Raw genomic sequence first — 144,179 nt, 5'->3', positions numbered from 1 at the left:
AGCTTGGCTTGGATTTTTGACACCCAGGCGGATGGATCCATAGACGTATGCTCCGTTCGCCATATTCCAGTCCTCCTATCGTCATTAAATACCACGAATATTTAATCAAGTCTTAGCACGAGGATTCTTCCAACAAACTGTACACTATGGCGAGCCAAATGAGTTACAGTGAACCCTGAGTAGTAGTAATTTTCGAAATATAGTACGTGGCTATTTTTTGTTTTAGGTGGAAACTTTTACAGATTATTTGCATATATTCTCCCAAGGCTGCATTTTACATAATAGTTAAACATGACAAATACATCGATTGCGTTTTACTAATCACAAATTAAGAGAATTAAGAGAACTACAGTACTCATATCTCTTCTACATATAAATAAAAAATAACAATAATAGATGTATTCTCATATACCTAGATGATAACAACATTGTTTCTGTCTATAACAATAAATACGCAAATAACATAAAGTACTCATGATATTCACTTAGGAAAAAGAAAAAAAGGTGGGCGAACAAATCTGAGCCTAATAACTATAAAAATCAAAATACTAAGTTTTTTTTTGTAATATTATTCATAATTAAATTTAAGTTTCAAGCATTTTTAATAAAGAAAATTTTCTACAAGAAAATTTCAAAAAAAAAAAAAAAATACTAAAAGACAAAAAAATAGAACTTATTATGACGTATATTTTGCTAACTCTATTGATGACAAGTTTTATGGCATAAATAAAATTTCTAGCATGATCATTATCTAATTCATAAGAAAAATATACTGTTATACGTGTATTATAGCAGTGCAGCTGTCGTATTTTTCTATATTAAAATGTAACCACTCAAATTATATCTAATTACCGTTCTTGATATAAAAAATAATAATAAATGAATAAATAAAGTTAATGCATTCTATAAATTCGAGCTATTTATTGATTATTCTAAATAAATCTCTTCAACTACAATAGTTGAACAATAGAGCAATTCAGAACCTTTTTTTTTTAGGAAGTGGGGGGGGAGGCATATTTCAATTATCCTGTTTCTATCTGGCCCTTCAGATTTTATCTGGATTTTTTTCTCTCTCCTCCATGGAAGGACTTCATATATCAAAACACCATGGCGCATTCTATGCTAATATGTCCTCAGTCTCGAGCAATTAAGATGGTTATCCTTGTTTACTGCCTTTCGAAATCCTAGCTTCCTACTTAGCCACAGGCTGGACTTCCGTATCTCAATTTTTATTAGGTACATTCAGAAGAAAAGAACAATAAAATATTATCTAAGGCATCAGGACAATGAAGAAAACCCCCAAAACATGGGTGTATTCCACGAAAATACACTGGGATTTTATGTTAAACTGTAAAACATGAAACTGGAAAAGCCATAAAAACAAGTATGAGAAAATTGCTCGAGTTATCTTGACGATCTGATGACTGCAAGTATCTCTGTACTACCTAAAGAAGGTAAGGCATCCTTGTACATTATCGTCTGACTTGTTTACAGTTGTAAACGTCCACAGAAACATCGCACATAAAAAAAATTACTGCATTCAGATTACGTGGATCTAGTTCAAAGCATTTGGTTTAAGGCCTTTGCGAATTTAAATAGAGTATGGAGAACATTAAATAAAACCAAACACTGCACAACGACTTGATGGTGTGGTGAATAGAATACAATTATTAATCATCTTTCTCTCACTAGACGGAGCTTTTTAGTAATTGCCATACATCAATTCTTTAGGTGAGTGTGGTCAATGGTAACATGCGCCAAAGGGATTTTAATTAATTATAACTTGACATTTGTAGTGCTATTCACCTTTTAATTGAAAGCATCATTTACTTTTCTTAAAATGAAACCCAACTAGAAGTGCTTTTAAAATCATCATCAACTTTACTTTCCAAATTAAAAATTAGCGTCCATGTGCATTCAATCGCTCCTATATTTCATGAAAACAGCTGCCTACCTTTTCATTTACTTTAGCTTAACATATCTTTATCCCTTTCTGTTAAAATTATCTATTAGATTAATATTAGAAGGGCGAAATGAAGCAAGGAAGCGGACTTCTTCTGCAGACTTTACCAGACTTCCCACTTCTGCCAGATAATTTTTTCCAATAACCTAAACATGTCATCCCTAAAGATAAACTTCATGAAAGCCATCCTTTTGTTCCTCCCTAAGATTTTATATCTCTACCTGTTGGTTCTTGTCTCTCCTCCTACCAGTGAATATATATTTCGCTCATTAATTTTACTGATCCCCTTCAGGACTATCAATAAGCCCCTTCCCCCAAGACGGCCAATTGCTAAGCCTCTCAGTTCGCACTTAGATATTATGTATACAAATTTGTATCCATTGCCATGCTGGTCGCCTTTATTTGAACTCTCCACAGAAGTTCTGTCCTTTTTTTATATACTGCTTTCAGACCTCAGTATAATAGTACAAATGCGGTTTCTCCATCGTCTTATCCAGATGTAGAATGACATTCTTTTCTTTAAGGTCTTAAAATCATACACAAGGCCACCCGATGACTTTTTAGCAGCCTACTTACACTGCATGGTAAATTTCATATCTGATTTATTACATTTACTCTTTTTCTTTCTTTCTAAGCCACTTTTAATTCTTCTCCCTTTGTTTTTAAGAAATGCCAGGATTTTTAGAATTATCCAGGTTTCTAACTGGGGAATCTAGATTGCTGTCTAATTTACAACGACTAAACTTTAGTTGCCATTTTCCAGACGATAACTGTGACCGACTCAAATTATTTCTGAAGTAACATGTCCTGGTTCTGAACCTTTACCACCCTTAAAAATCATCAGCAAAGTTTGATAGCTTTCCAGCCTCTTCACCGAGAAGTCATTTGCGTCTTGACAATTTCCTTTTCTTTCTCAGACAAACGAATTATCTAAAATGAGTTTTCCTTGGTGAACTCAATGATTTTTATAACGAAAACTCATGTTTTTAACTACCCTTGTAATCAGCACGATTCCGAGTTTTTCTGTTGGAGTAAATCCAATGATTTAATCCAACAGAAAAACATCATGTAGATCATGATTTGATTATTTTCAAATAAATGGTTAAGTTCATTCGAAAATAGTCATGCCTGTCATGCAGTCCACATGCATGCTTGTTGCAATATACGCTCTACTTTGCTGCGTAATAATTTGGGTTAAAACATTGGATTTAACCCAAATTTTTATGGACCTACTGGAACTCCGTATAATCCTAGGTACTTATCAATCACTATCGATTTTTTGATCACCAATTATCTAGCCTTCGCCCTCAGATTTGCTACAGTAATGAACTCTCATCTAAATAAATCATCATGGTGCACAGGCCCCTACTACTCTAGAACTCTTGTTGAGTCAACCTCCCCTTCTGTATAGCGTTAACCATTAGTCACTTAGTTTAAATATGCCACCAATAAATCCAATAAAAAAAAAGAATGTTAATATAAATTCAATAACAAAAGGATACATTTTTATGCATAAATATATTGCAACATTATCTCTCTCTCTCTCGACTTTGCTTGGTTAAACTGGAAACATTCACAAACAAACGAGATGCATTTTGAACACCCAGCTACTTGTCTCCGTGAAGTATTACTTAGTGCCCACGAGAGGGCAGCAGCAGTAAAGGTTGCGAATCATGTTAATGAAGTAAGGTTAGGCACTCTGTACAAAGCATGCGGTCAACCATCGTAATAACTAAACGCTGAATGGACTTGAAAGGAACAGAGGTATGTACAGCGCAGAAAGGAAACAGCTAAAATTGCTACTGAGAGTGAGAGCTACTTCATGTTTTTTTTTTGTTTGTTTATTTATTTATTTTATTTATTTATTCATTCATTCATTTTTTATGATGGGGTTAGAGAACAGTGCTCAATGAAAAAACCATACACTGTACTATGTATTTGGTAGAGTGTAGAAACAAGCATGTATTTGGACTGAATGACACGCATGATTATTTTCGAATAAACGTAAACGTTTATTCGAAAATAATCGAATCATAATCTGTATGACATTTAGCGTAGTTTAACTGCTTGGAATATTAATTTAGGAGTAATGTGTTTGAACACGGACGGTGTATGTGATTCACATAATAAGTTTTGTAATAAGATACTAATTAAGCCATACGAATAACTTAAAGCGAGTTTATCAGGGATTACAAGGCAAACCAACTCCTAAGTTGTTTTAGCAACATTTTTGGTTTCTGCGCTGAATTTTGTTATAAGGCCTGGAAAAACAGAGTTGATAACGGATATTGTTGCTGCTGCCGCCCTCTCGTGGCCAATGAGTAATACTTCACGAGGGAAAGTAAATGCTGTTTAAAACATTCGATCGTTTAATGAAAGTTTAATTAGTTTTTTTTCATTTTATATTAATTCATAATTTCAGATTCTTCTACTAATTTTAGAATACGAATAAAACCGCTAATATACTTTAAGCAAACAGAAACAATATAACTAAAAATTCAGGATATAACTACGAATAATAAATTGTATAAAACAATAATAAATTGTATAAAACTGAGGTTTTAAGAATTTTGGGACCAGTGTGCTGTTGACAGTGTAAGTGGCTGTTTTCTAAATCGGATCCAATGACCAGGAACGGATTAAAGTGGCTCAGTTAGATATCGGAAGTTGAATTCGGGCTTCTCCAGAGGCGTAACAAGATGGTGAAGACGCTCAGCCGTTACAGACAGGTATTCGCATAATAGCCTAAAGTTTAATGCCATTTTCTTGTACAAAAACGTTGTTTTTCTTTTCTTTTATTTTTTTCAGCTTAACGAAAAAACTAAAACTAGTCTTATGCAACTCAACTGCTGTGTGGCGTGCATCCACAAGGCCCTAAGTTCCTTATGAGCATCTGAATACCAGGTGAACGCAGCTGCAGACCATTCTCAACTAAGCATATCGTAATTAAGTACCAAAGGAATCCGATGGGGGTGCATGCGCAGAAAGTTTCTTTCAAAGTTTTTGACTCCACCTAATTTTACACACCGACAGGGCTACATATGGAATCTCCGCTATCATTTATAAGAATATAGCTACGTTTTCACAATGCAAGCGTCCAGCCGAGCCATTAAGAAAAAAAAAAAAAAAAAAAAAGGTGGTGCCATAGCTAAAGAACTTCTACAGAAACATATAGACAACATTCTTTCAACTCTTTCCCCCCTCTCATCAGCCCCTCACTTTTTGGTGAAGAAATTCCATTCTCGTTGAGAAACGGTGAAGAATGTTTCCTTTATCATAATTACATAGCGAGCTCGACTTTTGTTTAGTGAATAATTAACACAGGAAATAGGCGGAGAGACAGGGCGTAAGTGTTTCATGGTTTTGATCTAAAAACCTGTATACGTAGGCTTGCAAAACGGTTGGAATTATAATGTCATGTATTCAGGTCCCATCTTTCCTGCCAAAATAATTTCGGTTAGCCATAAACGCGCAGGAAACGACAGAGGTGGCGCGCGCGAAGCGCACGTGCGGACCATCCGAGGTCGAGGTCAAGTCTTCTTATGAGTAACACCTGCGCTCAGGAGCTGCGGCTATGCTCACTCACCCCCCCCTTTTTTCCCATCTACCGCAGCATCCCCCCCGTTCCTTCACCGTCTCCAAAACTCCCTCCCTCGTGCAATGCACGCAACGCCATTGTTTACGGCCCACCAGCAACAATAGAGTCGAGTTCACGGAGAACGAGGTGACCTGACATAATCGCTGGGTGGCTGTTCAACTATGGCGTCTCCTGCTGTGATTTCGATAATTAGTGATGGTTTAATTCATTACGTTATTTGTGGGGGGGGAGATGAGATGGGGAAGAGTTGGCCGTGAGTACACGGGAGCAGAAGTCCATTTGGAATTTCTTGTGTCCGCCTTTTTTTTTTTTTTTTTTTTTTGGGGCCATTTGGCTTTATTTACACCCATCGCTATGAATGAACTGGCTTCCTGAGTGTGCGAAGAACAAACAACACCAACCGAGAATGGAAGTGGATACGTTACCACGCATCCCTTTACAGAACCAGAATGTGGGAGGGAATAAAATAATTATATATTAAAAAAAAAAGAAGAAGTAAATTAAACTCGTAATTGGTTGAATGTTTAATGTCTTGTTCTTTTCTACACTGGGTGTAACGTAATTTTTATTCATCCGCCTTTTAATTCTTCACAATTATTTAAATTAAAAATACCGAGAATTCTACTGAAATTCAGGCTACCAGGTGGCGGTGTGTGTTACTGGTCCAAGTAACACGTGCAGATAATCCATCATTTTTCAGAAACTCAGCCAGCAATAACTGCCCCCCCCCCATCACATCTTGAGGCACGAGATCTTTGATCGTGACATATACAACTAAAGGAGTTAAAAGTAATCGATTTATTTCAGGCTACATTGATTCCTCAGAAGACCACATGATCAAACATCGTTATTCACTCTTAAATGACAGTTAAAACTTCCCAATGATAATTTCAGTGTTGGCAGTGCCACCATGAGACTCTAGCTCCGTCTTCTGGAATATATTTTTCACTTGAAACTGCAGACTTATTCCAACAATGGCCAAATTATAGAGATGCACTTTTTAAAATAGTGGTTTTGCAATTTTTGGTTTGTAACTTAATCAAATACGCAAAGCTTAAAGATTCCGTTTACTGTATCTAATTGATTTATATATTTCCTGCATTCGGTTACTGACGTTGTGAGCAATCTCTGGATGCTTTATGTCGTTGGCAGATGTTTCATGCAGTTGTGAAATACTGGGTGGGAAGAAACTACATTTCAACTGTTTTTTTTTTTCCCCTTCGCAAGACGGGTTAGTCGACATAAAATGTGCTTTTCTTCCGTCAATTAGAAAGGTATTTCCTGTCAGTTGTAATGGAATTCAAACCTGCAATATGTCAAGGGTTTTTTAAATAGCGTTGTTATTTGTTATTCATCAATGCAATCCCACTTGAAGCGAAGAGTTAATGCAGAAACAAGGATGGTGTTAGCAGGATTATTTCCATTTCTAAATACTGTAATCCTTTTAGATCATGAATGACCTAGTAGGATCATTTAATATCATAATGTCCCAATTAAAGAATCCTCTCGTTGCAAAGTTTACTTAAACAACATTCCCAAAATGATTTTGCTGATCAGGTAGATCATTCACACCTCCGTAGTCTCTGATAATCCGTTTATATTACATGTTTTTCTATTATGAATCTCTCTCTTCACTGGAGACTCTTTCCAACTGTGGATTTGCTTGTAGAGAGTATGACTATTGTGGATCCTCTGTACAGGATGTTTCCCTGTTGTAGATCTCTCCCAACAGACACTTTTCCTATTAGAAATCTCTTGCCATTGGATGCGCTTTCCTATTAGGGATTGCTCACTACTGAATTTCTTTCCCTATTAGGAATCCCTTCCCATTGGACCCGCTTTATTGTTACGAATCAATCCCTATTAGATATGGTTTCGTATAAGACTCCTCCTGCATATATTTCTCTTTTAGAGGCGCCTCCGTAGCCAGGTGGGAAGGAGCAGCAGTGCGTAGCACACGCTTCTTGATTAGACCGGGGTTCGAGCCCGTCACCACCAAATACGGAGGATGCGGAAAGGTCACGAAATGACCACCGCATATCCCGGAGCAATATGGCCTTAGTTGCTAATGCTCCTAAAAACCAAAATAACAAAAAATAACAAAAATTTCTCTTTTAGAGAACTCTGCCTAGTGAATAAGATCCTTATTAGCAATCTCTCTCTCTCTGCTAAATACGTATCTCTATTAGGGATCTTGTCCCTTCCGGATGTTTCCCTATTATGAATCTTCTTCCCTACCGTATGTTTCCTTATTATAGAACACTCCTTCTCTGCTGTATATTTCCCTATTAAGGTCTCTAGTGGATACTCTACGATATCTCCCTGATAAATACATGTTCCTAACAGGATTTCTTCCCACTGAATATTTCCCTATTAGGGATCTATTTCCATTGAATATATTTCCCTATTTTGAATCCCTTCTTCCCTATTTCATAGTTTTCTTATGTTAAGAATCCCCGCCCTTCCCTACCGTATGTTTCCTTATTAAGGATCTCTTCCTAGTTGAAATGCATCCCTATTAGCGATTTATCTCTGCTAAATATATATCCCTATCGGAGATCTCCTCCCATTGAATATGTATCCCACGAAATCCTTCTTCCCTGCACTATATGTTTTCCTATTAGGAATCGCCCCCTAGTGGGTATGCATCCATATTAGCGATCCCTTCTTGTTAAATACGTATCGCTTTTAGGGATCTCTTCCCATTGAATGTCTCCCACTATGAATATCTCCTCATTAGACATGATTATCTATTAGGGATTTATCCCTATTGAATGTGCTACTCCAGAGAACTCGCGCTCCTGCCGGATATGTTTCATTATTATGGATCTCTCCCTATTAGATGTTTCCATATTAGGGATAATTAGGTATTATATATTTTTTTAATTTTTGCAAATGAAATGGAAGCTCAAAATTTATTAATGAAACCACTCAGAGAGCATACCTGACAACGTCTTATTTTATAGTGATATCATCTGTCAGCTGATATTTTTCCATCTATCAGTCGTTGATATATTTAGGGAAAACCGCTCTAAGAGACACAATAGCTAGAAATTATGAGCATCACAATTATTTTCTTCAAATATCAATAAAAAGTTATGGCTATAAAGTCTAGGAATTGTTCCTAATATAGTGTTCTATGAAACTATAGAAACAAAAATAATACACACACATGCGTATAATTGCGTGTCTTTCGTACATTTGCTGCTCACTTCTCCACACGCCTACCAGCACACCGCTTGTCAGAAAGCCTGCATTGCGTCATTGGATTATGTAGCACTGCGCGTGCATCACCTGTGCCTCTAACACGCTCAACGCGAGAGATCAAATAAACACTGATCAGAGCGCTCTCTGGTGTTAAACGAGCGAATTTTTACCAATGCGTTTTTCTAGTACGCGGTACAATTATAAGGTTTTAAAGCTAAAATCTCGAAAGATAACTTTGGAATTTTAATTTTAATTCAAACGAACTTATAATAGCTTTTTAGTGATAAAAATTATAATCGTTTGAGAGGTTGGCAGCGAAATAAAGAAGATAAAAATATGTATTTTTATCTCAAACGTTTATTTAGAGAAATATTTAAATTTTTTTTTTTTTTTTTAGAGAAATCTCTTTTTAGGGATGACACGATACAACCGTAACTAAAAGAAGCGCAGCAGTAGTTGATAAAAATCGTAGAATTAATTTTTAAATAATTGAATATTTGGGCATTTAATACACAATTTCAGATATGCGGAGAAATATTCAAAAAAAAAAAAAAAAAAAAGGGCTAATTCGTATTGACAGAATCAACCACGAAGTGAACTAATTTGTTAGAGTGGTGAAGTCCATCTCGGTGCGTTATTAATTAGCAAACATCTGCTCAGAGGTGATGCATCATAAGGCCAGAGAAAGAGGCGAAGGGACTGGATGCATTACGATGATAGTGAACTCCGCTTCCATCAAATGCCAGCTGCGAGAGAGAGAGAGAGAGAGAGAGAGAGAGAGAGAGAGAGAGAGAGAGAGCATGGCTCGTAATAATGACAGTACCTCTCATTACACCAATGCAGTGTATAATAAGCTATCGCTTGGTCTCCTTAGAGCATTATTCGTCATGCTCGAGCAAGGCTGCTCATTATTAACTCGTGCGCCTAACAATATTGTTGGGAATGAGCTAAAGCTCTTTTATCTGTTGCGTGTGTCAAGATTATGATCCCTTGGAGAATCGCATGCAGTCCGTCCGGAGACACTGTTATGACGTTGCTTGCAATGAAAAGTACACATTAGCCAGTCGTGTATCATCCCTAATAGGGTTGCCTTCTGATTGGTTGGCAAAAACAAGACGTCCGCTGCTCCACTTTGAAGGACAGAGCAATTTAATGATTTTAATCACCTTAAGTTGCTCGCTATCACGACTCTGTTACAAATAAAAGGCCAAATATATATATAGATTTCATCCTGAGCGATGTGCGCCTCCAGCTTATATCGGAGAAACCATAAAGTTTATTAATTGACTTTCTAATGGCGCGTTCGGGTTCGTTTATTGGCGTCATATTCTCATCGGAGTCAACCGAGGTAATAAATTTATAAAGAGAAACCAGGGGATGCTCTCGATATGTAATCATCCCGTATAAAATGATGAAACTTCCACGGTCCGTGTTATTAGAATCCATGTTCCGATGGTAGAATGGGTGTTATACGGTGGACTAATATAGTCATTTTGAATCGTAGAAATGGACAAGAGGCTCGTAGGGCAGAGAGCACGTAACTAAGAGAAGGGGAAGAAGAAGATCTAAGGGAATCGTCCTTAGATCAAACTTTAAGGTCAAAAAGGTCCAAATTTGCATACAGCGAGATCCCAACTAGAGGGATGCTTGATGTACCTTTGATGGTCATTAGAATCTCTCGTGTCATCCATGCGACATGCGTGTTAGCTTCTTCTCGCAACAGAAATTAGCCTATTCAATACTTCTGGTCCTCTTGGTCCTCTTTTAAAAAATACTTTATATTTGTCTTGTGTCTGGATCGTAACGTCTAATCCATTAATCATCTGCGATGAATAATGGACGAAATGGACGAAAAACAGACCTTGTGGACAAATAAAAATAATGAAGGAAATGGTCATCATAATACACGAAAAAAAAACTTTAATTATTTTCCATGTGTCTTTGATGAATCTACATATGCATCTACATCACTTTGCAAACATGCGTTCAAACGGTATGGTCCATCTGTCCTCGTTCTTCTTAATGGTCAATAAGTAACAGATGCATTTGGTCTTCCTCTTCCCAGTCATTCAGTACAATCATCTTGCTTCCTTAAAGTATCTTCAGCTGAATACCAATTCCGTAATTAATGCATCCAGTCAGTGAACTTGTTGGACAGGCTCCAGTGTCACTTTAATCACTTTGTCCAAGCTTCACATATCTTTGCCTTATTGCATACGAAATATTGTTTGAAGACACCAAAGAAAATCATGCTTTACTTTCTACGCAATTGGAACAACTGGGTTCAATAACTACCTTTATGCTACTAACTCGGTACCTCTATCTCTACCACGTGATATCCTTACCGTGCCACTGAATCCTCTTAGATCGCACAGTATGGACAGTCCCTGAACGTTTCGAACACCCCAGTATAATAAATGAGATTTTTTACAGTAGATTAACAATATATTTTTAATGTAAAGTTTCTGTGTAAATCGCTTTGTCTGTTTTTTTTCATTTGAGACATTTTGCAATTTAAACCGCAGCCACTTAAACTGAAATGGCAAGTCATAAGTGCGATTAGAATGAATTCTACTCCATGGCCATGATGGTTAGTTTCGATAGGATCTGGCATGAGAGTTTTAACAACCAAGTATGATTTAGAAGCCCCAATCTCGAGTCCAAATCGTGGAGAGGAAACATGTTAGCTCTAAAGAATTGGAGAATTCTGGGTATCTGACTGTTTGGTGCAATAACAAATTACAATTTTCAGCAATGGAAAGCAACCTTTAGAAATACTGCTTCTTTTCAGTTCACGAGTGTTGTTTTCTCAGTAGGTTAAACTATAATCCCATCTTGATACAAAGGCTCCATTTCCTAGTTTGAGTAGGCTGTAGAAAACTTTCCAAAAAAGAAACACCAGTTAGATTCACTCACACGTTTATCGTTAGGATGAATTCCTGAATGTTTTTTAAAAACTTGTGTCGTTTCATTTTTGAACCGAAACAACTAAAGCTGCGACTAGTCAATGCATTCCTTCCATAAATTGGGTGTATTCTATGGTCGCTTTGCCTGTTTGGGGAAATCGTATAACCCTTCCAGGAGGATGGCTATTACGGTGTAAAAAATTCCATAAAAATTCCTCCAGGGTTGAGAAGACTCGAATCCAGACCTTTTCCACACAGTTTAAGAAGACTATGATGGTAACCACGATGTTACCCACGAGGGTATGAGAGTGGCAAACGTTGAGGAAGAGCAGCAGTTCATGAGCTTTGGTTCCATGCAGAATAACAGAAGCTGTTTTATTAAAGTCCCTGGACAACATCATACATACTCTTCCCATTGCTTTGCTATTACGTCGAAGGCTTCGCACCGTGCGTAGCCGAGAAATTTTGTCACTTAGACAGGAAGATGCAGAAGTGAGATGTGCCTATTATCTTTAGCGTGAATGTCCATCCGTGTTGTAAGAATTTTACAATATGGACGGACAGTCATGCTGAAGATAACAGGTAATATTCAGCCAATTCACGTTGCTAGTACACGACCGTGCAATGGTTGCCACGACCAGGGTGCATGGTTTGTTCTGGGGGCCCTTTCTTTGTGTGCCCCAGATTTCTACTGCTCCGAATCTAATAAAATTTTGGAGGGACAGACAAATCTTTCTGAAAGAGCGAAATATAAAACTTTTACGAAAAACCATCCGATAAGAGTCGAGTTATTACGTGTGGACAGACGGACGGACATGGTAAAGACAATTGACGCTTTTCGCATATATGGTTGGTGCGTTGTATCAAAACTTTGAACCATGTTGGAGCATTAAATTAACCGTTTAGACAGAACAGCTTGTTAAGTTCGCATTTTTCAGTCTTGCTTTTAATACACCGAATTCTCGCACAGAAAAAACTGAATTTCGAAAGGCAATTGAATAAGGATACAGCATACTCTAAAGGCACGTGTATACAAAAGATTTGTTGAGAAAACACGCGTAGGAATTTTTAATAAAGAAAATCTGTGTCGATCAAATGAAATCCTTTGTCAATCCCACATTCTTTTTCGGCAAAAGAGGGGAAGGGGGGATTTGCCGCTTGTAATAACCTCTGCCCCGACTTTGTTCCATCCCTTCACCTACGAGGTCAGTGCGAAATGACATCACGCCTACAGACAAGCCCGGAATTAATCCGGACAAGGTTATTTAGGCAAAAGGCGTGAGAAATAAAATTGTGTCAGTACTAGTTGTTCCATGATTCAGGTAGGGAGACGATGCACGTTTTTCTCCTATATGGGGGGCAGGAAGGGGAGAAGAAAGTGACGACAAGGAAGAAAATGGAAAATATTCCCTTATAATATTATGTGGATGCCCAAAAACCTGTTTGACACTAAAGAGGGAAATTTTATTCCAAGATCGGACCGAGCGCAAGCACGGAAATGGGACGAAATAGGAGGGTCTGAATGTTTTATTTGCTGCGAAGAGACAAGGGAGATGGTACAGGGAAGGAAACACGATGAAATATAATAGAAAAGTATCACTCTGAAACTAAGTTGATCACGACATTGTTTCTGGGACAAAGAAATACTAGGAATCCAGGATGCCCATTTATTTAGTATGAAATCTGTTGAAACAACCGGATTCCTGCTTAGTTTCTGATGTCACATGAACATCGAAGTCAAGGTATCCATCCAAAACAAAACCTTTTTTGTTTTCGATGGCAAAAAAAGTTAAGGGGGAAAAATGACGGGTTTTTTTTTTAAGTTTTTATTTGGATGTTTTCATGGATCAACAGCAGGCACAATAGTCGTTGAACTAATGTGATTTAAAGGGTCGTCACAGATGAACCCGACCAAGGATTTCATTCTACTTTTAACACCAACACGGAAACATTATCCAAAATCATAATATGTACTCGAATTGAGACAAGGTTTTTATCCATTGAATACCTTGCTCATTGCCACACGATGGAAGCAATGTGCTTTTATCGTATTGCAAGGATGGTGTAAGCAAATCAACTGATTGTTTCATTTAAATGGAGAAATAACTGGAAACAGATACCACTCTGCTAAATAAACTTTGGGTTTCAAGATACATTACATCTGACCACTTGTTTAAAACTACTGCTCCATGATATGCGCACGAATAAGAAGACACTGAATAGGCTTAAAATTCCATAGGCACAACTGTCACATCACTGAAATCCACCAAGATGGAGAACTCAAGAATCCAACCAATCCTAACGGGTTTTGGGAATCCACCTAAACCTGAGTGCTCTTGCAATTTCTTCTCAAGATCAAGTACTATCATTTAGCGTCAAATACTTCCGTGGTAGTGAATTCTAGAGCTTGCCTGCCAAGTATGAATTGAATTCTGTCAATTAGGTTTCTTCAGAGGTATACGTCAAAATGGAAAGAACATTGACTCCAGGGAAAACAACGTTACTCTGGATCGACAGGCACGTGGCACATAGCTAGTGCCAGTGTAGGGAGGGCTAGTGGAGCGAGATTATTTAAGTTTAAGCTGGGGAAAATATCAGAATAGTTTGTATGTTTCTTGAACTTGAGAAATAAACGGAAGAAACTTCCCCTCACCACAAAGAGGGGGTCCTAAGACATCCCAAAACCCACCTCTGTTCTGGGGTGTCCCAATTTTTTCTCATTTACAATTTTATTCCATTTTCTACATAAATTTTAAGAAAAGTAATATGATATCTGCTCTATCGGTGTCTTAAGTACAAATCTATTGAATTATTTATTGAAACCGTTCGTTATTATTGTTTTTTATTTCAAGTATTGTTAGGGGCAGTGAGTTCACGAATTAGACTGCCTATTATGCATTCCAATTTTCCTTAATTACAAAAAATACTTGTTGCTTCATCGTCACTTATATTACCTCTCATCATCAATGCTGTTAATGATATCGACGATGGAATAACCGAGAGGAGGTTGAAATTTTCAGATGATACGGTTATACAAGTCAATGATGAGACCGCATTGGAAGTGTGTTCAAACTTATCCTGAGTATACCCCTATGCAAGATGAGAAACACCGCTGCCATCATTCTGGAAGTGAATCCCGTTTTTGGTCTTCGCGGCATAACCCTGACAACCACATCTATCTTTTCTTTCATGTATCCCGAGTCATGTCTTTGAGGTTATGATGGACATTAAAACGACATCCAATATTCTTATATTTCAGGAATATTAAAGCAACATGAATAGTCAAACTACTAGAACAAACTTACGTGCGAAAGATCTAAATGGCCCAAAAACTTCCTCACTAATTTCACAAATATTTGTGGTTCCAATGATGTCTTAATCTCAATGATGTCTGTTTCCATCTAAAAACTGCTAAACCTTGTTCTTTTTAGACGCATTAGCATATATGCGTAAAGCGCCTAATGTCATCACCTATTGTCCGCCAGCTTGTAATAATCCAACGCCAGTAGATGGATTTTCATAAAATTTCATTTGGCTCTTTGAGAAAGATTAGTCGAGCCACCACAAATTTCCTTAAAATCGGAACAAAATTCCAGCAGTTATAATTCTTTGTCTGTTCCGTCAGTCCGCGTCTAATAACTCGACTCTCATTGAACTGATTCTTATAAAATTTCATATTTGACTCTTTCAGAGCTATCTGTCGAGTCCTTCCAAATTTCACTATAATAGAACCAATAGAAATCCTGGAATTAGTATTTCTTTTTTCCATGCATATACCGTACATTGAAGGACCGGATATGTATGATTGTTGCCATGCGCTGATTGGAAGATGGAATTGGAAATATGGCAGATGCTCAGAAACGAAATGCCCTCGGTTTGTGCTTAAAACAGGTTGCGCTTTTCGACCGTTCAAAGATAAAGGTAAACTGGAGCCATTATCAATCCACCGCAGGATGGAAGCCTCCTCAACGACTCATGTTGAGGGAAAGGGACCATAATCTGCCAAGCTGGTCCAGTGCGAGTTGGCAGATCGATAGTATTTAGCAGTCAGGAGCTTGAACCCCGGTCTACTAAAAGAGCGTGTACTTCTGCACTCCCGCTCCTGGCCACTCGGCTACAGAGGCCCTTTTGACCGTTTATATATATATATAAATCATGAATTATTACTGTTTGCCAACGCGCTTGAAATGTAACGCACAACTACAGGTTCAGGTAAGTGGCGCATTCTCAGTTGTCTTAATTATTTGCTCTATGATTCTTTTTCTTCAACGGCTGTACATGCGCATATGTCTATTAAGATTTCTTTTTCCAAGACTTCCTAATCTGGAACCTCTTCTTTTTGATCTCTGGCTTAAAGCCTCTCTTATCGTATTCCATCAAACCCATCAGTTGCTTCTATTCTAGCTCTGCACATTCTCAAAACTTTTAGCGGGATGCGGGGTGGGGGAGTTGTTCTGTAATATACGATACGAATGTCGTAGATTGCAGACTCTTAATCCACGGGTTCGTCACTTTTTATCTGAACCTTTTCCAGAAGATCCTCAAATGTGGCCTCCAAGACCTGAACACAATATTCTGAACGCGATGTCACTACCGTCTCATGTAAAGGGCCAATGACATCCTTTAGCTTACTTGCGAAGATCCTGTATATTATACTGAACATGACGTTTCTTCCTGGCCATTTGTTTACCACTGCATGGAAATTTTCGTACCTGACTGATTGGAACCCCAAATCCTTATCGTCCTGAATCACTTTTAACTCGATCCACACTAGCTTAAACGTAACTCGTGGATTTCAGTTCCCTAGTTTCAAAACCTTACATTTAGAAGCATTATACTTCAATTGTCATTCTTCAGATCGTTCATGAAACTGATCTAAATCATTTCGAAACAAAATGGCCTGGTTTGGTCATTAAGCATCCTTCCTAAGTTTAAATCGTCAGCAAACTTTGGCAACTTTCCCAACACTTCCCGATCAACATTATCGAAGAAGATAAAAAAAAAAAAAAAAAACGCAGGTGGCTCCAATACTGATCCCAGAGGTACTGCGCTTGATACACTGGTCCATCCTGAGAAATGTCTATTTATGGCTATTCTGATTCCTGTGTTTCAGCCAGCCATTGATCTAACTCATGATCGTTTCAGTAATCAAAGTTATTTCTTGCAACCAACTGTTTTATGATTTTATGATTTTTTCATAATTAGCTTAACTTGTCGAGCAAGATTTTTCTCTTGCCATAAACCCACGCTGTGATCCCATCGAGACAGTCCCTTACCAGTACCATCCTGATATGAATGGTACCTTAATGAATCAGGTCTTATTTCAGGAACACAGACTCCATTATCCTTACTACCGAAATTAAACTCAATTGTAGCAAAGATTATCACTTCTGCCATTCATTCAGGAGGGTTATCCTGGAGTCTAATAATAGTCTCATTCATTAACATCCTCAACGCGATGATGCACTCATATTTACCTTTTTTTTTTTTTTTTTTTTAACCGGATGTATTCCTTCCCTCCCGGACCCTTAACTTCGCTCAGCTGGAATGGTTTTTCCCATACACTTTTCACCGGGACTGATGTATCGCTTAATTTACAGCAGTCTAGGTGGTAGATGACTCTCATCAACCGGTACAATACCACCACTTTGCTTATTGGAGGCTTGAAGTGGTGGAACCTATGTTTAGTCTGCAGAGCAAAGTTCCGGCAACCCCCCCCCCCTAACTCTTCCACCATGCAGTATGACTGATGTCTTTTGAGGTTATGATGGACATCAAGGCGAGATCCAATCTTCCTTCCGAACCTATTGGTAACTCTCTAGGAGACTTCCGGATCAGCAAGTGTATAATCTTTCTGAATTTACTTTGCCAGGTAGTGACTGGAGGGAGTCCGAGTAGCGTGTCTGCAGGGGAAGGGCCTTGCTGATGCCACTTTATGTCAAGGAGATGGGTATATTCTTGCTATGTGTATCCATATCCAAAAATTTCATTACTTCGTACAGCATGTCCTTCCCACCTTTTTTTACTACTGAATACATAATGAATAGTCAAACTAATAGAACAAACTTATCTGCGAAAAGATCTAAACCTCCTAAACACCTCCACCTTCATTTCAAAAATAGACGTGGTCTCAGTTTCAATCTCAATGATATCCATTTTCACTTACAATCTGCCAAACCCCATATACTTTTCTGAGAGAATCCCAGTTATGGTTGATTAAACCACTGCTCATCTCAGTTGTCCAAATTATTCGTTGTATGGTTTCTTCCGCTTCAAAGGTGGTACTTGTGCATAGATCCGTTCTGATATTCCCTGTCAATGTAATAATTTGGAATCTCCTGTTTTCAATCTTCTCTGGCTTGAAATCTCTCTCTACCACATTCTGTCAAATTAATCTGCTACCTCTATCGTTCTCCCAACTCTACTAATCACTTGGAACTCTTTAACTTCCTCTCTTTGAAACTTGGCTTTCACGAGTCCAACTTTCCTAACTGCGATTAAAATTTCCTTGTTGATTTTAATATTCATAACTCCAGCTGGTTTCCGTTTACTCAGCTGGTAGAGATGCTGAGGCTTTGAATTACTAACGACCTCGCGCAGACTGTTCATTTACCTACCAGAATACCGGACAGTCCTAACCACGCAGCCAACACGCTTGATGTTTTTCTCACAAACAACCCTTCTAACTACACGGCGAGGTGAGCTATCCTCTAAGTACCTCAGATCACAACTTGGTGATGGTCTCTTCTCCAATGGTCATTCTCAACCTCGTGTTAATCTGTGCGGTAGCACAGTGGTATCGTCACCGTCCTCTCCACACCGGGTTGGAATCCCGTCGATGACGCGAGGAACTTTAATGGGCTTTTTTTCACTCCGTGGCTAAGATAATCGTCTCCGGTGTAGATAGCAAGGTTCCCCCCCTTCAAAAACTGGGTTTTTTCGTCTAGCAAAGCAGACAAATCGACCAGAGAACACACATGCAATTTACAGACAAAATAAATATATGGGTAGATGTAATCATTTACGGGTTATCATAATATCACAATCATTAACCTCGTGTTGTTTGGCATTACAAGACTGCAAAGTGAATGACCGCAAGATTTCTTTTCGTTGGTCGGATTATTGTTTCAAAACTTCTGATGTCAACGTTTGCTCAGAACGTGTCAGTGAAATTGTTTTTGTGCGGATGAAATCCTTTATTCCACATTCGCCCTTTATCTGAACATTGGTTTTCCAAAAAAATGTGGTAAGGATGTTCAAAATAAGAATATTGCATATCGCAATTAGCTTGTATCCAAATCTTCAGGTTCTTTTTCTGCCTACACCAAAGCTAGCAGCAATTGTAAAGCAGCAGTTATTAATCAGTCCAAACTAGATTTGAAGAGGCTAAGAGTAGAAAATTTGCTTCTTGTACAAATGGTAGTCAGCATTCTGGTCTCTTGCCAAAGCTACTGGCCGCAACTTTTGTCCATCTCTGCTCCCACCTCTGTCAAAATCAGATGGCTCTACTATCACTTCAGCCAAGGATAAAGCTGACCTGCTAGCATCCCATTTTTCCTCCAACTCCTGTATTGATGATCTTGGGAAGCCACCTCCTACCATTCCCAGTACACTCTATTCAGTGCCACCTGTGGTCTTCCGTGAAAAGGATGTCAGAACAATTTTGAACAATCTTAATGCTAAGAAAACTCCAGATCCTAATGGTAAATCACCACTTGTAAAATCTGTTCCCCTGAACATACTTCCGTTCTGTGTCGCCTTTTTTCACTTTCTTATTTCAAAGGCGTTTTTCCTTCAGTTTGGAAATTTGCTCATATACAGCCAGTTCCTAAAAAGGATGACAAATCTCTCCCATCCAATTATCATCCCATTGCAATTACTTCTACTCTTTCTAAAGTAATGGAGAAATGAATTAACCGCCAAATCAAACTATCTAGAAAACCTTCCGTCTGATCAACGACTGTCAGTATGAATTCCGTCAGTGTCGATCCACTGGTGATATTCTCGCTTATGTTACCCATCTTTGGACGAATTCAACGGAAACGTTTGGTGAAACTCGAGCAGTTGCTCTTGATATTTCAAAGATTTTTTTATCGTGTTTGGTACAAAGGTCATCTATATAAGCTTCCATCTTATGGTTTGCCAACTGTTTTTTTTTTTTTTTTTTTTTTGTAATTGGGTATTCAGTTCTCTCTGATCGCTCACTGCGGGTGATGGCAGTGTGACGGCTCTCTGTCTTCTAACTTCCCCGTGCTTACAGACCAATTTCCTTACTTGCTAATCTGGGAAAGTTATATGAACGTCTTCTGGCTCCCAGAATACTAAAGAAATTTGAGGAAAACCAACTATGCTCAAACTGTCAGTTTGGCTTCAAAAAAGGGAGGTCCACCGACGATGCTATTCTTACGGTGATGAACTTTATCCAGAATTCATCTTCTAAATATGTATTGGCAATTTTTGTGGACTTTGAGGGCGCTTTCGACTCCCTCTGGTGGGAGAGTGCCCTCAGGTCTTTAAGGCTGGCTAAATGTGATAATTATGTGTACAGGGTACTGAGATCATACTTTAATGAGAGATACATCATGGTCAAGGCAAAGCATCTGTCTTACAAGGCCCAGGTTTCGAGAGGATGCCCCCAGGGGTCGGTGTTGGGGCCTCTCCTCTGGAATGCCGTACTAGATCAGTGGCTCACGAAATCACACGAGGATTCTCTAAAGGTGGCCTACGCCGATGATCTCGTGATTGCCATAGAAGGAAGGTCACGTAAGGTATTAGAGGACAAAATTCAACCCATCTTAGATAATTTGGTGGCATGGGCTGACATCAACAAGCTCAAGATATCTCCGAGTAAAACGAATTTCATGACATTTAAAAACCACTTTAATTACGGAAGACCACCAAGAATTCGACTGAATGGTTTACAGATACCTTATGTTCCTCAAAACAAATATCTTGGCATAATTCTTGATGATTCTTGAAATTCTTGGTGACATGAGGGAGAAAGGCCAAACCTTTCTCCCTCATGTCACCAAACTGAAGGAAAAAATTAGATATTTTACTGCTTCGGTCATAAGAATCTCCAAAAGAGACTGGGGTTTGAATAAAAAGACCTTGAAACTATATTATAAAGCAATATTTCTGCCTATAGTTTCGTATGGAGCAGGTATTTGGCACCAGAACGTCGTTAAGGTGAAAATTAAAAACAAGTTACTATCAATTCAAAGGACAATGCTTCTGGCACTAAACAATGTCCCTCGTACAGTATCAAACAATGCCCTCCAAATTCTTGGAGGAGAACTGCCTTTAGATTTATTTATCTTATACCGTGGCATGATTTATAAACATAAGAAAGGACTGCAGGTATCTATTATGGGAATTACAACCGACCCAGTTAGTAACTTAAAGACAGAACGGAAAAGATTATGGAGTGAAATGATTAGTATTTGGCAAAGTAGATGGAATGAGTCTGTGCACGGCGAAGTCACAAAGAAGTATATTGAAAATGTTGAGTTTGCTTCTACTCAACCTTCTGTTTCGTGGTTTGCACCAAGCATGTTTACGACGTATTTATTAACAGGACATGGATCTTTGAGGGCCAAACTTTTCGACAGAGGTTTGGAGCCGGATCCTTTTTGCACCTGTGGTCAAATGGAGGACTGGATCCATGTTTTACTGTTTTGTCCGCAATATACAGACCATCGAGTATTGCTACTTAATCAGGTTCCAGGTCTAGCTGAGGACAACGTGAAAATACTAGTTGAGAACAAAACAAACTTTGAGACTTTCCAGAATTTTGCAGAATCGGTCTTTAAGAAAAGACTTCAACTAAGAACTCAAATCCAAAATCGAGTATAAATCTGACAGCTGAGCAGTTAATATAAATGTTGGTATCCCATTAAATATAAATAGGATGACTTGTCAGATATGTAAATTGAATTGTATTACTAGGATTTAGAGTCAAAATTTTATTATCTTTTGTACATATGTAAATATTTACTTCGTTTTTTTTTTTTTTTTTTGCTGGTTTCCAGGTTTGGGCAACCTGGGGACGGGATTGCTGGCACCCACCGGTATTGCACTATCTCCGGTGGGTGTGGGATTTGTGCCCATGGCACTAAAGGTAATAGTAGACCCAGGCTTGGCTGCTTGTGCCTGGGGGCAGGCAGCGGCTGCCTGGGTGTTGGCTGCTCCCTGGTGGCAAGGTGGACATACACAAGCGATAAAAAGCTTGCTGAGTTTCTGCACCACCACAGACGTGCAAGGTGGAGATGGGCTAAGGCCTGGGAGCCACCCTTGATACAGGTAATACACACACACACGTGTTCATATATAATATAGTATATATATAGGTATAATGAGAATGATAATGCTAATGTATATAAAATTGTATATATATATTCTCTGTAAGTTCTTGTATATAAAATGTAAAGAACTGTGTGTACAAATAAATGGAAAAAAAAAAAATGTCTTCTAACTTCTCCACTAATGCAGGTGTTCCCCAAGGTTCAGATCTTTCTCCCATTCTTTTTCTCTTGTTTATTAATCACCTTCATCCATTGACCTGAAATCCTATCCATAGTTTTGTTAATGATAGCACATTGCATTCCACCTTCGAGTTTGAGAAACCTTGCCCTTTCAAACAGATTCAACTTCTCGAATATACACCACCAATTCCTTAAATGCTTATCTCTAGGTAATTGTTCAGTGCGATAAAGATAACTGATTTCAACCTTTCTAAAACTCAATCCTATTTTATATCTCGGAAAAAGGGTCCTTCTGCTGCTATGCTTATATTTGATGACACTCAGATTTCTAGGCAAGATCATGTATTTCTATTGGGGATTACTCAGATTTCTAATCTCCCTTGGCATGTACTCATTACAAATATTTCTTCCTCTGAATCTAAAAAAACTGGGTTTCCTCTTTCGTTCTCAACGTTACTTTTCTTCCAAACAGCTGTTCACTCTGTACAAATCGCAAATCCGTCCTACCATGGAATATTGTTCTCACTTCTGGAACGATGCGCCATAAACTTCTATCTGACTTCTAGATTCAATTCAGAAGAGGGCAGTTAGGTTAATTAATGACCCATCTCTAACGAAGTCTCTCTCTACTTTGTCTCATCGACGCTCTGTTTCTGCTGCATGCCTTAACTATAGATACCTCCACAGCACTTTTCTTCTAAATTGGCTTCTATAAGTCCCACTCTCTTCCAAAGCAGTGAGGACTCGTGCTGCAATAGTCAACATCCTTTTACTGTTCAACTTCAAACTCACAGAACCAACTTTTCTTCTTCTCATTTACTCATTCAACTTCCGTTTTTTGGAACAAACTTCCTTCATACGTATTTCCTGAAAATTACAATCTACAGAAATTCAAGTCAGAAATATCAACAAGTATCTTCTTTCAAACTTCAGCCCATGCACGGTACTAAGTACTATAGGTTCTAATACTTCTCGTGTTTGGGGTTTTCATAAAAAAAAGCGGACTCTGTCACGAATCTCTCGCGATTCAAACGTTCTTTCAACTATAAAGATCGTTGAAAACTACATATTAAATAGTCTGGTACTTAAGCTGGAGTTTTTATTACTTTTCAGTTCGATCAAGCAAGGGTGACCTCATCTGGTTCACTCTTCTTTTTTATATTCATTTAGGAAAAGAACTAACCATTTTTAGTTCTCCTTGCCAATACTTCACCACTGGTTTTTGTGACAATGCTCATAGAAATCATGGTCTATAACAGTCCCATGTCTTTATCTTTTGCTCAATTAACCCTTTAACTCCTGCTGTCATTAACCTAGCCATCTTTCCTTTGGGTAACTTCTCCGCTGTATTCAGCCTCCAAGATGAATCCCTTGAATATTTCCCATGTTAAAGTCATATCCAACAACGTATAGTTATCTCTCCAGTTAACAGACCCGTAGAAATACCTCAATTCACCATATATTCCCCCCTCCCCTTTTAATTGAAAGCCGCAATTTTACTTTGGCAACAGAAATCTCTTGGAGAAAGTCAATATTATAATCACTTTTATAATAAAATAATGTGAAAAAGTACCAACAATTAATCAGTATGTTACAAAACTCAATAGTCGATTTCGTTTTTTTGTTCACCATTGGAAAATCGTAGAATAACTTTAACCTTGATAACTGATTTCATATTTAGGGGAAAATACACAAACAATAAACAACATTTTATTATTAATTTCCCAAATTATTTTAAATAGACTTAAAAGTTCTATATTTCGGCTAACGAAAGCAAACGATATTGAAAGGCGACCACAGAGCCCGATCCTACGAGAATCTGTTCGCATATCGGCCACCAGAGCCAGAATAACCAGTTGTCCAGAGGAATGTACCTCCCGAGTTAACAGCTCGACTTCTACAGCCCGTGTGTGGACCTCGCAATAGTATCGCTCGGCTTATAATTGCGACAGGACACGAATACACCAATTTCCACTGACCTGCTTTTTTCTCTTTCTTCCGATTCCACGGTGTAAGGTTAAACAGTTCGAATAGCGGCTACAGTGGCGCGCGCGAGCACACACACACGCACATACACACACACTCACAGCTGTGTTAGAGGCCTATATTCCGGTCTTGTCACGTAGCCTCTAACGAACTTAAACGAGACCAGCTATTGTATGGAAAACAGAGTGGTATGTGGCCTACTTTCTTTCCATCCCGCACATTCATAAGCGCGTGGCTTCCACTAGGGTCCATTGTACAATCGGCCTGTAGACTCACACCTTTGTTTGCTATCACGCAAATAACCATCCCCCCCGCTTTTCCGAAGCGTCCGCAGCTGGTGCTTCCCGGCTTATCACTTCACAAAATCACCATCACTGAGATCACATCCATTGAACATCAAAAGATGTTCCACTTTCTCTCTGGGTTATGAGGTTAGAACCCCTTCGCCTCTTTCGCCCCACCTCGGTCGACATTGTTCAGAGCCCCTCCTGCCTTAACGAAACATGGCGATGTTTATAGATTTCACATTCTTTTGGACTCTGGACACTGACTGACACGACCATACAATGGAGCTCAAGATGGCTACACGGTGAAAACAATTAAGAGAATTGTTCGCTGACAACTTTATGCATTTTATTGTGCAGGTAAGAAAACTAACACAACTGAGGAGGAAAGAGATTTGTCATGAATTCTAAAATGTTGAATGACACCAAAGAAACGCAACCATTAGAGGTGTCAAAGCACGATTTAAAAATATTTAGGTGATTGAATTTTTGAAGAAATAAGTTATTTTTTTGCTATCCTAATTAGAAAAATGCATTAAAAGTTGATCAACTATTGAACTTTGGCCCCGTCATAAATTACGAATATCTAAATGTTAAATTGTTCAGTTAATATTCTTTTTCACATTAAGATTTTAATATCCATTAAGATTCTTTAAGATTCTCAGAGACTTCACTATCTTTAATATTAATTTACTCAGAGCCACAGCTAGCTAATATAGCTACCTAGCTTGTATGTCCCTGAAAAGCCTTGGAAGAGCTCTGAGTCGCCACCTGTCACTCTTTCTAAAGGATCTAGATTCAGATTCTGTTGGCACCAGGAGCAGCTTCTTTAAGGCCTCTTCAATCACACACATCTCCAGCCATCTGGACATTGGGGACAAAAATTAGTTGACTGTCCAGTAATGGCTGATTTTGCACAAAGGCAACCAAGACCATAAGACATTATGAAAGGAGAGGAAAACAAAAAGACTTTCTCCTGTCTGGATGGAACTAGAATCCCAACGTTACCACACGGTGTGTGAAGACAGCGGTCGTAATCATTACTCTAGCAAAAACAGCCCACGATTAAAAAATAAATATACTTCGTGATGGTGATTTTACAGAAAAGACAAATCCAGCATCCAAGTACACTCTCTAGTCTACGCATTCAAAGTTTTTAGCCTACTTTTCGAAATGAAAGCTGGCTCCATTGCACCTGAGGCGGTGGTTTTATTCCGATCTTGTTTTAAAATGGCTGAAATCAAATTAAAAGACCATCCGCTCTGAAGTCATTGTTTGCAGCTCGATAGAAACTAAATTTACAATGTGTGGTGTTCTTCAAGGGTCTCGTACCGTTTTATTGTAGCTGAATTTGAGTTGAAAAGTAAACAAATGCGAGTTATCATTAACGTTACCAAGAATCTTAGATCAGATTATTTCAGTCGTTAAACCAAGCTGTGTACTTGTTCAATTTTAACTTCAAAAAGAAATAAACGCGCATCAAAATCGAACAAAGCATTTATTACTAAATGGGCAATATGTTGCTTTTGTAGTAGGGTTTTAGAAGCATTAGACTGTCAGCAAATTGCATGTTCTGTGGTTGATTTTCTGTTTGATGGATGAAAAACCAGAGTTTCCGGAAGATAAACGAAGCCCCCCCTCGCCTGAGACCAACTAACTCAGCCATGCTATTAAGCCCATAAAAATTCCTCACGTTATCGATGGGATTCGAACTAACTCGGGTCTTTTCTGCCTTGTGTGGGGAGGGCGGCGATTCCACCAAATGTGCTACTCAGGAGAGCTAAATGGGTAGTAACGCTTAACACCAGCTGTTGTTATAATTGTATTTTTCAACTGTATTTTATACCACGCATGTAAGACCCCCCCCCCACGATGATTATAGCTCCCTCTACTAACTTTCTGCGGCACTGTAATAATAAACAAATCAAAGAAAACTAATTCTGATCTGCAATAATGATCACGCTATTCAAATGTATGTCCAGCTGAACAGTAGAGCTCATTTTCTGATAATTACTTTTTGTTCTCTTTAGTTGTGCAAGAGAAGAATAGGGCATATCCTTCATCACAAATATACCTTAATGTCACCAGTATATAGAGCAACATGACGAATAAAACTCTACTTTTCATCGAAACTGATAAATCCCACTTTAAATGCTAATGTTGAGAGAATGAAATAAGCGATCTCCTGTCCCACCCCTCCCCTTAATTATTATGGAAGTGAATGCGACGTCATCCATTACTTTCACCTTTGAGACTGCGGTCGAAGGGAGGTGCAAACTGGATTAGTTTCTTGCCACTTCCAGCGCAAGTAGCATTAGAAGTCTTCCTTATTTAAAATAGCTTAGCCACCCTCGCCAGCTCGAACAGTAATCATATCTTGTCACGCTCGATGTCATGACCTCAACCGGATGTCTTTTACGGCTGCGGTGTGCACTATAAAGTCCGGCAAAGTGTATCGTGTTAGCGAAAGAATGTCATTCTGCTGACTAGAGCGTGCCACCAATCACGCTTTGCTCTCGTGCCGAACATTCAAATACAATGTGGATTACGCCGGGTTAAATGTGAAACGCTGAACCGAAACCTTCCCCTCCCCACTTACTCCTACACAAACAGCGAACAATATTTTGTTTATTTTGCAGTGTGTTTGTTTGTTTATGTGGTACGCATATGTAAATGAATTTAATGATATTTGTGGGCCTACTCTTGCAGTACAGAAGGCAGAAGAATGTAGAAAATGGTTGTACAGTATTTATGTATATTAGATATTTTCAAGCTTTTCACTATCAAATATTATGAGAGTATGACATATCAACTATCGCTGGTAAATTCAAGAAAACCTGCTATTGTAGGGCATCAGCAACTTGGTCGATACTGTATTATATACACTGGTGTGCAAAACATAAGGACCAACACTATTTCTAAAGGTTGCAACCACAAAATCTTTACTTAAGGTACTCTTTACTGGTGAGAGTAGATTCAGTCTCAGCAGCGATTCTGGACGTCAGCTAATCTGGTGAGAGGTTGGCACACGGTTGGTTCGCATGGGGACTGAGCACATGGTGGAGTGTACTTGGGTCTTTTACCAGTGCACCCCGCAAACATCACTGAAAGGGATCGATATGGCGGTCGAGGTGTTCTCGATATTGGATGGACGTACACAACTCCAGATACTGGAAGACGGTACTGTAACCGGTGCACGCTACTGTACTGAGGTAATCCTTCCCCCATTTGCGTCTGTTCCGAGGTGCCATTGGCCCCGAGTTCGTGTTTATGGATGATAACGCCACACCCCATCGCACTGCAGCTGTGATATGTTTTTGGGAAGTGAAGACATTGTTCGTATGGATTGGCCTGCCCGTTCTGCGATCTAAATCCTATCGAACACGTATGGAACCCCTGGGAAGACGCCTAGCGGCACGTCCACACCCAGCTGAAAATGTTCACCAGCTGAAGATGGCGCTGACAGAGGAATGGACGATGTTACCGCAAGAACTTAACAACATTGTTCTAAGTATGGACAGGCGGTGCAAAGCCTGCATCGACATTAGGGGTGGCCATATCTCCTACTGTGGACCACCTCTCCCCTTTGTTCCATCTTTGGCAGTGATGCATCTGTATCATAGCAGCCAGTGCTGTGTTGCCATTTTTGAATAAAGTCCTCTGTTCCTCACGAGGTTCCTTTGGTATGTTTTCCCATATCCAGGCCACTCCTATGAGAAGCTACAGGTGAAAACCTGACTGGTCCTTAAATTTTGCACACCAGTTTATTATGTCTATAAATTATGCGTTCTGTAGTCGATTTGCTGGATGAAAAAACCCGAGTTTCCGGGAGAGAAAAACCATGCTAAAGCTCGCCTCAGACCAACTCAGTCACTTTGTTAAAAAGGTTCATGAAGTTTCTTCATGTCAATGACAGAATTCGAACTCAGGTCTTTTCGACCCGGTGTGGAGAGGACGTTAATTATACTAACAGTGCTACCACGAGGGCTTCAAGAAAAGTGATTGGTGCGAGAACAATGATGTCGCCAGTGTAAGGACTCATTAAATTATATTAATCCATACATAATGCCTGCTTGCATTCTAAACTCTTTAGCCGACTTTTGATGACATAAGTTACGTATGCGAGTTGTTTAATTCTTTCGTAAACCCATGACCAGAACGGTCTGGAAAGGTAAATTTGTTTTCACAAAACCTTAGTGTCTTTTAGGAATACATCTTAAGTATGGTCAGTAAAGGACCGCAAGTTTATACAGAGAAAGCTTTTGAGACAGTTTAACACGTCCTTCTTAAAACTAAACAGAAACGTATATGGAACTGCTGCTATGTGTATGGAATCCGCTTCAGAAGACTGCAGAATTTTACGACGATTCGATTCGTTCATTCCGATTGGAATGAACAAACCAGATCCTGAGATCTGGTTCGTCCATTCCAATATGCTAGATCGTAGGATCACAAACGAAATCAAACCTACACTGTGCAAACTATACGATAACACGCATATGATTATCGCTTAGCAGACAGCAGGTCCTCCCTCTTAAACTTTAGTTTCTGTTATATGGAATTAATAATCTGTTCGGTAGTGCCTAGAGAGAGTTTACAGATAAGCAGGCTTTTCTTGTCAATGTCCTATCTGATTTATTTGCAGATAGGCAATGTTTTACAGACATATCATAAAAGTCATGATATGCTGGGCAAGTTATATGGCCTGACATATCATAACTGCCTGCATGAGGATTAATTGAGGTTAATAATCTTGGTTGTGCAACTGCCACTCGAATCCAATCTACAGGACGTGAGAGTGAAATGTTGGGAACAGGGGACCTCTAGCAGATCTCCTCAGGACAGTCAACAGTGATGGCTGCCTATTGTTCCTGAATCCCAAGGAAAGGATCACATGGGGACTGAGCACATGGTGGAGTGTACTTGGGTCTTTTACCAGTGCATGTCCATTTAGTCTGATGAACTGGTTTGAAGTTCTCACTCACCCACTGGCTATAGGCCACCCAACTGGAATGAACATCACTCGATGTAGGCTGTTTCACTGGTGGTGCTAGTAACCTTCGCAGAATTCATTTTGAATGAGGTATTATTTCTAGTCCTGGAATTTTCAATTTTGAAATGCAGATTTTGGCCGAGCGGCTTAGTTGCAGCTAAGACGTTGTGTCACAATACTGTAAAATTAAAATTAGGCTTAAATATTGTTTTCTAATCAAGTTTCATTCATGAGCTAAGTGGTTTTTCTAGCATATAAAAAAACTCTGGGGATTTTTTTTTTAACTTGAATAAAATGTCCTGGAATTAGCTTAGCATTATGTTAAACTTAACATGTAAAGGAAATAAACTTTCCCACTCCACGAATGTCAAACCCATAATTGATTTTTAAGCTTTTTCCATAGATCATCCCTTGCATAGGAAATGAAATGCCCATTATCCTTTCATGGACTTTTTTTCACCACAAGGAACTTTGGAGGTTTCTTGTGGCAGCAAAAGCAAGAAGACGGATGGTTGTAATTGACTGACTGTTTTGGGCGCATCAGCGACTTAGACCACATTGTACATGTAAATTGCGTCTTGTATGATCGATTAACCAGTTTGCTGGAAGAAAAACCCGAGTTTCTGAGAGAAAAATCCATGCAACGCTCGTCTCGGAGATGACTGTTAAGAGTCGGATTCATGACTATATAAAGACAACCGAAAATTGATTTATTCCGTTTGAGGGATGGAAAGGACTCCAATATCAGTGTTGCCAAATCGCGAGGAGAGAATGAGGGGCCATTTGGCACTTTTATTTATTTATTTTATTTATTAAAGAAGGCGACCCCAGCCATCTTTCCTGCCACCACCATCTATTGCAAGACTGTACAGGTAATTTCATGCATAACATATACTACCAGTAGTTGGTTATCATTCCTGGCACATGGATACGGCCAGGAATCATCCGCCAGCGTACGAATGATATCAAATACAGCATCAAATGTCTGCCAACCTACTCATAACATCGTAGTCAGCATCAATATAATAACCCCAATTTGGAGGATATGTCAGTTCATTAGTTCCTACATCAATGAAACAGCTATTTCATGAGTCTGCTCGTCTTGATTAGAGGATAAGTCTTTCTCACTCGGAAATATTTAATTGTTTCACCTCACCACAGAAAGTTGACTTTGCATTCACTATATAAAATTACAATCAGAATAAGTCAAGAACTTCGTTCTCACAACAACATACACTGTGCTGCCACTTTATTAGGTACACCTACCTAGTACTATGTTGGGCCTCCTTTAGCCTTCAAAAAAGCCTGAATTCGTCTAGGCATGGATTGAACAAGATGCTGAAAACGTTGTGCAGGAATGGAGTACCATGCAGACATGAATATGTCACACAGTTCCTTGAGATTCGATGGAGGTGTAGGCCTGCAACGAACAGCCCTTTCCAGCTCATCCCAAAGATGTTCAATAGGATTGAGATTCAGAGACTGAGCAGGCCACTGCAGCAAAGAAAAGTCATTGTCATGTTCCTGGAACGAACCATTCATTAGTGATTCGGGCTTTGTGCACCGGCGCTTTATCCAGCTGGAAGTAACCATCTGACTGAGGATAAACTGTCAACATGAACGGATGCACTTGGTCAGCAACGATGTTTAGGTACGATGTGGCATTCAGACGTGAATCTATGGGTATCAATGGACCCAACGTGTGCCAAGAAAACATTCCCCAACACCATAACACTGCCCTAATACCTTGCACAGTAGTCGTCAGACATGACGGGTCCATTTATTCATGTTGTTTTCGCCAAATTCTGAGCATTCCATCAACATGATGCACCAGGAACTTCGACTCGTCAGACCAAGCAACTGTTTTCCAATCCTCGATAGTCCAGTGCTGGTGTTGCTGTGCCCACAGGAGGCATGCTCTCTTGTTCTTCATTGATAACAAAGGTACGCGACGTGGCCGTCGGCTGCTGTAGCCCATTCGCGACAAAGTGCGACTTGTGGTCCGTTTCGATAATTGTTCTGCGCACCAAGGTTGTATTCTGACGTGATGTGCGACGTTGTGGCCCGTCTGTTTGCTTGCACAATTCTCGCCATCCTCCTCTGACCTCTCTCATCAACAAGCGATTTTCTTCCACAGGAGTGCCGTTGAGAGGATGTTTTCTGTTCGTTGCACCATTCTCGATACACCCTTGAAACTGTGGTGCGTGAAAAGTTCAGGAGAACTGCCGTTTCAGAGATGCTTTGTCCATCACGTCTTGCACCTACTACCATACCACGTTCGAAGTCCGTTAGATCACTCATTTTTCCCATTCTTGCTACGGTTTGTACGCTTAACTGATACCGCAAAGGTTGTTCTGTTGCATTTATATCCACAACTGCGGTCATGTCACTTGCAACTCAAGTGTGTGTGTGTGCACAGCAGAGGTGTACCTAATAAAGTGGCAGCACGGTGTATGTAGCTGATGTACCCATCAAATCTTGAAGCCATAATCAAGAACAGCACTGCTCAGGAATTGGAACGCACAGGGGATGTAGCATCCTTTCATTAACTACTAAGAAATACGCGTCAGTAGCAGGCCAGTCCGACCAGGAGCCAAAACTTTTCACTATCAGATTAACTATCGAAATGCTTATGCTGGTTTCCAAAGAGCAATGTTTTTCGTTAGGTCAGTACACAAACATCCGCACAAAGGCATGTCATTCATCTCACAAACCAGCCATCGCGGTTTCAACAGGGTATTTCGAATAATGGTGGGCACTTACCCTAAGCGCCCAACCATTATTCGAAACGGTTACCTCACATCACGTGTTTACCCTGTCTTTGGTAATTTCCGGTTCGAGCCAGCCAATAGAATCAATCCAACATCAATGAAGCTGTGACACTTTTATCTATCTATGAGCGCAAAACACGCCTTAATTACTGCACCCAAAAGACATATCCTAATCATCGAAAGAGGTATGGAACAAAGAGTTTTGTGCAACGTAATGAAGGCCAATAAAGTACAACAGATGTACTGTAGAAGATCCAATGATTATTTCACCACAATGAGATGCAACTGAGGTGTAGGCAGAAAAACCAACCTCCAGTGCGTCACAAGGAGATGCAGGAAACGGTGGAGCATTGCGTACCATTAGGACGAACACTGCACAAGGCCACAAAAAGACGCGTGTGCATAAGAGTACAAGTTCAATTCGCAGGTACTGCCCAACGCTCCATGTCGTCAGCTTGCTAAACTCAGAGAAATAACACCAGTCCACTATATGAAAACAAACCCAAGAAAGGCTACAATGAGTAATGTTCACTGAGAAAAACTTGATTTAAGGCATCTGATACACACGGTTGTTATATATTGTTGCCCAGACCCCTTCTGCCTACTAATGCTGCTCCAGCCCCAACAGTAAGCGCCTTCTTCTAAAATCTGGATTACAAATACCTAGAAAGCCGCAAAATTCTGTTTTTAACAACAAGCCGTTCCTTGCTTCCAGGTTCCAAGGTTTGCAAGTGTGAGGCCTGTTTGCAAGTGTGAGGCTTGTGTGTGTCCTTCCTGACACACGTATAAAAGATGTTCCCTAAGCCCACAAAACTCAGTGTCCACGCTCACTTATCCTTAATTTATGTAACTTAGCATAGAATGACCAATGGCCTGTGAAAAAAAAAAGTTGTTTGTAGAGTTGGACTGAACTAGCGTGGCAGTCCCCTACCTTCCTTGTTCACTGTAGGAAAGATTTTTTAGTGATACTTCCTTTTGTACTATCATCCATCGATCCTGCCATATGGATACCAATGAGGTCCAGATACTTGTTTTTCTCCTGGTTATAATCCGCTTCGCAGTCTATCTCGATGTCCATTCTTTCATAGGGGATTCACCGCCGCAACACATCTCTAAAAAGAAGAACTGAATCTATAATCATGTGTCCAATCTGCAACGCATCATTTGATACAGTTTGGCATGACACGTACAGTTTCAATAACATCGTTCGCTGTACAGAGTACACTTTCCTGACATTTATTTTTTGCAAGGCATAGTCTAACCAAACATTCATTCTATAGATGATAACTGTTAGGAAGAAGCAGTAATAAAGGATTTCCAAACTGCTGGACTGACAATTGGAAATTGTCAGTCCAGCAGTTTGGCAAGTGCCCCTCTCTTATTACACAGAAAGATGCAGTGGGTATTGACAACCGTCACAGCTCTGCCGCCTTTGAGGCTGCGTCCCTCTCATGTCCGAAGATTCTTCCTGTCCCATCATCATATCTCCATGAACCTGCTTTTATTTCAGTCACTGCTGAGCAAATCATCAGCGAAAAAACTTAAGAGAGCGGAAATACCCCACAGACCACAGGACTCCAGTTCCAATAGTATTTCGCCTTTTCCATGAACAAGTGGCAACACCTTAAAAGAACCCACTACTGCTAATAATGCCTGGAAGTTACAGCATCGAGATCAAATAGTCCATCTGAAACATCACAGTAGCAACCAACCCCCTCTCTGAGGTAGGGACTGGCAGTGCGCGATGTTCTTTCCAGAAAGTTCGAAGAATTTCCAACACGCTTCCCGCGATACAAAACCTGCATGATGATGGCTGACTTGCATTATATTTGCCTTGTTGAAACGTGGTTAAGCAATAACAGACAACTAAACAGTCTTGAAAATCCCTTTGGATACAAATGTGTTGGTAATGGAAGAACTAAAAAATGGGGTGGAGGAACCGTGATCCTGTATAAAGATGAATATCAATCCTCACAGGAGCACCTCTCCAACTCATAATTCTGAAGCCACCTGTGCTACCTTTTTCAATAGGAATATAAAGTTACAAACTGTCTTATATATCTGCATCCTGAACACACCAGGGATTCGAGAAATGAGCTCTTTGCATGGCTTACCATTAACCTCAGTCCAACTGTAGATATCTGTTCGTTCACAACTCAATCTGACATAGCTGGTTACCCCAGCAACTAGAGTGAATCAACGGTTGGATGTTGTCTATTGCAATACACTTAGGATTAGATTGGCAGAAAATTTGTTTCGCTTTAAGTCAGATCACAATCCCATAGCTGTAGAGACCACACTCAATGTCGCTGGAGCTAATCAGGGGGACGAAGGAAATTTTAACGGCATTCACAGAATGACCTTTTCTGTAAAATATGTCAAACCAAACATCATCGTCAAAGAACTTCGAGAATACAAATGGCAAGAATTTAACACGAAGTAGGCAGAGGAAACTCAAAACAATTGCCTGTGGAGGAGCGTCGAAGGTCGTAAGGATAACTGGGAAATCCAAAAACTAGTTTAAACCACACGTAAAATATGCCTTTCGTAAAAAGCAGACTTAGGAGGAATTGCCTGAAGACAGACCACCCTAATGACCACATCTGTACAAAAGGGAGCGCGCTCACCACATAAAACTCAAAATACAAGTATATTACACAGCTGTATTTTCAAAGCTCAAACAGGGAAAAAGGATCGTTGGTGATAAGAGAAAAATCGATAACGGCTCTGAAACAAATTCTTTCTTGTAATGCGAAGTTCAAAAGGTTAAAAATTGCGTAGACCTTGGACTAAAATGGGACGAGGGACTAACGTTCTGGGAGCACCTTCATTACATCAAAGAAAAAACATATGCGGCGCTCTTGGCTGCAACAGGAGTTAATTGGCATTAGAAATCCAGATCTTTTCAGAAGTATTTGCTGAAATGTATACTTCCCGTCCCACTGTGTGCTTCACAGATTTGGTCCTCTATCCCACCGAGCAACCTGAATGCTTTTCTTAACATTGAATACTGGCTCTTGAGATGGCTGAACAGGATCTCGAATCATCCATTTACTATCTCTAGAGCCATCCTTCTTTCTAATCTCAATATTCCTCCCTGAAAACAGACAATTAGGAGTTGGCAAAGACCGACTACACTCATCAGTAAAGAGTACCTTAAGTAAAGATTTTTTGGTTGTAACCTTTAGAAATAGTGTTGGTCCTTAAGTTTTGCACACCAGTGTATATCCTCTCATTTTTCTAAATGTCAACCTAAGGTGTCAAAATATGAAAATCATAATTTCACATGTATGTCAAATTTTGTTTTCAACCTTTTAGGGTGAACGTCCCATGGACTATGTAACCTTTTGTTCATGGGGTCCGCTTCACACCTTAATGTGTAACCCACACCCTTCTAGCTAATGGTTGTCCCAGGGGTTTCTCCTCAACGGAGAAATAAATTGACAATAATAACTTATTCTGCTTCCCCACTCCTTTCTCGTGACTGTAGCAATCAGGTGCACAAAACATTGAATCTTTTCTGCAATGTATGGTATACGATACAAATCATTGCCGATCTATATTAATCCCGAGGTATTTAACAGCCTTGAGACATTTCAGGGTAACACCGCTAATGATGGTTACCGGGTTTCTATTTATAGATAAGTGTCCTTTCGGGAGAATTGTTTTGGTCTGTGAAACCGTCAACCTATGCAATCTACTCCAACGATGATGCAGCCCAATCAACATAGAATTTGAATTTACCTCCTACTGTTGTCTTGAGTCGTCTTGTGCCAGCAAAACCGATTCATCGGCGTGTGCTACCATGGACATACCCGGATATGTTCGTAGCAACCAGTCGTTCAACACCAGATTCCACATTAACGGACCGAAAACGGATCCCTGTCGACAATTTCTAACCACTCTTTGCTTAATGCTTCCGCAAGGTGACTTCACAGTGACAAACCTATTACGGAAGTAATCTTTTATCACAGAATAGATCTTCGGACTGCATTTTTCCTTGCGCAACAGCATTAAAACAATCTCTCTCACTGAATGGTATCAAATGCACCTGCCAATCTACGAATATATCCAGAGACTATTTTTTATTTCAGTTTCGGACAGTTGTCACCAATTTCTACAGCGCATTATCATTTCTTTTCCGGGTGTAAAACCATGCTGGTCATCTCAAAAGCGATGGTTATTACGTATAAAATCTAAGATTCTCGCAGCTATCATCCGTTCAAAAACTTCTTTCAGCCCACTAAGCAACGCCATGGGCTGTATGACTCTACACTATATGTGTGTTGTTGGAAACTTCAAAATAAGCTTCAGTAACGCATCCTTCCAGGGTAAAAAACGAAAAGACAGGCATTACATATACTTAGCAAGTGCGATGGGATAATCTTGAAGCTCCGTTTTATTGCCTCACCTTCTATCAAGTCCATCCCCGGGCATTTATTACTCCGTATTCTCTCTACAGACAGCGATAATTTATTCATCCGGAATTCTTCTTCTTGACCCTCACCGTGATAGGTCTCATGTGATAGTACTCTCATTTCATTTAACATTTCTGAGATGTGCTCATCAGTTTCTGCAAAGTCTCGCTCTCCAACTAAATGTTGCAGACCCACGTTTTCGTAACATGCCGTTTTTTCTCAATCAAACTTGCAATATCTCCCGCGAGACTATTCATTTTATTTGCACAAAGTTTGTACCAATCCCCATGGATCCCTAGTTCCACTCTTTTGAACCAGTTCTTTCCATGAACGAAATTTTTCTCTAACAATAGTTCGTGTAAGATTCGTTTCAGTCGCTGAAATTCTTCCTTGAATAGTTGCTGTTAATCACTGCTGCAGCGCTTACTCTGATGATATAATTTTCTTGCTTGAATCTACACGGAATGGGGTATCTGGTTCCAGGGCAACGTGACGCAGTCACTCCTCAGCAGGTATATAGGTACACTGCATTCACGTGGGCGGTAATTCGATGTCAGTATCGATAAACGTCGTGAGTTAACCGACTTTGAAAGAGGGATGATAGTGGGTGCCCGACGCATGGGCCACTCTTTCGGGGAGGTGGCACAGAAATTGCACTATTCCCGTTCGACAGTATCAACAGTGTATCGGGAATACGCCATTTCCGGAATAACATCTCATCGTGGAAAGCGCTGTGGGCGGAGAAAGGTGGTGGATGAACGTGGCCGTCGACGTCTGTCTCGCATTGTTTTAGCCAACCGGAGAGCGACAGTGGAAAAAATCACCGCCGACTTCAACGAGGAAGGTGTCAGAAACGTCTCCACCAATGAAGCGATCATTAGCCGCAATAGGTTATGGGAGCCGCCGACCAACGAGAGTCCCATTGCTAACATCAGGACACAGGACTCTACGCAACTGGGGGAAGAACATCAGCATTTGACCTTGGACGATTGGAGACGGGTCTCCAGGTTCGATGAGTCCCGTTTAAAGTTATTTCGAGCGGACGGGAGGGGGTATATTTGGCAGAAACCCCCGAAGCTATGCATCCGTCATGTCAAAAATGAACTGTTTAGGCAGGTGGACGGTTGGTAATCGTCTGCGCCGTGTTCAACTGGAACACGTTGGGACCTCTGGTACGTCTAGACGCATCCCTGAAATGTCCAGGTTACGTGTCCATCCTTGCAGACCATCTGCATGCCTTCATGGCCATCGTTCACCCATAGGGCAATTAACTCTTCCAGCAGGACAATGCGCCCCTCACAGAGCCGTGGTGACTAGAACATGGTTCGAAGAGCATTCCGCAGATTTTACCACCGTGAAATGGCCTTCCCGTTCACCGGACATGAACCCTGTGGAGCATCTTTAAGATGCTGTGGATCCTCCACCCAGGAATGGACAGGATTATGGACAGCGGTGCAGCAAGCATGGATGGAAATACTGTGGAACGCTTTCGTGGACTAGTGGACTCAATGCGTCGCCGTATGACTGCTATTATCCGGGCGAAAGGTGGACATACCCGTTGCTAGGTTGGTATTCCCATGATTTCTGTCCACTCAGTGAATTCCGCTGTAGTTTCATTAGTTCGTTATTCCATCATTTAATCGGTGCAGGTTCGTTTTGACTTCGCCCCATGGATGCACATGACGCCAGGTACAGCAGCAGGTCCACCGCTTCAGTCCTATCCAATTTACCTAACATATCGTCGCTAAACCCCGAATTAAGATGCAAAGCTCATCATCAAATTTATGGCAGTCAACCGAGCGTAAGAAAAAAATGTCACCAATGCCTGGTACAAAACTCCGCTCATTATTTCTAGATTCCTTAACACAAAAGTTGATCACTCAGTGAGATTCTACAGACGAGTCCTGTAGCCAATATGGTCCATAAGTATTCGTGAGAGAGGAGTCGACCAAATAGATAAAGACACCAACAGGACGAATGAATCGACCAACCATTACTTTGATGTATGAAAATGGGGGGGAGGAGGGACAGTGGGAGTTATAAACAGGAGACAGTTGCCATTTCTTTCAAGAAATGTTGAATCAAGCGTATCTTTGACAAAGTTGATTCCACAGGTTATTCGATCACGTTTCCTGTGTGGTAGTTGGCATTGTGTTCGATGTTTATTATCGATTCTTTGGTTTTGGACAATTAAACTCAACAGGTTGCTGACCTTTGAGCTATAACCTTCCTCTTTTTATATTTACAAAAGCGAGACATCTCGTTATTACGCGCCCCCGTTGTAATGAAAACGAAATTTCCCCATTCTCTCTCCAGAAAGATCTAGTTCTCATAAACACAGCACAAAATTGTTACTCCCGAAGCATCGAGGCTGTCACTCAGTTGCGAACCTATTGGCAGTTTGCCAAACAGAGAAAAATCAAAACACTGCATTTTTTTTCTTTCTTTAAGAAAAACTTTCATATTGAAATTGTGATTGATAATAGCCGAGTTAGCTTGCAGACTACGCCCCTGGACTTTCGAGAAGCCATGACTGGGACTGGGATTTCAAACTGAGTTTTACGAAAAGACAAAGGTGAATTTGTAGAGCTGTACAAAGAAGAACACTAATTTTAATTCAAGGAGTGGAGAACAAGCGGAAAATCGCTCTAGGTTGTAATGGGGTAAGAAGAATGGAGGAGGAATCATAATGGCTTGCAAGCCAGACCACTTCTCCATGACAGAGGGCTGTGCTCTGATGCGATTTGAATCCAGAGGTTAAATAAGAAACAATTATCTGTTTATAGTCCTGGAAGACCACATAGGATCAGAAGAATTTTACAAAGAACACCGATTACAAGAACAGCACCATATTTAACGGTCCATTGGCTGAAACTACAGGCATCTCAAACATGTTTATGTATTATGTACATGCTGATTCCAAATGTGACCTAAGTTTCGCAGAGCATCAGTGGTTTGCCCAGGAAGGAAAGAAAAGTAAATATGCAGTAAGATTATTTTAGATATATTAACGTTTCACTTCTGTTTAGAATGGAATGCTCATCTCTGAGGGAAAAAAATCAGAAATTAAAAAGCAGAAACCTTCGTTAAAATTTCCATAAAAATGTACATTTGAATAGCTTCGTCTTTTGTGGTCAGTGTGATCCTCCTGAACCAAGAACCAGATAGAGTTGGTCGTCACAGCTTCTTCCCACCTTCCTCGCTCCATCTACTCCATCAACTCATGTTTTGGTGGAATCTCTCCCTAATATCGCCAAGATTTGGTCTAGAAAAAAAAATCCAGGTGACAGTGCAAATCTTGATTGACATTCTGCATTTTTAGTAATATTCAGTCAACTTGGTCTTTGTAATTTTCACTATTATTGTTACCAAGAAAACCATTTTCTAAGGGGAAACGACTGCCAGACATTTGCCCACATTTCTCATTTTGATATATGTTTTTTTGGACCCAACATCACACACCTTTCACTTTTGCAACAAATCATTTTGGAAACACAGATTGTATATGATTATAAAAACTTCCACTGTGTTCCCAAAAAGTGTTTATGAAAACTTCACTACCTGATATTCAGATGATAGATATACGATGGGGGGGGGTTAAAAAGTTCGTGGCCTAAGTATAAAAGGGTAGTGGTAGAGAGTTAAGCATTTCTGTACTTAATGTACAACACTGCAAATAGTAATACAGCAAGTCAACAGATTTGTATGAATGAGAGAAGATGGACAAAAATTAGTCACCGTCCCTCGTTTAAATCTCCGTTGAAAAGTCATTAAGAAGTGAGAAGCAGAATATAACGGAGGGAGGGAGAGCCTGGAAGACGACTAGCGCTGTGGAAGACTTGCATCGTTCATAATCCATAAATTGTTGACAGTAAGTGAGAGTTGTGTACACTGCTAGTGTCTTGAGCATCTCATCTGAATGCATACCACATAATAACAGAGGTGGTTCTCACTATGAAAAAAGGTGTCAGTACGATTGTGGACAATCGTACTGGACAAAGTGGACAGCAGATAAAAATCGCGCAAGAGTTGTCAAGTGAGCATTTGCATCGTTTTCAAACAGATTCAGCAAATATCCTTGCAAGGTTCGTGACCATGGATGAAACGTGGGTAAAATCACTTTCAGCCAGAGACAAAGGAGCAGTCCAAACAGTAGAAACGCGGCAATTTTTTCTCTCCTCTCCAAAGAAAGCCAAGTAGGTTCCATCTGGTGGCAGAGGCCTCAGTTTTCTGGGATACTGATGGAATGTTGTAGTTGATTACCTTCAGAAAAGCCGGACAATCTTGCATAGACCTCGTGAGGCATTTGGGTAAAAACATCAACGACAAAAGCCTTGGGAAACACAGCAAAGGAATCTTGTTCCACCAGGACAATGCTCACCTCTGTCATTGCCATGGCTGCACTGTTTAAGTGAGACTTTGAAATCTTGGACCATCCCCTATACTCACCACTTCTAGCACCATCGGACTTTCCCTTTTGCGTGTGTATTTTCAAAAGTTTCTTTGTATTTTCAAGTGCACCTAAATTCGTACTGCCACTTTTACTGTTATAATCTTTCAAGGTTTGAATGGAGTTATCTCGGCAAACACTCAAAGCAAACATTCTGATTCCATACAGGCTAATTATACGCATTTAAATGGAAAGAACCAATCCACGCATGCATTCTCTCCAGTTAGTCCTTTAAGCGATTTCAACATGGAACCAACGTAGGAACCTGAGGGGAAGAGCGCGAGGAAATGAATCGATGTATCGGCAACAAACTTAGGAGGGAGGGAAGATGAGGAAAAAATCATTCGAATATAAGACCGAAGCAATAAGACAAACTACTCCAAATGAGGACTGCTTGCCCCCCTCTTCCCCCATAATGATTCCTAATGACGTGCCGCAATCAAACTAGAACACCAAAGCTGCGTTGGCGACCGTTTCTCCAGCGACCGCAGGGTCGTGACAGCCAGATTGCTCACTCTTAATCTACGAGCAGTAAGTCAAACCTCCAGGACGGTAAATAACGCGGACCGGCATTCGGTCGTACATGCGAACAACACTTTTACGTAAGTACAGCGTCGTGTGGCGTGCAACAAACGACACGAAATTCCTCAATTACACCATTTGCTCACGCGAAATAACGTGCTGGAACAGCGCACTAAATATCCGGACTCCAACACTTGGGAATAAATGCGGTGCAGATGGCAGCACTGATGCAGCCAACTTGTGTCCTAGGCTTTAAGTTCTGATTTTTTTTTTTTTTAATTCTATCCTTCTCTGAGATCTCTTACCATCGCTCATTGCGCGTGTTGTATAGAAGACGGTCAATATGGATCGCGTGCGCAGTTCGATGACGTAGCGCTGTATTTTTATTTATTTATTTTTTTATCGCTGGCTTTTTTGAGGGTCAGACCCACTTCGTTATACGCAAATGACACTCGCAGTGTTCGCTGATGATACATAAGCGTAGTTGGCACAACAGGAAACAGCTGTGTGAGGTTTCTGCCAGCGCGAGGAATGCGCAATTACGATTTTCTTTTTTGTGACAATGAGAAGTTCATGGATTATTCCGGGCACAATCTCGGCAAATAATTATTCAACGTTACATTACCTCTTTCTCTCCTGTCATTTATCACGTGTAGCTATGATTAATGGGTGCACACGTGCGTGCGTGTGTTTCTAGCTTAGCAAACGGTAATAAATTCGAAAAGATGAGTTTTAATTTACCCATTTTTATTGACTCACTCCATAAAGTGGAATAACAGTTTGAAAAATGGCTTTAGGAAAGTTGACTGCTCAAATGAATTACCGCATGCCTTAAAACAAGGAGTTTTGCCCCTTTTTTTTCACGGGGTCGTATCTCCACGTGGGGAATCCGGCGTGCCCCCACAGTCAAAGGTCTTGAATCATAGATCACAAAGTCTTTAAAGAACAAAAACAAAGGTCAAAGGCAGCGATACTACAATGACGGCATCCTCGCGCTTTAATCTAACCTTCCACCAGAGGGACCTTCCATGACGTAGCCTTATCCACTAAAACAAAGCCAAATAATGTCTGGACCAATGTGCAAAGAGATTCAAAGGTCGCAGTCTCCCTCGTTTTCGAGTTCTGTCCATGTCAGAAAAATCCTCTAGAGAGCATGGCATGGACTCCACAGAGTGTGGTAGGGTGTCTTGTGGTGTGCTGCATGTGTCCAATAATGCCCCCACATTGTCAGGTAAGGGATCGTAGCTTCGGATGTCCTTTTTCAGTAGATCACAAACATGCTCACTGGGTTGAGTTCGGCAGCCATGGGAGGACGAATTGTCACGTTCCTGAAACCACTTAGAAACCTGCCAAGCGTTGTGGCATGGTAGACTGCCATGTTAATAGATGCCGGAGTTGTCTGGATACATTGTCATCATAAAGGGTTGTACTTGGTCAGCGTTGATAGAAAGTTTGGTTGTTGTAAGGTTTTAGGCACATCAATAACTCAGGCCATATTGTGCCGTATATAACGTGTCATTAAATTGCGTATGTTCTGTGGTCGATTTGCTGTTTTCCAGACGTAAAACCACACTACCCTCGCTAGAGACCAACTGATTCAGCCATCGTGAAAAAGACCCATAATAATTCCTCTCATCGGACTCTAACTCAGATCTTTTCCACCCGGTGTGGGGAGGACAGTAATTTTACCAATTGTGCTACCCACGAGGGCATATGCCTCCGTACCACTTGCTACACGTTAGTGATGATTCGTGTTCGAATGCCGTTAGACGAAGTCATACATCCACACCTAGTATGACTTATTCAGCCATGATTGGAGACATTTCTGGAACTTGTTTACTGATTTCGATTGCAGTGCCCTCGACGTCCACTGTTAGACTTTCTCGAAATACTCAAAATGTATCCCTCTAAGCAGTTTTCATGCTTCGGAATAGGAAGAAGTTAGGTAGAGCCAATTTGGGGGGAGGGAGGACTCCTGAGAGATCCAACTTTTTGGTCAGAAACTGCCTCACTATCGCAGGACGAGTGTGCATGATATCTGTGACGATTTCTAACGATGCTTCAAGTGAAATATTCCGATTTGTCATTTAACTCCATCTGACTTCTTTCTATTCCCAAGTATTCATTGAAAAATTGGACACACGATTTGGATCTTAGGAGAAAGTCCAACAATATAAATCGAGGTCACTAAAATCGATATCAGTGAACGAGTTATAGAATTGCTTCCAATCGCGACAGAAGAGAATGGCTTCGCGTAGGAGGTTGTCCAAGAATCTATTTTTAAGGAATAAACAGCAAACAATTCACAACTTTAGGTTTAACTTACAAAGTAATTCATTTCTGGAACTTTTTAGGTACGCTCCACGCCTCGTATATATTTTTCTAAATTATCATGAAAGGGGTTTTTTTTTTTTTTGTTTTTTTGAGCGGTTATTTTCTTTACAATCAACCAGTTATAAATTCGGGTGGTGTTACTCTCTGGCAGAAATGAAGGATTGTACTGTTCAACAAATTTTGAGAATGATTTTATTAAATAACTTATGTTAATTCAAGGCTGCTCTCGCTTTTTTTTTAGGAGTGCGTTCCTCTGAATTCAATGCCTGACCTATCCAAATTGACAGTTCAATAAATCCCTGGAAACCTTTCTTGAACGTTTTTTAAACTGCCTCATATCTTTGCAACTGTCTTTTTTGGTCTCATAGCAACGGCCACGAGGCTTTAAGACCCGTATCCACTGTTTAGAGACAAGAATAGAGATTATCAGTTTGGATTCGTCTTCTGGTACGGTTCTCCATTCTTCTGTTATGGATCCGCCTTCTTCTAGCTGTGAAATTAGATTATCTGGAATCCAGCGTGTATAACAATCTTTATTAATAGTAAAAACTTTGCTACTTAACTTTTGGCCACCGGTGTATTTAAGGGTGCCCAATTCTCTTCAATTGCTCGTTTGAAGAAACGCAAGGTGTTATTCTATGGACGGACACGCATCTGAACACACATCACACAAGCTGGTGAATGATATCTGCGGATATATGGCCTAACCGCTTGGAACAACAACAACACGCGCGCTCTGGCTCGCTCTAGCACACTTCGTCAACGATATCGGGCCTGTCTGGGAAATGATTTCGCTGTTCTGCGAAACACTACACATTCTTTCAGGCTTTGTCAACCGTAATTATAATTTTTTTTCTTTTCTGAGAGGCTTCCTTATGTGTCGCTGTTTCGGAACTGCCGTGAATAACATGTAAAGGTCACGACTTCCTTCCGATACGAATTGCTGCGGCATCAAATAAACCGGACGTTCATTTGCGTCGTTTTGTGGAGCGCACTCGCTGCCATACATACGCACGATACACAATTACGGCCATAAAAAATGCTCCGTGTCATGAGGGACGGCGTTTGTGCAGGAGCATTTTATGGTCGTAAACCTGTGCATGGTTTTGTGGATTTCTTTCTGCATGGAGTAGTTCAGCCGGAAGTGTGACAATTGCTAAGAACAGGAAGTGGAAAAGATCGAACTGAAATGCCATTTTCAAAGGTACAATGAATGGATTTGGCGATAAATGTTACGCAAGGGTCTGTGTTTTTTCAAGCTAAACTAAATGGTTTCGTAAATTACGAATACAATCCATCCCTGTCGGCGTTGTTACAAACGTGGTGTTTATTTCTCTATGAAAAGGTGCAACGAATCATTTAGCCTCAAATGAAGTCATAATCTCCTATTCGATAGGCTTCCTTGATGCTAGAGTGATCAAGGAAGTCATTGAGTTCTTTGATCAAAAGCGTGTTTGTGTTTTTCTGAATTGGGTTTTCATCCCGCAAATGCAAAATCTCGCAATTGTTATCCATATTACAGAAGGTTAATCGCTCGTGGTCGCTTGTCACACTGTTTTTAAAAGAAAAGTTTTAAACTCTGGCAAAGGGAAACATTTTTACCCTTCTAGATGATGCAGATGTTACCCTCCCATCATGTGGGAAGGTTAAAAATCCTTTATGTAGATTATTAAAGATATCTTCAATAATAAAGACCCTTGATACAGGGTTTCGTCAACAATTAGCAATTAATCCTTGAAGATACCATGAACTAAATTCAACTAAATTGTAAGCTTCAAATAATTACATAAAATCGTTCTTTTATATTCTCTTCGAGGTTCCTGTGACATTTGACCTCAACATACGAGTGGTGTTTCTCGCTGACCTGGACCATCACTGTCCAGATCTGCAGGATAAAGTCACTGATAAAACTGCTCGTCTATGGGCTGCAATAAACGAAAAAATACATACTTTAAAGTTTTAAAAAATTATAATTTTAAATTACTGCAAGTATTTAAAACAGTAGCAGTTCAGATCTTTGGGAAAATCCGTTCGAGTAGGCCGCCTATTTATTACCTCATTAATATTAATTGTATAATAATATGTTTATCAATATTTGCATAATAATAAGCAAACGATCTATTTTAATTTAATAATTCAAACATAAATCTGAAAATAAGTAACTTAGCATTGTGATGAAAGGTGTTCCACTACAGATGTTTAGGATGAGGAGAAAATACTCCCACGCCCAACTGAGCTATTGGTTGTCAATGCCACTATGCAAGGTCTGGCATTGTCCTGGTGGGGAAAGATGCCTTGAATTCTACGTGTTATGGAGATGAATGACTCTAAGTGTTATGGAAAGATGCCTTGATCATCATTTCCAATAAGTTCCAACAGATATTCGCAGTAATCTTCCATTCCCTAACAAGGGAATGGAAGATTCCCTTAAGAAAATGACGCCTTTGGCCTCGCAGATGTCAAAAATCATTTCTTATATATACCAAAGATCAAAAGGAAAGCCTATTTTCTCATGTGGCTAATTCTTAGTCTGCTGACGCGACAAACAAGTATTCTTAGTCGACTCTTTTTAATGTAAACGTCATGGAAGCAACAAGACCATGTGGATTTTTTGTAACTGTTCGAGGTTATTCGGCTGATAGCATTCTCCATCATTGCCATCCATCACGAATTGTGTACAATGACGTTTCTTACCACCCTCCGTGCTTAAAGGTCATCGTGACCTACGGATTTCAAGTCAACTTTAGCCTTTCCTTTCCATTCTACTTCCCAATCACTCATAATATGGCAGTTTTCTCCCCCTCTTCAAAAAATCCGGTACACCTACGTTTTTCTCGCAATTTCCAAATCTCCATATTAAAAAGGAGTGTTTGGTATTTCCAGGCACATGTCAGACCTCATGTAACTGAACTCTTGATATTTTAAACACCAGGAACGCGTGAAAAACTCGTAAATAAGAAAGAATAGTCAACCCTTGTCTAGGAAGGGAATTTACAAAACGTTTAGTGCAAATGTGGTTGACGTAGAGGCTAAGATAAATAATCTCAGAGGGCGTCAGTACAGAACCTGTTTTTCTTTTGTGACAATAAACTGATAAACCATTCGTCAACGTTTTTCCGTTCTCCTTTTTTTTCTCTTTCCCTGAACCTCATAGCCTTAGTTTAACTGCTGACATCGGATAACTCTCAACTTAACAAAGAATTATCCAATAAAAAATAAAAAATCACACTACGCATTTTGTCTTTGGCGTGTGGCCAGAAAAATACTTCTTCAAAATTGTTTAAATTAAAATTCTATTTGCAGAACTATTACGGCCTTTGTCAAATAAGCATTTTGAAAGTACAGGTCCGATCAGGTTATTTAGAAAATGCTCTGAGGCAAAAAGACCATGAGGGATCAATCTTGCCTGCAGTTGCTTATATTCTATGGTCAGTTTTTCAAGATAAAAGTTAAAAAGGAAGAAATGCTTGGTTATTTGAGTTGGAACTTATGGACATTATTCCTCTTTTGGAATTTGTACGTAATACCTTGTAGACGAGTTCCCCAATCTGTTAATTCTATATCGAACAGTTAAACATTTAAGAAAATGAAGGTAATTCAATCATACAGGGTAAGTGTGGAGAGTTGCATAAGCGACTGGTCTGAAACGTACTGTTTGCAAAGTACAAGTCATTATGGCTGTTGGCGAGATCAGAATTTCTGGGTGGAGATGTTTACTAAGTTTGTAGAAGATGAAGAGCTGATTAAACGTTTTATGTTTAGTAATGAGTTCACATTTCACGTCACAGGCAAGGTTCACGTACATAAAGAGTGTGGGGAAGTTAAAACCTAACACTGTGTTGGAACTTTTAAGAGTACCACATCCGAGATACTCCCAAAGTTAATGTGTTTTGGGATGCAATTTGGAGAAATAAGGCCATCCTTCATAGAAAGAGCAATCGTCTCTTCCTGTATCAAGACATGCTGGAGAATTATCTGATCCCGCAGAACTGCTCAAAATGATCCCTGCAACAATGTGCTCTTCCATCATAATGGCGCATCCACTCATTTACATTAGGATATTGGAGGCTGTTTGGATTTCCACTGGGTAAGGTTCACAAACAAGTCAAATTCTGTTGCCAGCTTCCTCATCGGACCTCACACCATTTGACTCTTTTGTGGGGTTACGTTGAGGACAAGACGTACATGGCTTTTGCCAAATGATTACAGCAACTTCCACTTCAACTTTCTACTAATGTTTGTACTAATTTTCTTCCATTACAATTTTTCCTTTATTAAAACATAACAAAGATTTATAAGACACCAAATGTGTGAAGCTACTTTTACCTTACCCTGTTTATAAGGCCGTTGCTGTTTTCTTCTTTTTAAACCGAAAATCTCAATGCAAGGAAAGCTTAAGAAACTCCATGTCTCTCCGCCACAGGCAACCGATAATTAACATCAATTAAAAGAGATAATTTAAAAGGGGGATTCACCTTCTTGTTGCCAGCTATTGCACCATCATGTGCTAACTCTCTGAACGTAATTTTTCAATTAGAAGTCCACTTGATTCATTAATTATTGAGTCGGGATAATTAGGGTGTCGAAATAAAAACTTACACGATCAACGTCACAAAGAAGATTTGAGGAAGTAAAACGAATGCTACCTAATGAGAAGGAAAAAAAATAATTAATTTCCATTAATACCTTTCCTCATTATATCTAGACATCTCTTTCACCTTAATAATTAAGGAGAAATAATTACCCAAAGAAAGTTTATAGTAGCGTCAATACAGCTCTGTCATCTTAAAATCTTTCCCAACTCGGGTTGCAATTAATGATTTTCTTGTGTGGTTTGGGGCAATTAAAGGAAACAAATCACTTTGTCCATTACAGATTGTTCTTAATTATTACTAAAAGCTCCTTTTCGAATGATGGGCGGTTTGTCACTTGTAATGCTTTGAAGGATTGCATTGGTCTTGGAAAAGTACGAAGAACCAATCATTTTGTGACAAAGGCTCTGCAGACATTGCAATGACACGAAGCTGTGTGTATATATAAGAATTCGTGGACTGTCAAAAGAGGATCTACATTGATTAAAAATGAGGTTCAAGTATGGTAGTAGGTCATCAACCAAGAGTGGTATTGTAGAGATAACACTGCTTTTTAAGAATGGAAATCCGTTTGATATATTTCAGCTTATTATCGACTACACTTGACAAAGAAGGGTGGACAGGTGGATTTCGTGATATACCTGTATAAGCAATTCCAAACATTGTTCTCTCATGAAATTTCATGTAAGAAGAAGACGAAGAGATTAATACAAATTGAAAATGCACACTCAACCCAAGCTTTTTCAGAAATGAATGCCCAACAACATTTCAGCGCAATTTCATTCTCTTAACTGAATATTTCTGATAGCCTGATTCCTCAACACCCCCTGCGCACCCAATCTTGCACTCTATCAGTAGCGCGCAGTTCTAATCATCTACAAATAATGATACCAAATTTTTCTCATTCATCAACTCAAATATTCTTGTGATCTAAATATGATCACAAGAATATTTGATTTGATGAAAAATTGGACATTTCTGAGTATTATCCATTATAGCAATTCCTTTTGCATCTCCAATGGTAGGATGCTTTGATTGCAATAAAAATCTTTATTTTGATGGGTAGCAATCACGTGGAATTTGTGTAGCAGTCTTTCTAAAGGCTTGAACAAGTGTGCAGGGAGTACAAAGTCCAAAAAAAAATCCTAAAAATAAGCCCTGAGCTTATCAAAAGAACCGGAGCTGCTGTTTCAAATATGTCACAACATTTCTAGGAACTAGAAGAAGGGAGGGCGATATGGAATCGGAATTGGATCAAAAATTTCCGCAGGGACAAACAAAATATGTGTTAAAAATTTGATGTTGATCCCACTTCCTCCTCAAGTAATGCTCAAAATTGAATATGAAACATACTTAAACTTGAAATTTTATTGAAAAAAAATGTTCAATTTTTATTGGTACGATTTTAAGAACATTTTGGAATGACTTGATAAATCTTTAAAATAAATCGAAATATGATTTCACGAAAATATGTCCACCGGAAGTCAACTTTGCCATTAATTAATCCGAATGGCAAAGTTGAGACAAATCTAAGTCCTCTGAAACGTGGAAATTCACCTTTTGAAGAGGAGGTTGGGGAGAGGGATTAGAAATATTTTTGTTTGCAAATCACAATGTTTTATTTATTGAGAAATAATATGATATTTTATTTCCAGGGTCGGCCAAGGATTAAAAAAAAGGATCCGTGGCCGAAAACATCGGCATGACAATGATTTAGAATCACTGAAATGAACGTATCAAAAGGTGCCACACGATGATAATGGAATGTGTTAGACAAGTCCCGTTTAAATAATTGCCTAATTAGTGCAGTCCTCCAAATTCGGTAGAAGATTTAATCCTGAAATATGCTACAGAAAACTGAAGACCCACAAAGTGCGATCAATACAGAAGACTGGGAAGTCATTTCTACGATTATAAGGAAATTTAATCGCAGTAAATGCGTCAATGCCATGGTGTTTAACCAGCCTCTCCCATTTTATGATAATACTATTAGCACTTTAAACGCCACTAAGATATGAAGCTGGAATAAGTCATTAGCGGTGTCTGGACTTACAACGGAGATAATTGTATTTAAACGATAATTAGGTGAAGGCCATTTTAAATTCTCCAGCTTCGGGAGATTAAAACGATCTCTTCTCCTCCTCTCCTCCCCCCCAAACTTTCGGAAGATTTCTCTACGTTCAGTCAGAAATCAGTGATTAAATCAGGCAGTCAGGCAACTGAGAGAATCCTGGGTAATTAAGCAGATAACGACTCTTTACTATCTGCTAGAAAGGTGCCATCAATCACTGAGACTTATCATTTCATCGACCGTACCAGTAACGTCAAATATCAACATCATCCGTCTAGATAGTCCACTGATGACAACCTGCCAATTTGGGAACTTCGGGGGAGAAAAAAAAATGCCTAATCAGCATTAAAGGGAATATCCTGATTACAGGCTTTCACCTACACACAGACGAAGGAGAAATGAGGAGAAGAAAGAGGATGTTGGGACTTCGCAAACATACAAATTTCGTGTCGGTGCTAATTGATATTCCTACGATTAAGTAAGACACTGCTACACACACACACATATCGGCAAACTAGTTTTCTCTCAAGCGAGAGGGCTCTTCTAATTATTTTCATTGAGCGAGCGCGCCCTGTAAATCCTCGCGGGTGTTGTGAAGATAGTGGTTGGTACAGTGTCGCGTGCCTTTGCTACAACTCGCAGAAGTGATCAATCATTTAGTAGAGGTCTATAGCTGTGATTAACTGCCGTGTGTCCTGGATAAACTATTCTCTGTGTACTTTTTTCTTTTCGTTTCTTAAGTAAGACACAAAAAGAGAAAGTAAGAACAGCAGAGATGACGAGAAAAATAAAGCGAAGTAGAGTGTGGATAAAATCACTGCACGCGTACAGAGAATGTGAGCGAAATTCTGCGCACTAACTGTTTTTAGTCGGATAACGTCTCATCAGTGGCAAACCCCCGGAGAGGATATTTAGGGGTGTATACAGATCCCTAAAAATGAAAGAGTATAAGTAGCTGACGAATGAGCAAATTAACCCGAGCCGAATCTTCCCAAGGTCCTTGTAAGGACATGGGCCAAATAAGATTACCTCATAGAACTGTGGGCCAGGATTTATCTCAATTACAAAAATATAGCATTCGCTTGTATGGGGTTCTCGCCTAGTGGTAAAAATCCATAACAAGCTTAAAAGCCAGTCAGTCGTATTGTAAACAAAGTGGTTTGATTGGTGAAGCCTCATCTTGTACAGCGTTAAATACATTTTTTTAATTCGTAAGTAGTGGTCAAGTGCTACGTGCTCTTGAAGCAAAATTAATGTGCTTTCATTGAGAAATTAAATATTAAAGAGCATTTAAATTATACGCGGTTAAAGCCAGTTCAAAACAGGGAACCTTGTTGGTATGGCCATCTCTGTTGAAATGTTTGTACTTCAATCGTTTATCACTTAATCTCCTCTGAAGTTACAGAAAGCCCTTAAAGAATATATATTCACACCAGTAGGTAAACCCAGTGCAAAGCAATATGCCAAAAATGATGAAGAGCATCTCCTGAGTCAGATCCACTTCAGAAACATCCTTTATCAAAGTTTCTAGCAATTGCTGAGGGTAAACCAGACGAAATACAGGGAGGTTCAAAGCTTGGATTACAGATCCAAGTGCCGATGAAGTCTGTTTTTCTTTAAGGCGATTTTATTTGGTGTAGGTAATTTACTCCACCTTGTAAACTGTTGGAGACCCCACCTGTCCCGGACACAATACATAATTCAACAATTCTATAATGAATTAGAGATCGATTAAAAACATGGAGTTTTTAGAAAAATACTGAACACGATGTACTTAAATAATTTCCATAAAACTTTTTTGCATATCATGTATAATTCTGGCGAAATCATCCTCTTATTTTGCCTTTGGAGTGCGGACAGTTAACTTCACCATGGACGTATTTGAAAATGTCAAGGACATCACGCAGGCGATTCTCTTGAATTCAGTGTATAAATAATAACTAATACAGGAAAGAGACCGAATCCAAGAAGTAGCAAAGATGGATAAATTCCATCCACACTGTGCTAGTCACGTTGTGAAAACAATTCAGGGACACAAGATGTCCTGCCAAGCCCTCCTAGGGCCCATTTTTGTCACGGAAACTGATTTATCCAGAAATTTAAGATATCATACAGACTATACTAGACATCAATTTGAACCCGAACCTCATCTTTGCACGGGCGTTGCAAAAGACGGTCATTATAATTCAACCGAATTTTTCCTTGTTATGCACAAGTCACGAATTTTCAAGAAAAATGAAATTCTGGATGGAATCGACTCTTTTGCAAGTTGGAGGAGAATGCACCAGTTCTCCAATGATTCGAACAGTTCGCGATTATAATATAAGATTTCTGAAACAGAGAGAGCGAGAGAGAGAGAGAGAGAGAAGGGCTATCTCGCGATCATATTTTAACATCTTAAGGAAGGGCCACGCGACATGAAATGCAACTGCACTTGACACGTTTCAGGTGCCCGATGAAAACAGGTTAGTAAACAAAAGGACCTATGGAAGTAAACTGACCACACAGAACACAATCTATACAAGGTTATTTCGCCGCTTATTCATAACCAGTTTACTCTAAAATTAATGATTACTATCTGCGAATGTAAAAAATAAAAAATAAAATAAAGAGTACCGGGAAACAACCTTACAATATTCCGTTAAAAAAACAGCAATTCTGTGATAAATCTAGAATGCAAACTTGTGAGATTTTATTAGAAACGCAAGTAGGGTCCATAAGACAAGATTTAAAACAAAACCTTTTCTTGTGACACACTGTACTCTGTCGTTGAAAAGCGGATTGAACACGAGTTGGAACTTTGTCAACTCAATGCCTTTGCAAACTTTATTAATCTGTAATGAGAGCGCTCCCTTTATGTTTTCTGCATTTCTTCAATCCACATTGCATTATTTCTGAAAACCCCATTTATATTCTCGTATATGTTGCATTACTGGCATTATCAGAGCTCATAAATTTAGTTCAATGGTTATGCAACATCAATTGCGTGGCAGCTGTTCATCTATTGGCCGTTGGTTTATAACTGATGCGCTTGTTTGCACGTGAGCCACGTACCAGATGTCCGTGTGGTGCCCTACCGTGATGATGATGATGCGTAGAATTAATGTAGATGAGTGCATCAGAGAGAGGGACTTTAATTCTAATATGCAGCTGTTTCTTACTGATCCCGGATTAACTGTGTTCCAAGAGTGGTTTGTCTACTTATGAATTTAAAATAAAAAAGCGGCCGGCGAAAATTTTCATTTTAGGGGAGGAGGGAGGGAAGTCTAAAGTGCAAGAGACAGCAAAAGGATTCTTCACTTCCTTTCGGGATGCCTTAAGATTATTCATACGCTTCGCATCGAAACATTCCACGCAGACTCGAAGTCATGGTTACAACCACATTTGAGTGGCTTTCATTCATCTCCCTGTTGTAACTAATTCTCTATTATACAGCTGACAGCTCGTGCACTTACTTCAAATGGACAATAAAGCGATAGGAGTTGACCACGTTCGTGCTCTGAAATCGTCGCTTGTAAAGCAGCCGTGGCTGGCCACATTGTGTGTGTGTGTGTACGTGATCTTTGTCCTTGAACTTTTAAACACACTCCACCGGGGGAGTGTCACTCACCTGTAATCCATATCAGTCATCGCCAGAAGGTAACGGATGTACATGGGGAGCGTGCGTCCGTCATATCCCACCACAAGTATAGAACATGTAAGGGGTGCTCCTCTGTAGGCTTTGTTAATGTTTTTGTTATTATTATTTTTTTTATTCTCTGAACGTTTTGGCAACAGAACAAAGGAGCAACAGAAAGGAGGATAAGAAGATATTAGTTGATTGCTTCATCGTGGAAATAACGCAGTTCTTGCAGACCCCTCTCTCCTACCCTCTCTGGCTCAACCTTATCTTTATCTCATTACAGGGAATTTCCAGTTTATTACTGAATGCACCGACTCTTATCAACAGCGTGATACATAATTAAGTCCCTATTTTATTTAAATACTAGGTTGTTAATGTAAATAAAACACCATATCGCTCTCTCTCTTTCTTCTAAAGACCATCCCCTTTAGTAAATCAAGCCACTGTGTGGAAAAGGGTATCCCCCAGTCAATTACGAATTTCTACGCAGAAAGAGGTGCTCCTCGTTGACTCATTCCCGAATTTCTGGAAAGAGTTTGAATCATTTCTCGGCATCTCTGTATCGCAGAAGATGCATGGTCCATTCACTTTGGATGAGATTATTTCTCTCCAAACAAGCAATCCTTTTTGCTTCATTTCTTGACCAGTAATGGCAGTTATAACTGTTGGCCAAACCACCAACTTCAAACACAGCTTCAAAAGACAAGATAATTTTATGTAATTCATGTGAACATTCATCTGTCCACTTGATAATTTTGCATTATCCCGTTATCTTATCTCAACCATCTGGTAACATAACGAGATTTATTCCCTTTTAAATCCTTCGCCAAAACTAGCTAAACTACACATGATAATTACATAATAATGCATTATGAATGTATGTAATAATTTATTACGGACTTCCATAATATGCATAATAATTACAGTCTGTCTCAAGCGATGGTAGCGTGGTTTTTTTTCTTCTGGAAACTGGGGTTTTTCGTCTAGCAAATAGACCAAAGAATAACGCAGTTACAGACAATATTCTGATGCCTCACAGCCTTAGTTACTTTGGTGCTTACCATACCTAACACCGGATCTGAACGATGAATGTATCTGGGATGCCGTTGGGAGATGACTGAACCACGTCGGTGTCGTTTCCCATCATGAGAATGAACCCTTCATGGGCTACGATTTGTTCTTATAGAAAGTGCAATTTTTCATTACCAAAATGGACCACACCATCCACTTGGGAACAGTGCGAAAACTCGCTGTGAGGATTGATCATACTTCCATTTAACACCTGAATCACGAAGGATTGGTCCCTCACAATGCCACTCACTTCCAGGATGTCATGAAAAACAGGAATATTTCTTTTCAAACTTGATGGAACTGAGTGTTATAATAATAATACTCCTCTATAAACAGCAGAGTGTACTTTTTATTGATATCTCACATTTTATGAGTGCAGCTGAACAACACTTACCTGTTTAATGTAGGCTACTATTAGAAAAAAAAAATTTACTAATTTAAATAGAAAGCGATATAAATGGATATCCACAATCAATAAAAGGACAGTTGGTCGTGCTCGTACCTCCAGCAACCATCAAATGTTTAATTCCATTAGGCGTCCACCTGCAATCACGTTTCCGCCTGCCTGATGGTCAAAGTGATATCAGGTAATTCAAATGTTCCGTATTTTACCTCCGATGCCGGGTTTTCACATTTTAATACAAGTTTGAATAATGTCCTGCCTTAAACCATTTCACGTGTTTCTTAAATCACGTGATACTCGAGTGAAAGAATTTTTCTTTCAAGGGACCCACGAAGTTTCTCTTTGATGACGAAACCCAAATAACTAACAATTGTTATTATTAACCCATCTTGTTCATGCATAACATGCGAAAGCAATCAATGTTGAAACTCAAAGATCGCCTCAAGATAAATCATCATGACAGGGCATTTTAAAGGATTTCTCTAAAATCATTTTTCTGTTTTATCTGTAGTCAAAGATCAGGGTTAGAACCAGCTGTTCCGGTCCACGAGCGTTTAACCAGTCCTATTACTCTTTGATATGACTGCATGATCACATGTTTATGGTAACTTGAAGAAATCAATCATAGCTTGTGCAATGCCCACTTTCTATACTCCGTCCACATTCTTTTTGCTAAATAATGCGCACTAAATATTCAGTTTACAATGCGGAATACTCCGATTAGACATAATAAGGTTAAGAAATGGCGGTGGCTTCATGAATGCCTGTTAGCAACAAAGATTAACGATGAGATTTAACGAACATTAAATCTTAGAAACCTGGTAGTGAACAAGCTCGTGACTATCAGCTAGAGTAATAGTTAGCGTGTCCAACGGGCTTTTTCGATTCATTTAATGAAGATAATGATGATCTGAAGGACTTTTTGCATGCACCTCGAATACAGCTATAAAGTTGTCTGCACCCAACAGCTCAAGCTTGGAATAATGAAAATCGGCCACTTAAATACTTCTCTCACAATAAGAGAACAGAAACGTTTGTAGCTTATTTCATATCGCTGGTAATATATTTTAGTTTTATTTGCTATGCATATATATATTTTTTTTAATCACAGTGCCACCATTGAAGGTTCACGGATTCGATTGTTAGTTGATTGTTGGAAGTGTTCACGACTGTAAATCGATTGTTGGAAGTGTTTACGATTGTTAATCGATTGTTGGAAGTGTTCACGATTGTTAATCGATTGTTGGAAGTGTTCACGATTGTTAATCGATTGTTGGAAGTGTTCACGATTGTTAATCGATTGTTGGAAGTGTTCATGGAGATTCGATTGTTAGTAATAGTCAATCGATTGCTGGAGATTTGCCAATTCTACTACTGTTGTTCAATTTGAACACCGAAAAAAACACGATGTCGAAAAACTTGCAATTTCAGAAATTCCACAAGATAATACAGTAAATTAAAGAACCATCTTTTCGTGAATAATGTATAACTGTTTAAAAGCTAATTTTTCATAATTTCAAAATCCACGACTTTCAGCTGATATTTTTAGTATGGCGGGGGAAGCAGAATTTACGAGTTTGTCCAATCAGATAATGAGGAAAGAGGTCTACCGCTTCTCATCAATAGCTTTAAGCAACGAGCTCAGTAATGACCACATAATCATCTATCGACGTTGCTATCGCCAACGCATGTCGTGTTTGAAGCGTGGGTGAAAAAAAACCATCCCTCCCCTCCGCTCCTCCTGATTCACCTGGCTGCCGACTGAAACAGGAGAGCGCAAGGCACGCGCGTGCAGAGGCGTTTCATTCTGCGGTATTGCGTGTATGCAGCAGCTTCACAGAAGAGAGAGGTGGGAAAAACTTTTTTTGCTTTTTTTTTTTTTTTCGAAGTCAGGATGCTCCATCTGCCGGAGAAGTGGTGAACCATCACACGCTGATGTGCGTATTGCACAGCTGTTATCATTAATTCTATTACAGTTCCGAAGTTCGAAGACTGATATTTACTCTCATGCGGGACGATTTTTGTCTGCGGTATGGCAGGTAGGACGAGAGTATAATAACAGCTCACACACGGTGCACTTGGCGTTTATGATTGTGTCAAGTTTTTTCCCCTAACACAGGTACTGCGGTCCGGTGACCTTCTCAGCCACACCGGATGTTGATGTTACGCACTGTTCTGATATTTCCCAATGTTTTGCCTCTTGTCCAATGTAATCAGCACCGCTCAGTTCCACAATCTCACGAGAATGGCGCACGATACATTTGGAAGGATTCTAAAATGTTCTCTCTTAGAAAATGCTTCTTTGGTTTAGGATACTGCTCTGAACGTTGAGCTATCTATCCACAACGATGTTTAGAGGAATATGTATAGTCTTCCTTCCCACAAACAAAACGCCATTAAAATCAATCTTTCTTGTCTCTTAAAATGTTCTTATTTATACTCCAGCACGTCCGCCAAGAGAAGTTTATAATAAATCATGAATGAAATAGTTAATTGTATTTAGTAGTCATGGGGTTTAACCAGGTCCAGGCCTGAATAATTTAAAAGATCTGACACCAGTAATGCAAAAAATAAGTGTAATTGTGGCAAGATAGGTGAATAGGTGATAGGTGTGGCAAGATAGGTGATAGGCAAGATAGGCATAGGTGAAACGGGCAGAAGATTTGAAGCCCGCATTAATTAGCACAACAAACATGGATAAAGAGGACACAAAGAATCTGAACTGGCAGAGCACGAGTGGGGATGCGCCCAGACATACAGCAATAGGAAATTGGCGATATCAGGACGGGAAAGAGACTGAAAAAATAAAAACAAAGGATGCCTTTTGGATCAAGAAATTTGGCCAAGATGCATTTAACAGAAATAATGGAAGAAACATTGGGGAAACTATGGAATGATCCTTTCAATAATAAGTTTAAGTAAGGATTAATGAATTTGGGGTTGCTGGAGAACAATATGCTGCGAGAATATAAGACATTGCAAATATCTCGTGAACAAGAACATAGTAAATGGGTTTGCAACGTGATGCTCATTAAAATATTTGTTGCGCTGTATATAGGGATATTTTAATATGTTTGATATAACATAGTGATGCCTCGGAATGAGGAGTAACCATGGCCTAAGAACATAAAAAAAAAAAAAAAAGACCCTGTTTTCGTGATGTTGAAATAGTTTATTTCGTGATATTATGTTTTATTTTTTTCATTTTCATTGATTAAACCCAGGAACCTTACAAGTTTCAATCGCAACTTTATGAAAACATTTCAAGTATTACTATTTACTATAATGGTCCCGAATTGCCTTTCCCTCCTCCACCTTGTTTTCCATGCAGATTTCATCCATTAACCTATATAAGACGTCGCTGGCCCATTTCGATTTCTCCTTAACGACATGACATATTTTCCCTACGATGATATCGCCAATTTTTAACAATTCCTTCTCCCTTCGCATGCATATGTAGCCTCCATACTATCCACCCATCCATGATGATATTATAACCTGACCTGATGAGGAGGTTATTTGATGGGCCAGCTGTGCGCTATCGCTTGTGACCAAAGTGGGTGTTTGTGGGTCTTGAACCTAAGCCCAACTGATAGCGTCAACTGATATTTCAATGTTAGAAATGTAATACGTGATTGCCTTGTATTTTGAATTGAACTCAAGAAAATGAATCGAATATTCTGTTAAAATGAAAGAAGTAAAAAAATCAATCGACGCTGTGGAAACTTCTATTCATACTTGTAGTGGTGATGAATTTCCACAATACGAGGGAAGGTTCGGGGATACAGCGCTACGTGAGACTCTGTACCACGAACTGCAATATGGTAATTGTATCCGAGCTCTTTTTACTCGTGCTGACAGACGTCCAAGGATGCCATTATGTTTCTACCGGCTTAGTATTCACAGCACACGCACTTCTAAAATGGATTCTCCATTTAGGGAATTTCATATACCTATTCAATTCAAGCAGGTGATGTCTTATCATTTTTTTCTTCTTCTTCCCTTCTCTCTTTCCTATTTTCAATTTCTTATCTATTCAATTGAAAACCTGTTCTAGTTGTGAGCCTGTCTCCGTCCGCATTTCTTGAGGGGCCGCAAAATCTACACCCATATTTAATAATAACGTTATGCAGTTTCCAATCAACATTCGCGCAAACTCTATTAAGTTTTTTTTTCTAGATTCTGCTAACCTGTTTACGTTTCCCTTGACAACTGAAGGAGTTCGTTTGGTCAGTTGTGAACTGGAAGGTCAAATCCGGGTAAATGAAAAAAAAAAAATCTCCGGGAACAATTGCTTCTTTTGGATTTCTCAAAGATCTGTAAACAGGAAGTAGAAGAAATATTCTTTGATAAGCCGATGAAAGAATAGTTCAAAGGAAGAAGATTTTGATCGTTAATTGTACGACTTCGATCATCAGATGACAAGTTTGCAGACGCTTTAAAGTACATTTTGCAATATGTACTTGGACTACTATTATTTCTTCATTAGACGAGTCTGTTGTGAACAAAAACAATAATAACATTGCTGCTATTATTAGTTCATTCTTCTACGATACTTCGGCTGATGGTATGGTAGCAGCCGAGCAACATTAAGATTGCTGTATGATGACCAGAAATTTATGCCTTTCATGATTCTTCGAATTTGAGAACCCACTAACCACCACGAGAGTGGTACTTCTTTTACGATACAAGATTATCCAATTAAAATGCAAACCGGTTTTCAATGAAGCTAAATTTTATTAAAAACGAATACAGAATTTAATTAAAATTGTTACCGAGTGGGCTGAAAGCTTCCACTTTAGTGTGTTTGATGCAGTTCTATGAACGACATGTTGATAAATTGCTGAAAGCAAGTTCTCAGTCCTTATTCACACATTAAACTATGAAAGTGACAAACCCAGCTACAAGGAAGCCATAAACCCTTCGAAATAAGGAGCTCATCAAAGAACTCCAACAGTAGAGGCATTTATACTCAAGCGGATCAATTCTTGATGGAATCAGCAGTATCGTTCGCCCACTTCAAGCATCCAGACGAACTGATGTATCATGGTGTATCATGATATCATGATACACTCCAGCGATTCCGGTTTCATTAAATAACATCGTCCCTATAATTTCTACCACGCTAGATGGCACACACCACTTTTTTGTGAGTGCCAGGGTCTTTGATATTACCAGAGGGTTTTCTCTGCACTATATTGGGTCCACAGTAGTGGTTTCCACTTGTCACTCGTTTAGAGAAGTCTGCATTCCAATCCCGTCGAATACTGGAGCAATTCTCAAAGGCATCTTTAATCGAAGGCCGATCTCAGGTGGAAAGAGTTCTCCCTACAAAGAAAAGAAATCGACCCGTGAACACACTTGTACAGATAATTGCACAATGATGCAATATGGCCTTAGATGCTAATGTGCTAAATAAATAGAAAACATAAAAAAACATCATCATACGTGATGATTCTCGCTCTTGATGCAGCTGTCCAAATGAAGCCAGGCTTCATCTGAGAAAAATAGTATTTTTAAAACATTTATCCGTTAATGAAAGTAAAAACGATGAAATTAGTTCCAGCATTCTTCAAGCTGCTTACGCTCTTGCAAAACTTGAAATTGATATGCATGGACCCTCAACTTTTTTCGTTCAATATGCACTCCCCTATGACAATCCATATTGTTCTCGAAGCTTCCGTACAGAAACTCCAAGAAATTTCAAAAGCGTTTCTTTAACTTCCAGCATTTTTATTTTCTGTTAAAAGTATTGAATTGTGGTTATGCTTAGAACTATTTAAGGCCAATTTGGCAGGGCAGTAAATTTCTCTTATTTGATATATGCTGTTTAGGTATTTGATACAAAATTATTCTGGGCATTCCAAAATAAACATATTCATCTCAGAAAAACTCATGTCAAGTCTAATAACTTCTCTGCTGCTTTTCAACCACTGATGCCACAATGAAATTGCCTTCTGCCACCTCCATATCCAATGACGTTTTCTGTTGCCATCATCGGGGTACACACCATTGAGCAATGGTTGCGTAATAAAAGAAGCCTAAAGCTCTATGAAATATTATGTATCATGGTATGAATTTTCAACTGTCCCAAGGTCATAACGAAGACTTAATTCCCAATCATCCATCTTAAAAGAGACTTAAGAAGATGTATAAGATTCACCTGACGAACAACATAATGACTGCAATGTAATTGAAATGTAATCTCACCACATCCAACATAGAACACTTCAAATATCCTCTAAAAGAGTGAAATTTACTTGATCATAGCTGAAATACATCTACTCATATGGGTTTCGTACTGATAGATGTCTTTCAGCTATTATCAAATAAATTCCAGTCTCACAGAGGAGATCTGAAGTCTGGCTTTTGCAGCATCTTTCTAGTTGCTGATGCTTTCTGCTAAAATTCGTTGAACAAGAGTTCTATTTGCTTCACATATGGAGAAGAACAACTCTGAAAGCCAAAAGCTATCTGGCCGGAAGTAGTCCTTCAAGATTCCAGAATTCCTTCTTGAGGTGCAAGTTGATTGCACTAAATATCCTTGCAAGAATACAGTCTAGTAAACGCGATTTCTACAATGCTCCAGTCCCAATAGATAAGACCATATTAAACTGAAAAAAATCCCTAAAAAATCTTATCTAATTTGTATTAATTAATAGAATTAAGCCTGCTGGGAAAAATAGGGAAGAATTTATCTTTTTTTTCTCCTGTAAATTGTCTGTTATCCAACTGAAAACAGATAAGAGTCTTTAGGAAAAGATTTTAACTAATACGCACCTGAATCCTGAATGTCTACACGCTTAAACCATGGAAGCGGGACTTTATCCGAACTAGTAATAACGTAATAAATCATATTTTGTGTACGGCCATAACTACTGATCTTGATTAATATTTGTGCCAACCAATTTTCCTTGCAGTAAATGCAGCCAGCCTGGTTATCTACAGAAAGCGTCACAATATTCAAGATTTGTAGCTCGACCTGATCTCGGTGAGATTGAAATCAGACAGGTTTATTAATTTGATTTATCTCGTTTCCTATCGCTGTCTCTTTATCTGCCGCATTATGCATACATTCGGGGTGAGTTTGTGCCTCACGGGGGAACTCTGAATGAAAATGTGATTGTAATCTCCGCTCTCTCTCGTACATACCTCTGGAAAAGGAAACGGAATTGAACCAAGAAACAGAAAGGAGAAATAAAGAGAGACCTACATACAGAAGTCTGACATCCGGCCAAAAACCAACCATAAAATTGTAATTGGACGCCATTATTATGAACTGTAGTCATCGAAGAAAGCAAATTCTTGTGATTTGGAGATGATTTAAATAACCACCCCCCCCCCCAAAAAAAAGGGAAAAACCCACGTCACAAAACCTCTAAGAGATCTTCAAATATAAATTCTTAGAAGTGGTTTTGCTCGCCAGAGAATGTTTTCTAATATCCTCATTGTTGAGTTACCACGTCTTATGGAACCAGTAATCTTGTTCGCCAACTTCTAGTAAGGAAATTAACTGCGCTATTGATTCCTAGTAACGTTCAGCATTTGACATTTCCTCCACTGTAATGTATTTAAAAAAAACCCTACCTGCTTACGTTAATAAATGTCAGGCGCCACATTTTTTAGGTGGGTACTGGTGGGTGGTTTATAGCAACTGGAGGACTTTCGCCATTCTATATTCTGCCCTTCTCGCTATTATATATAATTGAATGACACACCCGCAGGTCAATTGAAATATGGTTAACTAAACAGAAGGAGATTGTCAGCAGCCTATGACCTACCATCACGAGTGGCTGATGGGAGGAGGAGGGATGCGATATACGGAAGTACGTACACTGAAAAGATAAAATTCATGGGATACCTGGTTCCTGAGCAACACGACGCTGTCACCCCTCTCGCTAGCGGACCAACTTATCGCTTAGCAGGTATATAGGTACACTACACCACTGCATTCAGGTAGACGGTAATTTGATGTCAGTATGGATAAACGTGTTGAGTTAACCGACTTTGAAAGAGGGATGATAGTGGGTGCCCGACGCATGGGGTCACTATCACGGAGGTGGTAAAAATATTGCACTGTCCCCATTCGACAGTATCAAGACTGTATCGGGAATACGCCATTTCTGGAATAACATCTCATCATGGACAGTACTGTGAGTGTCTGTCTCGCATTGTTTCAGCCAACGGGAGAGCGACAGTGGCACAAATCACCGCCGACTTTAACGAGGGAGGTGCCAGAAACGTCTCCACCAAGGCCATCTGGCGATCATTAGCCGCAGTAGGTTATGGAAGCCGCCGACCCACCAGAGTCCCATTGCTAGCACCACGACACTTGACTCTACGCCTCAACTGGGAGAAAGAACATGGGCACTGGACCTTGGGTGATTGGAGTCTGGTCTCCTGGTCCGATGAGTCCCGTTTCCAGTTATTTCGCGCGAACGGGAGGGAACTGTGCTATGCACCCGTCATTTCAACAAGGAACTGTACAGGCAGGTGGACGGTCGGTAATGGTCTGGAGTGTGTTTAACTGGCACATATTGGGACCTCTGGTACGTCTAGACGCATCTCTGAACGGCCCAGGTTACGTGTTCATCCTTGCAGACCATCTGCATACTTTCATAGTCATCGTGCTTCTGTAGGGCAATGGACTTTTCCAGCAGGACAATGCGCCTCCCCATAGAGCCGTGGTGACAAGAACATGGTTCGAAGAGCATTCTGTAGATTTTACTACCATTGAATTGGCCTCCCCGTTCTCTGGATATGAACCCTGTGGAGCATCTTTGGGATTCTGTGGAAAGGTCCGTTTGAGCTTTGGATCCTCCATCTAGGAATGCGACGGAATTATGAACAGTGATGCAGCAAGCACTGATGGAAATACCTGTGGAACGCTTTCGTGAATTAGTGGACTCAGTGCGTTGCGTCGGCGTGTGACTGCCCTTATCCGGGCGAAAGGTGGGCCTACCCGTTACTAGGTAGGTATCCCTTGATTTCTGTCAACTCAGTGTACTAGAGAAGCCGGTAGAAACTTTGAGGGTTTATTGTGAATTTCATATTTGGATGTCATAAATTTGGTATACATACCAGATAATGCTTACTGCTTGCATGTATATATGAAATAAAAAAAAAAAAAGAAAGGAAATTGAAAAATCTGCTTCGGTTTTGGGGTTTGAATCCATCTTGAAATTAATGAAAGACATTTTATGAACACCGTGTAACTGCAAAATACTAAAGTTGTTCAGAAAGTAGTGGGAACATTACCGTGTACGTGTGAATCTGAGACAAATAACCTGACGTACACTACGCATAAAAAGAAACAGCAGTTTCGAAAGTGCACGCGAATGGGATTGGATGAAGAAGTACAAGTGCGAACTTAGCAATATTGATAGTATTTTTGAGGACCACGATCTCATTGGTACCATATGATTTTGGTACCTTAGGCAAAATGGTTGTGATCTGAAAGATGAATCTGAGTTCAGTAGTGGAAGAAGCGCAATCGCTAGCCAGATACCGTTTTCACTTTTGCGATAACTGAGAACCTTCTGGACCTTGGTACTCCAATATCGGTATCTTGGTACTCCAACAGGGTGACCTGTATCGCGAGTAGCCTGAGGTCTTATACCTGGGTAATAGCAACCCCAAATAACTTAATTCAAATGTTTTTAATTCAACTCCACCAATTGGTGGAGTTGAATTAAAAACAGTAGAGGGATCTTAAAAGCAGTGCAACTGCTTTTAAAATCGTACTGTTCCCCATGTTTTACTCTAGACTTATTAAAGTCAAATGAATATCTTATTATAGTTAAGTACGAAATGATTTCGACTCAATCTTGACATTGTAACGAGTTGCCCTGGTCTTAAAAGCAGTGCAACTGCTTTTAAGACTAGGGCAACTCGTTACAATGTCAAGTTTGTTGTGCTGTGAGAATTCATAGATTATTTCACCATCCGTGCAGTTACTCTGCTGCCCGGAAAAACAGACGACAAGACAGTCATTATAAATATAAATAAGTTCAATTTATTTGCTCTTAATATTATTAAAATATACTCCTCTGACGCTACCCTGGGTGGGTAGTGTTAGAGGAGTATATTTTCCGAAAAAACTGCACCCTCGGAGATTGATAGATGCCGGATTTTAAAGAGCACACCACACTGCTAATACAAGAGTACCCGAGACTCAAAGTGTACAAATCGGCCGCAAGATGGAGCTGCGATTTTGCATTTCCGTTCAACTTTCAATTTATCCATCATAAAGCCAAACTCTGGCTCACGATCAAAAAAGAACAAAAATAAATAAAGCTTCCGATTACTGATATTGTTCATGAATCTATAAAATCGTACTGTTCCCCATGTTTTACTCCAGACTTATTAAACGTCAAATGAATATCTTATTATAGTTAAGTACGAAATGATTTCGACTCAATCTTGGTAGAGGGCTAGAACACGCATCCGTTTAATCAGTGGAGGTGGACTAAAAGCGGTTCTAAATGACAACACAATCTATGGACAGGTTCCGATAAGAATCGCCCTTGGGCCTCGCTCTCTCTCTCAGAATAATTGCACCCACACGTGTCTTTATAAGAATATCACGATGATCATCAGGATGGAAGAAGGGATGAAAGGGTAGAGGTAGTAACTCACTTGATCAAGTAACGAAAAATCGCCAAGAAATTGTTCTAAGAATGGTAAAGCAACGCTGGGAGAAGTAATCGTGGTTGTCAGGGTTTCAGCTTGCCGAATGATAGATGAGAACCTGTTATATGTGGGTGTCAGAAGGCGACAGGGAAACTGTTGGTGCCCTAAGGAAATCTGCGCTGCACAAAACTCACAGAAGGCTGTGTAGGAAGGAACTCGTTCATCAAGGTTGGTCCGAGCAGGGATTGATGCAACGAGAAGCCAGCGTCTTCCGGTGTGATTGTGTCACCAAAGATTCCAAGGACAATTTCATATAATTAAAGCCCCGAGTGTACACATAATTATCCAGTAGACAGTCGTATGTAAGCGCCTGGTACTCGACACAGTAAGTACATTTCGCAACACGCTTTAAGTCAGTTTAAGAAAACAATGGAAGCATCTTATAAAAACTGTTAACCTTAACAAAATAACAAACAGCCGATCTACTTTGTAATATTTACTGATGGTAGCGTAACAACGTAGCTATTAAGAGTTGACAACGTTAATTACAGAGGACGAAAGAAAGGACTAAGAGAAGGATGACAAAAGAAAGAGAGAGTGAGAGAAAACAGCGATAACAGGAGAGAGAGAGAATAAGATCATTGCCACATTTATTAGTACCCAATTTCCTTTCGTATTGCTTGTTGTCATTGTTTATCTATCTGTGTTAATGGGACATCGGCAGATTGCTGGCTTATATCTGCAGAAGTAATTATCTGCGAGATACAGCGTCAGCTTGTTGGGTCATGACAGTTGAACATGCAAATAAAAGCCACAGGAAATACGCGAAGTGGTGTCACACACTGGTATATTACGATGACTGTTTTATCATAAAATATTCGCGTTTTTATAAAATAGTCCATTTAGTATTTAGGGAACTGCTGTCCCCTAAATACTACAAGAACTATTTCTTAAATATATCACCTCCTCAATTAATACGACAATGGTTTCGCGAAAACGCGTTAAGCGAGCATGGTTAACCCATAAGAAATAATGGAAAAAAGTGATGTTACGTTCCCAGCCAGAATTTTAGAATGATACGATGTGTTTGAGATGGGCCTTTTGGCAAATCTAAATGAACATTAGATACTAAATTATCTGGGAGTGTATTAACGGCAGTCTTAAGCAAATCCACGCAGTCTAATTCGGATAACAAGAAGTACATGGATTCTGTTGTTATGAATTTCTAAGAAATCTCATCCCTTCCTTTGCTTTCTACCTGATGGCGCGCTCTAGTTATATTTAAGTAATTTTTCAAGCTTTTAAATTTGAGGTTCTTCTCCGAGTTCTTTTTATTGTTGAATTTGTTTCCATCACGTTTAAAAGGATTGTTCTTTCTACTGAACTCGGCTGTTCAATAAGCATTAAAAATTTGGTGAAATGACGCCTTTCTCTCTGACAAGATGATGCTTAAAATTCAAGTTTTACCATTCGCAGGATGGTAAACCAAACTTCAGTGTTTTCCTCTTTCAACAGAAAGAATTCAATCCTATCTATGAGATTATGCCAATAAAGTGTTCAATCTTCGAAACCAAATTTACAATTCATCGAAGCGGTTCGAGGAAATTGTTTTCGATAGACAATCTCGAAACGAGATTCACTGTTGCCATTATTAGTCACTTTGAAGGAAACAACAAGAAGGTGTATTGGTTCTACGTATATTATTATTGCTATTATTTTAGTGCTTTCAAGCATTTATCCATCGCGGGTTTCGTATAAATCAAACAGCTATAATTTTTAACAATTGGCCACAGACACTTTAAACACAGAGTAATAATAGACAAATGTTCCTCTTCTAACACCACCGCAATTATGTTTTGTAATATCAATGGTAATGATAGAGGAAGAAAATGGGGAAACGTTATAAAAAAAAATTAACGGCAAGGAATAAGGAAAAATCTTCCAAAGAGGAAAAAGGAAGGAACAGGAAAGGGGAGAGAGAATTCTGATATCCTCAACTTGCAGGATACGTGAAACAAAATTAAATAAATAAAAGAATAAACAAATCGAAAGGTTATCAAAGGATAAATATTAAAAAAAATATCGCTCTCAAATCAGGACCAGTCTACCAAACCCACTAATTAATAAATTTAGTTTTTAATTTAACTAATTAAAAACTAATTAATAAATTAGTTTTTAATTTAACTAATTAAAACGTTAAAACAAATCGCAGTCTCTAAATACAATTCGTTAACGCTTCTCACTGCAGATAATAGATGGCGCCACAGGTACCTTCCACGAATGCGCAATGCAGTTTATTCTAACCGTTATACAGTGCCACGATACAGACACATCGTAAGAAAAGGGAAGAGATGGAATCTCTCGAATACTTGCTTGTACAACATTAAATAAAACGGGTAAATGATCTTACTATTACATCTCAGCCTCGCCCTATCCACCGGCTACCAAGGAACTACGCTTTTCATTCAATCTTTTGTGTTCAGTAACAGGTTCTCCACGGTTGACAGGGCGCTAGCATGACAGGTGGTTTCCGTGGGTACTGAGGAAACGATGACATCACTGTTTTGATCCTCTCTGGGGGAACAAACACATATACGGAAAATCATAATTACCATCGATGTGCGCCAGTTGTTTTGGTTTCTCTTAAACAAAATCAACGAAGTGATTACGCGTACAAAAAGCGATTAAAATCATTTGGAAATACTGAGGGGGAGGGACAGGGTACCAAAAATTAAGAGTCCCCAGAAGGATGATCAGGAAGCCATACAAAACTTACATCAGTTCCTCTTAGAAAAATATGTACGTTTTTATTTACGAGTGGAATTCGCTCTATTTTAAGTGCATTTAAAGATGTTTTATCTTTCTATATTTGTGAAACTATTTGGGGATGGGGGTCCCGCACAATAATGGAGTTGGAGTCTTCCATTACTGAACAGCCTCCTAGGACCCTTGCATTGATTTAACTGATGGATCTGCACCTAAGTTTTTTTGTTACAATGAATAAATCGATTTTAATTTAAAGTTTATTACTGGTCATATAAATGGTTAATTTCCTTTTTATTTATTTTTGAAATTGAAATACAGGCTTCAACGATCCCTTGTCTACAATCAAGGGATCGATTAAAATAAATTTCAATATTCTGCAAAATCAAATATTTTGCAGAATATTGTTACACATATTAACCAATGCTGAGTAGTCGTATGAATACAATGTAAATATAAATGGACTACCTTGAGACCCTTCCCCCCCGCACCTTCCTGAATTTAATAACAGGGTTAGCGTGTTGCAGAATAATAATTATCATCTATTTCCTCTGGGTAACACAAATTCCTGACTCCTGACCCAATTGTTATCACGAAGAGAGATGATTTTGGAACATCAGCATCCTTCGGCAATTGAGAACACCGGGTTAGCAGATAGCATTACACGAACATTTCTGTACAGCAGCAAATATGCGTGCATTTATTGTGCAATTGGGGAGAGTTTTGCATTTTAAGGGCCGGAAGCAATTGGCCTACAACTCTGTTGTATATTATCTGACTCCAAACAGCAATTTTCTGTTTGTTTCCAGAGTATTAAGTCCTCGCGGCCAGCACAGTGGTTAAGATCTTTGTCCTTCAACGTATTAAACATTCCAGGGTTCGAGTCCCATCCGAACTAGAGCAACTTTAATGTGCTTTTCATATTGTTGTATTTAGCCGGTCTTGAGAAGTTTGCTTGGTTTTCACTTGGAAAACTGCAGAGACGTTTCTCCTTACTAAAGCGACTGGAATCCAATTCTCTATTCCATCTCTGCAGACAGATCAGAGAATGAATTCAATCTGTAGTTGTGTGTGGATAACAAAAAACACCATTCTTCGTCGATCAGGAATGTAATTTTTAATTTTAGTTTGATGCTCAAAGTACAAACGGGACAATTATATCAGCAATTATACCACGGTTGTCAATCAGATCTTGAAAGAGGTGCGTCAATATGAAGGGCTCTGGTATAATTGTGTGTCTAATTATTTATTTTTCATTTGTTCTTTAAGAAATTTGGTACAGTATTTGTTGTTTTCATATTCTAAAGACCATACGATGTGCTGTAATATCTTGGAGATCCATGTCAATGTATATCAACTTTTACCCGATTGAAAAATTTTCCTGGTAGTGAAATTATTGTGCAAATAAAATAAATTTCAATTGAGTTTTCCTAAATGGACAGCTTATTTTAGAAGTAGGCGTCTCTTATCAAAACAAATTGCAGTGGCATCTTTCTCAGGTTAATCATTAAAGAAATAACGTTGCGAATTGTTCTAGTGTTCTGGTCATGTCCATGACGCAACAGCCAATTTCACCTAATTATGACGTTGATAATTTGAATGCATTTCTTTCTGGATTAAATGATATTAATCGTAATCAGATCAAAAGCCATCATGAAACTACCCGAATGTTCAATGCATGTACAACAACGTACTATTTTCTACTCTGGCTGTTCCAATAAAAGCTCCAAGTAATCTCGAGAAAAAAGGAAAATATATACATTTCTTTCTTTTTTTTCTCAGCACCTCTGACCACCAGAACGAGCGGTTTCTTATCTCTAAGGGACTTTGCAGAAGAAAAAAAAAGGCAAGGCTGGAACACGAGACTACTTGCAAGCCTGACTTACCTTAGCCGTCGGACGTCCGACGCCTCCGTCCTGAAAAGCGGTATTGCATGACGCCATCCTCCCTTCGCTGATTGGTAGTCTCTCCACCATGCCATTACTGCTTTGCCAGGTCTGCCGACAGATGGCGGTCTATTTAGGACACGCTAATGAAAGCAGGTGAGCATAGCGTCCCAGGTACAGTAGTACAGGTGAGCTTGGGCAGGGACTTGAGTGAGACGCACGGCAGGCACAGTAACACTGGACAGTTCCACTGTTAGGGGGTTTTACGTGGTCCCGCATGCCTGGACTCTGCACCAGGAATACACCCGCCAGTCTGCAAATGGGGACTGTGGTTTAGGGGGCTCAGATTTGTGGCCTGCTACACTCTGTGGGACAGGTGTGCGGTACTCGAAGTGTCCGAACTCCCATGTCGACGGGTACGGCAGTGCTCAACTCCGTCCCTCCGGACTCCTGTACGAACAGTGGATTACGTATCGCAGCTATGACCTCTGACATGGCGGATTTCCATGACGTGAGTATTCGGATTTGTTTCTTTGAAGGTGTACGATTAGTTTAAGGTGTCCCGCGATGTATTCTTTTCGTTTCGTCTTCAATAAATCGTAGTAGTTCCGAACAGCTGTCTTTTGGACAAGAACGGAGGTGTATCGGAGCATCTGTAGACGAGAGTGTCTCTTGGAATGTCACCTTGAAAGCGTAATTAAACGGTGGAGTTAATCGTTTCTCGGTGACACATGGGCATCTCGACTAGATAGATAGATAGATTGGTCCTTGAATGATAATAGGTACAGCTATGGGATGTTTCTAGCCTTGTGTTCAGGATAAGGGCTTTAATTAATAAGAAAAAAAGAAAAGGGTTTGGTGCTTAAGCTAGCTGACAGTGACAGAAACACAATTTATGCTTTTAAATCATTTCAGTCTCGTTTTAACGTTCTTTTTCGAAATGTTTTGGATAAACAAAGGAAAGCATTTCAAGAACAACTCGAGCAAATATAAACGTGCGCGCGTAGGTTGATGTTAAAAGTTTGAGGACACAATGGGCACACAATGACGTCAGCGCGGGTAAACAAAGCAATGCGCGTGAACTCGAGGGACAAATGAAAGTGATGAATTCGTGTTTGCTTCCTACTGGATCCTGTCTGGTTTATGTTTTGGTGTATGCGCCATAAACGCAGACAGTCAATGGCGAAATTTATTAATTTATTCTGCGTAGTTCTTTGATCGGATTGTTTATTTGAAATCCTAGAAGATGAATAAATTAAAAAGAAAAAAAAAACATGAAAATAATTAAAGTAAATAAGCTGTGTTTTCTTTTAAACCGTTTAAATATGGATTTTTTTGAAAAATATGTATCTTTAAAATGCGTAGAGGAAAAGGAACAGAATTTAGGAAATATTTTCAAATAAATTGTTGTCACTTTGAATCCTAAAGTGATTAAAATAACCTATAAATCTAAACGTTAAATGGGTTATTTTATTTATTTTTTTTTTTTAACCAGGATACAATATGAGTAGTGTCATATTAGAAGATTTCTATTAATAGCGTACATTTATTAAGCGAATATCTTAAAAATACATCGAAGGATAATATGACCCAGTTTGTTAAAGTACACACGCAGGCTTGACATTTACTGTTTAAATTAATTAATGATAGTCCTGTGTAACTGAAAAGCATTTTTGTTTTCTTCCCTTCACATGATGACCGCCGCCATCTTGAAAATATATTTCGGTAGCTCCAGCTGTAACATCCACCTTCGTTCTTATACACTTTACTAAGTTAGCGACGTTAAATCTGTCTCCTTCTGTATATTCTAATAAAATCCTTTGGTTTCATAGTTTGTCTATCCACATCCTGCGTATGGATTTAAAAACAAATGGACTATAACTTCACAGATGGTGCATTTTTGCTGCTTAGCTTAGATCTATACGTGATCATTAGTTACTCTCCGGTACGTGTTTTAGTAAATTCAATGGGAAAAAAATTGTCTGCATTCGCACTTTTGTCCAAGGGGAAGGACAGAGATCTGACCTCGAATTGAAACCCCTGAGGTGCAGTGTACTCATGCGGAATAATTTTCGAAAGTGAAATTAGAATTAAACGTAAAAGTGATACCTTTTTTATGTTCATACACAAGACATTAGTGTCAGTTCATAGTTGGTTAGCAAATTTCCAACTCTTCAAGCTTTTAATATGAGCGTTGCAGATTAAAGTGCTCTCATTTTGGAAAGAACCGAAACGTGCTGGAGAGGGTCAAGACAGGTTACATTAGTAAAAGCCGGCATGGGCAGTGCTGAGGTCTTTAGCGGAAAGGGAAATGAAGCCTTAACAGGTCAAAGGAGTTTGTTACTAAACTGCGTACGTTCTAAAGGTCGGCTTGACCGTCGATAAGAGGCCGAAGGCTACAAAATTGACATCATTAAAGTGCTAATAACACGAAAAATGTTTGACAGGTGAAAGACTTAATGCAATAGTTCTTAGATTTTTTTTTTCTTTCTAAAGCACCTCTTGAAGTTCTGAGGATATCCATACGTACGTCCATTATAGGCTAAGCATCCCGTACTTTTCTGAAAGCGGGAGGACTACTGCTCTAAAACATGAATAATCATAATTAGATTATGTAATATATACCAAGATTATTCAATTACCAATTATCCAAGATTATCCAATATGCTCACTTTCTTATAATGCTTTCAATCTATATCTTCAATATTTTAACTAATAAAACTACATCATGGAATAAGCTTAACGACATTATATTTAAATCCCCCACCGCCCAGCCACCAAAAGTTCAAAAATTATCAACGAGATTCTAATCGTGGTACATCATACGAATACTAATCAAGCTCAACTCTTCACTGACGAGTTCCCAGTCAACCGAAAGGGAATAAAGGTGAATTTTCAGAAATAAAAGAGCGATCATAAACCTTTCACATTCGCACGTGATCAAGTACACTCAGTTTAACGATAAACTCCAAGATTTTCCTGACAATAAGAAGCAAGCCAGTAACCCTAACTGGTAGCCATACCAAACTCTAAATCTAGCAAAGCGAACTTTTTTTTTCTGTTAGGTCGTCACATGACAGCGCAATTAAGGTTACGGCGAGTAATCAAAATTGGGTAGCACTATTTAGTGGAAGTATAACAACCTTAATAAAACTCTTCCTAGTGCAGAAGAAAAAGAAATTTAAACGGTGAGCGCACCGATGCGTAAACACTAAAATAAGATCGAGAGCCACTTAAGGATTTAGGATTCTGTGAGTTACGTGGAGGTTCTTAAACTGAAGGAACATGAAACGTAAATGTCGGTTCTAACAATAGTCGCGTCTCCTTTTGCCTCGGGAGACACCCTGTTTATCGTGATGCTTCAACGGCAAATGCTTCCGATGATAAAACGAGTAATGCACGCGCTATAAAACGGTTGATTAATTGCGCCTAATTAATTCTCAGTTAATTAGTCTCCAGATAAAGATTTTATACCTTTTAGAGAGTCCATTAAGATTTCAATAAGTAAGGCGTATCAATCGTACCTCTTTGGGGATAATTGGACGAGAAAGAGCTGTCAGAACTGAAGTACCTGAGCTATTTTTAACACTGTTGGGTGTCGTTGCTGGGGTTTATGACTGTTTATTTTATTGTTCTCAGGAATAAGAACCACTTTGGAGATTTTAACAACTATCAGGTAACTTAAATGGTGTAAGTTAAGAAGCTGGAATCAATTGATTCGTACCAATAGTATTACCACGCGCATAAATTTCTGCACAGGAAGGAGAAATTAAGCAACAAAAAAGATCCAAATGTGGTTGGGTTTCTTGTGGATTCAAACGCAGAAGTTCATCAATTTGTTCTTTTACGAATTAATGTACATACGTGGCAGAATATGTGATCAAATATTTGTTCACCTCAAGCGGTTTAAAAACATCTCGAGAGGAAACTGCTCTTAAAACAGCCTGCGTTCTTTTCCTCATAACTTATTTCTGACATATTAAGGACATTCGTAAAACGGCTAATTGGGATATAAAATTCTACGGAGCGTTTCTAATTCGCATACTGAATATTCTCCAGGCTAACAAGGTTATCACTTCTAAGTGCGTGTCTTAAATGAGTTTTAATTGTGATTAATGAAAATATTTATGATTTTTTTTCTTCCTCGTAATAGTTAACTACAATAATTAACATTCCCTGAAATTTGTCCAGAAAATCAAGCGAGGACAAAGTTGTTCGCTTAACACACAAAAGGAATAAAAGTTGCTTCTGTTGATTGCCTTATTTAATTGGAGTATTTTCCACGTGTGATATTTAAAACGTTGTTGATCTGTGTTATCGAAGTGATGGTCCCATCAGATAAGAATTGTAAATCAGTACAGAAGTATCCCGTATTGTTCTCACCGCATAGCCCCTGCGGCACAGTTTCCCCGCATATCTTAGCTGTACTGGATGTCAGTATTAAGCAGTGCCACCTGTCGCTGTTGTTGGTTTTTGAAAGCTAAAGCGTCAGTGTATGCTCCCTAATTTCAGGTATCTGTGGTTGGTTTGTCTATCTCCTGAAACCGATTAACTAGGCCACAGTGCAAAAGCCTCAAAATCACTCTTATATTGGAACATTTGCAAAACTCTGAAGTCCCTTTATAGAAACCGCAGAGTTCTGCAAAAGAACTTCAGAAGCATTCTGAAAACTACTGCTCCAGATAGTTCTGAATCTTGGATATTTCTTAACTCGAATTTCTTCTTAATTATCTGCCTCTCTTTCATTTAAAAAAAAAAAATCATGAAGATTTAAAATCACCTCTTTCTCACTGAACGTCTGAAGGAACCCTGAGGTTCCACGGAAATCAGTTTGAAAGCCTAAAGTCCAAATAACAGTCAAATTCCTTCACCTCTATATTCTGCAGACTTGATCTGATCGCTTTTGAATCTGAAAACGAACAAACATTTTCTATAAAAAGGTCAGCAGGAATAAAAACAAAATTCCAATTATTAAAAAATAAAAATCCAAAGTTCTGATAGCGCGAAAAACACGAGTAAGATTTAGGCCAAAACCGTCAATTTCGATACATTTGTTGGCAACGCTTTTCTTAAGATTTCTTCTTGCTCTAATTTCAATTTCCTTCCTGTCTCAACTCTATCCTCTATAACTGGAAATAAAATATCTGCAATACAATCGGTTAAAAAATTCTCATAAAAAAGCGCCACTTCTAGCGGCTGAAAACCTGTAAATCTAACTCATGAGAGTAGAGTTTCAACGCACGCGCACTGGCACATCGTGCAATAGCCACCGCATCAGCAAACATATTTTTCACGCCAAGAGCGAAATACGCAACGCTATTTGTTTATGGTACTCATCTGATGGAGGTCAGATGCTAAGTCACGATTATTAATACAAAACTTAATTCTACAATAATTAAACAGAAATATATCATTCCAGTTGCAAACGTATACCTGAAATCTTCGTGATAAGCAACATAAAAAAGGATAACCCAATCTTGTTAATTGATGAGGTTCCAGTAAGGTCAGAGAGCACCCAGATTTCAGATTTGTGGGTTAGCTATGGGATTTACTTCAAGTCTTTGGATATTTTGAAGAAATGTTCGTAGTTTCTTTCACCGTGGCTGGCGAATTGTCAACAAGAAGGCGGTTGAATCTCAGAGACAAAAGTGGTTTTGAACCAGGGTGTTCTGACGTCATTGGTACATCACTCAAAATGTAATTATTTTAGCGTCTTAGCTCCTTGGTTAAACAATGATGAAGGTAACATAGTGAAAGAATATGCCACGAATGAATGAATGCCATGACATCAAGTAGACCTAAGTTAATCCATACCATTATAACTGCTGACTATAAACGTAATTAGCTTGAAGATTAATAAACTATCAGAAAATACACATGACCAGCAGTATTCAGATAAATATAATAACCCGTATATTACTAATTATGGAAATTGTTAAGGGTACACTCTAAGTTGAAACTGATGACAGTTTTATCATTGTATCCATTAATTATACCTCTCCAACCAGCGAAACACCTTTCTCTTTCAAATGCACTCAGGAGACTTATCTACTGCGCAACAATTCCGTCTACATTTGTTCACAAGAGTGTACACGGCAGTTGTGCCACTACTTTTCGAACAGCCCTCAAACTATATAAGTAACGGTTGCATAAGATGCAACATAAAGTGCATCAAAGAATATATATAAGCCCGGATTAATATACAAAAAGTCGCCTACAACTCTAGATTTTACAGGTGCCAAATAAGTTCTGTGCCTTCCATGAGCTTGAACTGAGAATTGCCAACAATTCAGGTTAACAATTATGGCATCTGCCATAATGGTTAACCTACCAAGTTTCTGCATTTAAGTTCCCATTAATTATAAAATTCACTCTTGCGGAAGACCTCAACGCATTACTCAACAGTACGGATAGAACGAATAGAAACCTACGGGATTCTTATTTATAAACTGTGACGTCAATGCGTAATTTGTTGTTAAATCTCTCAATCACGGAAGATGTTTGTTCCACTGATGCTTAAAATATCTCTGTGACGAATCCTATTCTATCCATAGCCGGCAACTCTTCCTCTTGTACACGACAATTAAGGGGGAGGGGGGAATTCCCATTAAAAACACGTCGTATAAAACAGCTGCATTGTCTGTGCGATAGAAAATTAAATACAGGTTTACCTGTCTGACGAATTAACTCGGCATAAATAGCAAATAATTCTTTTTTCTTTTAATATTTTTTTCTTTTCTGTAGTGTATTCAGGGAAGGATCACTTCATGCATCCATTCATAAAGTGAATATTGATGCATACAATATTTAGGAGGGGGATTTGATTAACTCAAGCTTTATCTTAAGAATAAAGAATATCGTCATGGTTTCATTAAGATGGAATCAAAGATGAAGAGTGTAAAACTGCTGCACAACAGTGGGCAAAAAGGATAATATTAATTTGGGGGATGTAAGGATGGTTAGAAGAAGAGGTTTGCATATCGTATGGTGACAGAAGAAATAGCAACAGTAGCTCAACGGGGAAAAATCTTCAGGTCAAAAGGAAAGTGAAGAAAAAGGGGCCTACACTAAAGGAGAAAAGGTTAAATTAAAAGACGGTAAAAACGACCCCACGCTCGTATTAAATTTGGTAATTGTGATGAGGATTCGCAAAATATTTTACTCCTTAAAATAAATGAAAATAAATAGATAATGACGTTGTGAAATGGCAATGGAACGTGATCTTTAATGAACAAAGCATTTCCAATTTGTTCCTCTTCAAAAAAATAAATATATATTAATAGTATTCTCCATATAGTGCAAGGAAACCACAGGCTATTGGTGCACTGGCAAAAAAAAAGTAAATACGAAAACGCAAAGTATATACCTCACACAGATAAGTATCCAGTAGATCTTTGAATTTATTCAAACTGTCAGCCTCTACTGCAAATTTTGGCATCACGCCTTCTATCCCGTCATCGATGTCATTAATGAAAATGACAAACAGCAGTGATCCATGAGGGTACCTACTCCTGACTTTACACCAATCCGAATAATATCCGTTAATCACAACCCTCTGCCTTGCAGCCACCCAGCACTCCATCTTAGAATCTTACCAGTAATCCCACCCTGTTCAAGCTTATACAATAACCTCTCATGAGGGACAGAGTAAAATGCTTTGCTAAAATCCAAATAAACTATGTTGGAATTGTTCCCTAAATCCAGCTTATGAGTAACTGTGTCAATACCCGATTACACATTAAAGTTATTTTTTAAAAATCGTATTATTCCTGTTCTACGTATCATTTTATCCTGTAAATCAGACTGCTCTTTCTCCTGCTAGTCCAAATTGCTCAGGGTCTGCTATTTGAAACGAATATTTTATTTATATAATTCTTCGAGAAGTGGCGTGAACCAAAAAAACAGAGAGAACTGTTTGGTGTAGCCATCGAGTCATTTGAATTTCTCAAAGAACAAGATCTGTGGATCAACAAAAGTAACCCAAATGTGTTTATAGCTCATGGAGACTGGCAATGACCATGACCAGTGGACGTGAAGATGAGTACCTTCGTATGAAAAATCACTGATGTCTGTCTAATCCATCGGTGCCTTAGTTCTCTTTAACTATGTGATGGCCCGTTAATCCTCTGTAATTTTGATTGAAGTCAGCTTCTAGTAACCAAAATCGTTTCAGCTTCTCTGCTTGTTTAACAGCTTAAGAAGTATTACATTTTACCTGGACCTACAGGGTTACCAGGGTGGAATGATACTTTGAGAACATCTAACCTCGCTAATGAAAGTTCCACCTGCATAGGGACATTCGCGATAATTTAAGCAAACTGTCGTTTACAAGACGTGTTTTCGTGTAGAAATTCACCCTGCCATGTGCAGATAGCTGGCCGTAAGGTGGCAGAGAATGATCAATTACGGGTAATAACCCTACCTGGTAGCGTGTGGGATCTACACACCCCGAGGCAACGCAAAGCGAGGAAAGGCATTCCCCTATTTAGGCCAAAGAAAAGTTAGCCAGTTGGCCCAGCTAAATAGCCTCGAACTGGGTCAAGACGATATCTGATAGTGTAGGTTGGAACTCTTGCATTAGCCCGTTTAGTGCTTCCTATAATTGTTTAACCAAACTGGACTCCAAGTACAGCCTCACGACTTCCTCTCCAACCTTGGTATAAATGTCTATAATGATCCCCTGCACTGCCTTTGAAGGGGGGAGAGGCAATAGAGAAAGATGGAGAACGGGGGAGAGGAACACAGGACGAGATCTTGGCAATGCATAATGGAAAAATTAAACATTATAGAAAAGCGATAGCAGCGATTAACAAAAGTTTAAAAAACATCAGGCATGTTAGCAGAGGAGAAAGAATGAGAATAACTACAAATAACAGGAAGGAAGGCGGAAATAAATAAAAAATAAAGCACTTATAAGATAATAACGAAGAAAGATATACAGAACAGAGGACATCATTGTGTACACTGTTATATTACTGCTTTCATAGACTGAGCGAAACTTCTTACAATTTAACCACCCTTTCCAGATACATCAATTGTTTTTGGTCCTTTTAGGGGGACGTTTGCAAATGCGTAAAACACCTATTGTCTTCATCGTGTATCTTCGACTGTCCGTCCGCTTATAACAACTCAATTCCCAGTGGATGAATTTTATATTTGTGTCCTTTAGAATGATTTGTCGGTCCATTCCAAATTTCATAAAATGGAACCAAATAAAAGAAGTTTTTGGCATTTGAAAAATTGAGTTTCTATATATACATAAATAGAATATATATTTTGGAACGTTCAGCATTACTCGATAAGCCACCTAACATCTTATCAACACTAAATTTTCAAGTTTTCTCTTAGTCTCTCGGAAGGTCTTATTGACCAAGCACTATCGGACAGCTCTCCAACCCTTCAATTTTCCCCCTTCTAGAAATATGATATCCGAATGTCACTGTAGAAGGGAGGGCAAAAGTCGGATGGACACCAAATTGTCAACAATTCTGCTTTGCCGATCCCTGGGACGCTTTCAAGAACAATTACGCTTCCAGAGCTCCTGGTTTGTCCCTGAAACACACACACAAATGTACGTTTTGTTGGACCCTTGCGAGGCTTCAAGTGCAATTCGACATGTTCCATCCCTCCCACAGAAACATTGCAATAAGTTTGGAACAGCAGGTCAGATCCTTTTCAAAATTTCAGGACATTTTTACTGTTCTTTAGGACCTTATTTCCAGATATCATGTAAACGTATTAGTCCATAGCTCCTATACTCCTCCAAAAAGGTACCGATACACATTCTCACCTCATGGTTGTGTAGTCTTTCTTGAGTAGTATAAAAGTACTTTAGGTATATTATTTGATAATCGAACAAGCCTGAAATGCAAGGCGTCGTTTAAATTACCTTTTTTTTTGTTGGTGGAGATCATCGAGATATAAATAAATAAACAGTTACGATGAGTTGATAAGTAACTATTCCATGAGGGAAATTTATCCCCCCTCCCACCGACAAATAAAACAGTTCCCCATAATAAGTCATAGCCGATACCAATAACTACCTACGTTTCTGTAATTAAGGTTATCAGCGATGTTCTCTGTATTCTAAGCGTGAGTCGACGCAGTGCTTCCGGAGATCTCTCCAATGGAGCTTTTCTCTTGCCAAGTCTGGTCCAAAGAAGAAAAACTACTGCATCGATTTTACTTCCTCTTATTGTGTGTTCTGAGCTGTCAATGGTTATCCATTATGTCTCCGCCATCATAAAGAAAATCTGGGGCCAGCTAGAAACTTATCACAAGACTGCTTAGGCATGTTGCCAACATAACTAGATCGACAGTCTGCTCAAGGGTTGTCTCATATATTACAGCAGAGAGAGAGAGAGAGAGAGAGAGAGAGAGAGAGAAGGGGAAAAAAAAAAACTTGATATGTACCCTTGTAAGTCCGGTTTTAAGAAAGGAGAGGAGGGAGGGGAAAAAAGGAAGTTCTTAAAACACAAGACGTTGAGCGTACGTCTTTTTAAGTTCCCCAGTCTTGTTCAAAAGCATTTCCCCCTCTGATAAATCATACTTTACCCTTCCAGGTAGCTACGCCCGTTTGCCCTACACAACGTTTGATGATATATATCAATAAATTAAGAAACAAAAAAAATGAAAGCTGTCCGGGAGCACCTTTTCAAATCTTTGCTCGCCAAACTTCCCATTGACCTTAGCAGCCTTTTCCAGTATTCTTAATAACCACTTAAATATCGAGGAGCAAGCATTGCACATAATGTAAGGAAAAGCACACTTAAAAGTAAGATTGCGTTATATTTAGAGCGATATCAGAGGACTTTATGCATCTCTAATATTTCTTCGAGAATTGCTCATTTGTTTACTAAGCGTGTTCAATTTAATAAACCCGAACTGAAGCTTTATTCGCTGCAGCACTCGAAACGAATATCTAATTGATTTTTAATATTTTCATAAAGCATCGCACTTGATCCCACACTTGATAAATGCGTGGTGTGATAAATGAAGTCTGCGTCCATAAATCAACCATAAACATATGTGATAAACAAGACCAGCCTTGGTGTAAAACAGATCCCCCTTGGTTCATCACGTGATGGCTATTAGCAATTGGCATTACCACAATCGCTGAAATCAGTGGTATTGTTTTATTGCCTCATTAATACGTGAGTGCGACAAAATTATTAACCAAAGTGGGCTTTGCATTATGGAAGCTGCAACTTACTGTAGGAAATCTAAAGATGGTGCCTGGCTTCAACTAATTTAATGTACCTAACGCTTAGTTGATTACTTCTACCACATTACGAATAGGCATATACGTAAAAAACTGAAAATATTAGAGGTGTCTGAGTGAAAAATTTAAATGGGAAATATACAAGTGTTAGAAAAATTGTTCCCTTGCACTAAAAATGTAGATTAATTTGCTAAGCATGGGTATACAAAGAGACAAGATAAATAAAAGATCGAAACCTCTGAACAAAACTTTATTTAAGGTGGAAAGCCAATCAACAGTACTCCACCGTGCCTTGGCATTACCTCAAAAAGGAGCCTGATATTTTTCAGAGGAAATTTCCTCCATGTCTGGGTTAACGTTTCCTTAGAACAGCCACTATTTCGGCTTGTTGAGGCGCGGTTCCAAATTACTCATGTCTAAATATGCTCAACAGGAGACAAATCTCAGAGGCTTGGCGGTAAGAGAAGCATATCGACATTGCAGAGAAACTGTCTGACAACACATGGTATGGAGTCGATATGCTCATGTCGGAACAAACGGTCATGGAACTGTTGTAGAAATCCTATACCAGTTAAATGACTGTTTGTTGTTCTGAATGTTCCCGAGATGAATTAACATCGCCTGTAATCTTGCTTAAAGAGGCAAGACAGATTATCTGTATTTCAACAAACCCTGTTGATTGTTTGGGTGCTCCAGAACTTAGTGATGTGGTTGTGTTCTTCTGTCCGTTGACCATCAACTAAAAGTCCTAGGACCTCGACCAACACGAATAGCAATTTCCCGGATGCACTATGCAAACTCAAGGAGCCATTTTACAGGCTTGTCACCTGATCTTCAGTCTATGGAAAAAATAAGGCGAATTATGAGACCAACAGATGTGCCTGATATAGGTATGCCTGTTCTTTATCCTATTTATGCCTATGGCTTTATACCTTAATTAAAATATATTTTCTAGAAAAATAACCCGCCTTAGCCGAGCGTTCAGGTACGCTGGTGCATAAGTACACGTGTCTTGAGTGACCGGGGTTGAAGCCCGTGACTACTAAATACGGTGCTGTTTTTTGTATTTTCTCTACCTTGTGAACTCCGTCAGTGACTGACCATTTGGTCGGCCCAGAGTATAAACAGAATATTTATTTATTTATTTGCTGATATTAAGAAGCCAAGCTGCTTACAAAACCTTGATTTTAGGCACATCAGCAAAATAAGCCATATTGCACAGCCCTAACCAACTAATTCAGCCACGTTGTGAAACAGGCCCATAAAAATTCCTCCCGTCATCGATGGGATTCCGACCCAGGTCTTTTCAGCCTGGTATGGGAACGACGGTGATTATACCAACTGTGCTACCCGTGAAGTCAGTTGTAAAATGTAAAAATATAGGTGAGCTAGAGGGGTCTGATAACATGTTACTGTTCAACAGTCCCGTTTATAGTCAATACAGTTTTGCCACCGATGCTGCAATGCGTTGATTCCAGCTACAAAGAAAGTTGTCTTGGGCCTTGGCAGCACTAGCGTCATCTGTGGAAAAGTCGATGCCAGTGAGGAATTTTTTTAAAAGAAGGAAATTGGTACAAGTCCGTTGGTCCAATATTTCAAAGCCGCACTCATGCAGCACAGCCATGGTAATGACAGACTTGCGAGCAGGTACATGTTGTCCTGGTGGAACAAGACTCCTTTGCTGAATTTTCCTCAGAGTTTGTCTTTGATGTTTCATGCAAGTACCTCACAAGGTCTTGTAAGGCACTTGCATGAAACATTGCAAGACCTTGTGACTGTTTGGCCCTTTTGAAGGTAATTCACTAACGACACTCCAGTAGCATTCCAAAAAACCGATGCCATCACCTTGCCAGCAGAAGGAATCGATTTTGCTTTCTTTGGAGGGGTAGAAGAACTGTTTCCAATGCTTGGACTGCTCCTTTGTCTCTGATTGCAAGTAATGGACCCACATCTCACCTATGGCCACAAATTTTGCAAAGATATTTGCTTGTAACTGCTTGAAAACGATGCAATGTTCACTTAACTTGTCAACTCTTGTACGTTTTTGATCTGCTGTCAAGAACTTTTGGACCCATCGTGCTGACACCTTTTTCATAGCGAGAACTTCTGTTATTATGTGATATCCACCTTCATTTGAGATAAAAAAAAAAAAGACGCTGGCAATGTACTGAACGGCCACTTATCGATCACTCATTACCTCTGGAGTGATGGACATTGCATGTTGTACACAGCGTGGGCCATTTTCCAGGCTCTCTTCGTCTTTTAGTTTCTGTTGCCCACTTCTTAACCATGGAATAGGAAGGGCATCCTCCCGAAATGTTGTAATCTCATTAATTGCCTTTGGCATTCGACCCTTATTTTCCCAAATATTAGATAAGTGCATGGTGACTGATTTTGTCCATCTTTCCTCATTCACACAATATAGAAACCTGATTGGTTACTGTTTGAAGTGTTATATAATAAGAACAGAATTTTTTAACGCTGTACCACTCAGTACTAACACCACAAACTTTTCAAACACCCCTCGTAATTATTTCATCATTTATGATACATACAAGAGTACATTAACATCCCGATGGACGTATGCCAAATATATTTCCTGTCGAATAAATAATAATATAAACTGCCATTGTTTTTGTATATTTAGCAGTCGGATATATTTTTCAAATTACTCTCGTCTGTTGAACCGGACATCAGCAAATGCTGTTCAGCACAACTGGCCCAGTCATAAACCCAAACAGTTCAGCCTTGCCATCTGAAATATAGTCATTCTTAATTCCGAATCACTGACCAAGAGAAAGGCAGTTGGTTATTACTCACAACAGACGGATTGAATAGAGTAAGAGCCCATTCCCACCAACTGAATGTAGCTCATAGTAGATAACTAGTATTGCTCAGAAACACTTTGTCCTATTAGTTAAAACTGCAGAATATTGTGGTCTAGGTTGTCATCTTTGAACTAGTACCACAACAGTTTCTAAATCACTCATTTTCACGTGGTTTCCAATTAAAAAGCACCTCTTATGGGCAACAAAGATGGTTGCTTTGAACTAATTAAAATCGTTATGACATCGGCTGAAATCGTAGTTAACAAATGTCAACTGAACCCACTTCTGACGACCTCAATGATCGTCCGCAGCAAATATAAGAAAGCGTGCGTAAGCACATCAAAGAAGAATAAAATCCATACCACAAGCCGTACAATTTACATAATGACTATATCGGCCAATCGACCCACATCACGTGCATAGTTTTAGCAGCGGCAAAACTAACAATGTTCGGTGACACGTGACTGCAGTGACAAGGGTGAGTTTTGCATGTAGTTTCATGCTCGTTGGCCACGATAATTGAAAGTGCCGAGCATTAAGTTCCAAAGCAATGATTATTGGGTTAAACGATTTTTCGTCTCCTTCTTTTGCTTCATTGGCCACTTACAGAACACTTTTCTGGCCAATGATTCTAATTAGCGTTCTGACATTACCGCAGATAAGGGAGGCTATAAATTTTAACTCTGGGAAATTTCTGAATCGTTTGATGGTAAAGGATAGTTAAGCCGTTCCACTTGATGGTCAGATAGAAGGAAAGGCATGAGGTCCGTTGGAGAAGATTAGATATTACCCAGAAAAACTGCACGCTTAATTGATAAAAATTCCTTAAATTTAACTGCGCCATTTTACTGTAGTTTACTATAAATTACATCGAGATAATTTTTACAATCAAAATCTATAGTACGCAATATTGACAAAAGTAACCAGATACGTGGGCTCAATTGCACACTATGCTACTGGTAGACTCTGAACCAATTTGTGATAAGAGGAAGGCGATATTATGGTCCTTTCCTCCTTAAGGACCGCAGTAAATTCAGCTACAAATATCTTGGCCTGGCCCGAAGCCGACATTCCCGTTCATCACAAAGGTGGAATTAAAATCGGCGCTCTGGGAAGGTCAGTGAACCTTTTGCATTCTCATATCTTCAAACCGGGTTGGTACAGGCTATGCAACATGACATGGTGCACTCTCATGCTTTAACAGAAAAGTTCCCCCTTCCCATGCTGCTTCCACAGCGTGGAAAGAGCAGAAATGTCAATGTACCGAATGGCATTCATTGTTCTCGAAACGATGACCAATAGTCGAAGCTCAAAACATGAGAAATAGTCTCAGACGGTGAATAAAGTTCTTCGGCATCCACCGGACCCGAAATGATACAACTTGTGCTATTCACCACACAATGTTTGCTTTGTGTGCAGCTTCCATAAAATCGGATGCCATACTTTACGTATCATGTACCAATATCAGTTCCTGTGGCTTCTCTCAATTCCTGGTTGACAATACTTGGTGAGGACTGACAGGAACTACGTACCACTCTTCTGAGAGCCCTCTAGTCTCTGCGGTCTGCTGTAGTAGCATACGGCGTTTCCATTTGGTGGCTAGATGATCTAATGAAGTGTTTCTCTACTTTTCGTTTTGCAACGTTAACCCCTTCTCAAAATAAATATAAAATAAGTACCATCAGTACCTCAATTGAGACATACGGTTGTTTTTTATGATTTTGCAATAGGGGACTCGTCACAAGTGTAAGTAAATCGTTAAATATCCTCCCCATGAATCTTTGATTATTTAAAAAGAAAAACTAAAATATTAAAGCATAGTAAACTAACGCAAACCCCTTAGGGTACGCATGCCAACGGGTTAGACACAACTCCATTAGAAGCAACTAAGCTTAATGCCTAAAACCATCAACTATATTTCGTGTGAAAGGCGGGTATGGTTCATTTTTCCCAAATCTTAGGAATTTCCGGTTACTTTTGCAAATATAGTGTATATTTTTATGTGTTTATATCATGCTTTTAATGTATAGGCTTAACGCTATTAGCATTTTAAACTGGTGGAATAATTCTCTTTGTAGATCATCCATAAAGAAATCTTCAAACTGTAATTCTTCCTTCATTCATCAATTCATTTTGCACATTCTTAAATCCATACAAGTGCTTCTACTCAACAAAATCAACGGGGAGAGTTTGCCCCAGGCAGACTATGAGCTGCCTGGGACAAAGAACTCCAGAAGAATTCATTTAATCTCACTCCCCAAAAGCTATTTAAATTCAAACTCCTTCCTTTGCAAATTAGTGTATCCCGAACAGTGGGATATAAACGAACTTGAGGTTTGTTTACTCAGGATACTCAGGATTACTGGAAATATAATTTTAGAACTGTGCAACCGCCACCCACTTTTCAGACCATCTGAATAATTTTTTTTTTTCAGGTTTTGTTGAAGCAGCACCCCTCAACCCCCGATTAATACTGTTAATTGCACTTTTAGCTCGCACATCGAAATCCCTGAAGAATACACAATTAACGTAGTATTGTTGTATTCTTCACACAAGCAACGGAACATCTAGGGATGAATTACTTGCAGTGTTCCATCCCTAGATGCACTCTGTTCAAACTCATAAAACACGTGCCACAAGCAATAGTGTCAAAAATCATACTAAAGTCCACAAACTATTCGCCTTATCCAGTTCTCCCATGACAACTACCACAGGATATCCGCCAGGAAACTCAAGCAATGAGTGACCCACAAGTTTTTCTCCCTTCCGCATGACCTAAAATCACATACCAAACCATGGACACCACAATTTTCTTCCTAAAAGCAGTCAGACCTCTGTACTCACCCGTATCAAGGGGGCAATATGACTGGTGCCCAAACACAGGACGCAATTGAAAAGAGGGTAGATTTGCTTGCTCCCGCTCATCTACTCCCACTGTTTGGCAAAATTGAAAGGAAGGAAGGATAAACATATTGGTTCCCAGAAGTGGAGCGACGTGTCTACTTTGTAGTATATTTTACACAATGTGAACCGTTCGGTGCAAAATTGCAATGACCGGATTATATTTTACATCCAGTAGATGATGTTGATTCCATATACCACATGCACATTAATATGACCTAACTGCAAATCATGTCAGGGTCACAATATTGAAGATATCTGAAAGGAACCACTTGCTTGAACGTTTTCACCCAAGTCTCACTGGAAGGCTTGATTCCACTTGAGGCTGTTCAGTCTCAAGTGGAATCAGCCAGCTGGCTCAATATTGGATGTACTGTCCATAGACTTTGAACAGAGTCAAAAGAATCTCTAAGTAGTACATAAAAGTGATTGAGGTAAACCATCAGCTTATCTCTATCAAGCTTTAATAAAGTCAGATGTCCTTGGCTAGTAGCATGAATACGCAGGGTGACAATACCATTTTACTGTGTTCGGACCTCATTTCGGCAACAAAAACATCTCTGTGTGTCTATGCCCCACAATGGAGGTTAAATAAGGATGGATGTGTGAACCTCACCCCAAATCACAAGAGATCACATCTGAAATGGCATATACAAGACCGCCGACCGGGCTAGCCGAGTGGGTAAAGTACCTGCCCGGCAACCCAAAGGTCGCGGGTTCGATTCCCGCCTCGGGCTTGGATCAAAGTACTGCAAAAACCTTGGGAGGTGCAATATGGCCACAGAAGCCGATGCGCCAACAACTACCAAATCAAAAAAAAAAAAAAATATACAAGACCGATGAGCCCACACCTGCATTGCAGAACGATTCGAGACGTACACTGGACTAGAGGGAATATCAAGAACACTGAATTACATAATTAAAAAGGATATCTATGGGGATGCTAGTTTTGAGAGGTATCTCTTTGGGTGAGCGTTACAAACTGTATGTATTTTCAAGGGTACACTAACTGCACAGAGGTACAGGGAAAGCATCCTGGACCTCTGTGAGATCTGGTGCAGGTGACAAGGAGAAAATTTCATCATACAGGATGATAATGCCCAAGCATATTACATCAGACTAGCTGGCTGATATCTGTGGGGGCAGTGCGATCTCTAGTCAAAATCACAGTAAAATCCACCCTAATAAACTGGCGATGCTTACAGTTTTAAATTTACAGGAACCCCACCGATATCCAAAGATGCTTCCAACACTATAATCCAGAAGAGTGATAACGTCTGTTGCAGGTTTCTCCCGTAATCTGATTTATCTAAGAGCTAATCTAACAAAAAATTATAGAAATCTATCCAAAACTTACCCCCACTGAATATTTTGGAACATTTCTGTTCCCATATACTGTATGTCGAAAAAAACCCATTTTTACATATAAATCTCGACGCAAAAAAAGAAAGAAAAACATTCACCAAATCAATAACCTTCTTAAATCTATCATAAATGCCCTTGATGTTCCCCCACAGTGGAACAACACAGCCCTTTCGCCTCCACAGAATTCACCCATACAAAGAATTCTTCGCCAATTTCTAGACCACCTCTAAGTTCTACCTAAACATGCTAAAGCCCTCCTGAATATTTCTCCACAAACTAATCCATGCCCTGGTCTCTTGATCAGCTACAGCCACTCCATACAATCCCCATACTCCCATGGAACTCATCAGCTCTCTAGCCGTAATGCGCCAATATAATTGAAGTAGTGGATACTCCAAACTACAATCACTTACAGAAAGGTTAGCAACCTCTAGAACAAAATGTCCCCCCCTCCATTTATTAGTGTAATATATACTAACTGATATTACCACTAATTTTCTAGAACTTAAGACAGACTCTATCGCAGTCTGATTTTACCGTTTAAAGCGTAAAATATTTCGATGTTTAATATGGTGGATTTAAACAACCTTCATCCAGGACAAATGAAACTTAGGAGTTCCAGTTAACCCTGTACTAATAAACACTACATACAGAGTCAACACACGATCGTACTCTAACAAGAGAAGGTGCTCTGAGCAGTCTTGTTCACCTACAAAGTATGATTTATGACAGGGACTTCTTCTTCGTTTGAAGGTGAAGAGCAGCCATAATTTTAATTAACGTACGGATTAGAACATTCATTTATTTCAATTTTGTTGAGTTCTTTCACTACGCTCGAGGCCTCTGCAAAAGTCCTTTCTTCTAACTCGCTACAGTTGAAAGAGGGTTGTCACACACAATGTGATTCCCGTGCCAGAAACATCGAGAAAATGAGCACAACAAAAGACCATCACACACATCCTTCTCTCTCTTCAGTTTTGTATTCTATTTAATAGAGAATGGGCAAATTGACCTTTTGAGTAACCGCATTTTTTCTTATCCTGCTTTCCTTTGTTAAAGACTTAAGTCTCTCTCTCTCTCTCTCTCTCTCTCTCTCTCTCTCTCTCTCTCTCTCTCTCTCTCTCCCCCTCCTCCCACCCAGTTCTTCTTCATTTACGTTCTGAAGATTTTTCTTTTTAAAAGCCCATTTGCTTTGCATGGCTGTTTTATAAACCTCTAGGGGGCATCATCGTGAGCGTTCCAGTTTTCACGGTTCGTAAGCACAGTACTTCCCATTCATAAGGGTTGTTGTATCTCATTTGAGAGAATGCTCTATTCCTCGGGTTTTCAGGTACATTTGTCTGTTCTGTTCCGAAAAGAATAATTTAAATATAATTGAAATCCAGGTTTTGGCCTTCTGTACTATTGGGTTCTCCCCATCTCAGGCTACGCCACTGATAATTTATTTCGGTAGTACCGTCTTGCAGTGGCCTAGCATCAAGACTTCATATGAAATCGAAGGATTCCCTTGTTTATCTTAAACAATAAGGATTATTAATTCCATTGATACATCATCAAATTCATGATAGGACTCCGAAATTATATATAATTAGATTGCCTGTCTTTCCTTGTTTATTTATAACTGCAGACTTCACTATATTTCTTCCCGTGTATTACACTACATATTAACTTAATATACTGTTGGAGATGTGAAGGAGGAAAAGCTTGCCAAAGAATCCCACTGCGTGAAAAAAGCCTGTATGGTGAATCATGATCTGTACTTGGGTCATGTGCTCGTTCTGCACGTTGGGCTTCTGAGAAGACTTAGAAATCTGAGAGGTTGCAGGAACTAAACATCGGAAATTTTTTAGTCATATAGTCAAAATCTGCGTACTTTATTTTCTAACGTTCATATTTGTGGTCTTTTTTTATTTTATTCGTCCTTTCCAAAACGTCTATCTGCTAAATCTTCAAAACGTTCCAGAATCTTCAAAAATATGTTATCATAAACACAATAATCTGGGTTATCTTCAGACAAGTAATTATTAAATGTGAAAGATGAAGAAATATCCAACCCCAGGAAGAGTAGAGTTTCGAATGCTCCTAATTAAGTTAATCATTTTTTAATAACGTTGCGTTAAAGACAAAACAACAAGATATTCAAAATATGTCAATATTTAAAAACAACCAAATGTTTTCGCTAAATTTTCCATTATTCATTAGGTCGTTTTCAAAAATTGGTGAACTGATGGTAACCCTTCTCTCGTGTGTGTGTTTCTTCTTTCTTTGCGCTACACATTCAAGCTTAAACCAAGAAGAACGCAATTTAAATTATATGCTATTTAATACCTACTTCTGACATATTTCGGTTCATATTTGAGTTTAATGCATTATCTAGTTATATTTCTTAGTATTCTGATCGCTAAATAATGCGAGATAGTCGACCGTTTCTTCATCTAAAAAAAATTACTTTTTTACTCTATCGATTATACCTTCCCCATTGCAAAAAGTGACTATCTAATTCCGCTTTGAGGTTATATATACCTTTTAAACCCCCCCCCCCAAAGATGTCTGGTTGCAAAGCATTTCAGTCCGCGTATTCTTAGCTGTTCTTTATATGGACATCGATTAGCATTCTTCACTAATCTGAACCTTTCCTACAAGTTCTATGGGTTTTGTGTGTGACCTCCAGACTTGAACACGGTATTCTAAATGCGTTCTCCCCATCGTCTTACACAAAGGAATGATAACATCCTTTTCCTCACTTGTGAAAATCTTGTTTAGTCTGAATCTCCTTATCTACACTGCATGGACAATTTAATGTCTCACTCAATCATCCCTAGGTTTGTCTCATCTGTACCACTTTTAACTCTTCTACTACCTTGTAACACGTAGGTTTCCTTTCCCCAGGTGCAAAACCTCACTAGAAGCATTAAACTTCAGTTGCCATTTTAAAACCGCTTGTCGATTTGAAGCAAAACGACCGGTTCTGGTAGTTAACCACCGTTGCTACCTTTTAAATCATCGAAAATTTCACTTGAAATGCCTCATCAATATCATTAAAAAAGACATGACATAAAAGCGTCCTAACAGTGATCTCTGAATGATTCCACCTGGTCCCCCCACCTCGAGGTACGTCTGTTTATGACTTCTGTCTCCCAACAAAGGATCTTACATCTAATCGCAGTTTGCTTCAGCTTCTACAACAGTCTTCCATGTGATACCGTATCAAAAGGTTTCTTTTGCATAAAGAAAAGAAGCAGAAATTAAGCACTTAACCTGTCTGGTCATCCACTCCGACAACTTTCTTTTTCGAAGCTTTTCCATTGGAAAAAATGTATTTTGTAGCTTCTAAGAGTACATCCCATGATGAATTCTTATCAAACAGCACATATTTGTCTCTCCGCTTAATACAGTCCAACAAATACTTCAATTCATTGTAGTCCCCACTCTTACACTGAATCTCTCTCCTCTGCCTTTTACTGCAGATCGCTTTGTACACTACCCATATTATGGTATTCTGATAATTGCCAGTTATTGGTTTCTGCATTATCAAATTTTGGACACAGTTTGGATTCGTGTTGAGAACCAATATTATACTTTCTCTGACATGTTGGAATGTACAAGCATCCAGGTGGCTCAAAAATGTTTCTCCATGGCATATTTCCACTCCACGATTTTCAATCTATAAGTGGCAAGTTGAGATTGCCCACAGTGAAGCAATCACACTTGGCTATCAATTTTCTTATAGAGGTTTTTGTCGTATTCCTCAGAATCGTTTGGTTTGTAATGTTCTCTGATTAGTATTAAGATTAGTAGTAGAAAACGATGCAAGGTTTATCCGCTCATCTGTTCATTCCCTTTAATAATTTGCCTAATTCTTGATTAAATTTACCTAACCAAAATTACACAAAACCAGATGGAAGTTTGTTCCAACAATCAATCAAATAAAATTTTCGCACATATACTCTGCTGCCATCCCTTTTCAATTTACGTTTACGTCCCCACATGTTGTCCGAGAAAGCGTAAAGATGTCATCAGCATTCAGTTTGCGCAACCCATTTAAAGTCCTAAATGCTTCAATCGGATCTCTTCCCAGATGTATAGTTTGTGAGCACTGCAATTTTCAGAACTGAAGTCTTTTATGGTAAGAGTACTCTTTTGCATCCTTGACTAATCTTGTTGCCTTCCTCTGCATCCGTTCCAATAGATCCAAATTTCGCGTAAAATGAGGCTTTAAAAGCCAATCTGCACTATTCAGAGAACTCCATGTCAGATTGTACAATTACCCCTCGCTTTCGTTCTCCACTTGAGTGCAGTATCTCCCATTTGGTATATGAGTTTGGATTACTGCTGTCCTTATGCGGTACCATGCATTTCTTAATGTTAAGCCTCAATGGCTGCTTGTCAGCCACTCTGCCTAATTTTTTAGGTCTTGTTGAAGTAGTATGCTTTGGTTCCTCTCATTAACTACCACACCAAACTTCGTATCGCCTACAAATTAAGATAATAAGCTTGATATTCCCTCATAAGTATCGTCAATAAATATTGAAAACACTAAATGTCCAGTACTGAACCCTGAGGGACTCCACTAATAACATTAGTACACGAAGAGCAGTGCCTATTGATAACCACACTGTCTTTTCCCACTCGGACATCCCTTTATTCACAGCGGTAACTTGCCCCTAATGCCACACCACTGCTCCAATTTTGTACCAGTCTTCTGCGTGGAACAATGTCAAAAGATTTTCTGAAAGCTAAGCTAGAGATATGATATCAAAATTATTATTTTCATCCAGCTCCTTTGTTACTACGTAATAGTAGCTAATCACACTAATCAAAGAAGAAGTGCACCAATTTTTTTCTCTTAGTAACTAATCCTAACGCAGCCTGTGTATTTGTTTGTCCCATGAGGGCCCCTCCACCAGGCCTTGAAATCGTCGACACCTTATTTTTCAGGCTGCTGCATGTTTCAGCAGAAGCAGTGCAAGAATCATTTCAAATTCTGTCTGCACCCCTAGTTATCTATTGGTCTTTGTATAACTCCAAGATAGTAGTTGAACTACCAGTTTTCATTATGGGGATGTATTCGCCTGCTATATCAGCATTGATTGACCTAATCAAAAGCACGCATTTGTAATAATTTATTTACAATACTTTTGGTTTTACTACACAAACAAGTTAAATTTTGTATCTTTTGGCTTTTTATAATCCTGATGCACTCCTTATAATTGCTTAACCATGATCTTCCCAGTGGTGTGTGATTGCTGGTGGTTTTTGAACTTATTTCAATGTTTTCTCCATTACAAATATAAATTATAGGTCGCACAGAAGTACACACAAGGAGAATGTAAGTGTGATTTTGGCCTATGTCACTAACCTGTATCATTCCAATAAATTCTCTAATCCACCACTTCCAAAACAGTAGTTTCTCTGAATCCTTAAGGTGTCATTAAAAACACTAGTAAAAATTCTTGCACCTCCTCTGTTCAAATGAATTCTTTCTCTACAAAACAAATTCGTCTGTCAACTAGAACAGGCCATGTTGAGAAAAATCTTCTTCTCCCATAAACATATCAGAGACTCTTTAGTCTAAAATTAACCACAAGGCTTTCAAATATGTATTCCTTCCTATAATGTTTGGGCAAAATTGGAAACACAAGAATATTTTCTTCCTTCTGGCGACTTGTTTGATTTTTCCTTATATTTAATGACCAAATCATCAGTTCGTTTATCTTTTAGATCATTAATACCCATACTATTACTGTAACCTTTAATAATCATTAAATTTCGAACCTGGCAGGGGTAATCTGATTGTTGGGTCTGCCATTATTACAGAATATATTTTCTGTTTCCCTTACAATTGAATCTCACAGTAAGATTACCTGTTATGAAACCAGCGCATTCTGTACTAAAAATCCCAGTCCTTCTGGATTCGGAGGGATGGGGAGGAAACCCTACTTGCCATAAAATCCGATAATGACGTCTCTTTCGAGCTCTACTTTGTTGTTTTTTTTTTTTTTTCTATAGAGCATCAACTCGTATTCTCAAAGACTCAATCTCGCCTAATAGTACACCAAGTTAGGGTCGTCGTACTATTACACCTAGCATACAAAATAAAAGAATCACCATCAGCGAGAAACAGTTCTGCATGATTGCAACAGCCAATACAAGGTAAAATTCCACGTTAATCATGACATCATGTGATATGTTATGTATACCACTTTTTTACATTGAAAACCATCGCCCAATTAATCAATTTAAGGGAATGGATCGAAACTACGATGTAATTATCAAGAGAGCGTTAATATCTTTTGTTTTGTTTTTACCAATCGAAGTAGCTTCACATCTAAGGATTTAATTTTTTCCCGTTTTAATAACATACGCTTTAAAACTGATCGATATTTCAGGATGACCAGAAAATCCTCCCATTTCCACAAATAAACCTTACACGAATTTATCAACATATCGCGGTAAATCCATTTTCATAAAAGTGGATCAATGTAATCAGCCTACTGCTCCATTTTTGTTTCATTGAAATTGTAAATTCATTTCGTATACATAAAAGCAGAACTTGTGATGCGAAGATAATAACTTTTGATTTGCGCACATTATTTGCCTGTTTTTCTGGGCCTTAAGCAGTCAATAAAAATCCTCAATTTACCAAAGAACCGAAGCATTGGATTTAAATATTAGTAAACTAACTCTAGCCTTCTTCAGATATTCGCCTAAGTACTCATTCAAAGTGAAGATATATTATTACGCCTACGCTTTTTGTAGTTTGGAGTTATTTCTTCAATTTTTTTTCGGAGACCAATTGCATACAACAAACTTTTACCATGGTTAATGGAAGAAGTGCCGAATTTAAGACGTTCTGCTCCATTTGTTCGTGAAATTAATGTGCCATGCTCTACTTGGGAACACGAGATATCTTCAATATATTTATATAAGTTGTTTTTCGTTGAAATTGGACTGAAGGAGGCCACTACAACCTAGATATTTATTAATGGCTTTCTTCAAAGTTTACTTTCAAAACACGACAAACGAAACAAACCAATGTCCAAGTGGACTATTACATATTTCAATAAGATTAAAAATTACCACGAAGTTGTGTCCAAAACTGTAATCAGTAAAGGATCAATGAATTCTACACCCCATTAAGTTATTAAAAACTTCGCATATTCCAAGAGCAAACAGAGTTGCGTGACGTTAATCAACAACCATAAAAAAAATACCCAAAAGTACTTGACGCTATTAAAGTTTCTGAACGCTGTTTCCAAAACTGCGTCTCCTCCCACTAAAAAATAAAACAAAGTAAAAAAAATTAGAGACAGAGCCTAAGTACTCAAGTCAAACACCAAACACGCGAGGCCGAGGTAAACAGAAGTCTCGAAAGATTAAGCTTTTAACAACAAACAGGATTACTGAATGTCCACAGCTTACATGCTGCTAAAGGTAACCATTTAGCCAACAAATACAGAATTAGTATCCGGAGGTTATACAAGCCACGGAATGGAAAGTTTATGATGAATGTGTAGTCCCGCCCCTTGATAAAGGCAGATTTATTTGGTTCGATAGGGCGTTCTGCATTATCAAGGTCATTTTGCAATCTAACACGCTCCTGGATGAAGATATTATGGATGGTTCTGTCATTATAGCATAGGTGTCCCGCTGACACCTTCCAAAGATATTATCCTTAAATATAGTCTCAAAGGTTACGAGTATTGGTCTGTTCGTGGATATTCAAATGATCTTCACCCGCTCAAATGCTGGTATCCAACTATCAACCACTTGACTGTTTGCCGTCATCCATGTGGTAATACTCATGTAACTTTTCCGACTCAATGTGGCTGTCCTGGACTATAACCAGAAATTTTATTAATACAAGAAATTCTAATGGGAAGGTAAGCAGCTGTTGCCCTCAGTTCTTGAAATTGGTGGATACGCCAAGGACACACTAGTGGCTTCCACAACAGCCCATGAGAGTTTCTGAAAATATACTAATGGCAATGTCATTCTTGGTCAAACAGCACCAAAGATAAGAGAAAGAGATTTATGGTCGATTATGCCCTGCCATGGGTGAAAAATAAAACAAATTGATATAGTAATAATAAAATGTGGGGACGAGTTACTACTGGTTAAAGGTTACATCCTATGACACGTGCAAAGCAGCTTGCTTCACTCGGTGACATTCAATTTGACAGCGTGTCCAACACGAGCTGCCAACGTCAATTTGTGTTTTTTGAAAAACTAGAACTGATTTATGTTGGCAACCAAAGGGAAAAATATTGCATGCGTTGTAAACACTCAAATGGCTTTGCTATAGCTGGACTGGCCTTTTATTATCACTTCATTTCTAATGCTCAAGAATACCATGGTAGATTATTGTAGTACCTTAGTCTTTCTGTCCATCTTCCTCTTCATGATTCGCGAAATATTCTTTCCAAAGCGTTCCTGGGATACTCTAAGCAGGTTTCCAGTCACAGCCCCTTCCCCAACAACTTCATTGAGCTTGATATAATTATTACTCAAGCACGGGAACTGATATCTTCAACACAAATTAACCATCTCTTATGAGAATCCGATGTGACTGCTGTATTTGCTATCCGCAGAGATCACTTACTTTATTGGGGTAACTTTCCTCAGATGGTCGAGTTGGAAACTCATCAACTTATTTGCATAATTCTAAATTTCAGGTCGCATTTTGACCATCTTGCTAAAGTTTTGCGAAAATTTAGTTATGTCTTATTTATTCATTTTCGTTTTGGATCCATAACCTTTGAAGGCCAATATTGCTCGCGTAATTGTAAAATAGACCTGGATTAAGGTGGAGATTAACAACCGTGGATAAAAATCCGTCTATAATAACTAACGTGACACGAACTAGATTATAGTCTTTCATCGAAATTTCCTTCAAAAATATTATAAAAATTTTCAGCTGAAACCTTAAAATTTGATAACAGTAATCTATTAAGGTGACATTGACAGATAATGATATCACCATATTATCTGATAGCAATTATGAGTATTGACAACAATTCCAACCGGTTTTTCAACTGCAAGTGACGTCATACTTCAAGCATTTCGCCTTTTTTACTCTCTCTCAAGCAACTCACAAAATGGCTGCAATTCGACGTTCAAAATGTACTGACAGAGTGTTTTAGCTCACTCCATATCAGCAACGATTTACGTTACTAGAAAGACTCCGTTGTACTGGCAGTCAGCAAGTTTTATCTTCAATAAAATGTTACCTTCTCATGCATACAACCTAACTGCACGCTCTGATAAGTAGCTTTAATAACGCTGCATCTGTGAGAGGAGCAAATATTCTTTCGGCAACGTCCAGAGAGTTATTGGGGACAGACAAACAACCTGGATCAGTGTGGGAACGTATTCAAACGACTTTCACCTTTTGCGGGTCAATCTTTCCATTACTGCGATGCATACATTCTGTACAGCTGCGCTGGAAAGGGATTGAGCGTTCTTAGGAAAGATCATGGACCCTTAATGTATCTATGAATCATAATAAGAATTATATTCGATATTATTTAATTTAATTACGATGTTCTTACACGGTATATAACCATATATCGGTTTATACGCACTGGTCTACCAAATTATTAGACAACTGGATATCATATGCGATTATCATCTGTCGGATCTATATGGAATAGCTCTTTATTTAGCAAATAAACTGTCTATAAATTATAGCTGCATAATCACGGTGTTTTCATTAATGTTTTTACTATGAGAAAAGCTGATGATATCAAGGAGAGATCGTGAGTGGCCAGATTATCGTTACCGTGCAGTCAGAGCACCCCCTAAGGTCAATATTGGAGATGACACGTCTGTCAATTCAGGCTGAGTCAAGAATCGATAACCGGCGGTTATCGACACGAACGAGTCATGCTGGAAGAAGCTATTTCGTGATCTATGACTTATTCCCATCATGCAATCAAATATTAAAAGGCAACGATGCGTAACATCGCGGATATCTTAAGATCTAGACAAGAGGTATCAATACTAACTAGCAATGTACGATAGGAATGAAGGATTCGTGTAGCTACATTTGCACTCAGTAAGCCTCTAGTGTCTGAGCTGGAAAGATGTCCATTTGCAGTTTTTGTTTGAAGCAAAAACAAAATCAATTAAGGCTAAAGCGAACTGTATTGTGTGTGAAACTCCATTATGTCCTTTGGTCGGTTTTTTGAGGTTTTTTTTTTTATTTTTGGATGAAAAATATGAGTATCTTGTGGAGAAAACCGTGCAATCCTCGCTCGAGAACCATTAACCTGACCAATTTGGGACAATGAGCCCATAAATCTTCCTCCAAGGAATTCAAAAACGGGCTTTTCCCACATGGTGTGAAATGACAATGATCGTAACAGCTATGCTACCGCAAGGAAATGCTTTGCTGACAGTGTCCAGGTGGCTGCCATGCATCTAAAAAGAGTTTAGTTCAATTTCAGCAAGTCGAAGTATCCTATCTACCAGATAGCATGAATTGTATCCAAGTAAAAATGCATTCGGCCTAGTAGAGTCTAGGCCGAATTTCATCCCACAAAGAGATGAAGTTAGAGTAGAACACACGCCACACACAATATACTGATTCGTAGTGGTCATAGTAGCCTCAGCCCTAAAAGAGAGCTGCCTAACCGACCTAAAAAGTAACAAAGTGTTCCATAACAAAATTTCCACTGAGATTGCTGGTTATTGTATGGTTTTAGGCATATTAGCAACTTAGGCCTGTATGGCCTGAGTTGCTGACATACGACTCATGTCCGTAAACTTCGTGTGTTCTGTGGTCGATTTGCTGTTTGCCAGACGAAAACCCCATGCTACCCTCGCCTGAGACTGACTAAATCAGCCAGATTGTTAAAAAAGACCATAAAAATTCCTCGCGTCAGTGATGGAATTCGAAACCTGGTCTTTTACATCCGATGTGACTAATACGGTGATTACACCAACTGCGCTAACCACGAGAGCTCCACTGAAGTAAAGATCAGTAACGTACTTTCCATGTACGCAATGAACAAAACTTCATGTACAAGGGATATGAGATATACAGTATATGCCTATAAGATATAAGTTCATGTTCATCTTTTGCATTCGTGTATATTGAGTCCTGGTGAGCATCGAGTGCACTTTTTGTGATTTGTGGCCCATTTTTCAATCCGGGAGTCAAGTGCGTTGCACCCCAAAGACCATCTCTCGTCTGTGTACACACCAACAGTAAAGATTGTTCAAGGATAGCTCGAAGGACAGTGCCATCTATGTTTAGCATCTTGTATACCAAGGAAGATTACCACTGTCATCGACACTCAAAGAGCACGGAAAAATTGAAATAACGGGGAACTCTTGAGAGACCTACCTCTCATTCGATGAGGGAGCCTTGACAGTTAATCAATAAGTTGAACGAACGCTTTTATTGGCTGGTATGCTTATTCGCTAAATCCCCTTGCCAACGAACAATGCAGTATGAGAGTATTTATGGAACAAATCGAAACTTGCTGCCACATTTTGGTGTCACCAAAGGCATAGGCAATAGTTGGAGAAAGTTTTGCTTCGTTTCTTTAAGATATAAACCTTAGAAATAATTTTCCTGATCACATACTTTAAGCGAACCTCAAATAAACATATATTACCTCAGGTTGCATTAATTTAGGTGAGGTTGCGTCTTATCAGAATACTTCTCTCCACAATGTAACGTATTCGAGAAATTTTAAACAAACGCTAGAAGAGCCTTAATTTAATTCAGATTAAAAGCAAAATACATCAAAGGAAGATTATTACCATATATAGTTCCAGTGGTTTTGTTTGTTTTAGTGCAAACAGGGATAGATAAATCAACGAGTTAAAGGTGAAGAACTTCGCAGTCTTAGGAATTTTCTAAGTAGGTAATTAAAACTAAGAAACCTCATCGCTTTGTCATAACGGCCTGGTTTTTTTCCCCGTGACCTCCCTTTCTCGCTCTCTGTTCGCTCCATACGTGAGGTAAGTGGAGAACGTACTTGTAACTCACTACCAGCCATGCATTGTATATTTGGTGAAAAGCCAACAGAAAGGGACTCGTCTTGAAACAGTGCCTGTCTCTAAGAAGAACTAAGACGCGATGTTGTGGTTTAACCTAAAAAACGCTTCGTCCTTAAAAGATCTCTTCTGAGGAAACTTACCGCACTTGAAATGCCTTATTTTTAGCAGTACAATTACTTGAACCAAGGAAATGAGACTGCGCACCTCTTAAAGGGGTACTTTATGGGGCGATGCACCTAAGAAACAAACTCGGTAATCGCCTTCCAGGATGTCCTTTTATGACTAGTCGGTGCGCGAGATGATTGCCTCACCTTTCCGTTTTAGTAATGAAAACTTTGCCTCTTCTAGAGATTCGCGGTCTGCGTTCATCGTTTGATCGTGGAAATGCATTTTAATTAACATAAAAGAGAATTAGAATTGATAACAATCAATTGTTGGTAACGTGGCTGACAAGACTGACAAACTTTAAGGGACCATAAACAGCTGCTGATTTCTAGATGAAATTAAGGATTCATTAATATATTTTTGAAACTGCGTATCGCAATGACTCACGCAGGATGTTTTTCAAAATTCTGTCCAACGAGAATTAATGGACTTGACAAATAGAGCGTTTCAAAAATTTCTAGAAAAATAAACGCATTACGTAATCATAAAACAGTTTGCGAATGCTCGATAACAAAAGCATTTATCCAATGAAGGTTGAATTTTATTTTTAATACTTTTAACTACATAGATAATGACAGTTGCGCAATCCGCTTTTTGGAAACTACTACTGAGAAATTACTGTTTTTTCCCCACGCGTCGGGATCAGTTCATGGAGTTGTACGTTTTAAGCTCATCAGCAACTTCGTCCATATTGCGCCGTATATATTATATCCGTAAAACGGGTGTGTTCTGTGGTCGATTTGTTATTTGCTGGATGAAAAACTTATTTCCGGGATGAAAATAAACCGTGCTACCTTCCTGAGACTGACTAACTCAACCACGTTATGAAAAAGGCCTATAAAAGTTCCTTGCCTCATTGACGGGATTAGAATTCGGCTCTTCAGAAGTCCAAGATATTCTTGAAAAGTCTATAAGAAGGATCTTTCGGTTTTTCAGTTTTAAATACTAGATTCGCTGTACATTTGTGGGTTATGCATCCCGACAGTATACTCTAAAGGTGAGAATCTCCTTTAAGTGAATCTGACCATCGCAATAGAGTCGCAGGTGGGAAGGAGCAGCAGTGCGTAGCATATGCTTCTTGATTAGACCGGGGTTCGAGCCCGTGACCACCAAATACGGAGGATGCGGAAAGGTCAGGGAATGACCACCGCATATCCCGGAGCAATATGGCCTTGTTGCTAATGCTCCTAAAACCCAAATAACAACAACAACACAATAGAGTCTAGTGCCTATAGAACTTGTGCTTGCGATATTTCAGGTGTTGTGTAAGAATATATCTTTGAGACAATTCAAGTTTGTAAAGGTAAGCCGTTGAGGAAGACGCGGATCAAAGTGGTCTCTTCCAGCATTCTTAGAACCAAAGATTAAAGACTACAGAAGAATTGTCTATCCGGCCCGTTAAGAACACTTCTATGGTAGAGATATCAGACGGACGCAAAGAATCTCGCACCTGTCTGATATGTACAGCGAGTGGTTTGCTTCCACATTAGCGTGGAGGACGGATCTGTAAATGGGGAAGCTATCCGCGATCCTGTTCATCTGCTTCAGGATTCAATATAAGTGGATAACCCAACTGATAGTACCACCAGATGAATATTGTTCATTTTAATTGACTCGTAGTATACAGGACAAATAAAAATTTCAGTGTGGTATAAGTAGATCTAAGAAACTCCATCAAATGAAATTTGAGATCCATCCCATCTATGAAAGAACTTATGTCCACTGTAACGGTACAGGAATTTCGACAATTATCACTCTTTTCGAGATTTTTTGGTTTTAATTCCGTCGGAGACTGGAGGAATTCTTAAAGGCCTCTTTCCAGCCCACAAACATGCGAATAGATCATTGAACACTAGAATAATGTAGGGTAAGATGCTGATCCTTCGTAAACCAACAACACGATACCATGAATCTGCTTTGAGTTATGTACATCTTATGACAAAATTTGACTAGATTCTACGGTTTGCTATTGCTGTGGAATGAAAAAATGGAGTTTCCTGAAGAAGCCATGTAACTTAGTAATTGAGTAAAAACAGCCCATGCAAGGGAGGAAGGCAAAATCCAAATGTTCCAGAAAAAAAATAATAATAAATAAATAAATGGAGCTCTCAGAGGATTCATATAATCTACGATCCAAGACTGATAACTAACCAACCACTTTGGAAAAATTCGAGTATGCAAACATCCCTGAAGAGTTTTCTCTGCCCCCCCCCCCTTCTCTCTCGTTAAAAGAATTTATGCTGCAGCAAGAATACCATCTCAACACCAGAAACGCACTGCATGAGCTTATCCAATAATTGAAGGGGTTCGATTGGTTGTCTTAGGATTTTATGGCGCATTAGCTTGAAGGGGTTCGAACTCAATCCTGTTATCTTGGCAGATTAGTGCGTTAAGTGCTAAACCACAGAGACAGGAGATTATATAAGAGGAAAGTCAAGAAGCTAGTGGAAATGAGAACTTCAACGATTTATTTAGCCGAAAATCGAACTTAATGTGGTAAGTCTGGAAATATTGTTAACTTAAAGAAATCTGAAGAGCCTAACCAATTATACAATTAGGAAACCAATCTAATAAATCTTCTCTGCAGTACGAACCTCAATCTCTCCCATTACAAGGAAGAATAGACTCCAAGAAGAAAATAATCCTGCATTCGTTCGCTTATTAATTTTAAAGGGAAAAAAATAACAGAAAAACCATATCGCAAATTATAAAGTTCAGACCCGCTGTTATAATCTGTAGTTCGCATAATCAACCCAAATAAACCCGAATACCTGTCTCCAACTATCACTTTGTTTCTCCAGCACAAGGAATCTTTGATTCCAACATAAACAACGCATAATATGCTCTATTCACACTGCCATGGTTGACTTCCGAGCTCTTAGCCTAGTTTTGACTTTGTCTTGAGGCCTTCAACACTACATGAAATAGGGTGATCAGTCCCCGGGGGTTACGCTGCTTGTTTCTTTCCCTGACTTAATGCCAACTAATCTCTGCGTATAAAGGTCCCTCTGAAGCAATTGTTTACGATCTACTCTCTCTGAGTCCTTGTCGTCTTAGTACTTAAACTATCAAACGAATGAAATATTGACTCCGAAAACTTTGGGCTTCCTTATAACAAGTTTAAATGCGTTCCTTCTCTTATTTAGATCGAGACCAATTAAAATAAAATAAGAAGAGGAGAAAAATACGAATAAACCTAATTTTTCTTTTGTTTATTATCTAAGTACGAGGAATTTGAATAACCGCAGAACGCTGTATCAAATTTCAACAGAACAATGAATTTTATTCATTTTTAAATGAATATAAAAGAAACAAATAGCAGACGAAATGTCCCAGATGTTTATGTCACACGATCATACGCAACAATGGACAAGAACATAGCCTAAAGTCCAGTAAGCTATGACAAGAAACCGGACAGACGATCAGTCCATCGTTAGCAGACGAGAACACGTTCACTGAAACTTTTGTAGAAGAAATCTTTTTATGGACGTTTTCTAGCTTCAGAATAATTAAATAAATTTAGAAATAATGTTTAATAGACATTACTGAATTCTTTCAGTGAATAATGAATTAATAGTTGGCTTTATTACTATCATTGCTCTATTCTTTTTGTGGCACCAATTACAAAATACGGTAGGGTATCATCATAACAAGCTACTCCTAAGTAGAATTTCATTCTTTAATAAACAACATAATTGCTATAAATTTTGATAAATTAATTTTTTATTATTCTTAATTACCGATGCATTGAGAAACTGTTCCGCTCTCTTAACTGTCATTTTACTACTTCTTTCCTTCATTTTCTTGCATGAATCGTTGATTTTGTAACGTCCTTGGCATATATAGTATTGAAAAACAATCCATGGAGTTGTAATGCGCACAAATAGAAATAAAATTCGATAAGTAAACATTCTATAAACGACTCTTACACTTAATGTTAGATAGTTGTTTTTTTTTTAATCATTCGTATCTCCTGCTTTTAGATCAAGTCCAATCTCTGCAGGGTGTAAAAACAAATCCGACTGTTCAGCTATCGATAATTAGCTGATTCCAGAGAATCGTTTAACTCTCATTAAATTCTTTCAGATCTTTTTCTTATTTAGACCATTAATTACTGCGAATTATCTTAATTGTTTTCGCGTTTACTTGCGGTATTTAATTTTCGATAGGCCTTCAGCAAATTATACATGGCGTTATCTTTTAGTTCTGTGGGTGTCCTTGTTACGAAAAACATCACGAAGAGGTACCGTAGGCCGCAAACTAGTAATAAAGGTAATTCGGCGGTGGGAAATGCGATTTAATATATTTGGAAAGTTTGATAGCAATCAAATAATGAAGCGATATTAAAGTTTGCTGAAGAGCTTTGTAGCAGCGCGTGTTTCGAGGAAAAAAAAGGGGGGGGAGGGGGACATAAACAGCCAAATTAAATCGAAATATTAAATGCAGATTTATACTTAATGAATTTAACCTAAATCAAAGTAAAAAGGAAAGATAACTAACATAGATGTGTATGCGATAATATCTCCACACATCATAGATATCGAGGTCGGGCTCACCAATGACATTTTAAGGGATCTAGGGGTGGTGCGAAATTTTTGAAATATTAAAATCGTGTTAGGGAAGGGCTTGGCTAGAATCATTGCCATTTCCTTTTAAATTGCAGGTATCGACGAGCTTATTGAAGGATATAATTAAAGGGTAGTTCAGATTCAGGTTGTATGAGGTGGGCAGTGAGATACCCTTTGGTTTTAATCCAGGTTTTGCATCCTAAACTTCCCCGTTCATCTCACCACTAGCGGCACTTTCACTTTGCTCATGTATCAGCCAGATGCAAGTTGGGCAACGCCAATTCTCAGATTATATCTTGTATTATTACGTTTACCATTCTCTAATCTATATAATCACCCTATGTACTCTGTTCTGTTGTATTACCAAAATCGCACCACCCTCGCTCTGTCAACAGTATCTTTATACAAGGTAGTCGCTGATATTTTCTACTTTATCGGCCCAAAATTTATTTGCACGAGGTAATCTTGCTTTGCAGCAGAAGCATCGATTTATCATTATGAATATGGTTTTGTAGCTTCTGAACTACGCTGCGTTGAGCTTTTTTTTCTTTTCTTTTTTATGGAGGGGAATTCAAAATTACTTTGAATGTTCAGCCTCATCATTTATATTTTAGTTAATTTTGATGAAATAAAATTGAAGATTTAGCTGAATGTTAAAATATTAGAGGAAAATAATTTGAGCGAGTGCTGACATTATCTCTCTCTCTCTCGTAGATTGACATTAATGGGAGTCTTATTAGTAAGGCAGTTTGTAAAAGCTGCACTGCTTGTCTTCCACGTGCAGTCCACATTATCCTATCTGTTTATCCCATCTTTTAAATCTTGTCTAGAAAGCTAGCAATAGTATATATGTTGTAATCCAAATATTTTCTCATAAATCCAAGGCAACTTGAAGTGTCACAAATGTAACGAACCCTCTAACTATCTGCATATCGTGAAATATAGGCTGATCCACATCCTGTCGGGTAAGAACACGTGACAACGGTGAGTGACCCGACCCTAATTACGTTCCGAACACATAATCAAATATTGGGGCCTTTCATTACCAGAAGGCCTGTCACGTGCTCCATCACCGTTGGCAACATTGTCCCCCTAACACATCACCCAACTGCTAACGTTCAACTTTCGCCGTCGTTGCAAACTCGTATTTCGACCGCGACACCAGTTGCCATGGCAACTGTGTCGAGTTAAAATTTACAAATACGGGTAACCAACAGATTAAAAAAATAAAGCTCCGGATATTGAACCAAGTTAATGAACATACATTTTCTATGGATATTAAAAAATAAACAAGGTAATATCCATATTCGCATCCGAAGAAGAGCATCTGGATGAAAACATAGCGACCCCCCCCCCACCCCAAGAACTAGAGCCATCGACATAGTAATCCAACAATTATAACAGTGGCTTTAGCTCAATCTGAAGATTAAATTTGAAGGACATGTACCTTAGGTTCATAAAATTCGTTTTCTGTTATTTATAATTGGCCTTTAATATATTATATTCATCGACAAAACTGTTAATTAAAAGTTCACATAGCAAATACAGGCATGCCCTCGTGAGTTGGCACAGTTGCCATAATCACCGTCCGCCCCACACCGAATGTAAAAGACTTGAATTCGAAGCAGATCGACCTCAAAACACACGCAATTTACAGAAATATTATATACGACGCAGTATCCCCTCATCTCCGCGTTGGGTACGTTGTTTGTGTGGCACAGAACTCCGTGAAGGCCAGGCGTTTAAAAAGTGTGGGGGAAATGGTTATATCGCATAGTGTTATGTTCTGTTGTTCCTCTGACCATTTAGCCATTGGGCCCCTGGTGGAACCCACCGTTGCCCACACTTTGCCCCGAGGAGGCAGGTCATGCAATCAATAGAGGGATTTTAAGTACTCTAGTAAGCTTTGCCACTTAGTTTCCGAAATTTTCGGAAACTAAGCTCACTAGCGGAGTAGGTACAATAAATTTTATGCAAAGTAGGAGTGAATTTCATTAACAACTAGCATCGGTTGCAGAAAGTTTATTCAATAGGGCCCTCGCGGGTCGCACGTGGTTATTATCACGATCCTCCCAACACCGGGTGGGAAGGCCTGAGTCCGACCAATGACCCGAATTTTTGTGGACTCTTTTCATAACGTGGCTGACTTCGTCATTCTCAGGCAAATATTGCAGGGTTTTTTCCTTGCAATAAACAGGCAAATCGACCATGGAATACTGGCAGATTACAGATTGATCGATGCCTCTCATAGGCCTAGACATGTATCAAAGGGAGTTTACTGACAAGAGGTCACATCGGTCTTTACTGCATCCTTTTGATCGTTCTGAAGTCCACCTGCAACTTACTTGCTAAAGGACAGAAGAACCAGGGTAATATAATAATAAAGAAACAATCCGCAAAGACAAGAACCCTTACGGAGGATCCTGAAATGGGGAATATGTCATCTCAACGACTGTCACTGCAAAGAGACAAGTCCAAGAATCAATAGAAGTAGCAATAATAATTCCAACCGTCGACTGGGGAACGCTTTACCCCTTGTTCTTGAACTGCACCAAGAGGCCCAATCGTATCAGAAATCATGCACAGTATTGAGCAAAGACGGTTGGTGGTTTGCGTTAAGAACCAAAACAACTAAAGCTCTGAGGACTCAGTACACTGGCTGTAAATTGCTAGTAAACAGGCAAATTACCTGGGGTCAATTTTCTTGTATGCTGGACGAAAACCCGGAACTTCTGGAGAAAAAAAAAAACCCACAGTAGACCCATGCAATCTTCGCTTGGGAGACTAAATCACGATGTGAAAAAGGCTCATAAAACTCTTTGCACCACTTAATGCATTCGAACCAAGGCTTTTTTCATCAGGTGTTGCACCCTCGTAAGTAGCACAATCAGTAGAATCGCCATCCTCCCCATACTGGGTGGAAAAGGCCAGAGTTCGAATTCTATCGATGACGTGAAGAATTTTATGGGCCTTTTCACAACGTAGCTGAGTTCGTCGGTCTCAGGCGAGAGTAACATGGGTTCTGTGTATCAAACAGCAATTCGATCATATAACACATACAGCACAATATGTTGTTGTTGTAATAGGGTTTTAGGAGCATCAGCAACTAACGCCATATAGCTCCATGTATACTGTCTATAAATGACCTGTGTTCTGAGGTAGATTTTCTGTTTTTCTGGACGAAAAATCCCAGTTTCCGGGAGAAAAAACCATGCTACCTTCGTCTGAGACCGACTAACTCAGCCACGTTGTGAAAAAAGCCCATAAAAATGCCTCCAGTTATCGACAGAACTCGAACTGAGGTCTTTTCCACTCTGTGTAGGGCGGACGGCGATCCTACCAACTGTGCTACCCACGAAGGGCAGCGCAACATGGTCTAAGTTGCTGATGCGCTTAAAAACCCACAACAACACGGTGTATGGCTTCGGTCACTAGTTATAGGTGGAGAATGCTAGCTGCTGAAATGGATTGTCCGAAAAAAGGTGATGTCATGGTCTTAATTTAATATTCATAGTTTGGACTGAAATGATTGGTCTTGGTGTTTAAACTTTCATCTGGAGTCTACACTGATATTTTTGACATATCTGTACCACTTACGTTGTAGAAGTTCTGTGAGAATAGGTTTTTGCACATTCCAGCACGATAACATTCCGGAACTAAAATCAGGCTTGTGGGCACCGGCTTGGGTGCTGTACAACATCCATATTATAGAACTGATATAGCTGTTGTACAGTACCCAAGTTGAAACACGCGGAATATTTATAAAATAAATTGGTATGATAGATCACGGCACAGCAATACGCCTCTCTTTCACTTCACAACTGAGAGCCGCTGAGAAGGAGAAGTACAGCAAAATAAGAGCTATTTCCGAGGTTAGCCAGTATTCCCAGAGATAGATCTCGCTGCTATTCCATCAAGGACAGGACGAGACCAAGCTTCAATTATCCATTTAAAAAGGTGTTCAAATAATGCCCCATACAAATCTCTACAGAGCAGCGCCTCTCCATCATTACTAGCTGAATCCAGTCTGAAGTCGCTCCAAGAGCAGTTTCCATACAACATGCTCGAATCCTTCAGGTCGATTGTGAATAAATATGAGCGGCCCAATCCTAGTGGACCAAAATTCTCCATCAATCTCATCTGCTCATGTTTGATGCAAATTCAGACACCAATCTTGAACTGTGGACGATATCCAAATGGTGCAATTCAATCATAAGCACAATATATCGTTTAATCTGTTCATTAAGTTATTATTTAAGTACTATTACAGAGTATTATTTATCATTACTTGCCCCAATGTTTCCATCCCCCCCAATATTGTTACAACTATTGCAAAAAATATTTCCTAATGTTATAAAAGACTCACCCTCTCAGTGTATCCAGAATACCAGTCACACCAGTGAAAACCGAAATAACTCTCTGGGAACCCTACTCTCTTTGCCTGAGATCGGTTGACTACAGCCTCAATTGAAGAGTACTTTTTAAATTCCAGCAGTCACAGACGGTGAACCGAACTCAGACTTTTCAAAACGGGTAGCGGATGGCAATGTATCATGCTGACTAATCTGCCGCAGAAGACACGTGAATGAAGATAAGTACATTTTTAAATGGGCTGGGTTCGATTCCCATCGCCAGACGAAACTAAAGTATTCATACACTTCTTATCAGGAAAGTTATTTGTCTCCCTATTTATGATGAAGTTTATCCAATGATTGCTTACCCAAGCTAGCCAACAACGACTAAAGTGCATCGCTTGAATTAAATAATATAGTAGAGACAAAAGATGTGAGGAAGCCAAGCTTTTACTGAATAAAAAAAAAAACCCTGCGTATACTAGAAAATGTAAATTTCAACTCATCATACTCCACAACTCGATGACCAAATAAAATTCCCTGACCAGGTCTATTAGTTTTCCCACTAATTTGCATTTATGTCTCCTGGTTTCTTTGTCATTTAAATGTGAAAATAATTCCACCTTTGTTAATTTTTCCATCCCCCAATGCCTTATAACCAATCCACAAGGTTTCCCGTTGAGATGTCTTGTTTTAAGTTCTGTAACCTATATCTTTGTCATCTCTCTCTCTTTCCGTTGCATAACATAACACTTAAGACACTCCCCTCATTTACACCTTTAAGTCCTACCCCCCTTCCCTTGTATATGCTATTTTCGGATTATTCTTTCCTAAATATACAACTTTATATTGAAATAAAAAATAAATTAGTTATATTCTGGAATGACCACATAAGGTCAAAAAAAAGTGTACGGGAATATTCTACCATATTTAGTAGTCATGCAGATTGAAGCATGACACTCAAAGCGCATGCACTTTTGTATTCTCGCGCTGACCACTCGGCTACAGCATCATTAAAACATACTGGCAATTTCTCCGGCCATCAATGGAAGCATGTTCAAGTCATTCTAAAGAAGCTCAGCCAGACTTGCATTTTTAACTACTCTGCAGATCTTCATATCATCTGCAAATGTCAGCATTCTAAATTTTATTTCCATCATCGATATCATTCAAGATCAGAAACAAAGAGTGGCTCGAACGTTGAACCCTGAGGGACTCCATTTATAACCCTGAAAATTCCATCTGAAATTCGGTCTCAAATTCCATCTTTCTAGCAATTATTTGGAAATATAGTTGATCGTGTCGCCCCTCTTGTTCCACTTCGCACCATAAAAAACAATTATTCGTTCCGCTCTCTTGATTTTTCTTTTCTTGTTAAGTTACAAAGGGAAGGATTCTGTTAGAGCAATGTGAGAGATCGAATATACTCAAAATATTCTAAAATAAAAGTAACCGTTCAGCAAATCAAGAAGATATCAACATAAGACACTTTTTTTTTTTTATATTTGATGCAGATTAAGATGGAGTTTTGAAGTTTCGTTGCTTAATAATTTTACGAATAGTGCCAAAAATGGTTCCTGTGGTGGCCAGATTGGGTACTGCTTAACTGGAAATGAAAAGTGCTGCGGAAAAGCAACATGAGCTCAGGATTCCGCGATAAAACCTACCAACAGCATGAAACTGATTCCTTCAGCAATAATGGATCTGTAGCAGAATGGTAGGCTATTGACCACCCAGAAAGAAGTCGTTCCATGAAATGAGGCAACAGCGAAAACTTAACTGGTGTGTGAAACGTGTCAATCAATTTTAACGCAAGATCCCCAAATCCTGTGTTAAAATTGATTGTCGATCAATCCTGATCAACATCACTCATGAAAATACGAGTGACTTGTCATTAGTTTCATGTATCGTGGCATATCTCTCATCCACTTGGCATTCGCAACGATTTTGACAACTTTATCATTTAAGTTTCGTCTTCCCCAACATAACAAGTCTTCGAAAGCTTGCAAACTTCTCGACTATATCAAAATATTCACCAGCTCTTTCACCAACGTGCTGGTGCATTCAAATGTTATTATAATTTTTGGTTGTCGATTTTTGGATGAATGCGACCTCGTTTGGGCACCACAGTTGAATTACCTTGTAACCCTCGCTGAATTAATTAATTTATTTATATAAAGATTTCTCACCACTTATAACTGGTTACAAAGATACTTAAGTGCATCTATTTAGGCTTCTTACTACTGAAACCATTGTGAATTCCGCCGATACGATTATTGAACACTTGGACGGTTGTCTCTTGCCTTAGGAAGGCCATATAATGGATTTTGATTTATTAACTAACTCAGAAATCGGACTGAGTCTTCCCAACTCCTTCCAGTTTTTCATTATTTGGTGATATGTTTGCTCTTATAATTATTTTTATCCTTTAGTCGGTTCCCCCAAATTTATCAGGTCATATATATTAATATATTTTCTTTATCATTTCATCATCGAGCTCAATTACCCAATGATCCTCCAGGATAATTTTCATATAGTTTGAACAACTGTTATTTACTTTTAAGTAATTTTTACTGAAGTTTAATCTTACCGATGTTGATTGCATTGTCCCTTATCATTCTGTCGTTCATAATCTTGCCTAAATCTGAACTTTGAAATCGCAATTTGGCTCTCAAAACTAAAAAGAAATGCGCCCTCATACACTCCAGGACAAAGCACTGTTACGGCAGCCAATAGAACAATGTTAGGTTGATGGATTGTGCTTTGGATGAGTGGGAAAGGCTACGGAATTGTACACTCAATAGCGCATACTCATGACCATGCATCTTATCTTAAGACTACAATTACTCTAAACGCATACAAAGGTCTTTCATACCGTGAGTAAAACGCTGGGATCAGATTGCCGACTCTGTTTTTTTTGTTTGTTTCGGACCATTTATGGACTCGTTTCGCACCATTGCTGAATTAGCCCTTTCAGGCGATGGTTCCATCCCGTAAATCCGGGTGCACCTAGTTCGTAAAACGCGATTTACTGGTTCCTCCTAACCTCGGTAGACTCTTTATGGAAGGTACAATGTCCCAAATCCCTTATACTGAATTACAGAATTTTGTGAGAAATTTTGAGGAAAAAAATACGAGGGGCGTTTGAAAAGTTCGTGGCCTGAGTATGAAGGATTTATTTGAGGACTCTGGTAACCTGTTACTTTTCAACGTAGTCCCCCCTTAGGAGTCAATACACTTTTGCCGCAATACGCTGATTTCAATTGCGAAGAAAGCTTTGTCTCTGGCCTGCAGCAATTACGTCACTGTCGGTTGGAAAATGGAGCCAGGTATGTTTTCAAATTAGGAAATAGGTGCAGGTCCAATGGTGCTACGTCTAGTGTATATGAGGGATGGTTCAAGATTTCAAAGCTCCACTCATGCAGTGCAGCCATGGCAATGATAAACTTGAAAGCAGGCATGTTGTTCTGGTGAGACCACTTTGCAGAGTTTTCCTCAGCGTTTGGCTTTGATGTTTTCACACAAACCCCTCAAGGTCTGCCTAATATGCCCCTGTGACTGTCTGGCCTTTCTGAAGAAATCTAGCAACATTCCATCTGCATTCTCCCCCCGTTCCCCCCAAAAAAAAACTGATACCGTCATTTTACCAGCAGAGGGAATCGACTTAGCTTTCTTTGGAGAGGGAGAAAAGCTGTGTTTCCACTTTTGGCCTGCTCTTTTATCTCTGGCTGAAAGTGATAGATCAAAGTCTCATCCATAGTCACAAACCTTGCAAGGAAATTTGCTGGATCTTCTTGAAAAAGATGCAAATCGATGTTGGCCGATAACTTTGGATCAACTTAAAAATTATGTTAGTTTGACAACTCTTGTGGGTTTTGATCTACTGCCAACAAATTTAGGGCGCATCGTGCTGACACCTTTTTTTCATAGCGAGAACTTCTGTTATTATGTGGTACCCATGTTCAGATTAGATGCTGAAGATGCTGGCAACTGAGCTGCTAAGTCATGCACACTGCCAACAACTTCTGGAATGATGTACGCTGCAGTTCTACCACAGCGTGGATCATCTTCCAGGATCACCCTCTCGCGTTTAAATTATGCTGGCCACTTCTTAACCATGGAATAGGAAGGGGCATCTGCCCTAATGTTGGTACCACATCCTGATGAATCGCATTTAGCGTTACTCTTTTTTTCCCAATATTGGATGACTGATTTTGTCCATCTTTTCTCATTCACACAACTTTTTTTGACTTCAGGATATTGAAACTAACCTTGGTGGGTTACTATTTGCAGTGTTATATATGAAGTACAGAAATATTTAACACTACTACTACTCCCTTTTATACTCAGGCCACGAACTTTTCAAACGTCCCTCGCACATTGTCGATGAGTAGTTTGCAGGGGGGGGGAAAGAAAATAAATAGATATAAAGTAGTCTCATTGATACGGTACACTGATTTCATATCGAGTTTCTTTAAAATAAGAATTATGGTCGTAAGGATGTTGTCGAGATATTTCCTCGTCAGATGTGAACCTTCTGACAAAGGAATCAGCAAAATTTCACTAACGATAGATCTCCTTCCCACCAAATATAGGAATACCCATCACAATCGACCTGAATTCTATTTAATTTTTAAATAATACAGCCATGTTTTAAGAGATTAGCCCGTTTCTTTCGAAACACTTCCAGTCATTGTATTGTGATTGTTTTAATATACGTGATACGGTCACGATTCAAATGATTTTACAGAAGATTGTAAGTCTACGTGCTCTAAGGAGGAATTACAATATAATGCTGTTTGTAACAAGAAAGTCTGAGAACAATAGCCTATTGATAAGCGTTGGACAATCTGTATGATGCTGAGCAAATCACAGTTCTTGTAGTTACACTATATGCGCAGAAATGCTATATGCGCTTTAAAATATGAATAAATATAAACACGAACATATGAAAAACGCTTCAAATATCTTCTAGATCGAAGATATGTATGTTATCCCACTATTTTGGAGACGTGCTTATTAGCCTATGTATGCGTTTTTAACATCATAACTGCAGGCACTTAACACAGTTGATGATTTTGACATTAGTTCTTGCTCACCAGAAATTCTCAATTCAAATGTGTCAGATGACCGCGACCCATGCAGAACCGAGCAAGAACAACTTTGTCTCTTCGAACCCTGCGTAGACTGGATTGCCAATGCTTGGTTATAGACTTAATCTGCTATAGTTCGTTTGTAGCATGTCCATGCCATAGAGAATAAAGTTTAATGCAGATTATTTGGTAGTCTGTGTATGGGACTGGACATGGCCCATATACAGACAACGGTTATTCAAGGGGTTTGCCGATTTGTTGGCATTATCAGCTAGATCTTTCCCCCTAATCCAAATATGGCTTGGAATCAAGCAGAATAATAAAGCAACTGCTGAATCCTGGACAGACTGGATGATTATTATACCTTACTGTTCATAAAGCCTGTAACATGCTTGGAGAATCTGTGTATATCATATACCTTTGGTAATTACTAATTTTCATGATCCAAGGGTAGTTCTATTGCATGCAGCTCTGCTGTAAATATGTATGCTACATTCTCTTTGAATTTGAATGGATTTTATTTTGTGTAGAAGGACAGCATCTGGTCACACTTATGATTCTGACTTCGATCCATTTGTGTACACTGGCAGAAACTGAGAACATTGTACTCGATATGATGCAGAGAGTTTCTGGTAGAGAGATGGTACTGTGGCAGCCGGGATTACGTCAATAGGTGCAAGACAATTCGAGGTGCGACAGTTCTGTGCGTGACAGTTTGTTGTACGAGACATTTGGTGAATGACATTTCGCTGTATGTGACAATTGGTGGCTACGACGGTTCGGTGAATTCTTTGGGAGAATTTTCAATGTATGGCGAAGCCAAACAAAAAAGGCAGACTTTTAACATGCCGTGCTGTAAATGGGGAATTCAGTGATCACGATACCGTTCTTGATATTTTTATTTTTGATGAAACGTCCATTAAAAAACCAAGGTGGATTTTTGATCCACCTTAACCAGTCCGTGCTACTAAAAGATTATAGCTTTAACAACTTTCACAGTGATAATCTTCACTTCTGTTCCTTTCACCTGGTTTCTGCGCCCGTAATTTTCTTCTAGTGTCCCAACCCTCAACCAGTTCATGCTCCTGGAAAGGCGTAGGATTCAACTGAGGTATGTTAAAAAAAAATAATAAATAATCTTATCTTGGTTAAAGTTATTACAATATGGATGGAGTCATGCCGAAATAGACACGTATTCACTTTCCAACTTGCTTATGAGAAAGATCAACGTGAATGCTTTTATACAAATAAATGGATAAAAAAAACATACTATTTTCTAAATTTCTGCTTTTTTCCTTTTTGTGTCTCCAAAATTTCTCTTCTCTCCTAAACCTTTTACTTGGTTATATGCGCGACAACGAATGGTCGCGCTTACACTGAAGTGTCGTACCCACCAATTGTCTTTCAACAAATTATTACACAATTTGTTGAAAGACAACTGTCACAAACGCCGAACTATCGTACAGCAAACACCGAAATATCGTACCCGTGGCAGCCTTCTCCCAGACTTTGACGGAGAAGTCACAAGTTGAAAACTGAGCAAGCCACAGCGCAAGTAATTGCCTTAGTGACTCAGCAACATTGTCTACTCTCATGTTTAGTTTATTAATTCATTTAATAGCCCTTGAATTCGAATACCAGAAGGCTGGTTGCCAGTCCGACGCGTGTTGTACATATTTTACCATCGTGACTAAAAAACCGGTGCCCACGTTGGTTAGTCGGGCAGGGATTTCAATTTAAACGAGCACTGTAGGGGCAAATGCTTAGGCAGAAGGAAGAGGGATGGCTCACTTGCTTCAACGTAAAAGTTTTGGACAGATATAAGGAATTCTCCAGTGGCAGTGCAGATGACCTGATGGTGGACTGAATGCAATCATCGAAGTGCAATCATCACTAATCCGTTGAATCTGATTAAATGATCCAAAGTTGATCTGTTTTCATTCAATAAACCTCCTTTCCAGGACAGTCTGGAAAGGACATTTTTTCTAAATACCATAAAAAGTGAATTGGTCATTCTTTCTAGGATCTTGAACAGAGCTTATCAGAGCTATACGTTGATAGTTAATTAGATTTATAAGTATACGTAATTTAATCTTGTTCATGTATAAAATTAAAACTCCATTATCAACCAAATTTTGGTCTTTCTTTTGTGTACGGCTATATCTCACATACTGATAAGGTCTCCAAAATAGCGTTCAACATTGCATCCACATTCAAGAAAAGTTATAAGTTGCCCACACTAACCTAAGAGCTGACAGTTTTTATCTAAGGCGGTCAGAAATCACATTTAATTCCAGGTATTTACCATATCACAACTGTAACTTTAATAATCAGTTGAGAGGAATTTGAATTTATCTCAAATAAAGCTGCCCATGCAACATATATGATTAATTCATTACTTCAAAATGAAAAGCAAGAAGAAATTATATAAATTACAGTTTTTTAGTTATATACAGATTCTCTTTAATAAATTCCACGCACTATGTATTTAATTACTGCTCTAGCAGTCGCGAGCCTCATTATAGGCGCGTGTACAACGAGACAACATGGCTGACATTCACTGATTATTTTAATGACAAAACTAGTTGGTTTTTTTTTTTTTTTTTTTTGGTTCTTATCCTACCACTGGTTTAAAAAATACCGTATCTTACGAAGGAAACTAAGAATAATAAGAAAATGAGAACAGCAATATCCAACACTGTTGCTGCATTGGCAGCGTTAAATGTTTAGAAATAATAAATTTCTAAGTTAATCGAAAACTGATGCTACGATAGGAAGGATTCTTCTCCTCTTACTAGACTGGCAATGCCTTTCCATCTTCGTGCGTAAAATAGCAATTCAGCAATTGCTGGATGCTACTGTTATCTTTATATTTTATAGTTATTATAGCGTGCTCATCTTTCCAGCAAAACAAAACTTAATGATGTTACGGTCAAACAGAGGGAAAAAAATCGATTTTGTACGGAGCTTCCAAGAAATACAATTACGAAGAGGGGGTCAGCGTAATTGATCACCCTGATCTTAAGCCATTAGTTACACTGAGATTTTACTGAATGATCATCAGCATTTTCTTCAGGGCTATTCGGTTATGATATCATCACGTGGAGTAGGTTAATGTAGAGAAAATGCAAATACGTAATAAACATGTTTTGTGCGCAAGAGATAAGTACAAGGGTAAGGAGATGATTTAGAGACATGGGGAGAAGAAGGGTGTATGCGATAAAGACGGAAACTAACTGTGGGACAACAAAAAGAGAAATCAATCAAAAAGACCCGTTCACCAATATACTGATGGCTTCTAATCCTGTTAGCTTCACCCCAGAGAAAATATGGGAGGGGTAGATCGAGAATGCTGCCAGTAGCGGCAATTATTGTGATAACAGTCCTGATAGTCAGGTCCACGTCACGGACATTCCACAAGAAGGGGGAATGTCTGTGACTTGGACCTTGTTCCAGTGCACTCCAGTCCATGCCGAGCCTTGGTTATTAAAATACTAGTTCTTTGAATTTTGTACACTTATGCCCTGATATGTAATTAGTTGGATTAAACAGCGACGAATCTGAGTGAGGATGGAAACATTGACAAATTTCCGCTATTTCCTGGAGGCACCAAATATGTTTAGGGTGGGGGGGTAGAGGAATATAGAGTTTGCATTCCTTAAAACTCAGAAAACAGTTTTTAATCGAATAAAAGGAATGGATGGAGAGATAATAGGTGGCAACAGGAGCTGCCCTGAGATATAAATTCGATTCTGAATATTATAAATCAAACAAGTGCGCCTGTAACTTGCTGATAGAGCCAATTACGTGTGAAACGGACATTATGGTAAGCTGAATTTTCATAATCAGAACATAATCAGAACCACTGTAATCTCTCTCCCAGTTTGCTAGCGATTATGTAACCGATGGGATAAGCAATGTGAAATTGTCAGTGATAAGATAAGCAACTGCACGCTATAAGTCAAACCCCTGCGAATATGCGATAGAAGAATGCGGTAAGACGTTCTTGGTATCTTTGAAATTAAGCGCTATATTCTCGCGTCTCTTCCTCATTTTTTATTGAAACTTCAATGCACACTCATTATCATAATAGAGCTAGTTCGGTGACTGTTTAGTTGAGGCCAGAGCGAGCTCAAAAGGAGATTGGTATGTATCTATATAAGGCCTACTTCTATAACAACATAAAAAATTTATAGGGGAAGGGAAACACCAACGTTATTAAAGGATGAGGATGTCATCTAAAATCCTATGGAGTGGCTCTCTTAATTCTATTCTTTACCACAATGTTGCGATACGTCACATGGACACAATGTCTACAGTTTGCGGACAACATATATATATATACACGCACACAAACACTGAGTGGCCACTTACATAGGTACTACATAATAGCGAGTATATCCCTCAGAAATATTCCCACGGCATGGACTCAACGAGATGTGCAAAGAGTGCCACAAGGATGCTGGTCCAAGTTCGCTCAATTACATCCTCGTGGGGAGCATAGTTGGTATAATCACCGTCCTCCCCACACTATGTGCTGGAAAGACCTGAGTTCGAATCCCGCCAAAAACGCAGGAATTTTTATGGTTCTTCTTCACAATGTGGCTGAGTTAGTCAGTCTCAAGCGAGGGTAGCAAGTTTTTTTTTCCTCCTGCAAACTCTGGTTTTTCGCCAAGCAAACCGGACCAATTTACCACGCAATTTACAGATGCAATATGGCCTACGTTGCTGATGCGCCTAAAACCCTACAATAACCAACCAACCAGCAGTTACAAATTGGATAGTTACGGATCTCTACTCCGAACAGCTCATTCCACCTCATCCCACAAGTGCTCAATTGGATTGTTATCTGGACTCGGGAGGACATGTTTTCTCTCTCTCTCATTTTCCTGGAACCAGTTCTGTACAAATCTGTCTTTATGACATTGCGTAATATCTTATTGATTGCTTGTTTGTTTGTTGTTTGGTTTTTAGGAGCATTAGCAACTAAGGCCATATTGCTCCGGAGATATGCGGTGGTCATTCCCTGACCTTTCCGCATCCTCCGTATTTGGTGGTCACGGGCTCGAACCCCGGTCTAATCAAGGAGCGTGTGCTACGCACTGCTGCTCCTGCCCACCTGGCTACGGAGGCGCCATATCTTATTGGAGGAACCCATTCTCATATGGATACCCTACAGTCATAAAAGGTTGCACTTTATTGAAAACTGCCAGATAACTTATGGAATCCAAATGTTGATCTAATAATATCAAGCGACCAAATATGCACTACGAACACGTCATTACACCGCCATCAGTAGCCTGCATTGTTGATACCTAGCAGTATGGATCCATCATACTCTGTTCCGTCCATTGTCCAAAAACAGCAGGAAAGACCAAGCAACGTTTTTCCAACCTTCCGCTGCTCAGTCCACTGTAACTATACATTCTTGGGTGTTCTTTCCCCCCTTCTGACAAGAGGGGAATGGATGGAGTCCAGTTCAATTGTTAACTGCGATATCCAGTTCCTGACAAGGTACGATGAATTGTGCGTTCTGAAATGCCGCATTGGTTAACCCTGTTGTACTTGGTTGCTTGTTGTGTGACTAATTATAGCCTTTCTGTTACCCTGTTATTGCCAGTTGTCACTCGTTTGAAGAGGTCTGAGTTCGAATCCTATTATAGACTGGAGGAAAATCAAAAGGCTTCTTCAATCATGGCTATAGTTAGCCAATCTCAGGCAGAAGGAGTAGGATTACCCCGTGAGTTATTCCGGATTTTTTAACCCGCACAACATGGAAATCGACCCGCCAACACCACACGTGAACAGACATAATAAAACGGTGCAATATATCTAAGGTAAGATACACCTCAAACCTAACAACCTTGATCTCTCTCGTATACCAACCGTTTCCAACTGGACTGCGGTTGGCTAGATATTATTTTGTTATCAGACCGATCTTGATACACACAAAAGACAGTCGTATGCGAAACCCTCAACAGAGTTACCGTTTCCGAGATACTCATACGTCTGACGCTGACTGCTGTTTTACGCTCAAAGTCACTTTAATCCTTCGTCTTACAATTCTCCCACTGAATTGGACTCATACAACATCCCTGTGTCTACCTCCTTTATATGGCATTACACAAACAAGTGTTGATGTTTCTGAGGAGGATATCTCCATTTCATGAAAAAGAGTAGATGTACCTAATAAATGTCAGCTTAGTGTATATAGACATCGGCGTTCACAGGCCAAAAAACATTCGGCCCACACTGTTTTGAATCGTAGCTTCATTTCTTTGAGAGAGGGAAGGTACATATGGGGACAGGGCGGGAGGGCGCAGTGCCCTACTTCCTATAATCAGCCCGTTCCACGAAGCACATGAATCTTGACATCTAGGCATTCCTTTTACAAAGTAATCCCAAGACCTCCTGTCTAAGCGATTGCCTCCACTAATCCCTAAAGAACGAGGAAAAAGAACTATCAGGTTTCACGCTAAGAAAAGTCGTAAGATTCTCAGCCTCCGTGCGAACTGTCCTTGGGTGTCCTTCATACGCAGAGAGACCAAGCATTGGAGATTGATCCAACTGTAAAGGTTGCGAGCTCTAGGAAAACTAGAACGTGGAGCCACAGTTTCAATATAAGGACTGCAACGGACTCTTGGGACAGCTTTCTTGGAAAAACGAGTTTAAAATAACGGAAATAATGAAAATCCCGGCACGAGTTTGCATCGCTGTTTATTAGCAATTGGTGTTTTTATGTATTTAATGGGACGGTTCAAGGAAACGGGATGCCTGAGTCGAAAAGGTTGTAGGGTAGGTTCTGAATTCTCGTAATCTGTTCCCGGATGTCGATATGTTGTTTTACTGTGATGTACGTGAGAAGATTTTAAAACGCTGATGAAGGAAACTGACGAGAAATGAGCGTCGCCATTCCACTCGCTGTTACAGTTATAGGTAACTGGGGCACGGAAATATGAGGTGCAGTCGTAAATTTGGAACAATTCTTCCTTTATTTGCATGTGAGCATGATATCGGTTTCAAAGGCCTCCTTCAATCTTAAATTAGGCTTAATGATAAGCGATGTTAACTGCGCTGATGATATATAGGTACTGTTTGGCTAGCACGTAGACCTCAATTAAGGTCCATCCTTCCGCATTTGATCTTCGCAGCGGTCTTCTAGAACAGTGGTTCTCAATCCTTCTGCTAAGACTACAAATTATACTGTTTAAAATGGTTGCAAAAATGCACAAGCGATCCAGCCCCAGTGGGCTTTCCAATTTGATGAGGCCTTATATCATGAAATTTATATTCCGTATGAAACTGCACATGACTGAAAAAGTTGTTTCGCTGGTGGAAGAAACGTAAGTGCGTGCTGCATGTGCTGCAATAGAAAGGAAGGTGACATTTTTATGAAACTATAATCCTGAGCTCGATTTCACAAGCCAGGCTTTAAATTCCCAAAGATAAATGCAGCTACCAATGTTCGTTTAAAAAACATATATATAATAAGATTATCATATTCTGTGGTATCACGTGTATTAAAAACGTATCACATTAGTAATCGTGGATAAATATTTCCCACTTGACTACAGTTGGGCCTGAAGGAGCCACTCAAGGATCAACAACACAAGATTGTTCCCTCACCACTCCTTAACAAACCCAGGCTGTTTGATGGTATCAGAAATTTTATGGATATTTGGAGTCGATCTGTAAACGAGGTGCCAAAGATTACTTTGAGAGACTGTAACCATCTAACATGCAAATTTTCATTGTTCTGCAGCAGTTATATCGCCAGTACTTTGTGAACAGCCCTCGTAAACCCATTCAAGAATTACTGGACTTTAAAAATATCAATAAAAATTAGTTTTTTTGTTAATTAACAGCTTTGAACATTTATAAAATTATTTTATAAATGTTCCAAGATTATTTCTCAGATTAATGAAATTCTTCTTGCATAAGTATTACTACTCCAGAGTCTCACAATAATCTAAAGCACTGAAATGCAGATAAAATACTCTTACTGTATTGTTATTTCAATCAGACATCTGCGAGTTCCTGCCTTCCTGGCGCTATTCTATCACAAATAACGTCAGTTACTGCTGTATGCAAACCACATGATTCCCAGACAGCGGTGTCTTTGTTCTGCAGTTATTAACTTAGCCATTTATAGAGAAGACCTTGAAATCCAAGGGAAATTCGTATTCAAGAAGCATCTCTGTGTATGGGACAAAAGCCAAAGGATTATTGAATAATTTTGTTGTTCTTTTTTATTATCTCAGCTCACTTTAGTTTGTGGCATACATAGAAGCTTATTTTAGTAGACCTCTTGTCGTCCTTTCTCCCAGTCTGGTCGTCTATCAGAAATTAGGGTGCAAGCGTGAATTCATTATGAAAGCATACGGCATGATTTTGAAAACTAATTCCATCGCCTAATCGTTAATCAACATGACTGATTAGTCAGTTTATTAACAGCCATTTTGCTAATGACTAGAATGTGTTTCGAATGCTAATTGCATTATCCGAAAGAGCAAACCAAAAAAATAAAAAGAGGAAGAAAAATTGCAAACGAAGAGAGAATATATCAGAAAGTTAAAAATAGATTAACCGGCGCCACAAAGACCACAGCGTATTGTACTTGTAAACTACGTTTTTGTAAGGTTATGTCTGTTTAGAGAATTAAAAACAAAGAGGAGGAAAAAAAATAAATCAGCAACATGGGTGAGCACAAACGTTAAGCCTAATCTGTTTTCATTCTCTGCAACACTCAAACATCCACTGAGGAATTCAACCGATCGCTGTCGTTTGAGTCTGATCGTCTCAAGTTTCTATACACCCCAGGGTATGTATAAAAACCTCTAATTTCTGCATCTCTAAAATGTCTCGTGCACCGAAAGAAATTTTAAAGACTCTCCTTAAAACCTATATCCCCTCCCCTCCCAAACTGTGACAAGCTAAAAGAATTTAACCTTAAGTTATTGCACCATATTCCAACTTTGGTAGGGAGTGAAAGTGAAATTTTGTTCCAGAAGAGACGTATTGAAAGGAAAATTGTGATTGATGAGCTCTTCTGCACACCTAATAATTAAGTGTTCACGATTTGGATGTATAGTACAGGATTTAATTTGATTGATAGATACAGTGAGTAGCTTTCGGGTAAATCCTCTTCCTATCTTCCACTGCCAGTAATTCCCACCTTTGGTAGTGACGATGTGCATTTAAATGAACATTCTAGGCAAATTCATTTAAATTCGCATTAAAAATTAAAATCCTATTCCAATTCATGACTTCAAATGTAACAATCAGATGGCAGATTTGATGAGATCAGAGCGCATGCTCGTAATAAATTAACATAACATTTTCACCAAAAGCGTACTAATCACTCTGTTGGAACTTTGCATGCTGAACTTAGTCTCATATCGCGTTCTTTGATCATGAAAGTTTAAAACAGACAAAGTGTTTCTCGTGCACTGATTAACAGCCTGGCCCAGTGGTAAAATAAGTACGGGCTTCGCATAAGGTTAAAGGTGGGCCAGATGCAAAGCTTGATGCTCTGTCTGCTAGTTCACCGGTACGAATCTTTATCTTCTTTGGTGGTACAGATACCATACATACACCAACATCTCTAAGTTTGGAATACTGTCACATAAAAGTCAAAATGAATCTTCCTGGCCACATTTTCGTAACAAATCAAATATTTTTCCATATTTGACCTGATTTATAAGTGTGAAACGCACTAATAAAGTGGGGTTTTATACACCCACTGTCGTCTGGAGTCAAGTGGAACGATTTATTCGCCTTATCCTCAGACCAATCTAGTTTGTGAACGGAGAATTTTATGCCTAAACCTGTTTCTCCTGCTATGGTCGCAATCTGATAGTTTTATCTCCTTTCGCTAGTGAACTTGGCAGCCTGCAACAGGAAATAAAAAGTAGCAGAGCCGTGTTTCATGTGTAAACATGTAAAACCTGTTAACATAGCTCAGAAAACGAATCAGCAGAAACTGGTTGGACTTTTTAAACTTTTCCAGATTAATGAAGGCAATTTGGTGACATTGGAAAAAGTTCTCAAGAATATTCACGTCAAAGTGAACCGATATGATTCCTTAGAGGAATCATATTGGTTCAGATGAGCTTCCAGTTAAAGATGCAATCCTCGAGTGTATCTTCAACTACGATTTCTCCTCTTCAGAACCCTGAATTCAAATACAGTATAATAACACGTGTGTGGGAGCAAAATACAGAATCCTTCGGAGTGACAAAACCCATCAGTTGACCTTGGGAGGGGAGGCAAAAGGGCTCGCAGATATTTTGCGATACAGATTTTCTCCGCGCACAATTTATGGGTCAGTTTTTAGATCAGCAATAACATCGCGTGTCTCAACAACTTACCTCTAATCTTGTTTGTAATCTTTTTAGTGTAGTAGCACGAAAGTGAAAACAATCAAATAAAATGCTGAATTTTAAGTTAATTTTTTTTTTCCATTACAGATAATTGTCCTAAATCAGATGTACCCAAAGTGTGGGGGGCAGTTGACTTTTCTGGAAGGGGTGAAAGTGTGTTTTGTATAAGAATTATTTTAAATGAAATATGGACAATTTTTTTTTTTAAATCCTGTGCTTTTAAGGAATATATTTATATTTTCCAATGTTCTCGAGATGTTGGCTGCCACGGCTATGCTATTACGTCACGCTATTCACACGGTTGGAGTTTTCTAGGGTTACTTTCAGTAATAAGTGGGCGGGACGTTTTCTGAATTTCTAGAACACTGTGGTTCGATTCGAGTCATAAAAGTTTATACGTTCTTTCAAAGCCTAAGGCTAAATAATATTTATGATGATACGTTCTGCTTATATAATGAAATGTAGAAATTTGGTCTAATGTCCATTCATTTCATATCTTTTGTTATATGCTTTTCAATCAAGGCTTCATTTTTTTTTTTTTTTAATGTGTAAAAGGAAAAGAGAAGAATAAAATGCAGTTGCTGTATTTTATTTACTGTTATATTCAAATAAAGTTATTTTTTTTTATTTGTAACCTGAAAAACTAATCTAATCCTAACACATCCAAGCGCTGTTTATGTCGATAGAAATGTAACATTTTAGAGTCACACTGTTGTGAAGAAGGCATATAAAGTCACCCGGAAAAGGGCTTTTTTTATTTTTATTACTGAGAATCGTATTTTTATTTGTAAGCCAGAAATAATGAAATGTAACACGTATTTGCAAATTGGGCAGACTCTGAGAAATGGCACTGTGTAAAATAATTACCAGTGTTCCGAGTATTATGTGCCATAGACGCACACGCGCAACGCGGGGGCTGCGATGACAGCCTTCTGCTTGAATTGTGGTCATCATCATTAAACGCTGCTTCTCAGAACTGAATGCGTCTTCTGATAATCCGAATCAGGCAGTCGAATTAGTACACGTACTTCAATATGACTTGTTTTTTACCTTTAGATTTCTGCTGTCCAATCAGCTGCATATTTTTGTTTCATCAAAATACAGAGCTAACTCTCCTGTGATTTTGTGGGTGTCTGTGCGAGCATACGTGCATCTTTGTTAGCTGTGTTTTTAAAATTGTTTAAACACGATGTACTTATATAGTTAAGATATTTTTAAATTAAAAATCTGCTATCGCTTTTGTTGCAGAAAAGTCTATCTCTGATTATTTTGCCCTATCAGTAACTAACGATGCATCTATTTACTTTTCCAGATATGGCAAGACATTGAGAGCGTGTTATTAGGCGACATCCATCCACAAGAGCAGTCCATTAAGATGAATATGGGTTCCAATTGCGGAACCCCCAGCATCGAGCAACCCATTTCACCGACAGGTCGAAGACCACCTTCATCGACACCCGTCACATCTGGTGTGCCACCTCCGCCTCCAGCTCCTCCTCCACCTCCTCAACCGTCGCAACCAGTGCTCCAGCAGACCAGGTACGACGACCTCGGTTTGGAATTAGACTTCATTTTTAGTCAGAACGCCAACATCTATGCCGAAAGCACCCCTTCGTATGGTTCCTCAATAAAGCGAAAGACGACCCCGGAAGACGTGACGACAGCAGACCTCCCCGGGCCTCTCTGTGGCCTCGTGCAGGCATCGCCGACTCCCATAACTCAAACGACAGACGAGAAGCCAAGCGACAGGTACCCTACAAATTGCGCCGCCAATCCCCCGCAAGTACAAACGCCGTATCCTACAGCACTGTGGGCAGCGTACAACCAGTCGAACTTGGTGTCGAGCCAGATATCCCCTCCTGCGTCTCCCGAACGGACAGGACAAATTCCGCAGAAAAATGGAGGCGGCAGCAGTATTATCGACAGCCACCCGTACACGTTCTCCCATCTGGTCACCACGGTAGTAACGACGCACCCCGTACAATTCGCGGGTGCCGGCGTGCCCCCGTCGTCCCAGCCGCAGCCACATTTACGGATGGTGACGCCTCCTTCTTCTCCCCATCTGGCCGAATTACTGACGAACACGACCAACACGCGAGCGACATTTACGCCCACCCCAACCACGTTCGGTGCCCTACCGGATCACGCAACTTCGCAGCCGACTGCGGCGACGGCGAAGCCCAAGCGGGGTCGTCGAAATTTCGGACGGAAGAAGGTCACAACGCACACCTGTTCGCATCCCGGCTGCACCAAAACGTACACGAAGAGTTCCCATCTGAAGGCGCACCTCCGTACCCACACGGGGGAGAAGCCGTATCAGTGCAACTGGAAGGGGTGCGGCTGGAAATTTGCTCGATCGGACGAACTGACACGACACTACCGTAAGCACACCGGCGACCGACCTTTCCAGTGCAGGCTCTGCGAACGTGCTTTCTCTCGGTCAGATCACTTAAGTCTGCACATGAAACGTCACACAGCTGTGTAAGATGAGACAAAGTGAAAACGCCAAGCCTACATTAGGCATTCCCCCTCTTCTTCTCCTCCTCCTCCTCCTCCAGTCAGTTAAAGTAGACAGTCACTGTGAACTTTGTGTTGACTTTCCCACTCTCCTCTCCTTTGCCTTCCCATCTGACAGTCTCCTCCTCCTCTTCCTCCCTTCTGTGGTCGCCCGATTTTGAATTGACGAATATTTATTTGACTGTCAAAAAGGAACTTGAAAGAGAGACGTCTAGTGAGGAGAAAATGCCAGAATTCCAAACAACTTTCTTTCTCTTGCCACAGTTTTTCCTCGTGTAACAGGAAGGATCAACCGGCACTGTGTTTCCCAATGGACAGAATATTAGAAAAGTCTGAAGAAATAAAATACTGCTAATATATGTAAATACATCGATGTTTAGATAAAAAGAAGAAGAAAAAACAACTTGAGTACATATAATTACGTGCCTAAAACGCTTATAGACCTTATTAAATGTTTATCTTAGGAATTATAAGCTTCTTATTCATAAATTATATCTAGAAAACATAATATATATACAGTATATATATATATTGCTTTGTGTGGTTTTGACTGTGTGTATGAGTGCGTGTTCACGCATGGGGGTGTGCTTGTGTAAACAATATTTTGTCTCGTCTTCACTCGAAAAATATCTACATAGTTGATGGACATTATTCATCTTCCAACTCTTTCTTTAGTATAATCTATTTTAGATTCAAAAGGGTCCAAACTTTTACTCTCTGAGCTCTTAAAGAACTTCCAATGAGCAGTTGAGGACAAGCCTGAGAGCTATTGAATTCGTAATAGCTAACTGCTCAGCCTAACTATTTATTACAACTGCTGCTTTCATTGGCTCCCTGTTCTTCAATCGTTCCATTCGTGGTAGCCAATAGACTGGTCGTCGACTGGATATTAACAGTTGCATCCACGTGTTCTTCAAACACTAAGCAAAATACATCCGAAAACTAACTCAATGGCTGCCTTGTTACAGAGCATGCGCAATAGCTGATAATCAGGATAAGGATGCTAACTCTAGAATTTGCTTTTTGTTGTATTACGATTAAAAGAAAATTGAGTAGAAATGTTGGCGGTAATTCGCGAGACCATCTTGAAAAATAATAAATAAATAAATAAAATAAATATGGCTTTGGACATAAATATTTTACATCTTTCTCTGTGTATAAATACGCGTATATGTGTTATTGTTCTTATTCTTCGTAAAGAACCTCTGTATAGCTGCCTCCATTAGATTATGGGGTTGCCCAGTTTAATAAATTAATGGCAATCAATGTACGCAATAATATTGTGTAGAATGTTTGTATAAATTACAGTATTTTCATTGTGGCCAAGCCTTTTATGTAGAGTCCTGAACGTATGCTATAAAATGTTGAGTATAAATGCACTTTTTTCTTTTTTTTGAAAAACAAAACATGTTTGATATTGATAATTCATCGTGGCCAATGAAAGGCAGAGCAATGGGGTGCACGGTGTCCAAACAATAAGGTGCCTGACTGCTATTGAGCTTGCGCAGTTTCTAATCAAAGGCTGCTTGCTTTTGCTATAGGGGAATGCGCAATAGTGAAAAGAAAAACTTCACTTTTCTTTCTTTTCTTTTTTAATGTTTTTTTTTTTTTTGTTCTCTTATAATTTTACTGATTAGGATTTTTGTTTCTTCTGATATAACGGACAAATAAGCTGAGTGAACGTTCAATTGTTTTTGGTGTGTTATGTAAATTTTAAAAAAATATTTTAAATATGTAAATTTTTTAAAATATAGAATACTAAAAATTTTTATTATTATAATTATTGAAATATATATTATTGTACATTCAAAATTGTTTATTTCTTGTGTATAAATAAGTAGATATTTATGAATATTTTAAATGATTTTTTTTTTTTTTTTTTTTTTTCCACTTTTATAAATAAGCGACTGCCAAATTTATTGAAATTAGTGGACTTTGTGGTATTTGCATTTGAGAGAATTTTAGAATTTAAGGTTGGTATTTTAGTAATGTAGTGGACATAAGAAGAAATCTCTGTTCTTAATTATAAGAAAAGAAAAAGAATTAGCTCATTCTTCAAAACAATGATCAGCACTCCCCTCTTCTATATTTTATTCTACCAAATTGAAATTAAAAATAAATAATAATTAAATTAATCTTCCATAGGTAATGAATATCTTTCCATATTCGTTCGTATACTAGGGGATGTCTGGCCATTATTTTTAATCAATGAGCTAAGAGTTTTCATTTAATAATTGGTAAAGTGGTTGTAAGCTGTTTTCTGTGTAGCTACATTACTAAGAAATTGTGTTATATGTCTTGATTCCAGGTCTTTGGTTCATAAGTGAGAGATTGAGGCAATACAGTTTAATCTTTAAGTGTATGTGATTCTCCAGATGAAGCATAAATGAAATTCCTTTGTATATATTTGAAAACAATAAAATATATGAGAGTATTTTAGATATGTTTCATTAATTGCAATAAATATATACAATTTACGAAACTGGTATGACTGACAGATATCCTTCTCCACAGTTCGTACCGGACTGAATTTATTCCAAATTTGGAATAAACGAAACTGGGCCTATTACTATTCCAAAATTATAATTTGATGTTTTTCGCAAAAGAAACATTAACCCAAATATGTCTTTCCCAATTACACGTGCACCGTTGCAATTATAGTAATTCCTTTCGCAATTTGCACTAAACAGAACAAGCATTTCTCTCACGTAGTAATGAAACAGACCCACAGTTCCCAATTTCGCAGAGTGACTCTTTCCTCCTCGCCTTGTCTTTGGTGTTTGAAACCCACCGTACTTCTAGAATATCACACGATGTTTCATCTTGATGGCCCCTTCACATGTCTGATACCTGACTTTAATGGCTAAGTACTTATTAACTATGCAAGAAGCCATCCTCTGATTCCCCTATGATGGTCGCCCGCTGTGTGTAAATGCTTGGCTCTCCAACCAGAATTGCGTTGATTAATTTTTAATGATTCCTAGTCGTTGATGTAATTAGAGGAATTAGTATCCTGGGAGGTTCGCTCTAGGCTCAACATTCACTTACAGAGACGCTAACAGCACCTTTCATTAATGCAAATACCACACGAACTACTCTGTGTGTGTGTGTGTGTGTGTGTGTGTGTGTGGGCGCGTGCAACTGAATTTCTGAAACACGTGGACTATCTATTCGACGTTCTTATTATGTGATATTATTGATAAATCTGCCTCATTGGGTGCTTTCCGACTTTGGATACCATCGCTAGGCCTATTGCATACTGCTTTCTTAATTTTTGTAATTGGCAGCTGGAGTGTTCCCATTTAAATTATACTTTTCGTTTCCTTGTTAGGCACTAGTTATTTTAATATCTTCATTCAGCAATCGAATATACATTGAATATACATTGGGTTGAGACCAAACTTGAAAAGGTCGTATTCCAATTTCTGTAACTTTCATTTGATAGCCTATTCCTAACAAAATTAGTCTTTAATACCTTTATTTACTTCGTAATTATAGTGGTGTTCTGTCATTCAGTATAATAAATACTGTAACAATTTTTAAAAAGATAGTAATTTTGAATTTGACCACCATCTGTTGTCTAATGTCTGTCTTTCTTTTATATCCTAAAATTAAACAAACTATCATAGCGTTGTCGCATTTTTAAATAAATGGCAGATTAAGGCGATGCCATTTTTTCAGAAGTAGTGCAATACCAAGGCAACTCGTAAAGACGAGTTCGTTCGAGCGTTACGGCTATTACATCAGAGTGTACATCTGCGCACACAAACACAAGTATGCGGCGCACTATTATGCAAAAAAAGTTTTCCATTACTGTCCTGAATTTTTAAGGCAGTTGATGATAAACAAACGTGACTACCAAAGTTATATTCTTCCTTAATCTTAAAATATCTTCTTATATTTTATTTATTTAATCAGTTTAACACAGTCTTCCCGATTAAGGCCAACGAACTTCAATTAGTTCATAATAATAAAATAATTTAAAGAATTTTGCGTAATTGTAGAATTCCAACTCTAGTTATTAAAACTACCATTAATACTGTATTTGCAAATACTAACAATAATTCCTAGATTATCCCAACTCCTGTTTTCAATTTCCACACGATCACGTCCTCTCACAACGACCTATGTAATAGGGGACTATTTGGGGGCGGATTCTTTCGTCCTTTAGCATTTCGCATTCGATCGATGATGCTCGCAAAAAAAAAAAAAAAAGAGAGAAACCTAGTTAATACACGCCCAGTTCGAATTTCATCGATGTCCGACCGTTATCTAAAACGGGCAAGTATATTCAAATCAGAACAACAATCTTCAGCTTCCCAAAATAGAAATGTTCAGAGTGTAATGACTGAGGTGTTGCGTGGTTTCAACCATCACAACGATCCTCTTCCTTGTTCCCAAAGATGGCCGAACGGCATAATGGTATTACGTCCTCCTAATAGCCTCGGTTCTGGCAGATCGATATTCTAAACGAGCCACTGACGACACAGACGCTATTCAAAGCGTGATTCGCCCACGGCTAGTGTGTCCTGCTCTGATACACTACAAAGATACTCGTTACCGATTGGTGTATCGTCTTTGTGCCGATTGTTGCCTAATAACTTGAGCCACGCTGGCGCCATCCTATAGTCGCATGCTGGCTAGCGCGTGCCTGTGCCTCTCTCTCCTTTCACGTATTCACCTCACGATGCCCAACCTCAAGTAGGCCGTATATGAGTATCTACAGAGACGTTTGATCCCCAATTGCGGGCCACCGTACTCAGCTACCCCGGCAAGAACCTGTTTCTTACAGAAACTGTCACCTTTTATTTTAATTTTTTTTTTTCCCTCTTCTTCTTCTTCGTCTGAAAATTGATCCCTTTAAATCAATGTCGAATTAGTTTCCCTTGACGGATGAGGGCAGTGTTTCAGACGGTGCTGCGGCAGCTGAGACAGGGCAAAAAGGATCATTTTACGCTACACACCGTACCGTATTCGGTTCAGTGACCGGCGCTTCCTTTTTAACCCGATATCTTCAAACAGATGGCGGCGGATGGACCAAAACGAGATACAGTGTAGTATAAAAACACACAGAAAAGTAGTAGATTGTATAAGGCAATTTTAATATAATAGGAAAGAAAAAAAAACACTCATAACTGAAGTAAATCTTTTCATCAAAATTCTGCCGATTTTAAACTAACAAAAGTAAAATAATTAAGCCAGTTGTAACGTTATCGTTTTGAAAATATTTAATTAACAAAAAAAATGAGAATCAGACTTCTTTAGGTTTCACATTAACCAAATACACCAGCAGGACCACAGTCAGAAGAGGTTTGCATTTAATCATTTTAACAAGAATACAATCATGAGGCCATCATCACATTCTTTTAATTCAATATTCTGCTTTTGAAAAACAGCATAAACAAACTATTATTAGCGCAGTTTACTTTCTAAAACTCGATAAAAAGACTAAATTAAAAAAAAAGAGAAGTAATGTAGTGGATCTTTAGATCCAGTACTTTTAATACAAATAGTTATTTATCGAAACGAAAAGCCGCATTTTATGACTAATTGATAGCCTTAAACGAAAAGCGCTTTTTACTGTATTTTAATTATTAAACTATTAATTAAAATTAAACTTGTCTAAGATTATCATAATTAAGTTAAAAACGCAAGATTATTTCGTCAAAAGTATTTTCAAATTTCCACAAAAACAATTTCATACGTAATATGTACATATATTCCATTTTTTTTTTAAATTTTCGTTATAATAAAAGAACGCTATTTATATATATTTTGTAACATTAACCAAAAGGTTTTATGTTACTGCAATCACTGGCGTATTTTGGCGTGTCCATATAAAATAACTATAGTTTGTCATATCCAGGCAGGGGCGGGCCGTCCTGAGGGTGAAAGGGTACACTACCCCGAGAGTCAACGTTCAAGAGGCGTCTGAAAACATATGAAGAAAATTTTAAAGGGGGGCGCCACACTCCCTAGGAACTCCCCTACATCCGGGTAACCTATAACCTCCCCTTCGCGACCATAATTAATACCAGATTGCAATTATAAGCAGCAAACAGAAAAGGAAATATGTAAAAAAAAAAAAATAATAATAATAATAAAAAACGCCTAAAGACTCAGCAATGTCAATATCACGATTTCATTGTCAGATCCGAAGGGGGAGGGGATCCAATCTATCATGCGAGACTTCTCCATCGCCCTTCTCGATATACAAATACTTTCCTAACGGATGTCAAATTCTAAACAGGAATTTAAAAAAAAAAAAAAAAGCAGAGAAGAAAGCTAATAGTGAAACGGGAGAAAAAAACAGCAAAAATGGTTGAGTTTTTTTGGGAGTTTTTTAAGCGTGTGTACCAAAGTTTCTCTTTACCATCAAAATCGCATCGCCATTTTTTTTTCTTTTTTTAATCCAAAATAATAATTACCAACAAGAGAGCAAAAAGTCGTGACTCGGAAGGCCAATGTTACACTTGGAAGAAGCCGGTACTCTGTAATGATACGGTAACGCGGACCGTCAACCGTTCCGCTAATTAGCAAGCCTCCCGTTTGGTAAGTTGGCTTTTATTGTGGGTCACCTTGAAACCACACTTATTGGAACGTAATACCTGTTAACATTGAGAGGACCTGGCAACACGAAACTTGCGCGGAATTAATCAATTCCTCCATTGTCTGATGAGACCCAGATACACTTGAGGATGCAATTAACGCTCTCGCTGCATATTTCGGAAAGATTTCTCAGAAATGATTTTTATTTGATCTTCGCTGACGTTCTTTTTCTGCTTAGAAATGTAAATAAGATATTAGTTCGAAGTATTGTGGTTTGGTAGTTCATGGTTAACGAGTGCTTTGTTAGATAAAATCGCCTTATGATGGTAAAGAGGCAGTCTAAATCAGAAATTGGAAAAGTATGTTGAAAGACGAGTGCATTATATTATTCTCAAAATACAGATAATATTATTAAAATAAAATGTAACTATTAGAGGAGACAAGTAATCATTTTAAACTTTAAAATTAATTTTTACACACAGCTTCTAAAACGAGACTATTCGATGGATAGGAATTATCTGATTCCTTCGAGTCCAATCCTCTCACGTCCGTATTTATAAGACTCACTGATGGCGTCATTGGTAATTTTCATAAATGAAAACCAAGTTATTTTAGGCTTATCTGAGTTTTTAAAATGATTTCACTGAATTTTTTTGTCACAACTATTTCTCTCAAACGATATTTACAAAGAATTATTAATAAGGAAAGTCTTCGGGGACCTGGAAATGTTTTCATTATAATGAAATTTTCGCTAAAACGGTTAAAAAAAAAAAAAAAAAAAAAAACAGCACTAACACCAAAAAAGATCTTATCTTTATTTGACTGACAGACTCGAGATGGTTGAACAGGGCAGGAAATAATCTATTCGCAATCTTGAGATACATGTTAACGCCAACTCAAGATAGAACCATGGCCCTTTTAAGAAACAGAACAACACGGTATCATGTGGTCGGTGTCGTGAAGGTGTTATTGCAGCGGTGACAACCTAAAATGGCGCATTATAGCCATAGCAGCTTATGCGCCGTTAAACCACAATAACAACCTGAAATCCTTCAGTACCTGATTGCTCGGCCAACACAGGATATACACTGAGTGCACAGAAATCATGGGGTACCCACCTTTCACCAGAATAAGAGCGGTCACACGACGAAACATTGTGTCCACTTATTTCATTTCATTTTTTTTATTGTTTTTTATTTATTTTTTATCATTATTATTTTAATTTAATTATTATTTGTTTTTTTATTATTTTTTATTTTAATATTATTATTTATTTTTATTTTAAAAAATTCTCATTTTATTTTATTTCATTTTATTATTTTTTTATTTATTTTTTTTTATTTATCTGCTGGTACCACCGGTTTGGGCTCCTAGTGGTACGTGATTTGATGGCATCCACTGGAATTGATTTTTCCTCCAGTGGATGCAGTATTCTTAGCTTGTCACTTTCGTTTGACAGTACGCGTATTGTTGTGGCCCGCCTCCTAATGGCGTGGACGGGTACTAGGGAGCAGCTATCCTGGTGATCGCTGTTCCCTAGTAGCTAAGTGGCCAGATACAACAACACAACGAATCAAGACACACACTTCGCAAACATAACACAATACTTGAATCTGGACATTTCAGAGAGCTCTGTACTCATCACAGTGTACCATGGCTGAGTTAAACTAACGTTTAAGTGCCGCCGTACATATGACACAACACATGTCCATTCCTGGATGGAGGATTCAAAGCTCGAACGGACCTTTTCACAACATTCCAAAGATATTCCATAGGGTTCATGTCCAGTGAACGAGGAAGTCGTTCCATGGTGGTAAAATCTGCGGAATGCACTTCAAACCACGTTCTAGTCACCATGGCTCTGTGCAGAGGTGCATTGCCCTGTGGGTGCACAATGACCATGAAGGGATGTAGATGGTCTGTAAGAATGGACACATAACCTGGACTGTTCAGACATCCAACTAGATGTACCAGAGGTCCCAACGTGTGCCAGTTGAGCACGCCTCAGACCATTACCGACAGTCCACATGACTGAACAGTTCCTTGTTAATATCACGGGTGCATAGTTTCGTGCGGTTTCCGCCAGATACGCACCCTGTCGTCCACTCAAAATAACTGGAAACGGGATTCATCAGACCAGGAGCCCAACCGATGTTCTTTCGCCCAGTTCAGGCGTAGAGTCCTGTTGTGAACAATGGGACTCTTGTTGGTCGGCGGCTCCCTTAACCTATTGCGACTAATGATCGCCTCATTGGTGGAGACGTTTCTGGCACCTCCCTCGTTGAAGTCGGAGGTGATTTGTGCCTCAATAGGCACAAATCACCTCCGACTTCAACGCTCTACGGTTGGCTGAAACAGTGCGAGACAAACGTCGACGGCCAAGGTTCATCCACCACCTTTGTCCGCCCACAGCGCTCTCCACGATAATGTTATTCCGGAAATGGCGTATTCCCGATACGCTCTTGATACTGTCGAAAGGGGATAGTGCACTTTCTGTACCACCTCCTCGATAGAATGACCCTGCGTCGGGCGCCCACTATATCCCTCTTTCAAAGTCGGTTAACTCGCGACGTTTATCCATACTGACATCGAATTACAGTCTACGTGAATGCAGTGTCCCTATATACTTGCCAAGCGGTGGGTTCGTCCACTAGCCAGAGGGGTGACAGCGTCGCTTTACCTAGGACCCAGGTATCCCATGAATTGTGTCCTTTCAGTGTACAACGAGCAGCATATAAATTCAGGCCACTGATGGCATCAGACGCCTCCACTCATGTTTGGAATCGAATTGTACACATGGCCGGAGATTAAGGGAATGTAACTCAAAATATTTGTAAATAAAGTATATAATTTTGTAACAGTCGAGTATCCATTACTTTTTGAATAACCCTCCTACTGACCAACCATTTGGTGATTTATTTGGAATCAGCATTATTAGTAAAGTGAGTAAAGAATGATGTTCTGTAAATGAATTCATGAAGGAGGTCTACAAGACAGCTAAAACCACGCGTTTCTGGAAAGGAAGTCGCCTACACTTCAGAGTTAGACTAATCTGAATCAAGAATTTTGTACCCACGATACTCTGCGTTGTGGTGTTTTTGGGAGGAACGGAATATCTTTAAATGTTTTTCATGGAATTTCAATGAGACCTTTCTAAGTTAGGGAAACAAACAGCGTAATCATTTGAAGAGAGGAAGTTAAAGTCATCCTTACAATTATCAATCATAATTCTATCCAATGGTTCAACTCTAGATATTTTGCCCGAGCCAGTAAATGTAATCTATTGTCTAGAATACAGCAAAATCTATAAAAAAATAAATAAAAAATGGAGTTGAGAACTATATTACAGCCCACTAACTTTTACAGATATGGTCTGTCTCTGTGAGCTGTGTAAAGTCGTATTTTTAGACACCAAAGTGATATCGCCTAATAGCGGGGGACGAAATAACCTGAAAATATTCAACTGAACAATCCCAAATGGACTTGTTCTATTTTATTTCGCATTCCCTCTCTTGCTCAATAAGGGTAAGAAAATGATGAGGAAATAATACGAATAATATTTCCTCATTATTTCTTTACGTGCGGATACTTACGTGAGCGCGTGCCCATGTCTGACGATGCAGCGCATTGTTCTGAGGAGAATCGGTGAAGCGTGTCTTCTTGACCGTTTACTTGAAGATGTATTCTTAGACATGCCCTCCAGAGGGAGGAAATAAAAATATAACGGGGATGTTGAACGCTGAGGCACCTGCCTTCAAGTACTGTTCGGGATTTAGTTCAAACGCAGCACATGCACACTTCATCCCTTGTAGTGCCTTCATTGCACCACAAGCGAAATTATCCCCGAAACAAAACAGCTCACATGTCCTTCAGAGCAGCGATACTGTGACTTATACAACGGCCATTAATTCGTTCCATCCGGGCATCAACGACTAACTTTAGTTAGGGATGAATCCAAAATTTTATAACTACATGAAATGCATAGCTCTGCCTAATTCGACAGTAGCGAAGATATGTTTAGCAAGAGCGTACTGGTCAGGGAAAATGAGATTCGTTACCTGATACCGCGTTTAGGTAGCCTGGACACCGGCACAATATTTTAGAGGCCCTCAGAATAAGGGGTCCAGGTGGAGAAACTATACAAACAGTAATTGGGTTGGTCTGGGAACCTTTGAGACCTTAAAACAACTGCACCCGAAATTCGGCCTTGCCTGTTGCTGATCTCCCTTAAGGAATTAACAATAATGGGTCCTTTGAAGTGAATAACTTGCTCGACCATTCTATATATAGAAGCAACTTCTGAAATTCTAATCTGGTATTTTTCAAGAAATTCCCTTTGTGAGGAACGCTTGATCTATAAAATCTGAAGGCAAAAAGGAAATCCTCAGGGTTTTCACCATACAAATTCTTCTTGAGGTCTCTGGTTGGAACTTGGCTGGTAAAATTCTCCTACACTATGTAATTTTTTACATAGTGTAGGAATTCCGGAAAATGGGGATGTGGTTGGCCGAACAACTTCGCTAGATTGCACAACAAGCAGCTCAATTTCTTCTCCGAAGGCTGTACTTTCCTTGTCACTTTCACCTACTTCTGGCTATGCATCAAAGCCTGTCCCGTCCAATGTCAGCCGCTGTCCTACAACTCCTTCTGTCACCAGCAATCGATCACCACCTTTTTGCTAACTCCTGGAATATTTGTTAAAGTTAGCACACTGCTATCCATTCTCAAAACATCTCTCCTGGCCTCACCTACCAAGTATTATAAGTCAGATCTGCTCCTCATAGCTGTTCCTGCTTATCTACATAAATTCAAAAAATTGTTTGTACAGAGGTTTCCTCCACTCTACCTTTCCCTCAGACATAAAAGAAGCTATGCATGAAACCACGCATCAAAATGTAAAATAATCACTGCTGAAAACTATATAACTATCACTGCTTATTCTGTGTGGAAATTGAAGACATGCGCTTAGATTTGCATCAATAGGCAATGAAATCTGGACTAAAAGGATTCCCTGGAAACCTTCCATAGGTTGAAACTCCACAAAAATCCGCCACCTGATCATAATTCTCTCACGATGTTCACTTGGCAAAGGCTGACCATAATGACAACTCGCCTTACCATCAACAATCGCATACACATGTAACAGAACAAGTGTCACCAACGAAACTTATCAAGCAGACCGATGAGAGAGGACTGATGTGGTAGTATCTCAAGGATCAAGAGCACAAGAGTTCCCACCAGAAGATAAACTAAGCCAAAGGACAACTCCCACATATCAATTAAATTCCAACTCAAAGCTTGAATCTCTCGCATGCTGGGTTCAAAACGTGAGAAGTCTTCCCGACAAACTCCATCATCACAAACTTTGCTCTTTCATGCTAAATTCAGTTCCACATGCCACACCAGGTCCTGGCTGATCAAAGTTATACCAAAAATGATAGGGCGAAATGATAGTGTGATCTTATTCTGTCCTAATCCAAACCAGTAACTAAAAGTCGCAATGAGCAGATCTGACAATTTCAAAGCTCTCTGTAGCAGCAGCAAAGTTGAAAAACATCAACTTTGTTTTTCAAAAGTCGACACCTGACTCACAATGCAAAGGACACCATCTCCAATCTACTCTCCCCACACGACAGTATGCAATTTCAACATGCCCCAGCCAAGTCCAGTGATGCCAATAAGGGTCTGGACGAGACGTCGTTATCAATTGAGCTCAAGCAGGAAGTAACCCCCACCTACCAGGGGGATTGCAAGCTCCAGATCTGGTACACCACACCCTTCCCATCCAATCTTGTTGCCATGTCACCAAGCTTTAAACTTAGTTCTGCTCCTGAAGCCCTCGCCTTTGAATTGGAAACATCCAAGTTAATCTAAAATAGTTTTTACCAACCTATTCCTGAACTCCGATATCATTATTCACCACCTCAAGACGATCGACTGGCAGATGATTTGCTCGAAACCAATCGAAGAAGCTGCTCAGCACTCTTTTGCCAAGTCGGCTCACTGGAGTCTCCAAAACAGTCGGCATATCCCAAAGAACTTGGTTTAACAGGGAACTAAAAATTAATTTTGTTAAGAAGAAAAAATCATTAAGAAAATTCTTAACTTTAAGGAGAAACACTTTTCCATAAACTTAAAATGCAAGCGCGCGCACGTATAAGACACATTCACCTCTCAACCCAAGAAAATCCACCCTTACACCTTAGCAGAAGAATGCCATCCTCGATGATCTATGAGTAGCCAGTTGAGGCACAAAACGTTTTTGGACAGTGTACTGACGGTTCGTTGGGCGTTGTAGTAGATGACAGTAGCCCCTGAGAATTGCGTCAAGGTTTTCCAAGCATAGAATATTGGCTCCTGAAATGGCTAAATAAAAATAGGATTGCCGGAAAACAGTTTACCATCCCAAGAGCGATCCCTGTATGCTAACTGAGACATCACATCGTGGATGCAAATCATCATTACAAAAAACGTTTTAACAGATATACTAGACAGGCCTAAAGCGGAAAATTGATACGAGGGAGAACAATTTGGCAAGAACCAAAATTCAAGGTCAACATGACACAGTTATACACTCTGTGAAGATTTTCCTAGCAAATACTGTTAAGTTTTTTTAATACTATGAATACCAGTTTGGCCTACTTTTAATACCAGTCTTGCCTTCACCACTCGATGACAAGCTAGGACTGGTCAAACAATTTGTTAAGCATTGGATCCTCAAGGTGGCACCTACAAGCACATACAATCTATGTTTCCAAAATTGCCTAATGCAGAAGCAAAAGTTGGCATATTTTTGGTCCACAAATTCAGTAGATATTGGCTTCACAAGAACTGGAAAACAGAATAATTGTTTTGGGCGAAATGCCTGGCAGTTGCTTCACCTTAGTGAATGGCTTTGTTGGTAGCATTAAGAGTGAAAATTACAAAGAACTAGTTGAGAAAATGATTGAAAATTGAAAAAAAAAAAAAAATGCGATGATGCAGAATGTCAATCAGGCTTCGTTATTTGCGCTCTTCCCTGGATATTTTCAAACCAAAATCGGACAATGTTAGTGAAGAGCATGGAGAGGATAAATATACAATCAATGGAGAAGAGGTGCGAAGGAAGGTGTGATGAAGCTGTGATGGGCTATATCTGGTGACAAAAGACCACAAAAAGCATCTTTGCCTTTTGTGGGCGGATCACACCAACCGCAAAAGGCAAAGACGCTCAAACATTTTTAAGGAAATTTTATCATTAACCCGAGGAGGAGGTCTACTTTTTAATTTGTGATTTCTTAGTTTACTTGTAGCAAAGATGTTAATCTTTGCTAAAAGTATTAGTAATGACCGCATGGTGCAAGAAAGCCTATGGCTTATGTTGCACTAGCCAAAAAAAATAAATAAATAAAACCCCGAATAAAACAATGATAAAAAAAGAAGAAAAATAATAATAATTAATAAAAGAAAAGGAAATTAAACCTATCGTCCTATGCGCTTCCCCCACCCGAAGGTACTACTCAGATGACCTTTGAATTTCCCAAAATTGTCAGCCTCTACCACCCATGTAGGAAACTTATTCCAGTAATTTATAACTCGCTGGCTAAAATAAAACTTCCTGCAGTCCAATCTAAACATTTCCCCACGTAACTTGAATTTATGTCCCCTAGTTCTAGCATCATTTATAACCTTAAAAATTTTGCCCTCATTCATTTTACTGATGCCTCTCAGAGCCTTAAACACCTCAATCAAATCTCCTCTAAAGTGTCTAGTTTCCAAACTCTGCGACCCACATATTCTTTCTTCATAAGGACGCCCTTTTGCCGATCACCACCAGGCGAGTTACCCGTCTTTGCACCCTTTCAAGAAGCTCGATGTCTTTCTTAAGGTGCGGTCTCCATACTTGAACACAGTATTCCAAGTGTGGTCTAACAAAAGCCTTATATAATGGGATTATCACGTTCCTATCTCTATTTGCAAAAGTTCGATAGATCAATCGATAGGACACCATGGGCCTTCCTTGCAACCTGTTTACAATGCTCAGAGAATTTCATGTCTGACCGTATCGTAACACTCAAATCCCTTTCCTCCAGTACTGGGTTTAGTTGAACTCCACCAAGTGAATAAGTTATTTTGGGATTACTGTTTCCCAGGTGTAATACCTTAAACTTTGTTGGATTAAAGCATAGCTGCCATTTTTCCTGACCATTCCTGAAGTCTATCTAGGTCTCTCTGAAGAAGCTCAGCTTGACAGTGATCATTAACTACTCTACCAATTTTAACATCATCCGCAAATTTAGACATCACGCCCTCTATCCCTTCATCAATGTCGTTTATGAAAATTAAAAACAACAGTGGTCCTAATACTGATCCTTCGGGAACCCCACTTCTTACATCAACCCAATCTGAGGAATAGCCATTTATCACAACCCTCTGTCTCCTGCCCTGAAGCCATCCTTCTATCCATCTAAGGATTTTCCCAGTGATTCCAACTTGTTCCAGCTTATAAAGCAACCGCTCATGTGGGACTGAGTCAAAAGCTTTGCTGAAATCTAAATAAACAATGTCGAAATTATTCCCTAAATCCAGCTCGTGAGTGACCCTTTCGAAATAGCGAATCAAATTTGTTAAACATGATTTTCCCTTTACAAAACCATGCTGAGTATCCTTGAGAATTTCAATTCGATCCTATTGATCCTGAATTCCACCCTTGATCATTGCCTCCATGATTTTCCCTACTACTGAAGTCAGACTGACAGGTCGATAATTTCCAACTTCACTTTTAGAGCCACCCTTATGTATGGGAGATACATTTGCACTTTTCCAATCCAAGGGAGTCTCCCCAGAGTCTAGTGATGCTCGCATAATTAGCCTCAATGGTTCAATGCACTCGCTTGCCGCCTCTCTTAAGATTATAGGGTATATTCCATCAACTCCAGGAGCCTTACTGGTCTGTAGGCTCGAAATTTTTTTCATTAAATAATCTTGCGAAATTTCAATATCATTAATTACATATTTTTTAACTTCGCTCTCACAATTTCCCATTGCCACAAAAGGCTTTTCATTTGTAAATATCGATGTAAAATAACTGTTGAGTTCATCTGCAACGGCAGCTGGTGTATTTATTACTATCCCCTTTCCCTTACGTAAAGGTCCGATCTGGTTTGTCCTGCTCTTCTTGGCATTTATATATGTGAAGAATTCTTTATCCCCCCTCTTTGCTCTGTTTGCTAGTGATTTCTCATAAACTGCCTTTGCCTGTCGAACCTTTTCTGTGGCTCTATTACACAT

The 144,179-nt window shown here is 39.0% G+C and overlaps 1 protein-coding gene across 1 annotated transcript; it reads left to right on the top strand.

Moving 5' to 3' along the window:
• Window positions 1–71,142: 71,142 nt before the first annotated feature.
• On the top strand, window positions 71,143–129,896 carry LOC150091258 (uncharacterized). Its single transcript, XM_090375025.1, has 2 exons — window positions 71,143–71,467; window positions 127,156–129,896. The coding sequence occupies exons 1-2, from the start codon at window positions 71,363–71,365 to the stop codon at window positions 128,326–128,328; spliced, it is 1,278 nt and encodes a 425-aa protein (XP_090231151.1). The 5' UTR covers window positions 71,143–71,362; the 3' UTR covers window positions 128,329–129,896.
• Window positions 129,897–144,179: the final 14,283 nt, after the last annotated feature.

Source organism: Mastigoproctus giganteus, chromosome 1 (genome assembly GCF_048544385.1).
Source record: "Mastigoproctus giganteus isolate SK-2022 chromosome 1, ASM4854438v1, whole genome shotgun sequence".
In the NCBI taxonomy this organism is placed as follows: domain Eukaryota; kingdom Metazoa; phylum Arthropoda; class Arachnida; order Uropygi; family Thelyphonidae; genus Mastigoproctus; species Mastigoproctus giganteus.
Note: the sequence above shows the minus strand (reverse complement) of the source record. Positions and strands in the feature narration are given on the sequence as shown.

Excerpts from the sequence above, each read along its gene's own strand:
- LOC150091258 (XM_090375025.1), top strand. The coding sequence starts at position 71,363 with ATGTCGACGGGTACGGCAGTGCTCAACTCCGTCCCTCCGGACTCCTGT. Across the intron at positions 71,468-127,155 it reads ACATGGCGGATTTCCATGAC|ATATGGCAAGACATTGAGAG; the intron begins GTGAGTATTCGG and ends TTACTTTTCCAG.